The following is a 122,407-nucleotide window of genomic DNA, read 5'->3' as shown; positions in this document are numbered from 1 at the left end:
AAACACCTATATTCTCCATAACGCGGTATCACCCCCCACTTTCTTCCATATTAAAAATAAAAAGTGACGTTTTGATGTTTTTTATTTTTTAATTAAAAAAGTTGAAAATGGCGGTAATGTTTTGTATATTCTCACAATTATGTTAAATATAATTTTTTAGACATTTTGATGCCCAAGGGTAGAGCTAGACTAATTATTTAGGAAGGTGGTGTTTAATAATTTACTAAAAATATTTTATATTACTATTTCTATTGATAAAATTAAAAAAATTGAATATATAATCTCAATCAAAATAAGACAATAATATATAAAAATTACCACTTATAGTTTTGTATCATGAAAAGGCTATTCGACGTTTTTTTCTATTTTCAAAATCATCTATAATTGAATTTGTGTCGAAAATAGCTGCTAATTCTTTTTCTATATAGATGACCAAATTATCTGCAAGAAATTCATCAGCCATTTTACTTCGGAGTCTTGTCTTAACAATTTTTATTACTGAAAAAACTCTTTCTGTTGTTGCTGTAGACACTGGTAGAGTCAAAATAAGACGTATTAATCTATCAACCATGTGATAAGTTCTTGATTTTCTCGTTTCTTGCAACTTCTTGCACAATTCAAAAAATGTACCAATGCCTTTCAAATGATTTGGTATATCATGCTGATAATGTTGCAACTCAGATTTCAAAATATTCAACTCATTAGAAGGAAAGTCAAGAGGATAAAACTTCTTTGCTAACTTGCTAATTTCTTCAATATTAAATGATTTGAAATTGTCCTTAGGATCCAAAGCACAACTCAAAGTCAAAAGCTCTATTGTTTGCTCGTTAAATCTACTATTCAACTCTTGTATTTGAGAGTCAATTGTTGCCAAAAATACATCTATTCGATAATGATGCTCAACTGTCACACTTGGTTTACGAGATCGACTTCTTCCAAAACCATATTGTGCACTCATAAACCTCACATCTTTGTGCATAAGTTATCCTGTATTCAATGATATTATTGAGAACAATGTTGGTAGCAGTAAATATTTTTGCCAAACTGCAAATAGAATTAAAGTGAGAGCTCCATCGAGTATCCCCAACTCTTTGTAAAGTGCTTATTTGATTCACACTTTTGCCTGTTTCTAATTCATTTTGAGAAACCAAGTTTACATTTTTAATTGCTTGAACTTCATCAATGTTCCTTAGTCGTCGAGATTTTAATGAGAGAGATGAGAGAGAGAGAGAGTGTGTGGGTGGGAAACACGGTGAGTGGTAGTTTTAGGAGTCAGATCAGAGATTCTAGAGTTTGGAACCGAGAAGAGTATCAGCGATTGGAGAAGGAATCATTCTCGATCTTCGTAGATAACCTTCCAGAGGACATCTCAAAGAGAGAATTATTCCAGCTTTTCAACTGGACCGGACGCATAAACGACATCTACCTCTCTATGAAGCAGAAAAATGGGAGCTTGTATATTTTTGCGTTCATACGGTACACTACGAGGGGAGGAGCTTTGAAAGCCATAATAGAGATGAATCGTATGAGACTGAGAGGCAAGATCATGTCAGTTGGAGAAGCAAAATACCGGAGACTATCGGTCGTTAACACCGCAGAGAAGACACAGGAAGGAGGCGACATCCGAAATGAAAACGCTCGTCAGCCACAACGGGAATGTGAGAGAGGCCCAGTCATTCCAGTTGGTAGTTCTAAGGATGTGAAAAAAGATAAGAAGAGCCAAGATCCAAATGGGAATGGGTGGACGAAGAAACTAGAAGTGGCAATGGCGAAAGAAAATTTAAGCTGGTTGCAGAAAAGTTTAATAGGTGGAACAACAACGGCAATAGACTTGAGATCTTTACAGGATACGATTGCAAAGAATTTTCCGCAAGTCATTCAGGTACGTGAGATGGGAGCATATAAAGCTCTGTTGACCTTTGACACCCTATTGAATGCTGAAGAGACGTATACGTTTAAAATGAATAGTCTACTACAGATATTTCATAATGTATGGAGGTGGGACGAATCGGAAAGAAGTGAATCTCGAAGAGTCTGGCTAGAGTGTTTCGGGGTCCCATTACATGTTTGGACAGTGGAAACCTTCACAAAGATAGGTAGCCAATGGGGAGAGGTGGTAGGCTGTGATAAGGGGACAGAATCGTGCGCTTCTTTTAGTGTTGGCCGTGTTCTAATTGATACTTGTAGCATGGATAAGATCAATGAATGGATTCACATCACATTAGGTACAAGTGGATTCGACGTCTTGGTAAAAGAGGTGGGGCAGGAGGTCTATAGTTCACAATGTAATTGGGTGGATGACAAAGTGAACTGTGTTCAACAAAATAATCAAACAACTGATACTGCAACGCTGAATAGTCCTCCAAATTGTATCGGTTACAACGATCAAGCAGCGTTATTAGTTATTGGGGAGAAACAGCAGGAGGTTGAAGATGAGGACAGACTAGTAATTTCAGAAACAATTTTGAATGAATGGAGTAATGAAAATTTAAAGCTCAATCAATTGAAAATGGTAACGTATCAGCAAATTAATGGTGAGAATGAAGGAGTGGCAGATTCTGCGGGATTGGAAGAAAGTAACGAAGGGGATTCGGAACTGACTATTCCTTGGTGCTATAGCTGCAGTCATAATGGGTTGATGAGTAAGCACACTTGTGGAAACTGCATGGGAATTAATAATAGGCCCACATATGATTTTCACATCAAAAACAGATTAACGGGCCAAGGCCCAAGTTCACTACCTAATGGGAACAAGATTCCCGTTTGCTGCAATACTGGGCTGGACCGAGAATTAGTGGGCCGGGTGGGAGATCCTCCGAGGAAAGGAATGCTGGGGGCACCTCATTCAGCGCCACTTCGGAGGCCACACGTTGCTGAGACTCACGGAACGAACTCCAGCAAGGAAGAAGGTGGAACTGGCCGAGTTGTACACGAAGGATGTCCTGAAGCAGGACGCCAGTTGTGCATGTTGGAGGTTATGGAATTGGAACGAGCCAAAGATGCTAGCCGTGATGAAGCCGGAGACTACGATGCCTTCGACGGTGGAGACAACCCGAGGAGGAGACTGACCAACAGCGACGTCGCCACAAGGCCTGCTGACAGTGGATCGGAGTTAGGCGCTGCTGCTGTCGCGAGGAATGATGGAAGAGGGCCTGTATCGGTGGCGGCGGGGGTTTATCGCAGGGAAAAAACTGATGGCATGGTGGAGGGGGCAGTGATGCAATTAGAGCAGGACCAAAGGAATACGTATATGCACGCTCATGAGGAGATAGAGGCTGATGAAGTTAACAGTAAACATGCCAATGAGCAAGTTCTCGGTGATGTGAACACTGATTTCGAGAAGGTAGGCCGGGAGATTGATCCGTCCAGCGACAGAAGGTTGAGGGCTCAGAATGTGGAGGAGGGATACACTGATAAAGACAACCATGAAGGGGAACAAGGACATGCTGATGATGGAAAAGACAGTAATAGTGATGGTGGAAATTTAGATGAGCAACTGTTGGAAAACCGAAAGACCTGGGAATTAGCAGAAGAATCAGGAGCAATGCTGGTCAACGAAGAAGAGGACATTATGGCTATTCTGCAAGAACAGAACGAAGAAATTGCGCGAAAGAGAAGGTTGGCAAAACAGAAGGCTAAAGCAAGACGGAGCAGACCCAAAAATCACAACAAGGTGTGTAATAATAATTTCAAATGATCATTAGTTCTTGGAATATTAGGGGGTTAAGAGGTGATGGAAAGATAAGAATGATAAAAGAACTTAAGAGGAGGCAGCGGTTGAATATGTTAGGTTTGGTAGAGACTAAAAGACAGTTAGTGACAAAGTTCGATGTTACGAAAATATGGGGGAATGATTGTGTGGGGTGGGAGTACGTGGGGTCTGACGGTGCATCTGGCGGGTTATTGTTAATGTGGGATGAGGGGTTTTTTAAAATGAGAAATTGCTATAAAGGTGAGCGATGGTTATGTGTTGAAGGAATCCTATTGGAGAAATCAATTAACTGTGCTATCTTCTTGATTTATGGTGCTCATAATAGAGATGAGAAACTCGTAGTGTGGGAGGAGTTGAGTTACATGGCTGGCCTATGCCCAGACACTTGTTGTTTCTTGGGAGACTTTAACGAGATTACACAAGTGGAAGAAAGAAGAGGCTCAGACAGTTTACCTTTGTCGGCGCAAGACTTTAAGACTTGGATAAACGACATGGGTTTGGTGGATCTGCCGATCACTGACCGAAAGTTTACATGGTTCAGAGGACAGTCCTGTAGCCGTATTGATAGAGCTCTAGTTACCTTAGAATGGCTGGAGGCATTTCCAGAGACTCGCTTGAGGGGTGGTCCAAGGGGCTTGTCAGATCACTGCCCTATTATAGTGGAAGAAAAGAGGCTAAGGGACGGACCAAGACCGTTCCGAAGTCTAGATTCGTGGTTTACACATCAAGGGTTTTTAAGAATGGTCAAGGAGGAATGGAGAGGGTTGGGAGAAATACAATTCACTGATAAACTGAAGGCGTTGACGGTTCCTCTGCGAAGATGGCATAGAGACAACTTTGGTGATATGGACAAGAAAATTATGAGATTTGAGGAAGAGATTCGAAAGCTTGATGACATGGTCAGTAACGGAAATTATGATGGGACAGTGGAAGCAAGACGAAAGGCACTAGTTACTTGCTGTGAGAAATGGTATGTGAGGAAAGAGCTACATTGGAAGCAGATGTCGAGGTCGAGGCATATGAAGGACATGGATAAAAACACGAGATATTTCCACAACTTGGCTTCGGCGAGAAGGAGGAATAATAGGATTGACACTCTGCTTATTAATGGAAGATTGATAAGGAATCAAGCGAGGATAAAGATTGCCATCAGGGAGTTTTATAAGGGCTTATATCATCAAGAGAGGTCTCCTATGTTGGGTTTTAGAGATGGGCTGGTCAAAAGGATTAGCGAGGAGGATGCTCTTGCTCTAGAGAGGCCAGTATCACCTGAGGAGGTTAAAGAGGCAGTATGGGATTGTGATTCATCCAAGGCTCCAGGTAGTGACGGGTACAACATGAATTTCATAAAGAAATGCTGGAATGATATTGGCTCGGACTTTACGGCTGCGGTATTGGGCTTCTTCCAATCCTCAAGGTTGCCGCCTGAAACCAATATCACTTGGGTGGCACTGGCCCCCAAGTTTACTGGTGCTAAGGAAATCAAAGATTTACGGCCGATTAGCATGGTGGGGTGTGTATATAAGGTAATCTCGAAGGTACTGGTTAGGAGAATGAGACATGTTATGCCAGGGCTAGTAGGCGAGACGCAGAGTGCGTTTGTAAGGGGTCGGAAGATTCATGACGGGGCATTGATCGCATGTGAAACAGTTCAGTGGATTAAGCAGAGGAAGAAGCAAGCTGCAATAATAAAACTAGACTTCCAAAAAGCATACGACAGAGTCAAATGGAGTTTTGTAGACCATGCACTAGAGAAGATGGGTTTTAGTAGACGATGGAGAGGCTGGGTTATGGAGTGTGTCAGCACGTGCTCTATGTCAGTTTTGATAAATGGTTCGCCGTCCAAGCCATTTAAGATGGAAAGGGGCCTGCGGCAAGGGGATCCTTTGTCCCCATTTCTGTTTGTACTTGTTGTTGATGTCTTACATCGGATGATTGGAGAGGCTGTTCGGAATGGCCGCATATCGCCTTTGTTAGTGGGTAGAGATCATATCGAGTTGTCGCATCTCCAGTTTGCGGATGATACTATTTTATTCTGCCCTCCAGAGGAAGAGACGATCAGGAATTACAGGAGGCTGCTCCGGTGCTTTGAGCTGATGTCAGGTCTAACCATTAATTTTGATAAATCTAGCTTGATCCCTATCAACTGTGATGAAGGATGGGTACAACGTATGTGCAGTGTGTTGGGCTGTAAGAAAGCCACTCTTCCAGTCAAATATCTGGAGATCTCACTAGGAGCAAACCCAAGGTTGGTTAAGACGTGGAAGCCAGTAATAGACAAAGTGGAGGAGAAGCTCAGCATCTGGAAGGCCAAAGTCCTCAATAAGGCTGGTAAGCTGGTGCTTATTAAATCTGTGTTGAATAGCCTCCCGGTTTATTATTTGAGTTTGTACAAGATGCCAAAGGCTGTAGCAGAGAAACTGATTTCCTTGCAGAGGAGATTTCTATGGAGTAAGGAGGATGGGAGGAGTGGTATGGCTCTGGTCAAGTGGGAAGTGGTTCAGACTCCGAAAAAGCTAGGTGGACTGGGAGTTGGGGATGCTATGATACGTAACACTGCTCTTCTTTTTAAATGGTGGTGGCGATTCTCTAAAGAGGAGTGTCCGTTGTGGAAAAAGGTGGTCTGCTCCTGTAACAACCTGAATCCAAATGAGCTCCTGTCCTCACAGGAATTACCTGTTCGAGGGGGTCCATGGAAGGACATTTGTCAGATACAGTTCAAAAATCAGGAAATCAAACAGAAGATGATTACTGGGTTGTCCATGGAGGTGGGTGACGGGAGACGAACGAGGTTTTGGGAGGATGTCTGGATTCTTGGAGGTTCTTTGAAAGATCGTTTCCCAAGACTCTTCTCAGTTTCAAACCAAATAGGATCGGTCATAGGGGATTGTGGGTTCTGGGATGGGTTAGTGTGGATATGGAATTTCCAGTGGCGGAGAGAATTGTTCCAATGGGAGCTGGATTTAGTGAACCAGCTTCACCACACTTTGAGGCTGGTGAAAATTGAATTTGGAAAAGAGGATAGAGTTGTCTGAAAATATGATAAACAAGAAATTTTCTCTACTAACTCATTTGTGCAGGTGTTGCAGGTGGAAATGGTCCCGGAGGATATATCAAGCTACAGCTTCACTAGGACTCTTTGGAAGGGCCTTGTCCCACCTAGAGTGGAGCTGTTTGTCTGGTTTGTTCTAATTGGCAAGGTCAACACGAAGGAGAGATTGAGTCGGTTTGGGGTCATTCACCGAGAAGATAATATATGTGTTTTATGTAATAATGGTATTGAATATGGCCATCACTTGTTTCTTGGCTGTAGCTTTTCTTGGCAGGTGTGGTGTGCTTGGCTATCATATGTGGGTATGCAATGGACTTGTCCGGGTGTGTTAAAAGAGCATTTTCAAAGTTGGACTGAGATATCAAATAAAAAAGAGGAGTGCAAGCGATGGATGGTGTGTTTTTGTGCGATAATTTGGAACATATGGTTGGAACGAAACCGGAGGATTTTCCACAACAAAGGAAGAGGAGTTGAGGAGATTATAAACATGTCTTTCATGAACTACAAGGAGTGGTTGGGAGCAGACCCTTTCTGTTGTTGATGGCAATGCCGGAGATGACAGAAGGGATACCTAAATTGTTTACATCTGTGTTCTACTTTAGTTTCTATGTTATTATCATCTATGCTCCACTTGTTGTGTTGAGCTTCTCTTTCAAAAAAAAAAAATTGCTTGAACTTCTTGTAATTGATCATGTTTTTTTGAAGAAGCACTAACAATAGTGACAATAGAGTTTAATTGAGTAAAAAATTCATGAATTTGAAGTACCTCTCTTGAAGCTGCCACCAATGCTAATTGTAACCTATGAGCAAAACAATGTACATAATATGCTTGTGGAGAATTTTTAAAAAACAAAGCTTGCAAACCATTCCACTCACCCCGCATGTTGCGAGCACCATCATACCCTTGACCCATAATATTTTCAACTTGGAGATTATAATAAAAAAAGGACAGAAATCAATTATTTCTTTAAAGTTGTTGCACAAGTATCAGTGACATGCACAAGATCAAAGAATTTCTCTTTAACAAAACCATCTAGAGTAACAAATCTCAAAACAATGGCCATTTGCTCCTTTTTAGATTCATCTCTAGCTTCATCAATAATAATACAAAATTTGGCATCTCCAATCTCTTCTCTAATTGAATTTCTCACCTTAGTAGTAAGAATATGTAGAATTTCTTTTTGGACATCATTTGAAATATACTTAGCATTTTTTGGAGCATTTTCCAAAACATTCTTTTTCACTCTTTCATTGTAAGATCCCAAAAATTTCAATATTTCCAAAAAGTTATCTCTTTTGCTTGAACTTTGACTTTCATCATGTCTTCTGTATGCGCAACCTTAAAATGTCAACTATCTAATGTAATCTATAGATGCTCTAGTCGAATTTGATTATTTTCAATCTCTTCTGATGTTTGCTTATGAAAAAGTCTGTCGATATATTGTGATTGTTTTATCAAATCATCACATAATTTCAGCGCCTTATGATGAAATGAGTTAGGAGATTAGAAAAGTATGCAAACAAAAAGGGAGGGGCTGACAAATAAAAAAAGGGACGGAAAAATGGGTATTGGACTGGTTTTTTTTATATGAATTAAAAGGAGGGGGCTGGGAAAGTAATACAAACCAAAAGGGAGGAGGCTGGAAAATAAAAAAAAGGAGGAGTTAGACTATTTTTTTTAAATAAAAATTAATATTTTGGGGGCATTGCCCCTTTAATAGTATGTACATTACACCGATACAAATCCAATATTAAAAAAAAGTTCCTCCATCCAAACTAAGGTATATTCTGAGTAAATATAATCTACAAATATCACATTTGTGATTTGTGTAACCTATTTTTAAATATCACATTTTAGAAACTATGAAAGACTTTTTCTTTATGCAAGACAATTTCTGACTAAGTACCATTACTTATTGATAGTCAATAGTGGTAAAGTTCATCAACCATGGCTTGTCTCTACCCAAAGTGGACTAAAAGGCTTCCACATAGAGAATTAAGGATTGATATATATGATAATAAAGGATAATGCAAGAATATAAATGAGGCTAATTTTTTTTTATATTGGTTAAATATAGGTGTAATACATTGTTATGGGAAAATTGGGTGTTTTTTTTTTATATGGTGTTTTATTCAAATCGGACGGTCCGATTTGTTTGATAAAAAAATAAACTACAAATCGAAAGGTCCGATTTGCTTGAAGAATAAAATAAACACAAAATCGGAGGGTCCGATTTGTATTTTTTATTTTTTTTTAATTTGTTGAAATGAAAATCGGACGGTCCGATTTCAACATTAAATTTTTTTTTTTATTTTTGAAATTACAAATCGGACCGTCCGTATTGTAATTTTAAGTTTTTTGATTTTTTTTCAAACTGAAAACGGAGGGTCCGTTTTCTGCTAACACCACATATATGTAAAATATCTCTCTTCTCCACATTGTTGTATTATTACATTCTCTTTTCCATATAAAAAATCAAAAGCGCTATAAATGATTAGAGCTCACAAAAACATGAAGAGAGAGACTTACATGCCTTTTTCTTAAATAATAGAAAATTAAGCCAAGGTAGTAGTAGTAGTGATGCAACCCCCTCACAAGGCCGAGCAACAATATTGAAACAAAATAAAATGTGAATGTAGGAATGAAACATAATCAGTGAAGTTGGAGTGTACTCGACAAATATAAATTTTGAAACATAATCAAGTTTAACATATGGACTCTATTTTTTGTTTAATATTAACATTAACATCAATTAAGTCTTATCACATAGACAGAGTCACCTAATACTTAGATCTAGAGCTCTAATACTATGTCATGATACCATTCATCTCAAAAGTTTCAGCTGATGAAAAAGGTAACACTAATAGTTATATCTCTAATACTCCCTAAACCTCTATTGTATACATTGTACAAATATTCTATTGGCTCCTCATATTTTTCCTTTTAAATAATATCAATGTCTATCTAGCTGTAAATCATGTCTATAAACATGCAATTTAAATCTAACTCCATTTAAACAGTTTTGTCTATAGTTATGGTCTATGTCCAACCCTAATTATCAAACTACTTTTCGTGTGATCTAATCCTTCATTCTGTGACTTCTTCTCTAGTTTTGTTCCATTTACAAGCTAATTAAGTTTGCTATATGACATACGAGCTAATGTTTTTCCTATTATTTGATCAAATGTAAGTTCTTTTAACTCTAGTATGAACCGAGGAACATTACTAACAAGCAACTTCTATGTGTATGAAGTTGAAGCAATGTGTACGTCAGATTCTTTGAATTCAAAATGGCCATTGATTTGCAACCCCCATTCTCCAATATCACAATAGCACATTCGGTATACTGCTTAGAAACTGCTTTGTGCAGGACAGATTCACCTTCATCATCAACTACATTAGGATCAGCTCCAACTAATAATAGTGTTTATTTGGACGTGATTAATTAAGTTTATAAAAAAATATTTTTTTATATAAAAAAGTATTTTTTTATTTTTAATGTATTTAGTAAATTTTTAAAAATAAACTAAAAAATAAAAAAAATTGAAAATCTACAATTTACATTGATTTAAAAAGATTTTTTTTAAAAAAAATTATTTTTCACATAATAAATAAACAAAAAAATATTTTTATATTATTGTACTCAAATATAATTGATAGAAAAAAATAGTAAGAAATATCCAACCATAAAATTATTTTTACTTTTCTAAAAAATCTTTAAAAAAAATAACTCAAAAAAATATATTTTTTTAGAAACTCATCCAAACAATTCTATAATTTCAGTTATTTTTACCATTATATTATTAGTACACTTCAAAATACAAAAATACTAATTAGTCGTTCAAATCAGCCATCAATATATTTATATATAAATACATGTGTAGTTTAATTTATTTTTACTATGTATTTGTATTTCAACATATATTTTATACTGCTAGTCTATCTTAGTGACTAATCTTGATATACAAGTAGTGTAGTAGTTCAAAATATCAAAAGAAATCTGAATATTATTTTGAGTGAAACATACTCGCATACAATCTGGTTGGCGTTGGCCATTACATGCACAAATAATGTGAGCTAGTGTTTAACTGATAGGCCATTCGTGATTCTTATCTTCACATTCGCATTTCTTTTGAGAAGACTGCGAACACACTCTAGGGATATGGTAGCCAATGCAAAAATAATTGCAGGGTTTCCATCTTTGTCTAAGACATCAACATTAGCTTCTTCATACTCCAAGATTACCTCCACTAGTTCTTTACTACCACATCTACAAGCCAGGTGGGGAGAGCAGTTTGCAAGAAGATCTCTGTACAAAAGTACCCAAAATAGATAAAACTGAATGGGTTACAAATTTTAAAACAAAGTAAAATATTATTTTAGTTTCTAACTTAGGATTAAGTCTAATTTAGTTACTAACGTTTGAAATTTCCTATTTATACACACGCGGAAATTATGTGAGACTTTAACCCTCATTTGCATCCTAATTCCTAAACCAATTATTACACCCAAATTCATCAAATATATTAATAATCTCGTTGATTATATATGTAACCACAATTTCCTATCAATTTCCCTCTATAGATTCAACCTTTCTACATTTGGGTCATTCAGTTAGAGCTTACTTTTCAATCAAACACAACATGTTTGCTTCAAAAGTCAAACATGTAGCAAAATAAGTAGTTTCGGAGAACGTTCATGTGGTTTAACTGATTAAGAGAGCATTGTTTCATTAATGTTATTTCAGTACATCTTTTATTATTATTATGGATCAACACGTGTACATCACTTTTTGGATAAACTGCACACTTATTGTAGTTTTCCACTTTTCCTCTTCTCGTTATATACTTTTAAATCCGAAACAGGAATGAGTATATTCTAGGTGAAAAATGGTACACGTAATATTTTTTTAGTATTCATTTGTATTATTTTTGGAGGTATGTTTTAAGGGTGATTTTGATATTCTTTTTAGTTTTTACACAATCAAAGTACTTGTGACATTGTTTACTTTCACTTTATATTTTTAAAAGGTTATAAGTTTCTCTGCAGTTTCTAGCATTAAATTATTTTGTTAGGAAGATGACATTATTGGAGGACTCTAAAGTCAAAAGAAGTTGTTATCTAAGATGCACAAGAGTCATGACTGGAATCTGTCAAATGAGGAATTGCTAATCAGCCTAATCTTACATTAATATTTCAATATATATTTAACTTCCAACATAATACCAAAGACTGAAAAGGTTGACTTCCCCTGCATGATTAGCTTGTGCTTTTTGATTTTGATCTTAGTGGATTAGACTTGTTGACAAAGGAGTTCATTATTCTTTATTGAAGTGTACAATTTTGAGTCACATATTCTATTGTGTTTAAAAGTCAATAAAAATGAATCGCCATATTTTACAATAGATACACCGGTGGAAGACAAAACAATAAGAAAGGCCTATGAAATTAGGAAGATCGTACATACTCCTCACTCCAAGGTTGCATATCCATCCAATATGGCATGGTAGTTCTGTCAAAGATTTTTCATACCAATTAGGCACTTAGCAAACTCACATGGCTTTTTCCAATCTTGGCTTCCTCTTTATCCTTATCATCTTTGTCCATGTTGATGCAGATGACTTTCACTGGTCAGGGTCCTATTGCTCATCACTTAACAAAACCACCCCTAACAGTCCTTTCCAGTTGAACCTAAAGACCCTTTTTAAGTACCTATCTTCCAATGCCACCATGGGCAACAAGGAATTTTACAACACTAAAGTCCTTGGCACAAACCACTTTGATACAATATATGGACTCTACTTGTGCAGGGGTGACCTCCCTTCTCAACTTTGTGGAAAGTGCATCTCAGAAGCAACCCATAGCTACTTGTTCCCAGACCCAGACCAAGGAATATTCGATTGCTCCTCATCCAGAGAGGGAGGAATTTCGTATGACGAGTGCATGGTTCAATATTCCAATAACCTCACTTACTTCTCGGCAGTCGACTTAACGCCTTCTAGTGGTTCTTGCTTGTCAAGCAATATGTCTGCAACCTTCATGAATTTAGTGTTTGACACTCTGAACAAAATTGCAGATAAAGCATCTCAAGGTTCTACAGAGAAGTATGCTACAAAACAAGTAAGAATATCTGGATTTCGGTCCCTATACTCTTTGGCTCAGTGTACACCAAACCTGTCATCTCAAGATTGTAGAACCTGTTTAGGCAACATGATAAAACAAGTTAAACAAGAGTGCGGTGGAAACGAAGCAACAAGTTCCAGCCGCAGCTGCAACTTGAAGTATGCTATGTACCCTTTCTATCGTGAAAGTAAAAGCCTGGCACCAGTAGGACTCATTCCTATAACAAATCTGTCAAATGATTTTGGCTATCTTTCCCACAACTGTTCAACTTCAACCAACGAAACCATCATCAAGAACAGTCAATTTGAATCTAACCTCAGGAACCTTCTCTCTTCCTTGTCTTCTAATGCCACCAACAAAATTGGCTTCTACAAGACCACCATTGGTGGCGGAGAAAGCCCCTCTGACACGGTTACCGGTCTTTTCATGTGCCGTGGCGATGTGTCCCTTAGTCTCTGTCAACTCTGTGTCCAAACCGCTGCTAAACGAATACATTCAGAGTGTAGTTCATCGAAGGAAGCCATCATTTGGTACACTCATTGCCTTCTTCGCTACTCCTATCGATCTCCCCTCCCCACCTGGAACGACACGAGTCCCATGTTTCATGAGTTCAACATTGCCAACACCTCCAACCTTAACCGAGAGCAACAGAACTCCTTCACTCTCACATTAGTGAGCACTTTATCAGACATAACGAATATGAAGGAGGAGAGCACCACCAAGAATTATGTAACTGCAACCGCCAAACTGAATGGTGTCCAAACTCTATATGCTCTCGGCCAATGTACACCAGATCTAAATAGTGGAGATTGCAGCTCTTGCTTACAGAACATTTTCCTATATGAAATTCCATGGTGTTGTTTGTCAAGTCCAGAGGGAAAAGTTTTTTATCCTAGCTGCTATATCATGTTTGGATTGTCCAAATTTCATGGAGACGATGATCGACTCGAGACACCTAGTCAGGCTAGTCTTCCTCCACGAGCTACAGGAGGTAAAATTTAGATCCAAGCAATTACATGATTAATGTTTAAAAAAAGGCAACATAATCGTCCATAATATTATAGTTGATAAAAAGAGAAAAGTGGATATTCATGTCCAAAGCAAAATGTGTGGTATATATATATATATATATATGCTATTTGTACACCAAAATTAGTCCTTAAAATCAGCTACCAATATACTTGTGTATAAATATATGTGTGGTTTAATTTATCTTCAATGTGTATTTGTATTCCAGCATGTATTTTATAGTAATGGCTCACTTTGGTGGCTGATTTTGGTGTACACATAACATAACTTTTATATATATCTATAACATAAGTCAACTAAAATCAATCTTTTATATATTTAGTTTTAAAATTTGAAAAATTAGAATAGTGGAGAGTTATTCTTTCTTTTTTATAACAGACTTACTGTTTTTCAACTAATTGGCTCTAGTTGACTACTTTCTAATTGGTTTTCTAGTGGAACCGAATACAAAAATATTATACCCTCGTTATAAATTAGTTACCAAATTAGTTAAAACAATATCACTTAATTTATCAAAATATTTTGATAAATTAAAAGACTTAAATACCCTATTTATCAAAATATTTTATGGTATATATGGAACAACAAAAATGCTACAACTATATTAGATGTACATTAAAATTAGTCATTAGTATAAAATTCATATTAAAATACAATATATACATTAAAAATAAATTAAACAATACTTGTATTTATATACAAATATATAATGTGGTGACTTATTAGTATACAAATAGCATTTTTGAAATATTATGTGCATACAAAAATCCAACCATCATGTATTTATATATGAATATATGTGTAGTTGAACTTATTTTAATGTGTATTTTGTATTTCAATATGTATTTTATATTGGTAGTTAATTTTCGTATACGCTTAGCACGACGGATGTAACAATTTAGTCCTTTTCAAAACAAATTAGAATAAACATGAAACTAAGTCTTTCCAAGATTTTTGCATGAAATTAATGCAAGGTTGTTGATATCAAGTGGTGCCTAAAAAATCAAATATAAGATCATATTAGTCATTAATAATTGACATCAAATAATTCCCTAAAAGTTATAGTAAGACATCAAATTGTTATCGTTATTTTTATATGAAAATCATTATTTTTAGTCTCTAAATCACATGTTAATTTTTCATGCAGGAAAGAGAAATGGTAGGTATCAGAAAAAAATTCTGTTGATTCTTGTTCCCACTATTGTTGCTGGGATGCTCTTCTTATGTTCTGGCTGGCATTTGTTAAGAAGAAAAGAAAGCAAGAGATACAAAACTATTCTCAGAGAAAATATTTGTAAGTATTGTTTGTAAAACTTTTCTCATAGAAAGGATTCTAAAGTATATGTTTCCCATACAAAAGTTCAAGATCAGAGCAAAACCAATTTAAAAACTCGAATATATTATTCTAGTTGGTGATGAAGGTAGTACTTTGGAGCCATTGCAAATGGATTTGGCTATAATTGAGGCAGCAACAAATAATTTTTCAACTGAGAACTTGATTGGGAAAGGTGGATTTGGAAATGTTTATAAGGTAAAAATATATATGATACATTTTTTCCCTATTTATCATGATTTATAGATGAATACTTAATGATTTCTATATTTGTGATTAGGGTATTCTTTCTGATGGGAGACATGTAGCTGTAAAAAGATTATCAAAAATTTCTAAACAAGGTATTAAGGAGTTCAAGAATGAGGTGTTGTTGATAGCTAAATTTCAACATCGGAATCTTGTAACATTCATAGGTTTCTGCTTGAAAGATGAAGAGAAGATACTGATATATGAATATGTACCAAATGGAAGCCTTGATTACTTTTTATTTGGTATGACTTGCCTCTCTTATACATACAAAGTTCATTATAGGAATGTTTAAAGCTATTTTAAATCATTGATCACACAAAATTATGCTTCTTTTCTAATTTAAATTTCTGCAGATACTCAGCAACAAAAGTTGTTAAATTGGTCTCAGCGTTATAAAATTATAAAAGGAGTTGCACGAGGAATTCATTATTTACATGAGCATTCTCGACCCAAAATTATTCATCGTGATCTTAAACCAAGTAATGTCCTGTTAGATACAAGTATGAATCCAAAAATTTCGGACTTTGGCATAGCTAGAATTGTGGAAATGGACCGAGACCAAGAAATTACAAACAAAATTGTTGGGACATTGTAAGTTTTGAATGTTCCTTTCCTTCCTTAGTTCATTTCATCAATATATAATGTCTAAATTAGTGTAATATTTTCGTTTTTGCAGTGGTTATATGTCTCCGGAATATGCTATGCTTGGATATTTTTCCGAAAAATCAGATATTTTCAGTTTTGGAGTTATGATTCTAGAAATTGTTACTGGGAAAAAGATTTTAACTTCTTATGATTGTTATCATCTTGCTTCAGGCCTACTAAATTATGTGAGTGAAAAAATCTGGCAATTTTATTTTCTAATTGTTTATATTAATTTAGAAGTGGGATACTAGCATGGAGCAATTTGTTCTTCCAATAACGGTTTAACAAATTTCTTACAGGTTTGGGAAAAGTGGACAGAAAACAAAGCATTAAGCATATTGGACCAAAAAATAAAAGAAAATTATCTTGAAATTGAAGTTATTAAGTGTATTCAAGTTGGATTGTTATGTGTTCAAGAAAATCCAGATGTTAGACCTCCAATGATAACAATTATTTCATATCTTGATAACCACTTAATTGAAATGCCATCTCCTCAAGAGCCAGCATTTATGTTACATAGAAGAATAATTGATCAAGTACAAGTAGTTGGTGGTGCGTCAAGCTTTGGTCATATCAACAATTTTACGCCATCCTCTATCAATGAGATGTCTATAAGTGAAGATCTTTCTAGATAGTAAGTTTATTCCTTCTTTAATACCATCATTATTCGTCGGGTTAAGTATGATTTTGGTCCCTAATGTAGGGGCTGAAAATTTCTTTCGTCCCTCGGCTTTTTTTCGCTTTAAAATGGTCCCCAAAGTTTCAGTTTGTTTTAAAATCGTCCTTTTTATCAATTATATTTTTTTTATTACCAAATTACCCTTTATTAAAAAATTATAAAATAAAATAAATATAAAATAAATAAATAAAAAAAGAAAAAAAAAAAGAAAAGAGAGGGGGGGATACAGAAGCGGGGTGGGTGGGAGAAAGGGGGGGGAGAGAAAAGGGAGGGGAGGGGGAGGGTGGAGGGAGGAGAGAAAGGGGATCCATGCCGCCGCATCGCCGCCGCACCGCCGCGCCCGCCCGCCGCTTCTTCTTCTTCCCGTCGCCGCACCGCCGTCCGACACCCACCGCCGTCCGCCACTTCTTCTTCTTCTTCTCCTCCCGCACCCACCGCCGCACCGCACCGCGCCGCCACCACCACCACCACCTTCTTCTTCTTCTTCTTCTTCTTCTTCTTCTTCTTCTTCTTCTTCTTCCACACCCACGCCCCCATCGCACCACCACCATTCTTCGCCTCACCACCATCCGCCTCACCACCGCACCACCAATTCTTCTTCTTCTTCTGTGAACTTGATTTGTTTGTGAAATTTTTGGATTTTTTTTAAAATTTGTTGTGGAATATTGTTGTTGTTGAAATTTGTTGTGGAATATTTTTTTAAAATATGATGATGATGATGATGATGATGATGTGGTGGTTGTGGGTTCTGGTGTTAGTGGTGGTTTTATTCTGGTGGTTTAGGTGCTGTTCTTCTTCTTCTGATGATGATGATGATGATGATGATGATGATGATGATGATGATGATGATGTGGTGGTGGTGGTGGGTTCTGATGGTGGTGGTGGGAGAAAACACAGCGCTGCCGAGACGGGGGAGGGGGTGTTGTTTCGGGAAGAGGGGAAAGGGGAAAGAGGGAAGGTCGCCGTCGCAACAGCTCCACGCCGCCACCGCTCCACGCCGCTGCTCCTCCTCTGCCTGCATTTGGGATTCTGCTTCTGTTTCTGGTTGAGGAAGAAGAGGAGAGAGAGAGAGGGGTATTTTTGTCCGAAGGACCATTTTACAATAAACTGAAACTTTGGGGACCATTTTCGAGCGAAAAAAAGCCGAGGTACGAAATAAATTTTCAGCCCCTACGTTAGGGACCAAAATCATACTTAACCCTTATTCGTCCATGCATGTGTACCGATAAAATTTATGTCATTCGTAACTTTTGCTGATGATCATCAATATATTTGACTCCTAATGTACCATTTCCCAGTTACAAGCGTTTTTGTTGTCAAAGAATTGTAGTTTTTGTTGTCTAAAATCACTAAGTTCAGTGAGGTACTTGGATTCATAGTTATTAGAACCGAATTGATAATCGAACCAATTAGGCTATTGATTTACTGGTTTATTAGTTTAACCGATGAGTTATTAGTTGAATTGATAAAACTGGTCTTACGTAAATAAAAAATCTAAAATAATCAAAAACTTAAAATTTAAGATAATTATATTGTAATTAATAAAAATATTTGATATTTTTTATTTATACATATTTAATTATATTTAAATTAATAATTATAAATAATAAAAAATATAATTAATTTAAATATAAATAAGTATAAAATTAAAATAATATCTAAAAAATTATTGTACGTTTTTGCTATATAATTAATAGGATTAGCATTTAAAATATTAAAGAACAATATAGCTTAATGACAAAGACAGCATGCAGACTCGAGAAGACCCAACACAAAAAAGAGGGAAATAGAAATGGAGGTGAGAGTGTAATACTGTAATTCATGTATGGACGGATCTATTCCTATGGATATGGGGCAAGTGCCCCATTACAATTTGGAGTTTTATTGATTAGTATACAATAATAATATTTATTTGTCCCCACTAAATTATTAAATTTGATTCTATAATAATTTTTTATTTAATTTTTTACACTTGATATTCAATAGTCAATTTGAGAACTTCATATTAAATATCTATTATAATGATAAACCTTTAAATTTTAAATAAGATTAGTGTTTTTTTTTAGAAATCAACTTAAAAAAATATTATGTATCCATTTGTGTTTTTTCTTTTGAAATTAGCTTTAACTTTTTTCATAATAACTACACTAATTGAATGAATTTTTTAACTATAATTAATAATTAACATTTAAAATACTAAAGAACAATATACTTTAGTGACAAAGACAGCATGGAGACCATACAGAAAACCCAAATTTAAACCACATCTTCATCAATTCTAAAATTTTCCCTCAAATGGTTCGGTTAAATCGATTTTCATCTTCGTACAGATTTTGACTGGTTCTTCTCTTTAAACAGTTTAAAAATTGTACCGAACTGATTGGGAGTCAAATTTATTGGATTTCTAGTCAAACCAGCCGATCCATGCTTATATCTCTAACAAGATGAAGGCCGTTAATTGAGGTGCTTTGATTTGTTGGATCCATTGAATCAGAAACTAGCTCAACGAAATGTTGAATGCAATCAATGCAATATAACCTTCTTCTCTAGAACTCGTGATCGGAACTCATCACTCTATGCATGGATGTCAACGTTCTCATCTCAGCTCTATCGTATATGAGTTGAAGAGAAGAGAAGAAAGAAACTAGATGAGGAAAGAGAGAAAAAGAATCGAAGATGAGAAGGAAGGTGTAGCTGCATTGCAATGGCTCACGGCACCTTGTGGAAAATATGGTTTGAGAAAGACAGAGAGAAGCTTACAACACAAGAAAGAGGGAAATGGAAACCGAGGGGGGAGAGTGTGATTCATGCATTGATCTGAACTTTTTCAGTAGAGAATGAGAAGCTCAACTAACTCTCTGAGTTAAGTTGTTAACTTCTAACTAACTCATCTAACTAACTATTATATTCGCCTTCTTCCAACTAACTTCTTACACTTTTGCATACATATATCAGTGACACATTTAAAGTTCACTGAGTCTCTTTAGCTCTGCAACTAATTAACTAGCCATGCGTGCTTAACAAAATCTAACTGTATGGTTCCAATCTGAACTTTAGGAGTCAAAGAGATTCCTTGTAGATATTTGCAGCACGTTCGGGGATGATAGCTGTTCAATTAGAGGAATTGTGCGCAATGCACAAACAAAAACATTTTAAAACTGCAGATTAGATTTTGTAGACCAAATTAAGCTGTTTTAAAACGGTGAAAGTTACTGTTGTTATTGAAATTTATTGCCAAAATACCTCTTTGAAGAATTTAGATAGTTTAAATTAAGGAAGTTGGTTAAATGATAAAACTGAAAGGTTAATTATCATTAGATTTATAACTATCATGAAATGTGTATGTTACTATCTTAATCTAATAGGATGCATTTATTTGTTGAGATTTAGACTTAGGGCCGTTTGGAAAGCGTTAAAAGTAATTTTTTTTTTTATTTTTGACTTATGAAAAGTAGTAATATTAATGTCTGGTGTAATTTTCAAAACCAAATTATAACTTTTTAAGTAAGAAGTTATTTAAGAGTTTAAAAAGAAGTTAAAAAATGATTTTTTTTCATAATACTATTATTTTTTGTCATATTTCTATAAAATAAGTATTTTTAGAACTAAAAATTCAAATACAAAATAACTTATTTATAAGCTACTTTTAATATACTCATTTATTGTTTAAGCTATTTTTTCAAAATGAGCTTTAATTAAACTGTTTACCCAAATTGGACCTTAATATTGTATTTGGTTATCAGAGACTCGGGCCACAAAATTTTAGTTCCTTGAACATCTCTAAAAATAAAAAGTAGAGACACAAGATTAAAATTTGTAGAGACGAGAGCTGAAACTTTTATAACATTTCTTTCCAGTGAAAAAAATTGAATGATGTCAATTGTTTAATCTAACCATTTATTACTCTCTCTGTCATATTTATTTTTGGTTTCACTTATAAAATTAACGGTGAAATATCACACTTTATTCTCTCAAATGTTAAAAAAATTGAAACATAACTTAGGGCCAGTTTGGCTAAACTTCTTAAATAAGTTCTTTTGAAAAATGAGCTAAAATATAAGGACTTTTATTAATAACAACTTTTAAATAAGTTATTTTGTGTTTGAAAAATTATTATAGAAGTCCTTGTTTTAAAGTTGTGCATTAAATAAGAGTGATAAAATAGTTTTTAAAAATAGGAGAAGTCACATTTTTTAACTTTTTCAAAAGCTTTTAAATAATTTTTTAAAAAATTAAAAATTTATCTAAAAAATTATACCAAATATTATTAATATAACTTTTTATAAGTCAAAAATTTAAAAAAAAAATTAATATTTTTCAAACAGACCTTTAATCTAATACATTTTACATCTTTATCTTAATTTCTGTCTCCTTTTTAAATAGTGTTATAGTAATTAAATTATCATTTTATTATTTTACTAACTTTCTCCCTTTATATACAAAGTGTTAACTCAATATTAACATGCCACGGTCATACTGCAATACCACTATTGTGGCACAAAAATGGTATAATGATAATATATTTTAAAGAGTGATATTTTGATATTAATCATTTATGGAGTAATAAAAATCAGTTAATAATTAGCTAACAAAATTGATATTCTCAAAATACTTCATTGAAAAGCTTTTGCTATTATTCTTAAAAATACAATTTTTCAAACAGTGGTGAAAATTTTCTATTCAATTTTACATTCTAATAACATCTCATTTTCCTTATTCAAAATAAAAAAAAAGTAAAAATATAATTTTTATCTTTGAAATTATAAAAATTTTAAAAATATTCCTAAATTTTATTTTGTTTTAATTTTGTTTCGAAAATTTTCAATTTGCATTAAATATACCCTGACGACTAATTTTTCAAAAAGTTTAGGATCAATTTAGCAATAATTTAATAAGAACAACCATCAATACTGTTGTGATAAAGATGATAATATGGATGACCACTTATGATTTGGACAGCTAACTTTCTCAATATTAAAGAAATCACTTTTCAAGACAAATTCAAGTAAATAAAGTTTGAAAATGAAGGCTTGCTACATGTATAAATAGAAAAAGTCACATTTAAAGCAATGCACAGCAACAAAAAACAATTCTCTCTCTTTATTTATATTGTAACTATAATGAATACTCCTCTTTATATATATGTACACTACAACATACAATATGAACATATATATATATATATATATATATATATATATATATATATATATATAATTATCTCTATTATATTGAGATATTAATATTGGTGAATATTAATACTAGAGTTATTTATTTATATTTCTTTATTTTATATTTATTTTCTCTTTTTTATTATTTATTTTATAACACATTATCAACACGAGACTTTGATCAAAATTTAAGAAGACTCAAGGTAATAAATTTTCATTATCTCAAAGTTCTCTCATTTTGAATTTAATGCTCTTGATATATCTGGAAATAACCACTTATCATGAAAACTAGATGGCGAAATCCATCTTGATTCAATGGATCTAGGAGATACCATCAAAGCTAAAAATAAAACATCCTATAAGGATAAAGGCAAAATTATGATCTTCCTTCGTCATCATCTTGACGAAGGATTGAAAAAGAAATATCTCATACTAAAAGATCCTACTTATTTGTGGAAAAATCTTAAAGAAATGTATAATCATCAAAAGATAGTGATACTTTCTCAAGTCCGATATGAGCGGGTGCACTTACGTTTTCAAAATTTTAAATCCATAAATGAATACAATTCAGCAATGTTCCGAATCATCTCACAAATGAAATTATGTGGAGGAAAAGATAACTGATAATGACATGTTAGAAAAAACTTTCTCGACCTTCTATGCCTCGAATGTGCTCCTACAGCAGCAGTATCGAGAAAAAGAATTTAAAAAATATTCTGAACTAATTTCTTACTTTCTTGTTGTCAAACGTAACAATGAATTACTTTTAAAAAATATGAAGCGCATCTAGCCGGTGCCGCCCTATTTCCTGAAACAAATGCGGCAAATCATAACCACATAAAAGGTAAATGACAAGGTTTTGGTAACAAGAAAAATTATGGAAGGAAGAAAAATTATGTTCATAAAAAAGGATCTCACCAAAAGTGAGATAAAGAAAAAAATAATGGGCAAAATAAATCAATAGAGGATAAATATTTCCGTTGTAGTGGAAAGGGTTATTAGTCGCGTACCTGTCGTACCTCGAGGCACCTAATTGATCTTTATCAAACATTTTTGAAAAATGATGACAAAGAAAATGAGACGAATTTTGTTTCAAAGGATATTGCTGAAAATTACACCACTTATTATGAAATATCTAATTTCTTTGAGAATCTTAAAAGAAATATTAGTCATTTGATCAATGATAAAAAAAATTGATATTTGGGTTTAGTACTTATGTAAATAAATAATTAAAAAAATTTAAGTTTTATTCTCTATGTATTTAAATTTTAAGTATGATGTATATAAATAATGTTTAATAAGATATTTATATTTATGAATTTTAAAATTACTAAATGTACCAAGTTCTAAAATAATAATAATAATGCAATTTTTAGTATATGGTACTATGTACAATACTTCTTAAAAAAATATTTTCAATCAAGAAAATAATTTTATGGTGTAAATACTTCTACTCATTTTATTGTTATTTGTTTTTGAAGAAAATGACAAGGATATATAGTGAAAATGTTTGCCTCGCGGATAGTGTAAGTCCGCATACCATTCTCAAAAGTAATATATAGTTTACACATGTTGTACCAAAAGAAGAATATGTTAATATTATTATTGGTTCAGATAATGTGAAAGAAGGCTCCGGAAAAGTTATAATTTTATTTTTCAGAGGAACAAAATTCATAATAAACAATGCACTATTGTCTACCAAGTCTCTAAGGAACTTGTTGAGTTTTAAAGATATTCCCGAAATGGACATCATGTTGAAACAATGAATAAAGAAAATCATGAGTACTTATGTATTACAACTCATGATTCAAATAAAAAGGTTATATTAGAAAAGTTACCCTCACTTTCATCTGGGTTATATTATATTAAAATTATTGCAATTGAATCACATGCTATTGTAAACCCGAAGTTTACCAGCCCAAATGAATTTATAATTTGGTATGATCGATTGGGTCATCCGGAAAAAACTATGATACGGAGAATTATTAAAAATTCTCATGGACATTCACTAAAGAACCAGAAGATTCTTAAATCTAGTGAATTTTGTTGTGCTGCATGTTCTCAAGAAAAGCTAATTTTAAGGCCATCACCAGTAAAGATTGGATTTGAGTCTCCTGAATTCCTAGAAAGAATTCAAGACGATATATGTGAACTTATTCATCCACCATATGGATCTTTTAGATATTTTATGGTTTTAATAGACGCATCTTTGAGATGGTCACATATGTGCTTATTGTCTTCTCGCAACCTGGCGTTTGCGAGATTACTTGATCAAATTATTCGATTAAAAGTAGAAAATCCAATCTAAGCAATTTGTCTTGATAATGTTGGTGAATTTTCTTCCCAAGCCTTTGATGCTTATTATATGGCTAATAGAATAACCGTTAAACATCCAGTAGCTCATATTTACACACAAAATAGGTTAGTAGAATAACTTATTAAATGCCTCCAATTAATTGCTAGACCCTTACTTATGAGAACAGATCTCTCAACCTCAGGTTGTGGCATGCTATTTTACATGTCATAGCACTTATTCGTTTGAGGCCAACAAATTACCATCAGTTCTCTCCTATACAATTAGCTTTTGGCCAGCAGTCAAATATTTTCCATTTAAGAATATTCGGGTGTGTGATATATGTTCCTATTGCACCACCTTCTTGCACAAAAATGGGACTCCAAAGAAAAATGGAGATATATATTGGATATGATTCTCCATCTATAGTAAGGTATTTTGAGATACAAACTGCAGATGTATTTAAAGCCCGATTTGCAGATAGTCATTTTAATGAATCAAAATTTTTAACATTAGTGGGAGAGAATAGGCTTCTTAAAAAGGAACTTAATTGAAATGTATCATCCTTGATGCATTTAAATCCTCGATCAGGGCAATGTGAACTAGAAGTTCAAAAGATTATACATTTGCAAAGAATAGTAAATGAATTGTCTGATGCATTTTCTAATACGAAAAGGATTACTAAATCATATATACTAGCTGAAATTTCTCCAATTCGAATTGATGTTTCAGTTGGACAAATGGCCACCGAAACAAATTTACGTTAGAAGCATGGTAGGCCTGTCGGTTCCAAAGACAAAATTCCTTGAAAAAAAAAGGTAAATAATATTCCTGTTGAAAAATATAAAGACATAGTAAAGACACCTGTAGTTATCCAAAATTCTAATATAGTTTTGACGTTAGAAGACGTTCATGTACTTGAAAATTGTAAAAATAACGAGATTTCGATAAATTACCTCTTTACAGGAGAAAAATGGGACCGAAATAAGACAATTGTCAATGAAATATTTGTATATAATGTGACATTAAATATCATGCATGAAAGTAAGGATATTGAGCCAAGAACAGTCGAAGAACGTCAACAAATGAATGATTAGCTAAAATGGGAAGAAGCTATGAAGGTTGAGTTAGACTCACTTGCAAAATGTCCGTACACCAGAAGATGTAAAACCTATTGGATACAGATGGATATTTGTAAGAAAACAAAATGAGAAAAATAAATTTGTACACTACAAAGTTCGACTTGTGACACAAAGTTTTTCACAAAGGCTCGGTATAGATTATGAAGAAACATATTCCCTTGTAGTGGATGCAATACATTGCATTATTTCATCAGTTTATCCGCATATCATAAACTACATATGCATTTAATGGATGTGGTGATAGCCTACTTATACAGATCATTAGATCGTGCTATCTATATAAAAGTCCCTGAAGAATTAAAGAGATCTAAATCATCCAATGAATATTTACAGGGATTATACTTAGTCAAATTACAAAGATCTTTATATGGTCTAAAGCAATTTGAACGAATCTAGTATCATCGTCTTACTGGGTATCTGGGCAAAAACGAATTTAAGAAAGATGATAGCTGTCTATGTGTTTTCATAAAAAAACTGCATCTGGATTCATTATAATTACTATGTACGTTGATGATTTAAATATCATTGGAACTCCTGAAGAGATTCCAACAATTATAAAAGCTCTAAAAGAAGAGTTTGAGATGAAAGATCTTGGGAAAACTAAATTTTGTCTCGACTTGCAGATCAAGTATACAAAAAATGGGATCTTTATTCATCAAACAGTATACACAAAAAAGATTTTAAAGAGGTTTTATATGGATAAGTCACATCTCTTGAGTACCCCAATGATCGTAAGGTCTTTGGATGTGAAAAATGATCAATTCCGTCCTAAAGAAGAAAATGAAGATATCATTGGTCATGAAGTACCATATCTTAGTGCCATTTGAGCGCTAATGTATCTTACTAATAATACACGACTTGATATATCATTTGCTGTGAACTTACTAGCAAGGTATAGTTCATCTCCAACCAGAAGACATTGGAATGGAATCATACAAATCTTTCGATATCTTCATGGAACAGTTGACATGAGATTGTTTTATCCATATAGATCCAAGTCACAACTAGTTGACTATGCAGATGCAGAATACTTGTCTGATCTACACAAAGAGAGATCTCAAACAGAATACCTAGGTACAACTATATCATGGAGGTCCAGAAACAGATGATCGCAGCAACATCCTCTAATCATGCAGAAATACTAGCGATACATGAAGTTAGTCACGAATATTTTTCGCTCATGAGTTTGATCTAATATATTCTGTCATCATGTGGATTGATTGATCATAAGATAACTCCAACTGTCGTGTTTGAAGATAATACAACATGCATTGCTCAATTTAAAGGTGGATACATCAAAGGTGATAGGACAAAGCATATTTCTCCTAAATTCTTCTTCACTCATGACCTTGAAAATCAATGAATAATTGATATCCAACAAATCCGCTCAAACGATAATCTGATAGATTTATTTACAAAGTCACTTCCAAAATTCTCCTTTGAAAGATTAGTACATCAGATTGGGATGCGCCAATTTCGAGATATAAAATAATGTTGGTAAGAGGGGGAGATTGTACTCTTTTTTCCCGTGGTTAGGTTTTTCTCCCTATTGAATTTTTCTTTACAAGATTTTTAATGAGACAGACTCCATCATAAAAGATATTGTACTCTTTTACTTTCACTAAAGTTTTTTCCCATTGGATTTTTCTTTATTAAGGTTTTAACGATGCATAAGCATAATCCTAAATGGTCATCCAAAGGAGAGTGTTGTGATAAAGATGATAATATGGATGACCACTTATAACTTGGGCGGCTAACTTTCTCAATATTAAAGAAATCACTTTTCAAGACAAATTCAAATAAATGAAATTTGAAAATGAAGGCCTGCTATATGTATAAATAGGAGAAGTCACGTTTGAAGCAATGCATAGCAACAAAAACAATTCTCTCTCTTTCTTTATGTTGCAACTTTACTAAATACTCCTCTCTTTCCCTTTTTATATATATGTACACTACAACATATAATATTAATAAATACATATATATTTTTTTGGTGACTTAATAAATACATATATAAATCATTTCTATTATATTGAAATATTAATATTAGTGAATATTAATACTAAAACAAGTGTAATTACCCGTGCCATGCACGTTATAAGATTGAAATTATAATTTTAAATTATTTTTTAAAATTAATTTAAATTATAATAATTTGATTAATAAAAAAAATTAATATGTTATGGATTGTTTTTTTTTTTAAATTTAGTATTAATTGGATTAACTCTAAAATAGTCATTAATCGATTTTAATAATCTACTTTCTTCAATAAATCAGATATATATACTGAATGTGATCATAAATAATATAGTAATAGTTAAATCTACCCACAAATATATTGGCTATTATCACACTCTAAAACAAATTAAATATAAAAGCTATTAGCACGCACTTATAAATCTATAAAATTGCACTATCTTTAATTCGTGCAAGGGTTTATTTATCAAATAAACTTAAAATATAAACAAAAAATATTTATAAAATGGACCTAGCATCACTTGAAAGAATCATGGAAAATAATCAACTTACCTTATCATCCATAAGAACCATTTTTATGTAAGTCGTGTTGTTCTTGTCAAATTTGGATGAGACTTTTCATAACCTTATAATTCTTGCCTTTATTTTTCAAACTTTTTCATTACATAATCTATCATAGCTAATATTGTTGATAGAATCATAGTTAGTATCCTTTAGGTATGAAAAATAATAAATAGAAGAAGTTCCATGTCTGAGGTACGAATTTTCTAGATGATAAATAATTATAACAATTCACTATTAATCCTTATACATATATACACACACTAATTATATACGGTAATAGTTAACAAATATTTTCAATGGAGACACTTACTCAATATATATGTTATCGACATTAATTATATGCCAATATTTTTAAGAAAGAGCTAAAAGAGGAGATATATAAATATATATAATATTATTGCTATATAGAAAGCATACATAAATTGCTACATTTTTTTATTATGTTATACAACTTAAATTATACTATCATGTTATTATTAATCCTAGATACTTGCTATAATTATATCAAATTTAATTATGAATCTAAATAATAAATAGATAACATTCAATATTATTTTCTTTTTTTCATATTACTGTAAATATAAAAAGTAAAAAAATTAATGAAAAAAATGAGCAGAAAATAAAACATATTAATTAAAATTCAATTTGTTATTTAATTAATCTTGTGTCCATACGATATAACTTTACAAAAATGTTATGAATCATAACCTTTTTATTCTACAAAAAAGAAAAATACTATATGTAGTCTTTAGTAGTACAAAAATAATTATAAAAATTAATTATTGATATTGATATTAATCATAATTGATTATTAATACTATAATTTTTTAAAATATATTTTACCTTTTTAAAATATAAGCATGTACCGTGTAGACTTTATTGTTATCCACTAATTGATATCAAATTAAATGGGTCACTATTATGTGTGTATCAATTATCTCCTAAAAAATTATTGCACTTGGATGAGAATTAGAACTATATCAATTGATATAATTAGATGATTAAAAATATCGATGATTTATAAGTAGTTTAATAAAGCATTAAATATTAATTGATATAATTATAATGAAGATATTTTTAAATTAATATAATCATGCATTATTTATGAGCTAATTGTAAATAATTAAAATAAATTTATTTGAGAAAAAAAATTCATGTATAATTTCAGAAATTATAATAATTTTTTTATTTATATATACGTATATATTAATTTTGTTAAATAATTTATATATAATATTATATATATAAATAATTATACATATACATAAATAAAAAAATATATGAATTATATTTGTTAAACTCCATGTTACCAGCTATTAAAAATATTTAAATCACATGTATTAATTTTTTTGTTATAATTATTTCGTTTTATATATATGATTATTTTTTATTCTACATTGTGCAATAATATTTTTATAATATTATTGCTATATATGAAGCAGCTTTATACTATAATTATATCAAATTTAATTATGATGGTAAATAAATAAAATAGGAAACAATCAAAACTAATTTTTTTATAGTCAAAATTTACTGTAAATATAAAAAATAAAATCACTAATGATTAAAAATTTGAGTAGAAAATAAAAATCTATAAGCTAAATTCAATTTGTTAACTAATTAATTTTATGTTCATATAATATTATTATTGTTATATATTGATTAAAACTACGAATACATACTAATAAAATTATTACATACAAATGAGAATTAGAACTATATCAAATATATTAATTATATAAATTCAAAATTATTATTATTATTATTATTATTATTATTATTATTATTATTATTATTATTATTATTGAGAAATGATGATAATTCATGTGATAATGAATATTACCTATAAAATATCTAAAATTAAATAATATTCAAGTATAATTATGTGACAATTATAATTCAAAAATTACTGTATATGAAGTCACGTAAATTATTATTATAATTGATATAATAATTGCTATAATTGCTACATATTCTCAATCTTATCGGTTGTATCAATTTAACTATATCAATTATATTCAAATTAATAGTCAATTATTTTTATGAAAATTTTTGCTATAATTAGATTATACTTATGAGATTATCTTGTATTAATCGTTATAATTAATTTAATAAAGATATTTATTAAGTATATATGTTATCTATATTAATTATATGCCAATATTTGTAAGAATAAGTTTAAAAAAGTGATATATAAATATATATAATATTATTGTTATATAAAAATAGATTTGAATACTATATTAAATATTAATTTGATATAATTATAATAAAAATATTTTTCTAAAATAATATAATCATACATTATTCATGAGCTAATTATAATGCAATTAATTAAATGTATAATATTACTCTATATTATTTATTTACCGTCATGATTTGATTTGATTGTTTTCTAGTTTATTTACTTACATAAATAATTAAAATATATAACATAACTATCGTAATTATTATAATTTTATGATATAATTATAATTAATATATTTTATTGTAATTAAATATTGATTTGATATAATTATAATGAAAAAAGTTTCTTAAAATAATACAATCATACATTATTTATGAGCTAATTATAATACAATTAAAGATATTATTATATCATAATGTCTACTTACTATATTAATATAATATTAAAAGATACATGTTTCATTATTTTTTATAAATAAAATCAATTTTTATTGGCAACTAAATTGTATTTAGGTCAACGAAAACTATATGTTTAGGTAAAGATTTTTTGTCAAATATAATGAAAATACAAATAAAGAAATAAAGGATAAAAATAAACTTAAATAATATATCTGGTACCACTTCATTTTATTAATTATTAAATTATTTAAAAATAATACATCCACGAAAAATACTCATAATATATAAATTGAGGTAATAATTTAAAATTTTCTAATTATAATTTAATCAAATACTAATATTAAAACTAAATTACTTAAACAATATTGAATTTATTCTAGTTCTTAGTCACGTATAATATAGAGTCATTCTCGTAACGATAACCAACTGAAATAACATCGTAAATATCAATATTTAGAATTCGTGCAAATTCAAACCATCCTCTTGTTAAATAAGCTTCATCATCCGCTATTCATGCAATGCGGCAAGGTATAGAATTGCCACATCGAGAAACCAAACTAACTCTTATTCCTCTAAATGGCATTGCATGCATGCAAAAGAAAGCCGGTAATTTCTGAAAAAAATCACAATATGTTATAAAATTATTCTAATAATGAACAACTTAAAATAAGAAAATTTAAATATATTACCAATCGTTGAAATTGCATATCTGAGTTTGTTACGAATTTAGCAAAATTGAACTTAAACTGAGAGAATTCAATTATGTGCTCCACTTTGAAGATTTTCGGACAGACGTAAAAAGTATGGAGGGGATGGAACTTGAACTTGACTTATAGAATTCCGTGGATGCAATTCCTCAATAAAAAATTGAGCTCCTCCTTTAACCACATTCCATTAGGTTGGTCATCATAGGTGAGTAGATCCAACCATCTTTCGGTAAAGTAGAGATTATTGTGATGCATTGTAAACGATTGTGGTAAAAGACAATCGAACTGGAACATTAGACGATAAGAATAACTTAGAGTAACAACAATTAATAAATTATTAAAAGAATAATATAATAGAATGAGTATATAAAAAATATTAAAAAAATTATAAATTGTACCTTAAAAGGATCAACTTCAATAAAAAAAACGAAGAATACATTCTTATTCTATGAAGTAGTAAAAAAATACTAAATATAAAATTATAAGCTGACTCTCAAATTTAGATTCATGTACCACAGAAAAACACTATTTATAGACCTTAGTAAAATAAAAATAAATATGTAAATTACTTATTATTAAGGTAATTTTTTATTATATACTGTAATTACGCATTATAATTAATAAGTAGTCTAATAGTGCATTAAATATTGATTTGATATAATTATAATGAAGATATGTTCCTAAATTAGTATAATTATATATTATTCATTAAATATTAATTATAATATAATAATATAATTATAATAAAAGTATTTTTTATAAAATAATTTAGAATAGATGAAAAATTTCATTTGTTATGGAGGAAAAACGGATTCATGAGAGATTGACACGTCACCCTTATTAGCTGGGGGAAAATCCAATTTTAGTATATTAAGTAGATTATTTATTTACATCTCTTTATTTTATATTTTATTTATTTATTTATTTATTTATTTTACAACAAATATAAGTAAATTAGAGATAGTTTTTATGCATTATTACTGGATTAGTTCTAATTTTTTTGAAAATTTAGATATCAAAGGTATATTTTAGATAAGTTAAAAATTTTTAGGATAAAATTAAAATAAAATAAAACTTAGAGATATTTTAAAATTTGTCGACGGACTCAATTACAAAAAAAAATATACCTTAAAAAAAAGCAACGAACAAAATAGAAAGTAGAAAAGTCTATATATTACCGAATTTTATCATTAGCCAAGAAAAAGACGTAACGTTGGTCATATACTCATATATAGTCATATTATATATCGATTATCCACGGATAGGATTATCTTATAATTATAACCGATAAAAATATTTCTTAGCGCTGAAGATTTTCCCAAGTCATCCATGGCTGCGCACGTGCTAAAATTATTCATTGAACACAAACAAAAACATAGCAGGTGTTCCAGAACATCTGGTAGCACTTAATTACGGGTCACTCAAGCATCCTTATTCTTAACCGCACAAGTTTAATTTCTCATCATGGATCATATCCTTCATTTCCATAGTCAAATAACTCCCTTTTAACCCCTTCTATTTTTCAAAACATAGCCACTTTCCTCGAAGCTCATCATATTGACCAAAACCAATCCATCTTTACATATAAAAAGACTTGTGCAAGTTGAACCTTTATTAATAATCCACTTTTTCCCTTCTTTGTTAATGCAAAATTGCATATAGTGCCAAGAATAATATTATTATCTAAGAGGGGCCATGATGAAGAGCAGAGAGAGAAAAACAGGGGACAAAAAAGAGATCAAAGTTACATATATTTCAAGCCCAATGAAGGTTAAGACAAATGCTTCAAATTTTAGAGCTCTTGTGCAAGAACTCACTGGACAAGACTCAAATGTTGCGGATACGTTCATCACCATGCCTATGGATATTAAGGCAAATAATGATACTAACAATAATGGTGCTGATTATGATGAACACGTTTCGTCTCAACAATGGAGGATGGATGAATCCACTTTGTTGAAACCTGATTACAATGAATTTCTCTCAAGATCCTTGATGGAGCCACTAAACGAACACTTTCAATTTCATCATGAGTTGTTAAGCTTTGATGATATCATGCCTTAGCCATCGTTCTTTGATTATATTGTTCAAGAACTTTTTTTGTTATATGCTTCATCTTCTTATTATTTTTATTTTATTTCTTATAACTAGTACTAAAATGTGTTTATATATGTGAGTATTTGTATTTATATATATTGGCAATTAATTAGAGGACTGCGATTAAGAACAATGTATATAGCAGCATATATTTCATATCCGAGGAGGGAAAGCACGATCATATAATAAAATGTGATCAACATGGAAATTGTAGAGTTTGAATTTTTATTTCTAATAAATCTTAATTTTCTCTAATAAGATCACTATAGTTTTTTGGAGTGCATCTTAATTTATGTCCTAACAAATTTTGATGTAGAAAATAGAAATATATTGAAATCAGAGGTGAAGTTAAACAATATTTAGGGGGTCAGTAAATTTTTTTTGAGTTTTTTATATTTTAACAAAAAATTAGTTAAATTATATATATATATAATTTTAATTGAAGATAACAATCAATAAAATTTTAAAATTTACTTCTTACAGGATAATTGAATATATTATGTATTATAATAATTAAACACAAATATTAACCTTAGATATTATAAAAATAGATCGTTGAATTTAAAATCTACAAAATTATAAGTAATTGTTAAGAAAATATATCTATGATTTATGTAAATAATTTAAAACACAACTATAACTTATGTACTAAAGAATAATAATATTATTACAATTAAAATGAATTAAAATTTACAACTTATACAGATAATTGTGTTCGATATTTTTCATAATTCAAAATCATTTATTATTGAATCAATACTAAAAAATAGTTGTAAATTTTTTTCTCATTGTAAATTATTAAATCATTTATAAAAATTTTATTTGCCATTTTACTTTGAAGTTTTGTTTTAACAAATTTTATTGCTAAAATTTTTTTCTGTTATTATTATAGATACAGAAAGAGTCAAAATATTACAAATCGATCTATCAATTAAATTATAATTTTTTTTATTTTTTTTATTTCTTTCAATCTTTGACATAACTCAAAAAATATTCCGACATCTTTTAAATGATTTGGTATATCAAATTCATAATGTTATAATTGAGTATTCAAAATAATCCTTTCATGATTAGAAGAAATCAAAAGGATAAAAATTTTCAACTAACTTACATATATTCTAAATATTAAATTTAAAAATATCTTTAGGATCCAAAGTTATATTTACAGTCAAAAGCTCTATAGTTTTTTCATTAAATCTACTATTTAACTCTTGTATTTGAGAGTCAATTGCTGTCAAAAATATCTATTTAATAATGATGCTCAATTTTATCTTTAGTTGACAAGATCATCTCTTCCAACATTGTATATATTGTGTATTCATACCAGAGATGTCAATTTCATACTTCTCACAAAATTCTTTAACAGTCTCATGTAATTGTACCGGCCGTTATCCCAATTTTCAAAGTAATTTTTATGCGAAAACAACATGTATTGCATTCAAAATATTTTAAAATTTTTGTTGTAATATTTGACATAAAATATTAGTAATCTCATAATTCTTTAACAAATTTAAATGAGGATAGCACTTTATTGATATCATAATCCTCACCTCTTTAAACAGGAGTCATACCTTCATCAATAATATTAAAACGAGTAGCTATAAATATTTTTTATCAAGCTATAATTAGAATGAAAATAAGAACTCCATCTTATCTTTTCAATCTTTTGCAAAGTACCCAGTTAGTTTGCATCTTGGCCTGTTAGTTTGACATCATAATCGCTAGAGATTATAAATAGAAATCATAGACAACAATTCTTTTTTCAAAATCACGACACTAGTGTCATTAACATGTACATGATTAAAGAAGCGTTTTCGAACAAAATCATTTATATCAACAAATCTCAAAGAAATAATTATTTATTCTTTTTTAGATTTATTACGAGCCTTATCAATAATGATATAAAATTTGGTATCTCCAATATCATTTCTAGTTGAGTTTTTCATCATTGTAGTAAGAACATGTAGAATTTTCTTCTAAACATCACTTAAAGTATATTTAGCAAATTTAAGAGTATTTTTTTAACCAAATATTTGAATACTACTATTGAAAAACTCCAAAAACTTTAACAATTTAATAAAGTTAAGACTTTGCCAATATATATGATTTAAAAGAACATAATCGTTTTCACTATTTACTTTTTTTTCAATTCTTGAAGTCATTTTCATTGAAGGCATTTGAATATGTATTGATTGAAGATTCCTTAACAAATAGATTATATGATAAATAATATACAACATCATCTTCAATATCATACCATGAAGGGTATAATTTAAACCAAGAAACTTGAAAATGACTTGCATCACTAGAAAATGGATAATAATCAAGTATTGGTTGATTCGCTCCAGCTTTAAGATAAGCCTGATAAATTTCATCTCTTTTATTTGGATGAAACTTTCAAATTATTGATCGAATTCTAGGATCTCTTACTAAATGACATACATCCATTTGTTCAGGACTAAGTCGTGAGCACTTTGACTTTGAGCTATATTGTTGATGAATTAAAGTGTTCATGTTTGATGCCTCGCATATTGAAAATGTTGGTTTGATGTAATAATAGTAGAAACAACTTCACTTTTTTAGCGATAATTCAATTACATTTCTTTTTTTTCAAAGATATGTAATTGCATTGCTTTGTAAAAAAAATACACTGTCCATTATAGGGATAAAGACAAAAGAAAAAGGAGATCTCCTGCTTCAGTAAATATCAAATACTAGCAAAAAAAAACTAGCAGAAGAGATTGAGGATTCACAAAGAACGGTACTTTATAACTTGAGTCATTCCTTGCTAAAGCTTATTTGCTATTTCCACAATCACTGTTACCGCTAGCTTTTCACCTCCAAATACCTCCAAATTTTTCGCCTTCCAAAACGCTCAACACAGAGATGCAAGGAGGGCCATAGAAGATTGTCTTCTTCCAGTACTTTTACTTGCCATTTGCCACCAAACTGCAAACTCCATGGTTCCATTTTGCACTATAGCATTCGCAAAAGGAGAAGAAGACCAAATCTTAGGAGTGGGACCGCATTTCACGAAGGCGTGAAGGAGTGGGACCAAATCTTTGATCTTTTTTGATGATGTTGTTGTTGTTGCTGGTGATTGGATTTGGAAGAGTGAAAGTAGAGAATGGAGTTAAAGAAGAAGAAGAAGAGAGTGAGAAAGAGAATCTATAAATCTGGTGAAGATAATTTGAGATTAGGGTTTTTAGTAAAGAAGAAAATCTGGTGAAGATAATTTGAGATTAGGATTTTTAACTTAATAGGACCAAATTGAGTTAAAAACTTATATGAGCCACGTAATATAGCTGTTGTTGTCCACTGTGGCATACCCCGACACACGTCATCACTCATTTTGCGAATATTCGTCGGAATATGCTTCAGGTACGACCGTTGTTAAATTCAGAGATAAATTTGGGAAAATTTTAAGTTCAAGAAAATTAGAGGTTCAATTACAAGTTTAGAGACTACTTTAAGATTTAACTCCACATATAATATATGGCTCTTTAATCACAGAAGTTGGGGATTGAGCCCGGTGGGATACTTTTAGAGAGAAACAATTTTGTTATTAGAACACAATCTCAGCCACAATAATAAAGTGTTTGTTGTTAGTCTTTGTTAGTTTTGGTCAGGTTTATCCGGCTTTACTAAAAAAGAAAACATAGTGGTGCAAGGCCAAAAGGTTAGGGTGTTCATGAGTCAAGTCCAGACAGGTTTGAGAATGGGTCTATTTTAACCCGAGATGAAAGTGAATCAAAATAAATCGGGTTAAACTAGATCGATTTGATGTAAAATTAGTATATACAAATTTGTAAATTTTATATATTAAAGTAATAAAATTTTACTTTTAAAAATTAAATTCAATAAATATTATATTATATTTATGCCAAAATAATATTATATAATATAAAAATATAATATTACATTATTAATTTTATTTTAAAATATATATTTTTATTACAAAAGAAGTTTTGAACAGGATCAAATGGCTTAGAGTATAATCCGAATCTAATTTAAAAATAACATCAAATAAAAAAACAAATCCAAACAATTCAAATATAGATTGGATTTTGGGTTGGAATGAGTCTTGAACAACCCCTACAAAAGGTCTAATTGTGCTTGTTTGCACGGACAAGACATTGAGACAGAGACGCAGAGACACAAAATCATATTTTACAAATGAAACATGGATAGAGATATTGTATTTAGAGACATTGAATTAATATATATTGTATTCATTATGACAGGAAAGATACAGACACTAACAAAGAACATAATTTATTTTTTATTTTTTCTTTTATTATTCTTGTTAATTTTAGGTAAAATGCTTAAATAAACCAAAGCCAATCCTAAATTACACAATCACCCAAACAAGAAAAATGTTACATGGATCTCCCTAATGGACGTTTCTATGTAAATTGAATGAGCTAGATTCGATTTAACAATTTTCCTACTAAATCGAATCAGTCTAACTCAAATCACAAAGGTAAGATGTAAATCGAATCACTCTGATTCGATTTATGCATGCATGTTGTCGATGTAGTAAATCGAATGACTCCAATTTGATTTTTGCATGCACGTGATTCCCACCATAAATCGAAACAAGCTGTTTTGATTTAGTCTTGGTTTTGTTCCCATAGTAATTCAAATTGGGCTGATTCGAATTACATATAATGTGCGCCCATGGTAATTCGACTTTGGCTGAGTTGATTTATTAAGCTTTCCCTATAAATTGAATTCAAATTAAGCTCATTCGAACTACAATTCAAAAATTCAACCCCACCAAACCCCAGAAAAACCTCAACCCAAATACTCCAACATTCGAATATTCTACTGATGATGGATAACCCGGATCGTCTTTATCGCTTGGACAAAGTTTTCTATATTGTTGGTGTCATCAATGAAGAGGTTAATGCATACATTTTTTTCTTCGAAAATACGATCAGATGTTTTACTTATTTTTTTGTCTCTTTTAACGTTAGTCATAATTTACAAATTTAAAACTAGATAGAATGGTTAGAGTAGTGACTTATTAGTTTCTAGAGGTTTGACGGGGTAATTTCTAATTTGGATAGTAATTACAAATAACTAGAAGAGTATGAGTAGTGAAGATAATGGGTAGTACAACTTAGTTAGAGTAAGAATAGTGATTGGAGTCTATGTTGTGATTTGGGTTATTTTTAAAAAAAGTATGGGTAGTGACATGCTGTTTTACTTGGAATTCATGTGATGTCAAGGTTGCCAGCGATGAACTTGTTAGTGATCCAAGATTGTGCGATCCTGTACATTAAATCAATTTTTGTATTAATATTAAACTTATTTTATTAGTCTTAGTTTGATGAATATATAATTTTATTTTGTGTTTGAACCTGTAAGATTATTTGGTTGCGTTTATGGTATTCTTTAGATTAACAGATACATTAGTTGATATTGTTATAGAAATATGTTTTGATGTGATCCTAAGAGACAATTTGTTATCTTGTTTATACAGCTCAAAATCCGTCAGGCATCCACTTACATAATTTCCATCGATCGGCATCCCTAATTGGTACACCATGTCCTGCAGTGTAATCGTGCACTTCCCGAATGGCATATGAAACGTGTGCGTCTCCGGATGCCATCGCTCCATGAATGCACTCACTAATGACTCATCCGACCTAAACCAAGTCTTGTTCAGCCTCACGAGATGGTATAAACCTGCCATATGTAAGTACGGAACGATCATCTCGTCCAGGCGCATACCCTGCTGCCATCTCATGCTCGTGATACATCAAAGGTGGTCGCCCAACTTGAGTGCGGTTCGAGGAGTTGCAGGGTGTTTTGCCTCTTGCGAACTGCATCGACAAATTCATGGTGAAACGCAGTTGGATGCAGGAGACATCCGGTAAACTTCCTCATGGTGTCAACGATGCCACTGTTAAGAGGTATGCTTTTGGGGACTCAGCTATTCGGCGACAAGTTCGGTACTTGCCTTCACATTCGGTAGCTACTATACGTAGCCAAACTTGAGAACATGGGTGGGTACATTTGGGGATCAGCTGCTCTCTCATGGTTATACTGGTGCATATGTCGTGTGGTGAATAGGAACGTTGTAAAGTTAGCCGGTCCATTGCAGCTGCTTCAGCCATGGATCTTCTGGTGATTCCCTGGTTTAAGGCCCGATGGATATGGCGCCTTTGGTTGGTCTTTGGCTTCGAGGTAGTGTGATATTTATATGCTATGTTTGTCACAATTTTTTTGTGTTATTTTCATTTAGTGATAACGTGTGTTTTGGGTGTAGGTGGTCAGGTCACATCCAACCGCAAGTGAGAAAGGACCTCGAGTTGCACACTGGAGGCTCAGGAGATCTCTTACATGCTGCGAATATGAGTATTTCATAAATCAAAATAGTTAACATCGATGTTAGCTTGGCAACCTGTACATTTAATGATGACGTTTCATAACTGTTTTTATTCACAGTTCACTTGGATGCCGTATAGCTCTCATGATGTAGTTTAGGTGGTGCATCCAGAGATACTGGAGCCTCGACATACAACATTGTGGAGGTTTGTGACAACATTGATCTATTTTGCTGTCATAAAGTGGCATCAGGTAGATCGGATTCTACCACAATTTGGTGGAGTACAGCCTTGACCACGAGCCGCACTCGATATTGATTTCTTGACGGTGAAGGATGGCAGAGGTGGTGATCGGTAGTTCTCACACACCTTGCAGTTTTGGCACTTCCATTGGACTGACAGGGCGAGTCATGTCATTTGGTTTGATGTTGTTCTAAACCCAGGCCCGTCCCACTACCCGGCATTGTCGTATGCACACCTAATATCCATCACGGCAACTCATTGTATGACTCATTCCAATCTCCGTAAATCTGTGCTACGACCTTCTGCTTAATCAAACCCTCCTGTAAGTTGGTCTAAAACCAAAATATGCCTCTGTCGCATTCAGCAGTACCTTGATACACACGGCAGCATCAGCTCTAATCATAGGCAGCATGAATGCAGAGATCACATGATAATCAAGATTCATGTGATTACCCGATATCGATGTGGCCAGACAAGTATGAGGTCCATTGTACCATTTTACCTCCCAAATACCTCTACGTTGGCAGAGACTGATCCGAATCAACCATGTGCACCCGTTGCCAAATTCCTTACACTTCCCATAGTACTTGCGAGAATCGGACTCTACCACTTTGTACTGAACCCCACGTCGGATGCTATAGGTCTTCACGCTTAACACGACCTCTTCTTTATCCTGAAAATACTGACCAAACTTAAAACTTTGCTAATGCTCTAGTATCCTGTGTATTTTTGGCCCCAAATCTAACAGGTACGCTAGGTACCCCCTATTGTCTCATGGCATCCAAGTTCAAAGTTGAAAAGTGCAGGGGATACTGCTGAGTACTTGAACTAGACGCTCCACCACCCCCAACTGGATTACTCCCTGCTATGTCATCACCACTATCATCAACAAATTGTCTTGGGGCTCCACATCATCATCCCGCAGTACGTCGTCCACACCATCCGATGCTCCACTCTGTAATGAAACCAGTGCCATATTAGTAAATTCGGCAATCGTAGTATCACCTATTTTTTCGTCACAACTGCGGTTTAAATCAGCTGCGAAGGACAGGGAGGCAACCAACATTACCTCAGGTGCAATCACAAACACAAAATAAAGAGGCACCAACAGGCCTTGAACTAGAACAGGCTACCGTTGCTGGAGGTTGGGGATTCTAGTTCGAACCTCCTGAGCTGGAGATCACATCTACAAGCTTGGCTAACAACTCAGGGGTCCTGACCTCGGAAAATTGCCGACAACAATGGAATAGTACTTGCAAATTTTCGTCACTTCCTATGACGAACGAATCGTATCTCACATCATCTCGCAAGATTGAAATCAGAATTCTATAGAATAACTTCTCAACCCTTTCATGCCTTGCAACCCTAGTTTTTAGATTATAGAATTCAGGAACTTAGTGAAGCTCGTTGAAGGTTTCGAAAAAACACTAAGGGATCCTTATCATTAAACTTAATTCCAGAATACGTTTTTTTTTTTAATCGACCCTCTATAATGCAGCAATACTAAAAAACTATCCCCAGTAGTCATTGTGTTTCACTATCATAAGGAATTCACATTCAGATCATATTTATAGACGTTGCTTTCACACTAAATTGAATTTGGGAAATTCGATTTATACATATAGCTCAATACATAGTAAATCGAATTGGACTATTTAAATTTACTATACACAACGAACTTGCCTAATTCGAAGCACACTGATTCGAATAACTAGCTGCCAGAAATCATGGATTAATCGAATTATACTCATTCAATTTACTAGAGTTCACAACATGCATACATAAATCGAATCAGCCCACTTCAATTTACGTGAAATTATAATAAATCGATTCAATGTCATTCGATTACTACCGACGTATATAAATCGATTAAAACTCATTTAATTTACATAAAATTTTATATTAAGAAGATTTATATAATATTTTTTGTTTAAATAATTTGTGTAATTTAAAATTGACTTTAACTTATTTAAATATTTTACTTATTAATTTTTTATAATTATATTTTTTATTATTATATTTTTTTTATTTTTTTTAAAAAATATTAAACTAAAATTTTATAATTTATTTTATTTTATTATAAATAAAATATAAAAATACTAAATTTAATATTTTTATATTTTATATTTTATTTTTAATATCTTATTTTCTTCTGTTGTAAACAAAGACGGCCTAATAGACGAAATTTAGCTACTAAAGAAAGGCGTGAGATCCAAGTAGTTAGGGCATTGTAATTTGTAAGTGTTGACCAAAAAGCCATAAAACAGAACACAGAGAATAAAAATATATAAAAAAAGGTGGGAAAACAGTGTTTCTTTTCCTCTCCTTTCCTTTCCTTTCCCAAGTCAATACAGAAGCTCAAGGTTTTCATCTGTTTGACTATTTTGACTGTATCACCGAGTTGTAGTGCCAGATTCATTTCCCCTAAACACAGTGAGATTTGGGAAAACAGCGAGGAAGATACCTAACAAAAAGCAACCGTGAGCGGAGGAGCCATGAAAACTCCGGCGATCGGAGACGGCAACATCGATAGGGCGTAAAAAGCCGTGAATTTTTCCTTCATCATGAACATAAACTGCGATCTGCTTCAAGTTCTGTTGGTGGGTTGCCGCCGTCGTTGTTGCAGTTGTCATTGTCGTCGTTGCCGGTGGCGAGCAGTTGGAGAAGAACGGTGAAGAGAAAGGTTTGTGTTGGTTCTGCTGGTTCACTTGGCTTTGTACCCATGCTTCATATATACCATTTTTATTCAACCTAGTTAAATTCTGAAACTTTGCAATAGCTGCTTTCGTAATCGAACTCGAGAGTTTAGGCTTGTGAAGCATTCTAGGTCAATTTAAGATTTTAAATTGTAAAACTCAACTTCAGCTCCAGAGTTTGGTTTAAAAGAGTAAACTCAATTGGGACCTAAACTTCTTAATTCTTTAGGTTTGTTTGTAATTTGGGGTTTTGGAAGGAAAGAGAGGGGAAGGATGCAAACTTTTCCTTCCCCTTTCCTTGGAAATCCCAACTCGTAGAAACTTCATAGTTAACTCGAGAGCTTGATAACCACGCAGCTGTCCTGTGACCTACAGGTCATGGTAGCAGCCTCATTCGTTGGGGCACTAGTTTATGCAATAGCTGCTGTTTTTGCAGTATGTCGGTTCAAAACTAACTAGTATTTTGCTACTAAGTAAAGGGAATATTTGCACTGACAGAGACACAATACACAATACACAATGCACATGGATATCCAAATCAGTTAGATATATCTATGTTTGAGTTACAAAATCTAAATCTGATTAACTTATTTCTAAATTATTGTTAACAAGTATAAACTTTTCTGACCTGTCCTTCTCTTGTGGTTATTCTGCTGATATATAATTCAGATTCAGCTTTTATTTCAGTTAAAGTAAGTAATCAAACAATTTCTCCTGGTTCTGTTCACATTGATAATTTGGATAAGGTGAGCTTTTTATAGCCCTTTTATTCTGTTTCTTCTGAATTTCTAGCTTTGGTTAATAAGGCTAATTTCTTGTTATTAACTTATATTTTTCTGGCTGTTTAATATAGCTGTCAACTTCTCCTGATAAAAGGCCTATTGACAAACCAACCAGAGCCAAATAGGTTACAACTAAAGAAGGTTCAATCATCAAGTCCTGTTACTATATTAGTTGGTAATACAGATAATCAAGAAGAGCCAGCTATGGCTGACGCCAGTCCTAGGACTGATATCTCTACAGATGTTGACACTGATGACAAAATCAGCGGGTGATCTTTCTTTACCATTCTTGCTATTGTTTCCCTTATCATTCCATTCATGACATGACAAGTTCCAGTTCTGCATTGGGAAGTGAGACTGGGATATGACTATCACTCTATCAGATTATATGATTAATTGAAAATAAACATAGTATCTAAACACAATGCATGGGAATAAGCTTTTCTAGGCAGGCTCATAAAATTCGATTAGTAGCCTTAACCAATCTAATATTTTGATACATGGTATATTTGCAGTCTGATAGAGGTGCCCTTGTTCCTGTGGCTTCTGACTCAAGTGACAGATCAAAGGATAAAACCGATCAGAAGGTTGAACATACTTTTAAAAATTTATTGTTTCAATAATTTCTAATATTCTAATTCTAAAGGGCAATTGTTTCATGGCATTTTCTTTTTTCATAAATGTATTACTGCAGAGTCTTCGCAGGCTTGCTCAAAATCGTGAGGCTGCCAGAAAAAGCCGGCTGAGAAAAAAAGTATGAATCATATTTACTTATTTATTTTTGTGAATACTATTCTTAAAAGTGTGCATTTCTTGTGTGGCTTCATAATATTGATATATGGAGAACATCTAGTCTAGTTAATAATGTCTGTCGTATATTGTCATCTATGTGGTTATATATAACATTTTTGTATTGAAAAATAGAATAAGACAGTTCTAGATACAAGAAGGAACATGAAAATGCTCAAAGTTGCAGCAAGGCTGCCTTTACTATGACTGTTTATAACTTCATGTTATAGGATTTTGATATGAAAAGGAAAATAAAGAGTAAGGACTACAAATATAGCACATTATATTGGTGTGATATGTTATGATTTGATACCAAAGTCAAACACCAATCCCTATAAATTATGATAATAGTATTATAATCATCATTCAATGGAGGAACAAATAATATGAGAAAATATAGGAACCAACCATAGGAGACTATCCAACATTCCAACATATTTTTTTAGCACTATAAGATATGATCTGAGATGCTCTATGATAATCTAGTATATAATATGCATGTTCTCATATATTCGGATGTTCCCCCTTAATTGGAAACTTTCAAAGCTTAGGCAGTTGCATGTAAATCTTTCTTGGTAATAAGAAAATATAAGTTGAACTTGATGAAACACTTATGTGCCTGGGACTGGTGAAAACAAATTGGGCCTGTTACTGTTGAGAACAAACTCAGCTAGAGTGGGATGCTTGGAAACCCACCATGGCCTGGCACAAACCAGAGTTACACTGGGACAACTGAAAACAAAATCAGATTCAGATAGTGACCGGAGCAGTTTGGATGAATATAAATGCTAAATAATACTGGAATCAACAAACAACTACCAGGAGACTGCAAACATTAAAGAAAATCTCCCATACATTAAGGTTGGAATCATGTAATCCATACGTGATCCAAAAGCAAAAGCAATGAAATAAAAGCCAAAATCCAAAATAAATAAGTAAACCAAAAAAAAAAATCAACATTCCTTTCACTCAAAGGAGACCTTAGAGCATTCAGAGTGGAAGGAACCACCCAAACCCAAACATGCAACTAGAAGTTAAACAACCATTGATACTAACTGCATTAATTTGAGATAAACAAGACTGTCAAGAAACTGGAATATGGAAACATTTCAAAATTGAAGATGCAGGTGTGGATGGAGCTTGTGATCACCGAAAGAGGATGAGATGTTAGCAAATATATCGAGAGAAACGACTTGACAAAGAAACAGTGACCTTTTCTTTGGAAAGCTAATCTATAATTCTCCTTCATGTTAAATTGGCCTGCAGATAATCTTTTGGGGAGAAAATCCTTATCCTGTGTTTCATTTTAAAAGGACTGGAAACTGGCGAGTTATTTCTAGTGTGTACTGCTAGAGAACTATTACGTTTGTTTTTTCAATCATAGATAATTGCTATGCAATGGAATCCAATTATTCCCTTGTAATATTTCAACATGGCCTTTTCTAATGATAGTTGTAATAAATGATAAATATGTTAATATTTACCTCTTGGTCATATTAATGCATGGCATGATGCTGTAAGCTCATATTCTTAGTGCACTTGATGCTTTTATACATAGGCCTATGTGCAACAGCTGGAAAGTAGTCGTTTGAAGCTGACCCAGCTAGAGCAAGAGCTTCAGCGAGCTAGGCAGCAGGTGAAATTCAGCTAACGCTTGCAATTTGATTGCCTTAACTGTCTACTCTCTGTCTTTGGTTTTGCTGTTACATTTCCTTGCGGTCATCTTCAATTCTAAAGCTCAATCTCTGCTTCTTCCTGTAGGGAATCTTCATATCAAGCTCGGGTGATCAAGCGCATTCAATGAGTGGCAATGGTATCTTGTTTTTAAAATATACTCATTCTGAAAGTTTGGATATGGAAGTACTTTATATCATAGTCCTGAAATAACAAATGCTTTGGGTATTATTTGAAATATAAAAGTACCACTCAAGCAAAAACCATATTTTACATCTATAATATTTATATTTATGATATTGTATGGAATAGAATGTGAGGCCGTGACAAGCTCACTAAGAAAATAAGCTCATTCTTGTGGACATAAAGATATTGTACTGAATAAGTGGAGACACTAGACAAATAAGATTAGGAATGATTGCATGAGAGAGAAAATTGAAGAACCATTTATTTTGGAAAAATTAGTATAGTTTTACCTTAGGTTGTCTGGTTTCCATAGGCAAAGGCAGATAAAAACCCCTGGTAAAGAGTGTAAATGATATGTGGAGCAGCCCAATAAGAGAGATAAAGAAAAAAACACCTAGAGCTGAAACCATTAAGAAAAGATTTTTTTAACTTTAAAGGGTTGCTACAGACATGGACTATGATAGTAGTTGTATACTGTAATCCAAGGTTGTCAAACTCGCGAGTCTAAGCAAACTCGTGGAGTTGACCTAGACTCGACTCGTAGACTTGTACGAGTTTACCTGTTATGGATTTTCTTTTTAAAAAATATCATATATATATATATATACTTACTCAAATATAGGCATTCAAACTTAACAATTTTAACCTCAAAATACATAATAAATTAAAATAGTACATCAGGACAACAATTACAACAAGTAGTTTAGAACATACATTCAAATCTTTCATGATAATGCATCTAGTTCAACATAAAACATACACAAGGAAAGCTTCATATAACACAACCGCAAAAAAAAAAAGCAACAATTAAATGTTCTAATAAACTAAATCTAAAACTGAAATCCTCCAATATCTTCATCTTCCATGGCATCAACATCATCATCTTCACCATCTTCATCAGAAACATCATTTCTTTCAGGTTCAGGTTCGACGTATCCAACAAGATCATTATCATTCACATGTTCCTGTTCTTCTTCAATTAAATTTTGAGTTGGATCCCCAATGAACTCACACTCACCTCCCTCACCCCTAAACCAACATTTTTAGACATTTTGTCCCTAAAAATGAATTAACAATGGTCACAAATTCAGAATTCAGACATTCTGTAACAACTAACAAATAAAAAATGCAGTAACAACTATCACAGAACAACTCAGTCTATCGCAGAATTAAGTTTAACCATGAATTAACAATGAATTAACAACTATCGCAAAATTCAGACATTTAGTAACAAGTAACAACTATCACAGAAGACAGAACAAGTAAAAAATGGTAGTTTTTACTATGAAATTATGATTTTTCTTTTTTGAAACATACCTAAAAGGAGCAGAGAAACTAGGCGCAGTTGTGCAGAGAGAAAGGCGGCATCTGTGCGCAAACGAACGATGGCGGCGCGGCGGAGGCAAAGGACACGACGAACGGTGGCAACGGGATGAACGACGACAGCACAGAGGACGACAGATGCTCCACTTGAAGAGAACCCGAACAGAACAGAGAGCGAGAGTAAGGAGAAGCAGAGCAGATTCAGCAAAGAGTTGAGAGCGATGTGTGGCAGTTTGGAAGCGCAAGATATCGACAGCGAATGGCGGACGGCAGACGGACAGAGGTCACAAGTCACAACAATGAGAGAGAGAGAGAGTGAGAGTGAGAGAATGGGCCGAGACTGGCGAGGGAAAGGAGTGAGTGACGAGCCAATTAGGGTTTTTTCTTTTATTTGGGCCAAAACGGGCACCCAAATCAAACTCACTAGCTCAAGCTCAAACTCGCGAGTTTGCCCAAGTGTATGTGAGTCTAGCCGAGTTTACCCAAAAACGAGTTTGTGTCTGAGTTAACTCGATTCCACTACCTGTACGAGTTTACGAGTTAACTTGCGAGTTTGACAACAATGCTGTAATGTTTGATGAATGTGGCCAACTCCACCTGGTGGGACAAGGCTTCTTATTGTAATAGTTGTGTAATTTTTCTTATTTTGTCAACTGTATTGAATTATTTCAGTGGACATTTAATTCCTCCAGTGTTACAACAGGTTATCCATAATCATTGTTCAATTTTCTTTACAGGAGCAATGCAGTTCGATGCTGAATATGCTAGGTGGCTGGAAGAGCAGAATCGACAAATTAATGAGCTTAGAGCAGCTGTAAATTCACATGCAGGCGATACTGAACTTCGAATGATTGTTGATGGTGTAATGGCACATTATGATGAAATTTTTAGGCTGAAAGGCGTTGCAGCTAAGGCTGATGTTTTCCACTTACTGTCTGGGATGTGGAAAACACCTGCTGAGAGGTGCTTTTTGTGGCTTGGTGGTTTTCGGTCATCTGAACTCCTCAAGGTGATCTTATGTTTACCCTTTTCTTTTGACATTTATGGTTTAAAGAAAAATATAAAGGATGCACCTGAGCAGTTATGTTGTTGGCACTTGACAGCATAAATGTGGTTCAATTAATTAAAACTAAATTCAGTTTTGTTCAGCACAATTTACCACCCATGCGTTTTCAAACTGAGACACACTTGGAAATCATTTTCCTGTACATCACTCATCTTTCAACTATGGAATAATTTGGCTTAATTATAATATGGGCTGGATACAATTCTTTTTTGGTTTTGTTTTTCCTTATTTACTTGATTTGTTTGATCTCATTTATGTTTGATATTTTTTCAATGTCGTCATTTATCTATGGCAGTTGTCAATTTTTGTCTTTATGTTTCAAATTATTTCCAATTTAGTTATGCTATTAAATAACCGACAAAAGATGGTGTCTTCTGATCTACATATGTGCCACTTACGCATTTTTCGTCAGTTATTCAATGGTGTAACTAAATTAAAATTGGTTTAAAACATAACCGACCAAATTGACAAAAATAAAAGGTAAGGGATCAAATTGAAAAGGATTTGAAGTATAAGGAACTGAATTGGGGCAAATAGAAGAAGATAAGATACTAGATTTGAAAACCAAGTGAAGACATACAGATTAACTATTGTGACTATAATATGAAAGCTAGCGTGTCACTAGTTAACACCGCTCCTACAGTTACTCAGTATTTGGTGATTACTGACAAGAAATGAACAATAATCTTTTGTAACCAATTTTCTACCTTTTACCCAATTTTCTCAAGTTTATAACCAATTCTATGATAATCTTTTTCTGCTGCTCGCCTGTTCCTCAACATGATTGTTTTTCAGATATAGCTACAATTTGAACATTTTTATATTGCTTTTTGATGACACTCATCTTGCTTGATTTTTCAGATATAGCTACAATTTAAATTTTTTATTTTTTGAAAACAAAAATCGGAGGGTCCGATTTTAATGGATTTTTTTTTTTAATTTCAAAAAACGCAAATCGGACGGTGTTGTGTGATTTTTCTAAAAAAAGTTAAACAATTTAAATCGAATGGTACGATTTACGGATACCACTGTACAAAGAAAAAGGAAATCTGTCCGATTTCCTATAGGCCATAGCAGTGGAAATCACATTCTATGGCTCATCTTTTTGTGATACACACTTAGATGGAGCACAGTAAAAGTAATAAGCGCTGTTACTACTCTAGTGGGTCAAAATCAATTGAACCCTTACTCTCTTAATTGGAAAATATTTCTATAAACATTGTAGAGAATATACTCACATCATCTCTAAGTTGTCCTGACGCTCTAAATTATTGTGTTGCAGAGGTCAAACCTTAGTATCCCTATAATCAGAGATGCTTCATTCTACGTTTACACCATATAATTTATGTGTTTGTCTTGAACTATATACATATCTCTCGTAAATGTGACAACTTAACTTTTGTTTCCATTTTCTTACCCTTGACAAGTGCCATGAATTTGGTTGCAGCTCCTGGTAAGTCAATTGGAACCTCTCACAGAGCAGCAGCTATTGGGTATTACAAACTTGCAGGAGTCCTCTCAGCAAGCAGAAGATGCATTATCTCAAGGCATGGAAGCATTGCAACAATCCCTTGCTGAGACATTGTCCACCGGATCACAAAATTCATCTGGTTCCTCAGGGAATGTGGCAAATTACATGGGTCAAATGGCAATGGCCATGGGTAAGCTAGGGACTCTTGAGGGGTTTATTCGACAGGTAAATTTCCCCATCCTTTTATGTAAATAAACCTATAAACATCTTGCTGAATAATTGAGGAATCACTTCTACTCCAACTGTTTCCAGTATTATTTATAATTGATGACTATCTTGCCCAAAATCATATGGAAATGCTTCCCTCCCATGAATGCTTTTTAGGTGGAGGATGATAAGATAGTGAATTAACAGAACTGTAGAGATTCATTTACATTGGAATTCAAATCTCTGTGTTGGTTTGAGATATATTGATGTCTTTTTAGCTTCATAGCATTGTTGCAAAAAATCATTTGCGCTTGCTTCTCTCATTTAGATTCCATGTATTACCCCTCACCCCTAGAAAAAAGAACCATGAAAGTGTTCTCGTAAATGGATTTCATATCATGTTATCTTAATACCAGTCATGTTAATATATCTTCTGTTAAACTATCTTACTATTGGCTACATTTCTGTGGTGGTTTAAGGCTGACAATCTGCGCCAGCAAACTCTACAGCAAATGCACCGTATTCTAACAACTCGCCAATCAGCTCGTGCACTCCTTGCAATACATGACTACTTTTCCCGGCTGCGTGCCCTTAGTTCACTCTGGCTGGCCCGCCCAAGAGATTAAGGGGCGTGGTAAATAGTCTGTCAAATTAGTTTTCCTGGATCCTTCACCTGCTATTGCTTGGCCATCTAGGTTCTTACAAGTTTTCTTATGTTGTATTACAAGCCTTTCTTATCGCTTATACTATTGCTTCAGAGTCAGTCTAGAAACCGAGGTGGGTGACAGGAAGTGTGTATTTTATTAATTACTAATATTGTACATTGTAATTGTTGTTGAAGACTTTTTTTTTTTAATTTTAACAGATAGTTGTACAAGATGATACATTTAAATGGCATAGTTTTCACTTTTCACATGGATCTGAATTCATAAAACTTTGTGGCTCATAGAAAGAGTTTATTCTTTTGTTGAGTTAGGTGTGATAGTATATTGGTTAGGTTGTTAGGTGGAATTTAGTGGTTTGCTTCATTGCTTTATAAAACTAACCCGTGATAAATAAACACGAGTTACTCGTCTAATTCAACATGATATTTAGATCTTCAAGGAGAAAAACTCACTTCGAACAACAGAATCCTTAGTCCTCCAACGAATTTTGTTTTATTGTTTCCTCAAAAATTGTGTCCCCTCTCAGCAGATGGAATGTCGTCTATTGTGTTATCACTTTTGCAGCCCATAAATACTTGTACAGTTGCCATTCATGTTGTTCTGGTCCCGTTGTCGTTGCCTACTGTCTTCGCTTGCAGATCACACTAGTGGATTCACATTGTTCAAGACTTAAAGAACACTCAACACTGTCAACAGCATCGCCGTCTAAGGAGTAAGGTCCTATGTGTCTATACTGTCGTTTCTCTGTCGGTAAATCACCACCATCAATTTCGTCGTGACCTATGTGTCTATACTGTCGTTTCTCTGTCGTTAAATCACCATCAATTTCATCAACACATGACGATGTGCCCATCTCGCCGTTTTGTTTGCTGTGTTCCTTTCACTGGTAGTGGTCATATTTTGCTTATTTGGCCATTTTGCATTTTGCGATTTTGTTCTTACCCAATATCTGTAACCTATTGTTTCTGATCTCTTCCTATTGTCGCTCTTCTATTTTTCTATCTCCATGACTGGTGCTACTATTGGTATTTGCAATTACTAAAAACCCTACTTTCAATAGTTATGTTAGTATACCTTTTACCACTAACAAGCTTGATGGATGTAATTATACCTCTTAGGCATCGCATATTAAATTGTGGCTAATCGGGTAAGATTATGCACTGCATATCACCTAAGCGGGTTAAAATTTATTCTCAACAAGGCAACCTCATTAAATCTAATACATTTTTTCCATTGAGTATATTTGTACACGTCACTGCTGTGTGGACAAAAACTAAGTCATTTTGTTAAGGGTTTGTCAAAACCTCATGAACATTATTGTCCCTCGTCAGATTGGTCATATATGTCTCTCTGTCTATTTCTCATACTATACATTAACCAAACAGAGCCTACGGCTGCGTCTAAGCCTATAATTAATTACCGTGTACACTTGTGGAAACAGAAATTCTTAGCCCATTAATTACAGATCATTAACAAGATAAAGCCTGGTCGCCTGTCATGTCCTGATTCACAGCAAATACCACCTGAAAGTCCCAGAAGCCTTAACTAAAAAAATCTGTAAAATCTACACAAACTTAATCTATACTATATTTTGCACCTAAAATAACACAAAGAAAGTGAAAAACACCAATTAAGTCATTTAATCTTATCCAGCCAACGATGGAAACTCACCAACCATGAATCATGGTTCTTACTGTTAATTGTGCCAATATATATAATGTAATTGCAGATTCCATGTTTACCAAGGGCCTGCTGCTTCAATGCTGCTACCCATTGAAATTACTAGACATTGCAGATCTCAATAGCAATCAAGGAAATGTAATTCCAAGAATGTTCCAAATAATTAACTACAAATTGTAAGAACCTAACACCATGGCATTGGCATACATTATGCTTTCTCTAAAATACTTTGCTAATAGACTCACTTGGAAGAATTTTTACCGTGATAATGCTAAATTGTAATAAATGACAATACTTTCAGCAATATGCAATGGTGCACATCAATCAGCAAAACATTACTTCCTCAAATTAACCAAGGAATAACTAGTACAGTGGTTTGATCCAAAAACAGTTTTTATCGAGCGTTGATATAAAACAGTCAGACAATTCTTTATTTGAGTTTGGGAAAACACAGAACAACTCATGACCAAAATTCAAGAGTAGTTGCTGTTGTAGAAATTCTTTAGGAAAGGTGAGATGCCCTGGTCTTTCGTGGCCTTATCGTGCACAAGCCCTTCCTTACCAACAACATACTGACCAATGATGTGATGCCTCTGCTTTGCATGATCCACAACATTCTTCAGCTCTTCGAACGCCTTGAACAGCAGCATATCAATCACCTGAATGCCCACAAGATATTAGCGATAACAGTACAATCTTTTCTCATAGATAAGATTCTTTGACTGAAGCATAAATTGACACATTTTCTTTTATAGTTGATAAATTGATAAATATCATTCGATGTTCCGAAGAATTATAAGCTTTGATGCCTATGCAAGGACAAGATTCATAATGCAATGTGAGGAGATTTCAAAAGCAATGGCCAATGGAAGTCATTTTTTGTTAATGTAACTAGATCTCAAAAGCCTATACATACTCTCGTATCTTTCTGCCATCACGTGGATACATTTACGAGTATGACACACCCCAAACTTGGGAGTTTGAAAGTTACTTCAGATCGAAGTGGTCCAACCTTGTAGGATTTATGACAATGACATGGAAGCTTCATCCTACTAGGGGGCATTGGCTATATGGATCAAACAACACCAGTATCCCCTATCATGTACCATCTCTGCAATAAGACCATGCATGCTTACAAGTCTCTTGGCCACCTCATTCAAAGTCTTCTTTCTTTATCCTAACCACTAGTATATCTTCCATCTGATCTACCTTCCCCACGAGATGTCTTCTCTCTACATGTCCAAACCACTTAAAGACGTTACTCCACCATCGCATGTTCTCATTCCTTAATCCTTTTGTTTATTTTCGTATGATCACCCATCCATCTAAACATCCTCACTTCGGCCACAGTAAACTTGTGTTCGTGTAAATTACACTCACCACCAGTTTAGTGTAATTACACACGACAACCCTTCACCTTTTTTCTTACGTCTTTTTCCTAAAGCCCACCAACAATGCCATCTGTGCCTCCCTCTCCACGGATTCTTTTCAATACTGTTTAGTTTGAAACTCTGGCTAACAACAAAAGGACTACATCCAAGGGAAATCCACCTTGGTTGGTTGCTAAGCCTTGAACATCATCCTCACCTGCTCCACAAGACACAAGATGGTGAAAACATGTAATGGTTCACTTGGAGAGAAAATGGTGGATTAGGGGAAGCATAAGGGCAGCTGCAGAGGCCCAGACAAGGTGGGTTCAATTGCAACCAGCAATGAAATGATGGTGCGCCACGGTTGGCAAGGGCAACAGTATACCGGTCTCAAACCTAAACTGTCTTTTGACTCACAACGTTATTCTGTGTATAGTCCCAACTATGAAGTGAAAAGGGAGTTGATCTTCCTGGAATGCTATTTTAACTTGCCAAGTTTTTAAGTTGTTATAATCTCATGTTGATGATTGACCTTTTCTTGTAAATTTTCTTCCTAGTTGCAATGTTAGCTGGAAAATCGAACTTGAATCTATTGTCTGGTGTGTTTTGGCCGTTGTTTCTTGTTCCATCTACCTTGTTAATGGGAAAAGAAAGCCATCGTTTGCTGATAGTAAGTGTAAACAAATTAATGTCTCAATCTATCCCATCTAGAAAATGGAGACCATGACAATTCATGGAAGTGGCCATGGTGTAAGTGGTGAGATTAGGGTGTTTAATTTTAAAAGAATTTAGATGATCTAACTCAACCTCAAAAGCTAGCTTATGAGATGAGAGATGTTCAATTTCTTATAAAAACTACCTAGACATTATTTAGGCCACACCCATCATGCCCAAGACGAGATATATGGAGTATCAAGTTTGCAATATTAGACATCTGAAACATGAAGTTTGTAGGATTGGACAATTGCAAGTGGTCTATTAGCAACCATTGGCTTTAATATCATATTAGAATTGAGTAGGTCAAAGTCAACTCCAAAAGCTAACTCGTGAGATAAAGGACGCCCAAGTTCTTATACGTCTATCTAGACCTTATTCCAGGGTGATGTAGGACTCCAACAAAACTTCAGTTATGAATCGGTAGTGGTTGTAGTCTGTAGATCAGTACAACTACTAGCTGGGAGCACAGAATTTTAAGTGATGATTTGGCAGGTGGCAGTGGTGGTGGTGGTTTGATGCTTTGATGGCACAACCAAACATTGGAAATATATGTTAGGATAATTAAGTGTTGTTTTATAACTTAATATTTAAAAGTATCCATCAGTGCACATTAAATAACACCAAAAGTTTCATAAGTTCCGTTATTTATCATATGACTAGGACAAGGTTTATTACTTTATTTTATTTTCTGTCGGGCCTGCTTTACATCACATTAACAGCAACGGTGGTTGGTGACTTGGTGCAGTGCTAAAAACTCAAAGACCATAATGTTTTGTTTTAAAATGAAGGGTCTCTAATGTAATTACACTAAACCTTAAGGGAGTTGAGTGTAATTTACCCAACCAAATTTAATGCAAAATATAATATACTTGGAAAATTACCACCTAAACTCAGCCTAGGAAAACCACCATATTGATGAGTTGGAAAACTGGAATTCGGACATTATTAGAAAGGGAATTTCACTAAGCTTAACTACCAATCAGATATGATTTGCATTTCAACGTGTTCAATCAAGCAATATGCCAGTATTTAAGAAACATGATTTATTGCCACTAAGAAAAAGCTAGAAACCTAAATACCCACTGATATTGTGTCTGAAAATAATCTTAGAACCACTCACTTTCACAAAACAAATTCAACAACTAAGAAACAACTAACCTAAAAAAGAATATTTATGCGGCAGGTTTAAACCTCCAGAAGATCGGGTATAACTTCAACGTGCTACATTAACATACATAGCTTTCTTGTATAGGTAAGCTAAGAATATCTAACAAAATATATCATTCAAACTCGTCCACAGAATCTTTTTCTTTCAGAATAGCTCTTCAAAGTTGAAAGATATATCAAACAAGTTGGCTCCAAATCTAATTTGAAATTATCAAATGAATTATCCATCTTGTTTTCACAAAAACCTTATGTTGAAACTAGTGTCAACTCCCAAATTTGGTGATGGATTTAAGCCTAAATGAAAGAAAACTTGTGCAGAAACTAGAGGCTATTAATCAACAATTGCCGTGTTCATATTTTAGGGCATGTCAGTCATAAAATCTCATAACTATTCAAAACACAAGGGAACATCGAAGTAGTCTAAATTCCAACATTTTCCTGTGCAATGTGACAGTTTGGTTCTCATCCGATGTTCATTGATTATCAAACTCAGGCAGATCAGTCAAGTTCTAACTAGTTATCCTATATGAAAAGAATGGAAAATTATTTTTCCAGAAATGCGGAAATGCATGTAGTGGTCACAATATATTTCTCTATAGCTAGATTAATTGAAAATTTGGTTTTAAACAGAGTTCAATGATGTCACTTAATCTGGTAACATGGGAGAAAACTATCAGTTTCATCCTTATGACTTAGACAAACAATTCTGCATATGGCACTAAATTTCCAATCCTATCACACAGCCATTCTAAATTCCTAAGAATGATCAAATGAAAGCCAATAATCAGCACTATACAAGTGTCAGGACTCACCATATCTTCTACGTATACATACAAATTGCCTTTAGCAAAAGATAAAGTTCAGGTCCAATGCCCAAACAATGAATCTTGGGACACAGATAAAACCTCTCTCCGAAAATTTCCAGAACTTCACTATTACAAAGAGAATGGTGCGGAGCATGGAACAGATTAGCAACATCAGACAAATAAAATTAAATCTATATTCGTTAAGGTGTTCAAATAGCGAGCAGTCGAGCACGAATAACAACCCGAAAATTAAAAAGAAAAATGTGAATTTCACTAAAATCCAAAAATAACAAAATTTTGGCAAATTTCACCAATGAATAAACAGCTCCAGAGAATTTCAATTGAATAATTTAAAATAACAAGAGAAAAAGGGGGGAAATGGGACCTTGGGATTGGTGACGTGGGAGTTCTTGCGGATCTCGGAAGCGACGGTGGAGCGAAGCTCGGAGATGGAAGTGACGTCATCAAGATTGTAGATTTGCATGACAGTGGGGAGGGATCGGCAGGCGGTCTTGAAGAAATCGAAGACGCGGTGTCTGGCCTCCTCCAGAGTCGCAGAGTTGGGAGCCACTTTCACGCTCTTAAGTGCGTTCGACATCTTTCACTTACTCACTCACTACCTACGTTCTTCAATTTTCTTCTGAATTCGCAACTGTGGAAATGTACGATGAAAAATAAATAGAAAGTAATGCTATGACTATCAGCCTATGACTATCTGCCCTGGAGTTCGAGGACCTTTACAACGTTTCGTGAATTTTCACTCCTTTTCTTTTACTTTTACCTTTTTTTTAATTAATTTTTCATTTACAAACGTTTGTTTTTATTCTTGAGCAGATGACCACTTTGGTGTTAATAAAGAAACTAATATTTAATAAAATAAATTTGAGAAGAAAATGAATTTTGGTATCTGAAAAATTATCTCCAACAAAATATATTATAGAGATATACTTATTGGTGAACGGTGAACCTGTTTCAAAAATTTAGATCTTCCATCCTTAAAATTCCATGATTTTACGAATGGGCAAAAAATCAAGAAAGCGGTTTAAATTAGATCAAATATTACCACATTGATTATTCAAATATTACCACATTAAATTAGATCAAATATATCAATTGTTTGCTGTTTATAAAAATAAAAATGGATCATTTAACTTTTAGAAAATTAAAATTTTCTTTTTGATAATGTTTTGTCAAAACAAAGTTTTTTTTATAGAAGACTTTAAGAGTAACAATTTACTCTTTATTTTTAAATTTTTAAATTAACTTCATGTATTGACATTTCTGACTTTTCATACAATAATCAGTTAGTCCTTAAGGTTTAAAATTAAATAGATCATGTTAATCCCACAATTTTAAATTATCGATCAAGTTAATTCCTCCATCAGCTGATCAGTTCGAAAAACTAATGTGAAACTTTAACTATCATATGATACGCTATTAGACAAGTAGATATGGCTCAAAAAAAGTGTTTCAATGAGATGACTAAGAATGGTTTGATTGGTATCTCCATTTAGCAACCGAGGAAAACTACCCAGTTGCATCATTCAACAATCCAGCGATAAATTTTCCAATATTACAATAATATTTAGTTTCAATGTTCACAAAGATAGTTTGCATACAAGGCCTCATTCTGTATAGTGATTGATAGTTGCTACAGAGGATTCAACCAAAGCAGCACCATCGTTTGTTAGAGAAGTTACTTGTTCTGTTCTGAGTCAAAAAGAGAATTTGCATGAAATTTACATTTCACCACATTCAGCAATGACACAAGCTAATTTCGGCCGGTTATTGGGTCCAGTTGCGACATTCTCGATCTTCCGGACAACCAAAAGACCATCTCCAAGCACTCTCTGCATGAAAGGAAGACAGGAAAATGACCAAAAATTGATAGGTTTGGCAAAATAATTCAAACAATGCAACCTATTCAAGGATGCATATGAAATGAAATATTTGAAGAGGCAAGCACAATAAATGAGCAGTGAGGATGGAGTGTCAAGGAAAAGGACACAACAAAGCCAGTTCTCTCGACCGCAGTAGTGCATAGTCTTTGCGAAATAACAATAAACAGGGATAAAGGATAAGAAGATATTGTGTTTATTTTCAGTATCTGTATTATTAACAAACAGTAAAAGTAAGTTGTTCATATGCCTAGGCTTAAATTTAGGTGGCTTTGATTTGTTCAGCATCAACGCCAAAATACCTAACGGCCTAACCTGAAGTCAACAAATTTGATAAAATTATTTGGAAATTTTTATAATAAATGAGCTTCATTAGAACATGATCTATGATGAACAATATGGGAACTTATATTATTATTTGAGCAATAGATATCAATTAGAGTCCAAGTTAAGGGTTTAAGGAAAATAAATAGTGTTGTAGTTTTCTTTTGGTTACAATGAATAAACCTTATAAGAGTACCAGTTACTCAGTTAGCCAAGATTTTCTCATGCTTTGCAAGAACTCTCAAGGCTTGAGGAAAAGGTCAATAATAACAGATCTTAAGGAGGCATGGGGTTAGTGAAAAGTTTTCAAATTCCTAACATTGTAAAATCATTCCGATGTAAGGATTTAAGCTTAAAATTCCCAAGAATGTAAAAACATTCTTCTAACCACACCAAACTCCATATGGGCAGTTTGAAGGAAAATAAAGAGAGGCAACCAAAGAAATTGAAGCATACCCCAAAAACCACATGCTTGTTGTCAAGCCAGTCACATTTTGAACAAGTTATGAAGAACTGTGAGCCAAAAAAAAAAAAAAAAAAAGACAATTTATCAGTAGAAATAGAGCTTCACCAATTTCATGTCACTGAGAAATGGGAAGAGAAAGGTAGTGGAGTTACCAATGAAATTTTACCTGACAACCATTGGTGTTAACTCCACTGTTTGCCTGCAGATTAAGAGTAACCAACTTAGCATTTGACATGGCAATCAGTAAAAGCATAATTAACACAATCAAATTGAATCAATTATCAGCTTTAGTAATAGAACATAACAAAAACTTCAAAGCACTTGGGAAAAAAGGGGTTGCCTTGATTTGTGAATATAGTTACTGATTAGAATGTTGAAAATAAAATAAGTTATTTAATTTTAGAATTTTCATGATTCCATTAATTTTGACTAGCGTATGTTGGCCAACTTTTTTATATTTTTAGATATTAATACAATTTATTAAATTAAGAAAGTATATATATATATACCTAAAAATATCAAGTTCAAGCCTTCACAATAATTATTTTACAAAAACAATGTGAGATACACAAAGTCACTCAATCCTCCTTATATATAGGGTATAGAGGTGTAGATGTACAAAATAATAATAAGCTTACTAAAACTTAAAATTTGTAATGAGTTCCAAACATCAATATCTTGTAGATATGTCATTTTCATATATGCATACAGTCAATTAGTGCTAAAATTAAAGAGTTATTACAAAAATTGATTACAATGATACTATCACATTTATAATTGTAATATTGTACTGATATAATTGTACCCTTTGCAGCATGGTTTAGACACAAAATACCATCAATAGTCACCCTGTTTTCAAATAACCCAAAATTAATGCAAGATGAAGCAATAATAACATACCATTGAAAGAAGACCAGGGCCAGTATGCTTGGCAATAAAATTTTCATCATCAAACTTGTGTCCATAGATAGAGACACATCCACTGCCATCACCCTGCCAAGGAATATTATACTAGTCAATTCACATTACAACATGATCGAGTTCTAGATTTGTAACATTTGTACAGCAGTATAACCAAATCCTCTGAAGTCAAATCGAATGCAGTTTACTATACGTAAGAAATTGAATTTGAACCCGTGCATCTCATTATTTGTGATATTATAATGATAGCATAAAAAGTTAGTGCAAATATAATAATTTAGAATAAAAATGCTGCACTAAGAAGATAGATTGTGTCATTCACTGACAAAAAAAAGAAAAGAAAAAAGCTGTACAGATAGCTTACAATGAAGATAAACTAATTAATAGAATTAATTAATATGACCACTTGATTGGATCATGCATCTTTCATCTATCTACCCGTTGCAAGGTGCATAACCTGTTTAGCGGGATCTATCTTTGATATGCATGGAGATTATAGAGTTTCTCCCTTTCGTTTGTTTGTATATTACTATTCGTATTGAGAATGTCTTATCCTCCACATCTACTTAATATTGTTTCCTTTGTATTTAATAATGCTTCTTCATTTATGAAAGATAAATACATAATGACCACATAATGTTTGACATCGAATTCCCTAACCACGAATGACATGTAAAATGGTTTCAACGACGAGAAATGGAATATGAAACAACCTTAGCCCAAGGGTAAAGGAGGAGGAAGGATGGGAACGGGATGCACTTTAATTGACATAAGAACATAGGCAGGACATCTGAACACGAGATAAAGGAGAAAATTTTATGGCAGCAAAAGTGGAGAGAGAAAGAGTGCAAATCTGTAATAGAAAATGAGACAAAGCCTATAATTGGAGATTGGAGAAGTGATGTAAGAATTGAGTACATCTGGGATAGGTTGGAGAGCATGCTGACGAGGGGACTACTTTGTCTGTCCTTTTTCCAATTCTTTCTTTCTTTAATCTGTTTTAGTTTCCTCTATTTTGATAGGATTCCAATTAGCTACTCCAGTTCCAATCAGGTTACAAAAAACCAAGTAGCATAAATTATAATATAAAAAAAAGGGGATATAAAGGAAAAACCACTTCTAAAAACCAGGATGTTAAGAGGGAAAAACATGGTTTCAATGAGAATTCTATCTCACACCAAATCAATAATTCAGTATAGGATTCATACATCTAAATCTAACCCAAAAACAAAAGGTGAGGAAGTGCAGTTCAACGACATTAGGATTTGACAAACCGAACCTTGATACCAGCATACCACATGATGTAGAAGAAAGGGGGAAAGGCTCTTTCAAAAGCCAAGTGTTGAGGGAGAACTTTCTAAAAGGTCAATGGAAGTACCATGTCCTAAACCCAGCTGATATCACATTCACACTACTAAGTCAATATGTCTTTGGAGATAAATTGAAGGAATAAAGGAAACACTGCTATATCTAGCCCCGACTAAAATTGAGTTAACAAGTGAAAGCTACAATAATAAAAGAAAAAGACTTGAAAGTGATGATAATATAAAGTAGTTGTCATTTAAGAATTCCAGGGTAAAGCAAAATTAATCTACATTTGAATACTATCATGTTGTAGAAGTGGTTGATTCATTCATCCCCCCCCCCCCCCCTTTTTTTTCCCTCTCTTTTTGTTTCTTTTGTTTGTCCTCTATTTAAACTTCCTTAGCAGGTTCCTTATCCTCCTAACCTTTTCTGGATCATCTTCTCTTCATATGAATATCTTCTTAATCTGAAAATATTATGCACTTTGTTCTTAACCATATTGGATAGGAAACACCAACTATATACCTAAGATGCTCCTCATGTTGTATGTTTCAGATAATACCAAGTTATACATACAGATAAATGTGTAATCAGCTTAATAATTTAGGTTATAAAAGGGCCTCCTCTTGCATATGATGTAAAACAGTTATATTATAGTCAAAGTTACAGTAGCTACAACGATACCTTAACGAAATCACCAGCCTGAATCATAAAATCCTTAATAACTCTATGAAATTGACTACCCTTGTAGCCGACAGGTAGTCCTGCTTTCCTGGCAAAAGAATAAATTAAAGTGTTAGTCACCTCATCAACAGAAAACGAAACAATATTTCATTCTGATCCAGTAGCTATTTGAAAATTTAGCTTTCACTTTGAAATTGATTCAGAGCTCAATTAACTCATGTGCAAGAAAAGTGGAAAAGAAAACTCATACAAACAACATATAAGCTAGCTACCTTTAAAATCCCAACTGGCATCTAAATAAGCTTTCAATTGAAAATACGTAAGTGTTGTCTTGTATTAGATTTCTACATTTTCTTTTCCCTTTTTCTAGATATTAAATATTATTGGATATTATAACTTTCCATCATCACTTGCACCCCCAAATGCAGCACAGAATCGATGGAACAGGGACAGTTGCAATTAACCAATTTGAAGCATCTACAACACAGCAATCAGAGAAAAAGGGGGTTGGCAGAAGCAATGAGATTGACTTGCAGCATATGCAATTGCATGGAGCAAGCAGCAATTGTAGTTGCAAGGAGGCAAAGAAATTCAGATTTTAGTTGCACCAATGGGATGGGTTAGTTTCAAATTCCATATTCAAATCACACATTTCAGCCACAAGATTGTAGTGGAGTGATTTTTGGTTGAGTTGTTTCATGCTGGGATCTGCATATTTTCTGATTTTATGCTGCTCATCCTAAACCAGACAGTGACAAGGGATCCGTATGATCATACTATCTAGCTGCTTATATGTCCTAAGATACCATCCAAGAAGATGTTTTGCAAGGTGATCAGGATCACTAACCAGCCTTACAAACTTGCAGAATTGTGCTTCGCAAGTAGAATCACAATTTTGACAACCATATCCCATATCGGAAACAAAAGCCCGAATAAGTTTTATGTTCTAAATGATCCAGTTATCATCCCAGAGTCAACACTAGCATAGAGTGATCATCATCTTCAATTTATCATCGTGCCAATTGCAAAAGAATAACTGCTGATACCATAGAATGCATTAACTAAACATCAAAATACCAATAACTATCAACAGAGTTTGAAAGCAAAATATGGCAAGAACAGATTGAAAACTCAAATTAAAATTATGAAGCTTATATTGCCACTCAGTAGTATAAATGATAATGGTGCCGATGAGAATGGGTCAGATGGAAAAGATCATTTCACTACCTGTACTCCCCAGTGCAGAACTGCCTGCAAAATAGTAAAAGTCAAATCCCTCAATTAGAAGGCGAAATAAAATTAATTATGAACATAGACACTCCAAACATGCATTGAATTTATAAGTATGTCTTGGATGATCCCTGTATCTGAATTAAATATAATACATAAAATTAAGTTTTAACATTGAAAAAATGAAACACTAATAGCACATCAACCAAGAAAAACAATGCCAACTCTTTTGGAGTATGCTTTCCAATTCCTGCTCTTAAGTAGCAATCAAAATAATAGTATGAAAATATTCTGAAACCACATAAAGCTACATTAATTAACATACTGAATCCACTACCAAGAATCATTTACCAATAGCATCAAGTTTAAACATACAAAGAATGATCAAGACTGTAGAAAATTAAAATTAAGGAAATACTTCCGCCAGAAAAGAGTAACTTCAGATAGGTTAATAAGTTCTTTTCGGTTTCAAAAGAATGATCATGAATAATTCTATTTTATTTTGTATATCTGAGTTCTCTAGTTCCGAGAAGGTAATACCAACTCAATTACTATATATTAACTTCCTCATTGATTCTCATCATTACTGATATTACTATTGTCATTTTGCTCTCAACAAAAGGATACAAAGGAATCTTTTTAAAAAACAAAATAAAAAAAATTGAGAGGAAACTTGAAGAATCCCTTAGTACTTTCAGAATTATAAACTTCCCAAGCATCTTACTCCTATTCCTATATTTCAATTTCAAAACCAGATAAATAGATAATCAAATAAATAAATAAGTTAAGCGAAAAGTGGAAAGAACCTGAAATTCTCAGCGGTTTTGGGGGCAATATCAGCGAAGAGCTCCATCTTGATCCTGCCAGCAGGTATGTTACCGATGGTGACATCGAAAAAAACGATGGGGTTCTTAGGGTTGGAAGGGCGCACGTGCCACTCCACGCCTGCGTTGTTGCTGTTGCTTCCTCCAACTGAAGAACCCATTTCGAACCTCGCACGAGTGAAGCACACAGCACACTTAGTTGAGCTGCTGCTGCTTGTGTTCTTGCTTGGGTGTACGTTGTACGTGGAAGTGTAATACCTGCTTCTAGTTAGTTTTCTTTTTATTTTTTTTGGGTATCTGGCGGTATTTTTAGTCCATTAGGTTAAGAGTTCAATTACACGTCCAAGCATTTTTATATCTGGCGGTATTTTTTATTATATCAGTGTGTGTACACGCGCGTTTTAATAACACTTCTTCGTCTTCATTTTTGCGTTCTCTCCTGTGCATTCTTCCTTCTTCTTTATTTTCCTCCTTCTTCATCTTCACATTCATTTTTCCTTTTTTTTGTGTTCTTCTTTTTACTTCTTCGCTTTCTTTTTTCTTTGCGATTTCTCTCAATCATCATTCTTTTATTGTTGCTGTTGGTGCGTTTTTTCTTTTCCTCTTTTTAATAGAGGTTTATTTAGATCCAAAAATAAATTCGATGAGTTTTTGTTGATAATTTACTTGTTCAAAATTGAACTAATTTTGATTTATTTGTAAATTAATTGAAGTTCACTTAATACTATTGATAAGTATTGACCAAATTTTTTATTTCTTAACTAATTTTAATTTATTTCTTAGTTTAATTAAAATTCATTTTTATTCAAAAATAAATTGTATGTGTTTTTGTTGATGATTGAATTTTTTTACTACTTGTTCAAAACTGAACTAATTTCGGTTTATTTGTATATTAATTAGGATTATAAAATGGGAGAAGGACCAAATTGGGTCCAAATTGAAATGAATTCATGCCACCTAACCGTTGGGACTATCTAACGTGGCAAAATATGGCCACAACACTCTGACAACTGACTCAGTGCTGGAAATGACGCAAGGACCATTATGGTGCTCGGAGCTCTATAAGAGAGACTACTATAGAAAAATTTGGATTTCAAGGACCATTTCGAATAATTGCATAAATCTCGAGACCATTGTGAGAATTTATTGCAATAACTCCGAATCTTGTAGTGCTTGAAGAGCTTTCATCACTAGCCATGTTTGGAGCGTACACAAATCTGCAAACATGAGCTTCCTGGTATAGCTTCATCTTATTTTAAGAACCAGGACTGCTAACTTTAAACAATGTCATTTTTGTGAGGGTGGAGGACTAACTTGTATAACTACTTTTTTGCACCTCCAGCTTGGCATCTAACGGACAAATCATCATTCTAACAATCTCGTCAATGGCTTCCGGTTGTTATTTGAGAGACAAAGTAACAAATCTATGGTCTCCTATTTGCAAAGGTCAAGTTCTTATTTATATTTTAAAATGTGAAAAACTTATTTGTACTAACATAAAAGATCAAAGACTTATTTTTTTTTATTTAAATTATCTATCACCCGGTGAATGGAGAATAAAAATGCAATAATCACATGTATGATAGAGATAATTATGATTGTGATGAATGGTGAGATTTATTTGATATGCCTTCCTGCTTTGGATGCTTCTTTCTTCTGTTTCTTGCTTTGTTTGTTATTTTTCATTTGAAGTCTTTGTGATTATGTAACTTCTCATTTCTTAACCATCAAAGAGAAAGAGAAATACAAGGGTAGTATCAAATGATTAGAGATAGTTCAGCTGAAAAGCAACAAGCCTTCATAGAACAAAGATAATAAAAAGCAATAATGTATATTACTTATTATTCTCTGCATTTCTGACATCAAATCTTAGGGTTTGTCAACCAAATTATTTTGCAAAATACTTTTCATAGAGAGCTTGGGAGATGGCAAGAGAATTTCCGTTGGCCTTTACTGGGTAGAGCTCATTACCTTCTTGCCACTTGTTCGACTGCGAAATCCATTGTTTTCGCCACTCAATCAACTTGAACTTCTCATTCCTCCTCAAGCTTTCAGACAAATAGCTGAAATAGGTTGAAGCTCGTGGGAGATAGTAGCTTTCAAAGAGACCACTCCAAAATTTGTTAGCTGATCAAGAAGCATGGTAAAACAGAAAACTTCAACATAATTGCTATTGTATAGCAAATTTTGATATGAAATAGGCATATCAAAGTTAAATAAGACACCAAAAAAGAAAAAAAAAATCAAAGTTTATTAACGTATTTTACCATAATCATGGAGCTTGCTCTGTGTAGTTTCATTCGTATCATACCACATGGTCACTTGTGTCCTAGCATTCCATTCATACTGGCCATATAAAGGTAAAAAATGGCATTAAATCATCTAATTATGGTGTATTTGTAGGTTCCATTGGCGTGTGACTCGCCTGAATGTTTTCACATTAATGGGAATTTTACCTTGGAAAAACATTTGAATATGACATTTCTAATATAAAATCTCTAAGAATGTAAAAACATTTTGCGAACCACATGACGGGTTTCATATTAATTTCATCCCACTGGCCCAAGGATACAATTATCACATAACCGTATAAACGATGAATTATAAAGGCATATGATATATTATAAATTTGTTTCAACGGCCAAAGATACCATTACTGTAAAACAATAAAATACATGCAGAGAAGAAAAGAAAGATGAATTATACATGCATAAAATTTATCAAAAATATGGATTTAGCTTTAAGAGTTTAATAATAAAAATTTTCTAAATTTATGTATCCAACGATTGAAAATGAAAAAAACTATTATAAATAATTAATCGTATTATAAGTAATACTAATTCTGTTGATATGCATATGTTTGTTAGCAGCAGCAATATCTGATCACAGATCATGCTGTGAGCAATATATATATATAGTTACCTGCTTCTTCTCACTTGGATTCCTTGCAAGTTTCTTAGCACTCTCAAGCCATGTTCCAAGAAGAAAGTTGTCATCGGATGCCAGCAATATTTCAATATCCTTAATCAATTGAAGGAACTTATTGCTATGAAAGTGCAAGGCATCAATATCCTTCTTCTGAAAAGAAGTAACTGCCTTGATGTATTCTTCGTTTGCCAACTTTGACAATACCTGACGTGTTAAGTCAACCAGGTCATACCTGTCAAAAAGAAAATGGCACTTTTGATTAACACAATTCTTTTCCCCCCTAATCAATTTAGTACACCATCCATTTGCTATTATCTAACATGTCCGATAAGGAACGACTTGGAAGAGCACCATTAGGCTAACCCAAAACCAAGTAAAAGAACAATTTAAGAATAGTATGCTTTATGGAAATGGAAAGTGAGTGATACAGAAACAATTTTTGGATATACCAAACTCAACAGGTTACCTGTATGTGAGACTTCCAGCAAGATCCTTTCCACCAGCAAGGAATAGTTGTAATGCCTTGATTACATCATTGGGACGATACCACAAATGTGCCTGTGGCATATCGGAGTTTGTTTCCTGGGACAAGTATCTTCTATTTCCAGGTGGCAAGAAGTAAATTTTCTTCTGATCGTTCGCCACGCTGGATCCAAAATTTGTTGATGGGTCCCAATCAGGAAACATTACAATAAAATCATGGTTATGGTCCTGTGATGATTGGTAAATTCACAAAGTTTTCCAAATCAGCACCCAGGTTTCAACAATTATATCAACAATAGATCTTGCAAAGCAACTAGACCAAAATTTACTAATAATCAGCCGAAATCATATATGATCAAGGACAAGATCATAAAAGCCAGTAACGAGAGTTAATGAAACGGAGGGTAGTCCAATATATAGAAATATAGAAAAAGTATAGGTAAAACCATTAACAGAGATTTGAATTCCAATAGTTTAAACATGGACATGATTTTCAAGACCCCATGGCATTGTTTAAGCCTTGTAGTTGTCAGTTGTCACTGTCAATCATTTTAGTGGAATATCTTCTTCCGCAACATTCAATCCAACTCTTAGTCAAAATCAACATCATGCTTGATTTTTATTACCAGCCAAGTTTCAAGGAGTATAGTTAAGTTTAGAAGTTTATTTGTGCCAAATTTAAATCTTAGTAGTAAGTTTTTGAGGTTCTGATATTATCCTATTCCTAATCATGTCTTAGAATACCTTACTGTACACAATCTGTTAAAATAATGTTTCATCTCCTTGTATTTCATGATTTAATTGCTTATTTAGGATTACCAATAATTCTAAATAAGGATAGTGTATTGTCATCATACGTATCAAATGAAAACAATATATACTCCTTGTGTCCAGAGTTTCTATCCTGTTTGTTAAAAGACTAAGTAATACAGAAAGAAGAGTAACTCTCATTCAGTGTGGTTGTTTAGGTATAAAGATCCCTATTTAAATTCTAAAAAGAAAAGCAACATAGAAACTAGCATGGCGTAAAATATATTATCATAAATGTCCAACGAATTCAATTTATGAAAATACATACAGCAATTCCATCGGTACAATTGTAAATTGTGTGATACAGTATCTCCCAGGCCTCCTCAACTTGATGAACTGCTTTACCATATCGCCTATGGGAATAACTCTTGATCCACTTCTGCAAATAAATAAATAAATAAATAAAATAAAGTACAACCCATTGGATGAAGGTTTTGATGATATCAAGATTCTAGATACATAACTTTACTATCATATTGTAGTCTGATTCACATCCACAGGAAAATAAGAGGAGAAAAGAAAGGACTGATCATGAAATGCATGTACGTCATAGATAACACAGATGTTAACAAAAAGTACTCTCTTCAGAGTACTGAATCATCTTGCATTGAAAATGGAGTTGAAATCTTGGTTTCAGGAATTAGAATTATGCATGTACATGTGCCATCAGAAATTAGAATGTGTAGCTATCATGTCATGGAGGTGCTTGCCAAAGGAATGTGTAGCTGCCATGTGATTAATATCTCAAGGTTGTAGTACTTTCAAACCATTGCTTTCTTCGAAGGTAGGTGAAGGTCTCGTTTTAACTTTTGAGAAGACTACTAGATAGGAGATACTTCATTTGTCCTAGCTTTTCCTAGTTTATACCACTTATATTCCTTGAATAATTCTCCTATTCAATCCTTTTGTATTGCTCAGGGTTGTTCTCCATCTTGGAATCTCCACCTTCTTTGTAACCTTAAGGATAGGAAAGCCACTCAGTTCTTGATGCTCTTAACCTCCTGATGATTTCTCTTTGATTACTATGCTCTTAAGCCTTTTCTGATTTCTCGACTCCTTTGGTAGTTTTAGCTGAAAATCCTTCTTTCACTTTCATTTTCAAATTCAATCCCCAAGCACAACCTCTTTCCACCTAGATAAACCCATTTGGAAGTCAAAGGCTCACACTAAAGCCAAATTCTTTATATGGAAGTTATGCTTAATAGAATTAATACCAATGACATGCTAAAGGTTTCAAGGTCACATAAAGCAATTTCTCCTAATGCGTGTGTTATGTGTGGGGTGAATTCAGAATCAAACTCATCTGTTTTAGCACTATCTGATTACTGTCTTTTTATGGAATAATTTATTCAGCATCTTTGATGAATGTTTGGTGTGCCCTGCAACCCTCCATCAGTTTCTTTTGATGAGATTTGTTGGGTTCGGAAACAGAAAAGAAAATATTTGTGGCGATGTGCTTTATAGGCCACTATTTGGTTGGAGCGAAAGCCATGAATTTTCAATGCAGATTCTCTAACAAGCATGTTTTATTAGTCCTAGAATCTAGTTGGTGTAAAGCTCATAATATTTTCCAGGAATTTTCCTTCTCAAACTTATTGAGAGATTGGAAAGCAATGTTTTCTAGATTAATTTTTCTTTTGTTAGCTTTGCTTTGGTGTAGGGAAAACCCAATTTCTTAGAATCCATTTACTATTTTCTATACACAAGGTTGTTTCACTTTCTCTTCTCTTTTCTTCTGAACATGTCACTCAACCATAATGAACTAGGTCATGTAGAACAAATTTAGATTCATTTAATCATTAGAGTTATGACCCCCCGAACAAGTTTTTAGACATACTAGCATTGACAATACTTACCACATTTCATGATATTAGAGTTGAGTAGGCCTAACTCAATCTGAAAAACTAGCTCAAGATGTGAGGATTGCCAAGCACTTATAAAGACTATCGTGGTCATATCCCCAAGAAATGTGAGATTTTTATAATACCCTCTTAGCCCATTACTGGACATATACAGAAGGCCAACTAACAAACATAGGATAGGCTCCAATACCAAAAGCTAGCTCAATTGGTGAGGATAGTCAAACACTTATAAAGGATATTTATATGGTCATATTTATAAGTATCGTGGCACTTCTAATACATAATTTAAAGAAAGCTATACCCTGACATGACAATAGTTGATATTCTAATCGCGTGATATAGAGGGCATAATGTCCCTATAATGCAATATGAATTGAGATATTATTAAACATAAACACACAACAAGAATAGAACTGAATTTTTAATTTGTTGCACATGGTCATCACGTGCATATTAAGATCTACTTACAACTTGTACATTTTACACTATCAATATAAACTACTTTCTAAGCCTCTCTTGAAAAATTAGAGCATTCTTGATATATGTTTTGTGCAACACTTGTTATTCGTAAGATGCTTCAATATATATATGTGAAAATTCTACTTGTAAAATAAAGAGAGTAAAGAGTTGAAAAAGTTTTAAGTGGACTATCAAAAGATCAACTATGGGAGAATCGAGGGAAGATTTAAATGAGAAGTTAGATTTGTGAAAATTGAATTTAAAATTAAGCTTATCACCAGAATTAAAAATTAGATGAGAAGAACGTTAAAACAAAGTTACAAACTAAGTAAACACAAGTGTCAATAATTGTATAAGCAATAAGCTTTTGAACAACATTACCGAAACTTGCACTTTTTCCTCCCGAAATGCCATTTCAGACATTAGTTCGTAAACAACAGGATTCTGCTCTATTCCTTCCATGCACATACCAACACCAACCTACAAAAAATTTAGCTGCATAAGTTTAAAAACTAGAATGCAGAAGCTATAAATTAAAAAATTTACTAAATAATTATATCTTTAATTTAATGTTATCAATACTTATTTTCCAACAAAACGAAGAATAGGTAAAAAATTAGCTGCATATGATCAAAGTTGAAGCAGGTGCCATGTAGGCTTCTAGGAAATAAAAACTTCTAAATTATGCTTATATCATAATTGACAATATGCAATACGAGAAAATTTGCAGTACCATTGTTGAGTTTGCACTGATACGAGCCTCAACAGGCCCTGAAGAAATTGCATCCAAAATACCATACATTTCAATATTACCGCCAAAATTATGTAGCATGCACCTGAAGCAGAGTAAGAGCGAGAAAGAATAATTGCTATTGACAATATCAAAGTCTTTCAAAACTAGTAATATGAGCTACCAAAAAGATAATTACCAGATATAAGGAGTACCATAAAACTGAAAGGAAGATTTCCATATTGGTTTAACATCAGCAAACAGATCAAGAACAATCATCTTCCCAGATGGAACTGATTGTAGAAGTGCCTGCAATTATTGACATGCATAGTCCAGAAAGGAAAAATATATATATTAAAAAAATCAATATAAAGAAGCAGCATTTGCATTAAATTGCACTAGCTTTAGCTCATACACCATTGCAGGACTGAAGTTGCATAACCAAGACCCATAATGCTAAAGAATTTTACTTCAGTGTTTTGTCTGAGATCTTCATACACCTCCAGAAATTAGATATCTAAGATCACTTTTCAAATTGCTTTAGTAAATATGAACATTAATACTGTACAAACAACTGAATGAGGGATCTACAATATCAGACATGGAGCAGCAGTGCAATCTAAACATTAAGAAGGTCAGGCGGTGATCAGGACTTCAGGAAGCACAAGGGAATAGAGGTGCTCTAGTTCTGGAAGGAAGTCAAGAAAGATGAAAGTGGCTAAATATCCGTGAGCACAGAGATGAAGGAAAAAGATATCATATAGATTATATGTTGCTTATTTTCTCAAACATATGAAGCAATACTATTTCAAACTTGTAGGAAGTTAAAGTCATTTAAGAAATCCATAATAATCTCTGACTAAATTCCTGGAAGTAATCCCTGGAGCTCATTACAATACATATAGATCATACTGGGAAAAAATGAATGTTAGCAATTGACTTTCTTAGAAGCCAAAATCCTGACATAAGGACAGGCTCTGGTTTCCATGAAAACAGTGCTATTTAGCACTGATATAATCTATGAAGCCAAGATCCTACACAACGAGAAGACGTATATTGATTCTGCTAATATATTCATTAAGAACTAGACAAGCCATCTGTTTGAGACTACACAAATGAGAACCTTGAAAGATTATTAAGCCAAGGTTGTCAACCGCAAGAAAAAAAGAGGCATTATATTCTATTCCAAAGAATAATTTTGACAAAAAAGGGAGGATCTCTATGTGGTTTCATAGTCTAACCAGTGGATGAAAAATGAAAATAAACAATAATAATAAACTTCAAAAAATAAAAAATGCAAATCCTTAAAAAGACATGATGTTTGGTCTGTTTTGGATTTACATACTTTCATTTGAGGAGGCTTCCAGAATGATGAGTCAGAGTAGAAGAGCCAACCCTGCAGAATCATTGATATTTGTCATCTACAAATCAGTGTGCATTACAAATGGCATCAAAATATTCACTAGAAGAAATAGGTAAATGGAACTCATTAACAATGAAAAGCAACAAGGAAAAAATATTCACAGCAGACCAAAACTCAATGATAGAAGTAAGCTGCTACTGGAAACATATTTTTCTACATTTGAAAACATAGGAAAAAATACACAAAGAAGGGGGTGAAAAATAAATTAAAAAATATAGAGGAAACTATACACCAAGGAGACTATCCATGACTCAGAGTGTATTTGATTAAAGAATATAAAAGATGACAACAAATATTTACAAGAAACTAATGCATAATATACATTTCAAAAAGATTATCTATAGGGATTCAGATGCTTATAAATAGAGAAGATATTGTAGATAATTTTGATATAGAAGGAGTAAAAACTGATGGAAAGATCCAGAGTCATTTGAAACGTACTTGCATAAGCCATACAGCATCCTTGTCACCTTTTGACATTGCTTTAAATATAGAGGCTCCAAGATTTGAGATATATTCTGGATCACCAGTAGGTGGGGAGTTTTCGTTAAATGTGTCACTACAGTCAACGGTATATGTTAGACATAAAATCATTTATGTGCCTTTATCTAACAAGTTAAACTTTTTTGTTGGTTTATGACATAATAGCAAAGTACTTATAACCAAAAGATCAAGAATTTAGACGACGTGTCCATCCTTCTATAGAGAAAAAGTTAACTTAAGCAAAAGCTAAACTAGACTCGAGCAAAATTCTTCAAGCTCAATGGGCAGCCCGACTATAGTGAGTTAGACAAAAAAAAACATTTGTGTACCTCTATCTAACAAATAAGGCCTTTGGAAGATATGATTCATGAGAATAGAAATACAACATGTATGCCAGAACTAATAGTAATCAACCTTAAAAACCCACTCCACTCAGATCACAATAACATATGTACAAGACTCAAACCAATAGATATCAACAAGTGAACATGCTCACTCAAATATGACTGTTTCATAAAATGGAAAATCCTCAAACGAGAAAAATGGTTCGACATACTGCTAGAGTATATCATCAATTTGCAAGGAAAATTCAGCAGGAAAATAAAGAATATAACATATGGAGCACAAATAAACATACCAGTTATAGATGTCTGTTACATCCCCATATTCTGTAAAAAGCAGAAATTAGATAATATGTAAAATTGACAAATATAGTGAGGATTAAAAGAATGAAATATAACTCAGAATTTGGGGAATCACCTTTGATTTGTTTCCTGATAAAAGCTTCCCCAATTTCAACAAATAGAGGATCCGTGGGATCAAGAAGATATGTACAGCACCAACGAGGATCCCCATCAACGGTGTTCCTATACAGAACAATAATTAAACACATCAATGATACATACATGGAAACACAGAGCTCTAAAGCTCAAAAAGTTTGAAACTGGAATATGAGCACAAATCTAAGGTATGCCACTTGATAGGGAATTTTTCACCTTGGTTATAAAAAGTCATGCATTAGGTACACAAAAGTATCACCATAAAAGGGAAGAGAAATACCAGTCACCAAGTCTAGTTATTTTTGCTGAAGGGAATATCTTTGTCAAAGAAGCTGGAACATTCCCCGAGAAGGATGGCAACACTAGAATATAAAAGATCAAATGTTACATGACAGCATTGGATTTACGAAATGTAGCATAGAAATTTGAGACTTAAATACAGGTACTGACATAGGTACCGACATCAAACAATATGACATACAAATAAAATCTATATGATCATGTGAGTTTACCTGGGGTCATGCCTAGCTCCAACATTCGAGTGATAATCTGTTTCTGTAAGGCCAATTGTTGATCTAGCCAATTATGCGATAAAGGGCCACCCCATCTGAGAAATGATAGATCTCATTTTATACTAGAGAACATGCTACAATAAAAGTTACCTTTTATATGAAATAACCAGTGAATGCAACAAAAAGCCTCTATAGTAACAAAGATACACCCTTCTGTATCATGAAAAATGGATAGAGAAGGATGAAAAAAGTTATTACTACTACTAGTACCACCACCATGTGGACTATGTACGGAATATATTTTAACATATTGTAATGTGAATCCACGACTACACATCAATACATCATACACACTAAGAATGTTGCAACTGTACCTTCACCTCCATGCTGTAAATCAAGAAGACAGGTGAAAAGCAAAAGAGATAATACCAAAGTTCCATCACAATAAAGGATTATTCATAAACTAATCAGAAGATATTCTCATTATATCAATTATCCAACATGAGTGCCTCGACTTTCAAAAATGCAAAAGTACACAGACCACATGATTACCCAACTAGCAATGCCATTTCCATGGCCTTATAAGCACATTAAAATCAATGATAGGGTTTAAATATTTACTTTACCTACCCATGTAAATTTCCCATGCGAGCCCATGCAAGAAAAGCAGGTCCACCAAAGAAATTATTCAGATCTTCCGAACTAATGTTAAAATCCTACAAATGAAAATACTAGTCAAATCACTGTTGAAAGAGAAAATACAGTATGTATCAATAAGAATGAATAGTGCATCTAACATTGGTAGCTAAAACATGTTGTCATCTTCAAGCCCGTCACAAACCACATGCATCTCAACATTGGCAAATGCCAAGAATGATGTCATATAATTCCAATGTGGTATAAATATAGTATGTAGATTATAGACTACTTTAAAATGTATAAGGAAAAGTCTTCATTAGGATAGCGTAGACATAAAGTAAGCCTAGGAGAAACCGACGAGAAGATATCTTGTGTTTGTTTAATAGGAATTGCATATGGAGCTCATCCTTAAAAAAAAAACTTCACCATTGCTACCCCTCTAAAATGAAGAGAAAAAGCATAACAATTGAGCAATGCATGCAAATCTCTCTAACATATCAATCAAGAAAGACCGTCTAAAATAGTCACTATGCTAGATGACTACCACTAAAATGCTAACAGGACTTTATCCAAATAAGTGAATACTTGAAACTTCTAGCATTTTGTAAATGATTATAAATCCAATGATTTGAGTGCACTGACATTGTTGTCTATGGAAGCAACAAGACACCAAATATCTCCATTTAAAACTACCAAATTTCATTAATCAAAAGGCATAAAATGAAATACCCAGGCCCAATATCTGTCAAAGTATAAACATATCTAGCATAGCCAATAATATGCAGAACAGTTATTAACATAGTCCAAATAGAAACATTATGCACAATTTACTTTGAGCAGCATAAGTTTGAAAGAATGGCTGATAGAAAGAATCAAATATAATAAAAACATGATGACAAACTTTGCATTTTGAAGAAGTAACACCATCACTGAAGTAATGATCTTCTAGTGAAAAACTTGTTTCTGTGCACTGATTTTCAGAGGTAATTCCCTCAACATGAGAAATCTCTTTACTTAGACTAAGGTTTGTCTTAAACTGCATCTTACCTTAAAAACCTTTTGCCATATTGCTTCTTGCCCAGTAAATGCCAAGGGTAAGTTCACCCCCTGAAGTGCCATCCAGTCTACCTCCTTTTCCCACTTTTCCCACTCCCACCAAACATACGAATCTACAAGGAATCACAAAGAATGTGATATTGTATACCCTTGAACAAGGAACCACTGGTTGTGTATTTGTTCCCCAACTATGCATTGTTCCTAACAGTAAGCTTAAGATCCTTGAATGTGATAAGATAGGAACCCCAAAGTTCAATACTTCCTGACCAAAATGACTTGAGAAAACTCACTCAACTCAATAGTATTACGTTTGGCAATAGGACTTAAGCATTTATTTGTATTGGACTATGTACCGCTAGCCATTAATAAAATATTTCCTTCTCATAGATTTTATAAAGTCCCTAGAAGATCAATTACTGCTTTTTTTTCTTTTAAACACATTAGTACCTTCTAACTGACTTTGTATAGGTTGCATACAAATGTTCATTAATTCAACTTCTTTGGAATAAGTGACTAAAGATTATCTATATTTTGCCAGAGATCAAAGTTTTAAGCATCCACATTAGTCATCGACTGAACTAACGTTCAGTTCACATTCTCAATAAGTGGCTCAGTACAAAAAGTTTCAGGAAAATGTGTAATTCGATGGAAAGCTGATTTTGGTACTCACAGCTTGAAGTCACAACATTTTGGTAATAGTTCCATGGAACTGGGCGTTTAACTATTAGTCCCTCATCTTTCAAAAGGGGAAGTGATCCTGGCTTTGGGACTGAAGCTATCTGAATTCCACCTGTCTTTGTCCATGAGATGTGAGCTCCACACCAATACTTTAGATACCAATGAAGGCCAGATGCAATCTCAACAGCTGTGGTTCCTCTAATACTGAGAAATATACACATTAACAATGTTAGAATGTAGGGAAAAAAACCTTTCTTTGCCCCGTGCCATATCAAAATATTCAATACTTTGTGTCATAATCCAATACAATTGCAGTAACTCAAGGAAAATGTTACAAAAATAATTTTGTCTGAAAATTTAAAATGAAAATGAGATCTAATTAAACTGATGTCATGTATTTTCCAAAATCATATCCTCAACAGCAGATGATTTCCATTCTGCCACTGAGGCATGCACGTACTTAGATACTAAAGCAAGCATGAGATCAAGTAACCAGCAAAGCGGGTAATAGTGAAATTAAACAAGGTTAAATGAAATCTCAGTAATACATCACGGAACTTCGTTCTCTTCTTGGCACCTACCATTCTATATTTCTGTCCTACTATAGACCACCTGATCTCATCCAAGAGCAGACAACTAATGACATTGAAAAACTGAAAACTTCAGAATCTTGTATAATGGTAACTACATTTAACCACACCATTAGTGAGCTACAGATGGTAGAATTTTCATAACTCTTTATATACAGATTTTAGACTGAAATTTGACCAATTTAATATTTTCAAACAACAATGTGAAGAAGTTCAATAGCATTTTCTGAAAGGAATAAAGATCTAAGGCATAACAAATAACAGGATAAGAAATAAGATGAGCTGTAAACTTGTAGGTAAAGAAAAAGAAAGCATTGTCAGCATAAATTTCAGTTGACATACATTATCTCAGGCCCACTCTGTCTCGACTGATTGTAATTATTTATCAGAAAACAACTGTCTCCACCACATGCATCCTGAAAACTATGGAAACCATATTTCACATCAAATCATATAAGAGTAGATGCAGATCCTAACTAATTCTGAAGGAGTATAAGGATATCATATATTAAGTGAAAGCATCCATTGGAAAATTGGAACTAAATAAATATATAAATCTAGTCCTTGTTGCTTCAAACAAAATTCTCACATAAATGACTATGATTGAATTATAATACATCTTTGTACAGAAGGGCAGGAGGCAAAGAGAAGTATACAACTTAGGGTACATGTAAACAAAAATTCAGGTAAACAAGGCCAAAAGGGGCGACAAAAAAATGAAATAATATAAAAACTCACTTTATTAAATGAACCATGGAGTAAAAACCAAGTACCATGTTGTCAATCGAAAAATGAACTGAAATGACCCCTCCCACGAATTCTTTCGAATTGTGAGGCACATTAAAAAATGGAATATATAAGCCCCGAAATTAAAATAAAGAGAACTAAATTATAGGGAAGGAGGGGTCAAACTTTTTTTTCTATTGGAAAAATCTTCTATACTTAATATTTATATTATCTTATATTTACATATAGGGAGAGAATGAAACTTCTAAACAATAAATCTGCCGTGAAAGGCTTGATTTGGTAGTGGTATGGCGTTTTAAGAGCAACTGAGCATTTTAAAAACTCTCAAAGCATCATGGTCAGCATTGTTTGGTAATCTTATATAAACATTGCTTTTAATAAGCAAAAATCACAAGAGTAGTATTTATAACGTTACCGTTATCTAAAATAGAATTTTACTTCCTCTGTTATTAATAAAAAAAATTTGATAAGTTAGTCTTCTATTCAAATTTAAGAATTATAGGTTAATGCTCACTTTGGTTAAGTAGATACATGTGTAAATCATTTTTGGTCCCTGTAAGTTTCAATGAATCAAAATGTCCCTCTAAGTAGTAAACATAAGTCAAGTTAAACGACTCACGCATACACCTACAGGAACTAAAGTCAGCATTAACCTTTTAGATTATATTAGCCTCTAAATTTTAAGAAGAGTCATGCTGTAAGGGTTTAGGGTTTACAGCCAAATATCTAGCCAGATATAAAGAACAACTCTCTCTCTCAAACTAAATTACTACCACTCACAAACTCAACCAACATTCAAATTAAGTGTTTGTCTGGCCATTAAATCGATACAGAATTATTTTTTAGTGTTTAGCAAATTTTTAATCCTTCTAATAGTAAAAGAAAAAACACTAGAAAAAAAAGGGTAAATACCCTTTCCAGCCCCTAAGCATTTAAATTGGGACATGTCGCACCTTTATCATCCAGAAACCTCAACCAGGTCCTCAACCATCAACATTAGTGAACGTATCGACCCCTGTGACCGGTTGCCTGGATGACGTGTCAGGTGTAGGCTGAGTTGTCAAATGCAGGTGCCACATGTCACTAGAAGTTGTTGCGGGGACTAAAAACCCCTCCCTGCCCAATCTGTTCTCAGCCCCACCGACAACACCCTCCACTCACCACCCCTCCCCAGCACTCCTACACCACCGCCACCGCCGCCACCACTACAACCACCTCACAACCTTCGCAACTCATACGAGTCCTCCACCTCTTCTTCTTCCTCCACAACCTCCCAAAGCTTCACCCAATGGAGGTTCTCTCTCCCGACAACACCTTCCACCACCACCACCACTACTCCTCCACCACAACAACCACCACCAACTCCACCACCGCTTCTACTTCCCAACAATCTCGAAGAACTCTTTCACCTCTCCGAGCTTCAACTCACTACCACCGCCTCACAACCTTCGCAACTCATGCGAGTCCTCCACCTCTTCTTCCTCCACAACCTCCCAAAGCTTCACCCAATGGAGGTTCTCTTTCCCGACAACACCTTCCACCACCACCACCACTACTCCTCCGCCACAACAACCACCACCAACTCCACCACCGCTTCTACTTCCCAACAATCTCGAAGAACTCTTTCACCTCTCCGAACTTCAACTCACAACCGGCTCCGAATCCGACCGTGCCGCAACCATCCACCTTCTAGAACGTTCTCTCGTCCCAAACCCTCCTCAACAGCACATATGAACACCTTACCCAGCACATACGATGCCGTTTCAGTTGCAGGGAGGGGGTTTTTAGTCCCTGCAACAACTTCTAGTGACACGTGGCACCTGCATTTGACAACTCAGCCTCCATCTGACACGTCATCCAAGCAACTTGTTGGCAACCGGTCACATGGGTCGATACGTTCACTAATGTTGATGGTTGAGGACCTGGTTGAGGTTTCTGGATGATAAAGATACGACATGTCCCAATTTAAAATGCTCAAGGGCCGGAAAGGGTATTTACCCAAAAAAACATATTTTTTTAGAAGTTACAATTTATATTTTTTTTAAAATCTTTTTTTAAATAAAAAAATGTTTTTTTACATAATAAGTGCTTCTTTTGGCACCATTACATCGATAAAACAGATCTTTTTTCAATGGAAAAAAAATTATTTTTTTATCTTTTAATATATTCGATAAATTTCTAATAGTAAAACTAAAAAACTAGAAAAATAAAAAAAATCTTTTTTAAAAAGTTACAATTTACATCTTCTTTTAAAAGATTTTTTTTCTTAAAAAAAATATTTTTCACATAATATATAAACTTTTATCATATTTTACATGAAATATTCAAACATATAAAAGACCTTTTTAAAAAATATATTTTTTGATAATGTCGTGCAATCAAGTTCTAAATAAAAAAAATTACTTTTATTTTATTTTACTTAAATAAATAAAAAAATTTTATATAAAATATTCAAATATAAAATTACTTTTAATTTGGTAAGAGATGTTTTAGAAAAATATCATTAAAAAAATTTATTTTCCAAGAATGCCCCAAAACAACCCTAAAACATGGAAACTCCGAGGGGAAAAGAGAGATCACCTTAGAGACAATTTTGAACTCGAAACTGGATAAATGAGTAGGAAGCAATCTACTCAAAACACCTTTAGCAGCAGCTTCTTGAACATATGGAGGCGCCCTTTTTGAGTCCAAGCGCTGGAGCAGAGGTCCTATGGAGTCAAACTCGGACAGTGACAGAGGAAGCAGCAGAAACGATGGAACCAAAATCAGAAACAGAAAATTGAACTTGTTGAACATTTTTTTCCTGCGATGGCGGCGCCACAGAGACGGCGAGAGGTGACGCGACAGAGACGGAAAAGGGCGACGCAGGCGGACCCGGCGGCAACGGTCAGGGGAAGCGACGGGAAGAGAGAAAGTCGCAACAAGTCAACACTTAGGAGCTGATTGCTTTGGTATTTTCATTTCTATTTTCAATGAAAGGAAAATAAAGCATGATTGGTTAAGTATTTTAAAATAATGAAAATATTTTCATTTTCGGTGAACAAATGAAAATATTTTAAAAACTGTAACACAAAAGTGAAATGGGCATTTCACTCTTGGTTTGACAGAAGGCCTAAGGCCCAAGGAAAACGAAAGAAACATCAATACACCCTACTATCCTAGCAAGTAGCAACACTGGATAAAGGCGTAAAGCTATTCCTAAACAATCGGCCACTCTATTGCCCCTCCCTGACGGTGTGGATGACATTTCCTCAACTGAAAACACGCGCACCATGTGTTTGATTAATTTCCTGAACCTATGTCTGTTCAAATTATGCGTGTCATTCAATGATTTTGTTCCATGGATGTTGGATTAGGAGAGTGTGGTAAAGCCAATAGAAGGACATAGTAGTGTTAACAAGCTGAGCTCCAATCTGCTCCTTGGCTTCCCTTGGAGATTTTTCTACTGCTAAACACCATTCATGGCTATTGAAACTCTAGTCCTCGGTAATTCCTTATTCCTTTCCTCTTGTTTCTTCTCTTCTCCGTGCATTACATTTCATTATTTTTTTTTCCAGGTGCTGGGCAAGAGGTAGGGAAGAGCTGCGTGGTGGTTAACATAAACGGCAAGCGGATCATGTTCGATTGCGGAATGCACATGGGTGTCTCGGACCACCGCCGTTACCCCAACTTCAGTCTCATCTCTCCCACCGGCGATTTTGACACCGCCCTCTCTTGCATCATCATCACTCATTTGTATTGTATCAACACACTCTTCCTTCGTTTTCATTATTTTTTAATCATTAAAATTTCTCACTCGCTGATTTTATACTCTTAATATTTTTTTTTGGCATAATTTGTGACAGTCACCTGGACCACCTTGGTGCATTGGTTTATTTCACTGAAGTTTGTGGGTTTCACGGACCAATTTACATGACGGTGAGTTGTTTCCTACTAGGTGTTCAATGTAATGCTTTTGTTTTGGGTCGGGAGAGGATGATAACTATTTTCTCACATAAGTACATAATTTCAATTATTTGGCATTTTTGGTGTGCAAAGTAAAATAAGAATAAAAGAGGACTGAAGCAGAAAAAAATAAGAAAAGAAACTAGGTTCCTAAAAACTACAATCACTCCTCATAACCGAAACTATAGTAATATTGAATCTGATTGTGCACCCCCTTCGCCATCAAATCTCCAACTTTATTAGCTTCCTTTTGAATGAGACCAAAACGGACAACCCAAGTTCGTCGCTGCTTTAATTCAAAATTTCCTATATAATAACCTTCTCTTCATGATTATCTAGCAGTTTCCAATTGTTAACTATAAGGAATAACGAATACCTGTGTGAGCCAGTCTTGCATATGACATCATTGAACTGAGCTTTTTTTTCCAATTATTTGGCATTTGACATTGATTGGTTGCTTTTTCTTAAAAAAAAAGATAGGAAATGAAGAATTTCGCTAAGAGAGAAAGAATGTATTCATGATGATGAGACATCCACGCTTAGATACATAATGTAGAAGTTGTTTTATCTTTGGACATAAAATCAATTTATCTTAAAGCATCCTTTTTTATTAAAAAAATTGAAAATTGTAGTTTTGTTTTCCTATTTTTTCTGGTGATTCTACTTCTATTAAAGTAAATTATCCAAACATAAGAGTTAAGATCAATTGATTATAGGGTCATTTAAGTAAATCTTATACTGTTGAATACTCTTTTATTAGAGTAACTTTTTACAGAACCCACTCTAGATTAGAATCTTATACATTATAGATCATAGTTATATGTCAATCTAAAATCATTTTGATATACTTTTATATGTATCTAAATTAGCGATATAGAAAAGTTTAAATGAACATGAAAATTAGGATGTTAGATTATATCCTTATTGATATTCAATTTTTACAAAATTTTGTACAAATAATCTTTCATAATAGGTACTTATATATTCAACGGTTAGATGGGTAGAACCAAATAAGCACTGTCATCTGAATAGTATATGCACCATAAACATACCCAAGCAGGGCAATCACCATGTTCATTCCATTCATAGCCACCAGCTAAGCAAAACTATCAGGTCAATTTCAATACATTCTTAAGTGTACATGATTATGTTCTTGCATCAATAGCAATATGAATATAGGGGATGAAAAAAAGTGAAGTTTTCCGTGCCTTTAATGCAATATTCCCTGAATATGTTTTCAGAATAATTGCTTGTATTTTCTTGGTAGGTAGATGTTATTTTAAGAGATTTTCTATGTATTAGTTTGAGCATAATTGGGAAAAAAGTGGGGAAAAAAAGAAAGAGAAATTAATAGTTTTAACAAAATCAGAATATTTATCGAAAAAAGGATGAGCTTGATTGATGTTTCAAAAATTTTCTTGGAAGGGTAATCCACCAAAAATGCACATGAATTATTTTGTTGCAATGCCCCCAAATTTTATCGACAAAAATGTCTTCAAATTATTTAAAAACGTGACAAAATGTACATCCGTGAACTCAAACATTCTACATTAATGGAAAAAAGTGATGTCGCAAACAGAGCTTCCTATGTGGCAAGTGAAACTCTGACATTGGCAAATGAGCCATGTCACGATTTTCTGTTAATGGGGCAAGTCTTTGATCATGGCTGAGCATTTTTGGCACGTTTTTAAATTATTTGATGGCATTTTTTGTCTATAACAAAATTCGGGAGCATTTTTGTTAACATCAAGATAATTCAGGTGTATTTTTGGTGGTTTACCCTTCTTGGGAAGAAATTGCTGAGTAGAATATTATGGTGTATTAGAAATACTGGTTATCGAAGTGGTTGTTGTATTTTGACATTCTTTGGAAATATTAGCAATATTGCATATACACTATTTTGACATACATTTTCTTTCTTTTGTGCTTCAAATACTGTACTAGCTGGTTTCAAGGTTCCATTCTATAATTGAACTTTAACTTGACAATTGATTTTAAACAGTACCCAACAAAAGCTTTGGCTCCTTTGATGTTGGAAGATTATCGGAAAGTACTGGTTGAACGCCGTGGCGAGGAAGAGCAGTTTAATTCTGATCATATTGCTGAGTGCATGAAGAAAGGTATCCAATCCAGTCAAGCATGTTCATGATTTGTATTTCTGTACATTTTCATAGCTGGCACCACTTCTTCTAACTATGCTCATGACTGAAAATCATTCTTTTTCTTGTATATCTAGTATGTCATGATTTATTTATTTATTTATTATTTTTATTGACCAAACTGCTTTTACAAGATTTATTGTTATAATTTTGTGAGAACTTTAAAATTTATTCACTTAAAAGGTCTACTTTGCTTAGCAATAGTTTGGTTTGAACTTTGGAATTTTGGTGAATGCAGCAGCTTCGACCTTTTATCTTAATAAAAGCATTTTAATCTGGTTTATTCCTGTGTACTATACAGTTATTGCTGTGGATCTGAGGCAAACTATACAAGTAGACAAAGATCTTCAAATTCGTGCCTATTATGCTGGCCATGTAAGTCTCTGAATCTCTGAGGCCATGTTTTATTTGCAAAACTAGACTTCTAAAATAACGTTGGGTAATCCAACTTACATACACTTTGTTGATTTCTTAAATTTGTTTTTGGTCTTTTATTGTTGCATTTTTCTTTCCTCCCTGCATGATGGTACCTTTTCATGCTTGTTAGCCTGATCGTTGTCATGAACAATTGGCCGTTTTGTGTGTGTGTTAGTTTTTGAGTGGGACTGGGTTATTTTGTCATCCATATCACCCAACAACCACTTTTAACTCGAAAATATATGAAAGATAAGTTGAGAGTTATTAAGTCAGGATTAGATTTTTCCCACTATGTTACTCATCTGCTAGGATAAGAGTTATTTTTCAGTGTACTGAGATGCTCAGATATTCTAGGAGAAACCTCCTTCTCTCTTCCCTATCTGCTGTATGTGTAGGTATTGCTTATAATCTGCATTCTGCCGAGAATAAGAAAAATACACTCTTCTCCTTAAGTTATATGGAATGCACTTCTTGTAAATGCATGTTACAATGATTTTATGCAACTTACAATCAATTTACCGTCATATATGATCCTACGAAAAGGTGCTCATACATAGGAATGGGTTAAGAGAGGCCATAGGAGCTCTTAGGCTAGCAGCATGGTTGAATTTATTATTATCATTGCAAGACTTATTTGTGTTCAGCATATCCTAATTGATAACTTTGCGTTTGCATTATTCATAATGTCATGTGAAGCAGTCAAGCAGCATTCATGGATCATAATTTATTGGATGTGTATAATATTGTTTTGCATTGTTGCGGTCACTTGCCTTATCCAGTTTACCTTCTTTGAGTACCTTACATTAATTCTTAAGGTTCTTGGAGCTGCAATGTTCCATGCGAAGGTGGGAGACTCGGAAATGGTATATACAGGAGACTACAATATGACACCAGATAGACACCTTGGAGCAGCCCAAATTGATCGATTGCGACTTGACCTTCTCATTACTGAGTAAGACCAGCACTAATTGAGTCAACGAGTCTTGCCTATAACAACATTTGAGTATTTAGAGAAAGAAATACACTATTTTTTCTTCTTATTTGTTGTGTCAAGTTATATTCATAGATTAGATCATACTCTAAATTGATTTTAGCTTTTGGCACATTATTTTCACTATATTTTGATATTACATTAGAAATATAAGACTTTCTTGTCTTGCATATAACAAGCTAAGCTCTTGGAAAGCTGGTATTGTATGTGACCAAGAGCTCATGATTTTAGTTTGTCAGTTGCCCACTTTTTCAGTTTAAATCAATTGATTTCAGTATCAAATGTGTTGTGCCACAGTAATTGATGGATCCTATTACACTTTCTGCTGTAATCTATGTAACTGAGAAAATTGCATTTGATTCTCTTTTCAGATCCACATATGGAACTACAATTCGTGATTCAAAATATGCTCGTGAGAGGGAATTCCTGGATGCTGTATGTATTGTAACACCCACTCTGTAGAATTATGTGCTATAATTGTTTAGTAATTTGGTTTTTACATTATCTTGGTGTATCTGTTTGGAAAGGAACTCTAGGGTTTGATTTCTTTTCAACTATTGATTTTATTTGAGGATATTATTACCTTTTTGGTTCCCAATGGTGCAAAGTAGAGGATCTTTTAAGGATTCCATCTCTCATGTTCATCCTCCTCTCCTTTCTTTTCTTCATTCATTTTATTATTTTAAGAGGAATGAATAGTGAATCCTCTGTTTTTACTTCTTGTCGCCTCCATTATTTATCTTATTTTTAATGGAGACTTTGCTCATGATTTTTGGTGGTCATGTTTTGACTTTTCTTGATTTGGTGCCATATATATTATCTCTGTGCGTCTTTTACTTTCTGTTTTTCCTCTTTAATTCAAGTGCTTCAAATCTATGGCTACTGTTAAGTTTTCAAAATAATTGGTTTAGGTTCATAAATGTGTTTCTGCGGGAGGAAAAGTGCTTATTCCAACATTTGGTCTTGGAAGGGCTCAGGTATTCTCATCAAGATAACCATTAGACCATCACTTCTTCTCATGATATTGATGGAGATATAATAGTTGTCTCATTTTTACTATGTTATTATGATGTCTAGGAACTATGCATTTTGATGGATGACTACTGGGAGCGCATGAATTTGAAGGTTCCTATATACTTCTCAGCAGGTTTGAATTAGTTACTGTTCCCTTTAAAAACATTATATATACTCGTTTTGCTGAACATTCATTACATGTATATTCATTTGATTATGTTTCCAATAGAAATCTTTCGATGTTCGCATAGGAGTTCAAGAATTAAAATAAGATTTACAGCAAAAATACTGGATGTGTCAAGAATCCAGATCCTAGTGTGTGTGTTTGTGGATAAATGGTTAGGTGAAGATGATTAAGCAAATTAAGAACTCTAGCTCATTAACTTCTCCACCATTCAAACTCGAATAAAGTGGAAATTCCACAAAATGTCATCCAAGGAGAACAATTGCACACAATTAAAGTAGTGTCGTTATTTATGGATACCCTAAAGTTTTATTTGAACGAATAGGTCAAAATTGAATAATTACTAGCATTCCAAATGAGCACTCATGGATATTTGAAACAACTTATTGGAAATGAAAATAACAAGATTATTTCTCTATGCCTTATTTGATTGCAAGAATTTGAATCAAACGAACAAAATGTTCAATAGAATTTAAAAGAAAGGTAATGTTACTTGCATAGATTTTGTCACATATGCACAGTAATTACTTGGTAAATAAAATAGATTAATAGAAATAATAAATGAGATAACAAATAGAAAGAAAACAATCAAAACATGCAAAATAAGTAAAATTAAAATTATCAGAGGAAATAGCAACTTTTCCATACACCACAAAAGGAAAGGAAGAAAAAAGAATAACAATTGGACAAACTAATAAAATTGATATTAATAATATCCAAGAAGGCACAAAATGTGAAGCATTGGGGAAACTGGGAAAGAACAGAAGATCGTCGTCCATGACCAAACACGGCTCCTTGTAGAAATTAACTAAATAAGTCATGTTATCTAACATAGATGCCACTGCATTTTCAGAAAATTGTTTCAATTATTGCAACTAAAAATCTGAAAATATGACAATGTTCTGTTTTCTACTGCTTAGCTGTGTTGCTTGTGTTGTTGATCTTCCTAAAGCTGTTTCTTGTACTATTTTCTTCATTTATCTGTGTCAAAGTAGACCTAACTACTAGAATCTGTATTTTTCAGGTTTAACAAAGCAAGCTAACGTGTACTATAAGATGCTTATCAATTGGACAAGCCAGAAGATTAAAGATTCATACCCTACAAATAATGCTTTTGATTTTAAGAATGGTAATTTCCATATATTCCATACATTTTTGAAATTTTACCTAGAACAAATTATGCATTTATATGCGCTTTCACATATTTGCATGCTGTTTTCTGCATTCAATAACAAGCAGGCAATGATGCCTTATAGATATTTGCTGTTGAAACCTGTGTTTAGTGATTAGACTACTTGTATATTCTATAATGGTAACAGCTAGTTAATCTGAAAGGAAATTTCTGCCACTTGTTCAAGGCATTTCAAATTAAAAAATATGAAATATCTAGACAGCAGAAACTGAGATAAAATATTGATATATGACTGGCAGCAGTCAGCCGTGCATAGTATTCTAGAAGGACATGCATAAAGGGTTTACCTCACAAAGCATGTTCACCACCAGGTAATTAGACAATACATACTTATGACAACTTTAATTTTGTTAGAGCTTTTGAATGTGTGGGATTCCCTTTTTTTTTTCACATCTTGTGCTACCAAATCTAAATTTGTTGAAAAGGAGAGAAAATCCCTGAAACTTTAGGAAATTGGTCTCTGTTAGAGATTCTTTTATGGATTGGTGTATAGCAGAAGGGATAGGAAGGGCAAGGAAATGGATTGAGAATCAGGTTCAAGCATGTAAAAAGAATAATGAAATGGGGAATGAGCAGGAAAAATAGTCAGAAGTTTGTTACGAAGTTAGTAGTGAATGAAGGGGAATATGGTGAGGGAGGATTTTTAACTAGTCATTTGTGAATTTTCAATAAAGGATTTTTATCTTTTATTCATATTGAATTTTGTTTAAAGAAAAACATAATCAAATTACATGGTGAATAGCCGTAAACATTTTCTTCTCTTTTCTGTTCATGTAAATTTTATAATAATTGAGATTGGCGATATAATTCACTGCTTCATATCGCTTGATATGTTCCTCATTTCAATGCTCTGGTTTTGATGCTGCAGTTTGCAAGTATGAAAGGTCTGTACTAGATACTCCTGGTCCTTGTGTTCTTTTTGCATCTCCTGGGATGATAAGTGGTGGGCTTTCGCTCGAAGTTTTCAAACGTTGGGCACCATTTGAAAATACCCTTGTTGCTTTACCTGGGTACATCCCTTTTTTTTACTCTCTCTCTCTCTCTCTCCCCCTCCTTTTGTATTAATTGCAGGATTACCAAACGGCAGATAATTGCCCCCTAAACTTTGAGTTATATTGGTATTTTACTTCATGATCATTGAGATAAACTAAAACATGAAAGTGAGACCAAATCTATAAAATGCCCAGAGAGTTTCGACAAGCAGTTGATACTCTGCACATTTTCTAAATAGCCTGCTATGATTGAAGCCCCTGCATTTTGAAGTTCTCCTCTAGTGAAAGTGACTCTCCTTTCTATCTAATATTTAATTCTCTTTCCAGTCTGTGTCATCAGTTAGGAAAACTGAAAAGTTGCAAGATTTCTGGTATAAGAGATTTATGTGTGTTTGGATGTAAAGGATGTTCCTCATATCTCATTCACCATAGATTTTTATTTGTTTCTTGGAAAGCCATGTATATCAATCTTATATTTTAAGTATTTATATTTCTGATGTGTTGTATAAATATTTTATTTCGTTATTATTGTAGGTATTGTTTGCCTGGAACAGTAGGACATGTATTAATGTCTAAGCCCCCAAAAATTGAATTGGACCCCAACACAAAAATTGATGTGCGTTGCCAGGTAAATATATTTCTTCTAGTGATTTGTTTACCTACATGGAAACATGCCTTCTATGTGAGGCTCTCTTTCTTCTTTGAAAAATGATTATTTAGTTTTCAACTGGGTAGACAAAAGTGCAAGCAGATACACATGTAAATAAATTATGAGACCAAAAATCTCGATGTTGTATGGAGTAGGGAAACTGGAAAAATATAGGTCTCACTAGTGCATAAGTAAGCTGGCAGTAAATTTGGAGAGTGATAGGTTCTAGTGGGTTGGGAAATATGTATATCAAGAGACAATTAATGCTGAGGAAAATAGTTCAGAGGCTAGTGCAAGAGTGCTCAATCTTCATCATATGTATCTTTTCTTATTTATATTTCATCACCTGCTCTATTTTGATATCTCACTGATATCAGCCTTTGGTCCATTAATACAGTAGAGTTTCTTCATCTATTCGCTCTCGAATACATATATCTTGCAAAAGAAAAAGAACACTTGAGCTTTTATTAGTCTTTCTGAGTTTTATAGTGTGATGAGATTAACATTTAACATGACTGGGGACTTGAGGGCAAGTACAACTGAAACCATGTATTACTTTTCCTATCTTTTGAGAGAAACAAAAATCTAACTTGCAATTGATTTAAATGTTGTGAACTGAGTTTCAAAAGTTTCATGCTCCTTGACAGAAAGCTTTTGTGGTTATTTGAAATTCCTTGATTCATCATGGAATTAATTCATAACGTTTATGTGCTTTAAGAAACAAAAGAATAATGCATTTTGCTATTCAAATGATTTTCTAGTGCAAATGGACATGGATTCAATTCATTTCAGTTTATTAATATCTGGAATAACTTTGACTACTGTTGTATATTTTGACAGGTTCATCAACTGGCTTTCAGTCCTCACACGGATTCTAAAGGGATAATGGATCTAATAAAGTTTCTCTCCCCTAAGCATGTTATACTAGTGCATGGTGAGAAGCCTAAGATGGTTTCTCTTAAAGAAAAAATTCATTCTGAAATGGGGATTCCATGTTATCATCCTGCAAATAATGAAACTGTATCCGTTCCTTCAACTGTCTATATAAAAGCTCAAGCAAGTGATGCTTTCATGGAAAGATGCTTAAAGCAAAACTTCAAGTTACATAAATGCAGTTCACAGGAGCTATCTATCAAAACCTTGACAGACAAAAACATAGTGCCTGAGCTTCAAGTGATAAATGAAAAAGCTGTATTTATAGTTGAGGATAAAAGCAAAAAGCTGAAAGTTGTGCATAATGATGAGGTTTTGGTTATGTTGGGGGAAAAGAAGACGGAGGATTAGCATGCAAATTATCTTGTGGTGTGTGTTTATTAGAATATCTATGGTGGGTGGTTGGTGACACTAGCTAGTTTTACATCTTAGGTTGTGTTTATTAGTTTAGATGGATTTTGGAGGGGAGGAAAAAGCTTTGCAGGAATAAATCGCTTACGAGTTTTATCCTTCTCTCTTGTTCTCGCATAATCACAAGCTAATTAATTACGCTTAATTTTTGTTTATTTTTATGTGGGTTACGTGGAAGGGAATCAAAACTCTGTAGGATTTCGAAAGATCTATCAGATCAAAACCAAAGCAGTATATTTGTGCTGCACTTGGTTTGCAATGATAGGAAGATTGCAATAAAACTAATTTTAACGAACGTGGAAGCTAGGCGTGTATATGAATGAACCAACAAAGTCGGCTTCGCATTAGATGGTTCCAAAATATTTCAAAAGACTTTTGCTGGTCTTGCTGAAAAAAAAAAAGATTTAGATAGTAGAAAAAACTTACTAAGTTAATCATTGAAATAATTCATACAAAAGGGTATTCGAATTTTAAATTTTTGAATTTCATATTAAGAAGATTAAAATAATATTTTAGAATTAAGGTTATTTAATTTTATTAATAATTTATAATTTTAAATTTGAATTTAATTTTACAATATTAGAATATCTTTTATTTAATCTTAAAAAAAGACTAGAGTATTTTCTTTAGAATTAAGGTTATTTGATGGTGTTAAAATACAAAATATTAATTTGATTTAAAAAGACGAAAATATTAGTCAAATTTTTTAAAAACTAAGATAATCTTTTTAGGACTAATTTCAAAATACTAAGATACCCTTATATGATCAAAGTTCTTTTAGATTTTTTTTTATAAATGTCAATTTGATTTAAAAGGATTAAAATATCCTTTTAGTCAATTTTAAAAATACTAAAATACTCTTTTAAAAATAATTTTAAAAAGACTATAATATGCTTATAAGGCTAAAAGCTCTTTTCTCACACTCAACTCATCACTCTCACATATCTCTTCTCAACTAAAACTCTTCTCTTCACATACCAGAAGAAGTGAAGAACAAAAGAAGGAAGAAGCCTTGCTCCATCATTTTCATCATATGATAATTCCAAGAAAACTTAAAATTAAAGATGTTGATCGTCCTAATTTTTACATTGTTAATTATCTTAGCCATTTTAATTATGTGAGTAATTAGTTTTTAATTATATTTTACTTTTTAGTTAAAAAAATATTAGTTAGTTAGATCTTGTTGGTCATAATGATTTATTGTATGTAGATTATATATATTTAGTGAGTTACTTAATTTTATATGACAGAGATAATGTGTATATATATTAGTGTGTTAATTTGATTAAACATAGATAGTTAGTTATAGGTACGCTAAAGTGTTACTTAATTTTAACTTTTTTTTATTCACTATCACTTACTTCCATTCGTTCGACTGAGAAGACACGATGAGAAGAGGTGGTGAAGACGAAAAAGAGTGATGAGCAATGGGTAAAGACATGCTGAGATATGTATATTCACACAAATTGAACCTTTTGATTTATATCCTTTTCTAATTTTTTTTTTTGTTTTACACTTGTAGAATCCAACAATTTGGGTTTTTTTATTCAAAATTATTACAAGTCCAAAATTTGGACCCAGAGACTTGGGCTTCGTAGTTTAAAAAGACAAATCTACTACTTGGACCAACCCATTTATAGCCAACAAAATTTCAAATTCTCTAGAAAAAAAAAACTAGACAATTTGATTTCTTTTTAACCAGCATCAATCGGTTGGTCCGATTTGATTACCTATATTTAAAAAAAAAATAAGAGTAAATGACAAATAAGTTCCTGACCTTTTTTTTCGCGGACATTTTCGTTCCCAAGGATTAGAAAATACATTCATGTCCCTGACCCTTCTAAAATGCGGACAAATTTACTCCTCCGTTGAAGTCACCCAGTTGGACCTGACGGAAAATGCTGATGTGACTCGCGTGGCGCTGACCTGGCTGTTACGGGATGACACATGGACTGTATCTTCTGAAAAGAGGGCGTATTAGTCCTCACTACCAAAACGGCGCCGTTTCTCCCCCACCACTCCAAACACACTTTAATCCCCTTTTGCATTTTTAACCAATCAACAATACTTCACCAAATCCAGAAGCAGCAAATTCAGCACTTCTACTTTTGCAATTTCAGAATCATCAGCAATGCATCCAAAACACACAAACAAAGAATCAACAGAGTAACAAATCACAGCAACATCAGCGAAATTTTAAGAAAAACGAGAGGCAGGAGTCTAAGCAAATTCAAATTCAACAAGTAATTCAGCGACATATTCACCAACAACAGAGCACAAATTCAATTTCACAAGTTCAGTTCACAATTCAACCAGTCCAGATTGTGCAATTTATGAAGAACATGTAAGAACTCCTCATAATTCTAGAAAAATTGCTACACACTCAAATAGAATCAGCAACTTACCAGAAATTGCATATGGAGGAAACGGCTCTGGCCGAGGAGGAAGTTGCCATCCAGAGCGGCGGAGCAGTAGCGGAGGGGTTGAATCTCCCACCGACGGCAAGCGGCACTGGCGAAGTTGCAGTTCTACATTGAGGCAGTGGTGCCGAGGTCGGCGCCGTCGCAAAGGAGGAAGGAGAGAACACCGTGCATGATGGAGGCGACTGGATCCTGAGCGGTGAGGATGCCGTCCCGAGTGATTCCACGGGTGTGCTTCGCGGTGGCGTTGTTGCGACGCGAGGAGCACTGAACGGTCATGTGGAGGCAGCGCTGAGTTCCGATGGCGATCCTTGCAGAGGTTGGTTCTGTCGTGCTTCTTCGATTGTGGCCAAGCCACCACTACTGACGGCAGCAGTCTTCCCCTGGGAGCGCAAAGATGAGACTAGAACAGAACAGTGGGACACGGTGGTTGTGGAGGGTGCGCATGGAGAGAGGAGTAGAGTGTGTTAGGGTAAGCGAGGGAGTGGAGAAGGAGGGGGATGGGGCAAGGAGAGGAGGGGCAACGTAGGTGGTGGTAAAAGAGGGAGTCAGGGGCAGGAGGTGGTTGGAGTTGGAGATGGCTGAGGACAGTGACCCACTTCACCGTTTCTGTGGAAAGATTAGGGATCATAAATGTGAAAGATTGGGAGTTTGAGTGAAACGATGTCGTTTTGGGATAGGAGGACTAATATGTCCTGTTTTAAAAAGCTACACATTTTGGTGTGAGGGGACTAATATGTCCTGTTTTAAAAAGTTACATGTCACGTGTGCTCCCGTAACGGCCAGGTCAGTGCCACGGGAGCCACGTCAGCGTTTTCCATTGAGTCCAACGGAGTCACTTCAACAGAGGGGTAAATTTATCCGCGTTTTAGAAGGATAAATGACATGAATGTATTTTCCAATTCTTGAGAACAAAAGTGTCCGCGAAAAAAAAAACGTCAGAAACCTATTTGTCCTTTACTCAAAAAATAAACACCACATAAGAAAAAACACACAACTTTTCCAATATCAATGCATAAACACTCAATTATGTTCCATATCAAAAAATGAACCATGATTTAATTCTTTTAGAAACATAAATCTAAGCTTGAAATAGAAATATGAGGATTTAATTTTTAAAATATTTTAATTTTCTAAAAATAAGAATTAGAAGGTCCAATTTTAATATTATAAATCTTTTGAATTTTTTAATTTTCTGAAAAGTAAAATTAGAGTATCGGATTTTAGTTTAAAATAAACTTTTTATTTTTTTTTCAAAATAAAATCGAAAAATCTGATTTCTCAAATGATCATATAGGTATATATCACACTTCTTTGAACCATATGTGTGCATTTCACTCCTTGGCCAATAAAAAAAATACTTTAGAACATACCGTATCCTATCCTATACTATTATTATAAAAGAGAATTTGCAGATAGCGAAATTATTCACATGTCATGCCTCAACCCAGGCATACATACTCAATTTGGTTTTATTAAGATCATCTATGTATCTGTATAGTCATAACTACATTCTATATGCCACCATTTAGAATATTAATTCAACCCTTCTACCTATTAGAGGATTTATGATGTTATTTATGCCTTTCTTATTCGTTGTTCACTTAAAAAATATGCTCAATTCAAAATAATTCATGTGTTATGCAACTAAAAATTTTTGTATTTTCAAACTAAAATTTATGTGTTTTTTAACAAACATTTATGATTTCCTTTTATATAGTTCAACTAAAATATCTAAAGAATTCAAAACAATTTCTCTGTTATACAACTAAAATTTTTGTATTTTTCAAGTAATATTTTTGTATTTTTCTTCTTTGCTATTCAACTAAAAAAACTGTACAGTTCAAAATAATTTTTAGATTATATAAAATAAAATTTCTATGTTTCCAACAAAATTTCTATATTTTTCAATTAAATTTTTTGTATTTTTCAACAAAAAAATTGTGTTTTTTTTCTGTTTATTTTTCAAACTTCTCTTTCTCCTCCTCTCTCATTTTTTTCTTTTTATTTCACCTTCAAAAGAGAAAAATAAATAATGCACAAGCAACAATAAGATATATATATATATATATATCAGAAAAAGAAGAAAATTGTTTAACTGTGGAATAAGAAGTGTACGACTTACATGCACGTTGTATAAGTGATTTTTTCTATATCAAAAAGATTAATTAGACTTAATTATCAAGATTTCCTTACCCACTAACACTACCCTTAATTATATATTTATCGGGCTAAAGTTTCGTTCTCTGTAATGAAACATATAAAACAATTATCGGGCTAAACATCTATTTATCGGGCTAAAGTTCCAATCAAGTATTCTTTATAGATGACCCAGAGAGAGAGAGAGAGAGAGAGAACGTTGCACCAAGCCAACTGTACACGATACTGTAATTGATCATGAAGCTGACTTTTCTAACAAATAATCTGCCCTCCTAAATGAATCGAAACTTCAATAATTGAATTCTTACCGTCTTGACATGGACGAATTTTACAAATGGAAGATTAATACCATTGTAATTAGTTACAAAACCAGATCTGGTAGTCTGATTATACAGCAAATCATCTATATCTCAAAGTGAAAATTGTGCCTTTCCATTTTTTGTACACAATACACTAAGCAGAAGACTTGGGTATCTTGTATTGTTTCTTGAGAAACAGGGATGCCTCTGAATCGCTCCTATGGCACAATATTCTCAATAGTGTTTTGGAATCAGCTCCTAGTTTGCTTTTGCCACCTTGCATTTCCATGCCACTAGCAGATTTCAAGTCTTCAATCAACTCTCGCGTCTGCAAATTTGTACAGATTATCGTATGCTACATAGATTCCAAGAAATTATTGTTCCGAGAACATATATTCTAAAAAAGGCAGGCCCATAAAGAAAATACATTCTAGCAGCATTAAATTACGAGATAGTATTGTACAAGAAACGACTCCTTTGAAAATCATCTACACATTGTGACTTCAAAAGTTCCAAAATAAGTGAATAACTTATGGAATTCGATCATTAACCATACGGCAGACCACATAAAATTGCTAAGCCTATTGGACACCTATCTAACTGATCATCGGATTATTGAAGCAAACAAACAACCAGGTGAACTAACCTCGTATCCATGCAACTTGATCACATGCCGAACACGTGCAATCTGATTTTCGACAACACCTCGAGGAAGCCCATCTCCTCCGGATATGAAGAATTCCTATGATGCATCCACAAAGAAGCTAATACTCAGAAACTTAAGCTTCTAAGAGCTAAATTGAGATTCTAGTTACTATCAAAAAGCCTCGTTCTGAGGGTCAGTCTAGATTCTAGAACGAGGTTTTAAATGGGAGAGAAAATTTCATGTTTTAGATTTGAGTAAAATTACATGTGAATCTAAACCCAGGGATATGTTTTCTAGATTTATTACGAAACTGGAATATAGTCACTCAAGCATCCTTCGGCAACGGATACTTATCAACTGCAGCCAATAAAAGTGAAACTTTACTTTGACAAACCGTGTCAACTTGAGTGTTTAACCCATTTTTCCTCTTTAATGGAGCTTCGATTTTATCTGTTCAATGGGAAAAACGATCTTCTTCGTGACCAATCAGGCAGAAACATTCACTGGCTTTGAAAGAAGCAGCTAAACCCCTAAAATTTCAATTCTACCTTTGGGATTAATTATTTGACAATAACATTTGGTCAATTTTTTTTCTTTTTTACCAATTTTACTCCTCCCCTATAGTGTCATCATCATCACACTCCTCTCTCTGCACCCCTCACGCCACTGTACCCTAGACCCCACCTCACCACCTCCTGTGTTTCACTCTCACTCTTCTTCGCTCTCTCTGAGACAATCTGCTAAGTAACCCTTTTTTCTTTGAGTCAGTTCCAATGGAAGCACATCCACAAGAGTCACAAGCTCACAAGCCTTGGCTTCTTCCAATGCCAACATTTCTCTTTTAAGTGCCTCACCCCACCGCACTACCCAACCCCCCCCCCCCCCCCCCCCGGCGCTACCCAACCACGCCACCCCCACCCCTATCGCACCACCCCACCTCACCGGGCTACCCCCACCACGCCACCTCTCCTCTTCCACTGTTCCATCTCTTTCCTCCCTTCTCCCCACGGGGGTGCATTGTACACCAGAGAAGCTCCCAAACCAAGCCCCTCCAAGGAGGGAGAGAGGGAGGAACTATATACGGGAGGGGTAAAATTGGCAAAAAAAATTGACGGACAAAGAATTAATCTCAAGAGTAGAATTGAAACTTATTGAAAATGTAAGGAACAACAATGCCACGAATTAAACATTAGGGAATTTTTGAAGCTTTTCAAAAATATTAGAGACAAAAGATATACTTTACTCTTATTTTAATTATGACCATGGAATACATTTAGGACATCCAGAACTGATTTGCCTGCTGTAAATTATACATAAAGTTTTTTGGTATTAAGATTACAAGTGTAAGATACCTTTAGGACATCCAGATCTTCCTCTAGTAATTTTGCATCACCGGGAAAGAAAACTCTTGATGGACCGCCATCTAATATAACCCGGAGTAATCCATCCTAACAAGTAGGAACATGTTAGAATCAGAGTACCAGAAATGAATTAAATTAATAAAAAGCAAGGATCAGTACCAACCAATGATGCCTGAAGAAGACTTGTCACTATGCGATCCCTGAGAGGCTCCACAACAATGTCACAAAGTTGACTAAGCTCCTACATTAAGTGAAAACAGAAGTCAACAACACATGATTAGTAAATTCTAGACTTTCAAGTAAATCCAAATATAAAATCGTGAGTGGTGCTCAAGTTAAATAAATGTAACTAATGGAGTTTCCAGTATGGATAGCTAGGTGCAATGGGATGTCTTTGAATGTGTTAGGAAGTTGGAGAAAATATAGTCAAGTACAGAACCAATGGCCTTCTTCAGCATAGTTTTTGATAGCGGATGAGACAAAATTTGCCATTGGATTATGGTGTACGGTGTTGTGGGAAATGGATAAAACGGTGGATGGACTGAAATATATATATATATATATATATATATATATATATATATATATATGTACCAAAAAATATGCATAAAATACTGCACGTGTAATATTTTATAAAATCTAATCAATATAAGCAACTTTCTAGCCATAAAGTATGCAATTAATTCAGAAATTTTAACAAAAAAACACAATGTTAAGTCACAAAACACCAGAAAACATAAGTCACAGTTTATTGGCGGCAGCGGCGGTGCTGTCAGCAGTTCATCTTTGAGCAGCAAACAGCGAGAAAGACAGAGAGGGAAGACATTCTTTGGGTTGGTGAAGGCTGAAATCTGGTCGGGAAGGTTTTTGAGACCCTAACATTAGCTTCTAGGATTTTCAGAATGACAATAACCCCCCTCAAATCCAACAAAAAAATTCCACAAAGACATGCCATTTCCGCCATTGTCATCACAGAACGCCATGACACCACGGACATTGCGGCCCCCGATTTTCCACGAAGCAACACAACAGAAATGGCAGCAGACCGAAAATCCACCATGCCATTTCGCCATAGCTGATATTTTAAAACACTGTTCTTCAGAGGATATACTCCAATTATGAGAATCAAGGGCAGAGATAAGTTGGAAGTTAGAGCTGAATGAGAATCTTTGGAAGCAGATTTTTATATGAGAATTGAGAAGCAACACAGAGGATATGGAATATTTTAGAAACAGCCACAAAATCCTAGCTTGGAGGTGAAAATTAGGGATGACATCATACCACAAATCACACATTTTAAGTATCTTGGATCTGTACTTCAAAGTGATGGATAAATAGAGAGGTGTGTACCATAAAATTCAGGTGAGGTATTAATGACATTGCATGGTAATGGTACTAAACGTTGGGTGCTAAACAACCAACCAGAAAATAAGATCGGCATCAAGATTGAAAGGAGTGAACACACTAAACAAGGTGGAATTAAGAATAAATGCATTGAAGAAATAGGTATAGCACCTATCATGGTAAGAGATAGTAAGATCACGCATTAGGCAGAGTGTGAACTGAAGATATGTGTAGTTGTAACAAGAAAAGTGGATCAAATGGAAAGCAGCTCAAAATCTAGAGGAAAAGAGACTAAGTAACTGTAGGTAAAACCAATTTAAGTGGTTTGACAGAAACATAGAAGACATTACAATATTAACTGATCCACATAACTGAGCACACTTAATAGGATAAAGCTTAGTTATTATTGTTTATATATACTAATCAAAATCAACCTAACAAGACAATATAAATAATGGTTTCTTCATGACAAGACAAACTTTACCATATCAAGTGGTTCTATTAGTGCATCCATCCTGGAGGCTGAGACACTTGGTTTGTATAAGTTGTCTATAAATGGAACTCTAAGATCCCGGAAGATGATTTTGGTTCCTGCAAGTTGATAATTAACAATGGAGTAAAACTGAAAAGTTAGATCAGTTTGATTTGCAAGAAAAGGGATAAGCTTCTGAATTCTCACCAGCATACTCACAAATGCGATCCATTGCAGCATTTATAGCCTTTCTACTTCCGTCAAATGTATCCTTTTGAGGAAAACTTTTGGACTTATCTAAGGATTTCTCTGTAGACAAAAGGATTGCAGAAGTGCAACACATGAGAAAAGACTTCAGAGTATTTCATCGCAAAGAGAATGCATGAAAATTGGAATTATAGGTAAGACAAATAGAGATTCTGATCTTAGATCGATATGATTATGTGTAAAATATTATAATAAAAAAAATATTATCCTAATTAAATAAGAGCAATAATGAAATGTATGAAAATATATAGACTATAAGAAATTAAGTTGGCATAACTTAAGTTGGCATAACTTACCCTGAAAACTAGCTCAAGAGGTAAGGGTTGCCTCACAATTATAAGGGCTATCAGGTTTACATTTTTAGACACTGTGGGACTTAATACACTCCCCTCACGCTCAGAACTAGACAAAGACTCGGAGGCTTTGATACCGTATAAGAAATTAAGTGGGACTAACTTACTCCAAAAGCTAGCTCAAGAAATAAGGGTTGCATCACACTTATAAGGGTTATCAGGTTATCAATTTTAGATAATGTGGGACTTCATATTAACTACTCCTAAAAAGATTATCTAAATACTTCATGATATTCTCACAATAAGATATTATGAGATTTTCAAATATTCTAATTTCTAACAAACATGACCCTATCCCATTATGAAATAACAGCAAAGACAACCTAAAAAATATAGGCACTATCTTGAAGGTTGAACCAGATACAACTAATTAATTAATTAATTGTAAAAATACGATTGATTAACTGGAAAAATAGTAAGCTAGTAAGCTACAAACAGTTTTATCCCCTATTGAAAAATGAAGACTTGGACATGCATCATATACAACAACAACATAGCCTTATCCCACTAGATAGTTGCTTGACTACATGGATCAGCCATAGTGCCCATATAATGATCATATCTATGTTTGGCCCACTTATACTTGATTCTCTTTCAAAGGACACATATCATATTAACTACGAAAAGTAATACAGAAATAAAAGTTCAGTCACATACTTATGAGTTTCTCCTGGGACCTTTTACTTGTCCATCGCTCCCAAATGCTATCTTCCAGTTTATTCAGATGACTAATTGCATACTGTCAAGTGCAGAAAAACTTCTATTAACTTAATAGAGGGAAAACACCAAGATAATATATGGTATAGAAGGAAAGTTTCACCATAGATTGACAACTGCTTTGGTTATTAAATAGTCCAGGCTAAAAACTAATCCCAATCATGTAAGCACAAAAAGAGAAGGGAACAGTCCCACCAAACAATTATTTCCCAATGACAGAGATTGTCAAATGCAGAGAATTGTTTTGAATTAAAAAACAACCTTTAAAACTAGTACATTTTTTGATATACTGATCAGTAAATTGTTAAGTTTTTCCTTAAGATTTAAAATCTAAAATAGTATACTATATTGACAGTATCCAATGAAGAATAATTAAAATGAACCAAGGAGAGATCTAAGCAACCACAGGTTTTTAATTGAAAGCTTGGGGGGGAAATGACAATCCAAATAAATTAATTCTAAGAAATAGAGATTCATCAAGGTAGATTGAGATGATGAGAAGAAACACATATTATCACAAACGCATAAACAAGTGTGCAAACTATCCAACCACAATTCAAGTTGCTTGAACTCACATATAAAGTGTTTAATTGAACACAGAGTGTTGAAGTTGCAAGGACACTGATTTCATTTGTCCTTGTTGGCTCTTCAGGCATTCGAGCATCAAATAGTTCCTTCTTTACAAAAGCCTTTATGCCAACTTCCTTTTTGTATCGTGTGAGAATAGGAACAGGTGGTGTTAAATCCTCTTTGCTTGCTGTGGGATTAAATGGGAACTTTAGAATTCATACTAATATATCATCTATGGAACTACACATACTTATACCAGATAATTAAAAAAGGATATATGAGGAAGTCATCCTTTCAAAAACATGTTCACTAAATGAATATAAGGATTAGACCATCCACTCAGGATGATGTAATTAACCAATAGACAGCAGCAAAGGATGTTAGTACTTAGTAGTACACTGATACAGGGGAGGGAAAAACTATTGCCATCCTTAATACTATCACTAATCATTCTCTCAAAAGTTTAAACTGTCAGATATGACTATCTTTATATCTTAACATGCCCCCTGAAGAAATTTAGGATTGAAGCACAGAGATGCAAATGCAAACCTGAAATCTAAGTCTTATTTAGAAGATAGGGTTGGACAACGATCGAACTCTATAACATAGACCAATGGTTCATAGAAGCTCTAATACCATACCATAAATGATAAATCATCCCTTTCAAAAACTCAGCTATTGAGAATAAAGGCACATAAATGGTTTTATATCTTGACAACTACAAAGGAAACCACATAAATATTTGCTGAGGGATTTTGGATAAATTCATGCTTTTATGATGGTAACATCTAGAATTCTGGTTTCAATATCTTTTTCAATGGAAATCCAAATTTCCTGACAGTAATTCAGATGTTTGCTTTGTAATCTTCTGAATTATTTTTTATTTCAACTTTATTTGAATTATGCTATCTTGTCAAGATTTTCAAATATATTTTAATTGTGGTTATCACATAATCTAAAAGTAGCTTCTTCTTAGTCTTATTATGATGCTATACGAGCCACTTGTGCAAGTCTGGAAATTATTGTTTTTGTGTAGAAATTCTGAACTGGAAAATGAGGGAATAGACATGAAGCATCCACTCACCCAAATCATTAACAGCATTGTTTGCATACACCTGAAGAGCATTGTCAATGCCACGGAACAAGCAATTTAATTCTGTAAACCTCATCGGTACTTTAAGAGCAAAAAATTGATCAACAGTCTGCATACAGTAAAATGGTAAATTAACTGACAGTCCAATGGATATAGACAAAACAGACAATGGAAACAAATAGTTATCGTCCATGGCTGCATGTTTAAGTATTCAAAAACAAAGATGTCAAGTCAACTAGGCAGGAGCCCTGAAAGGAAATGGCCACTACCCCAATCACTAGGAGGACGAAGTCCTCCACTTTCACAGTTTCACACAAGCATTAAAAAATCAAAAATGGGTCCAAAATAGGTCAACGAAATAGAAATGTAAAATGAAATATGTAACATATAGCTAGATGTCATTCAAGAAGGAAGCATCGAGTTTGAAAGATGCAAAGAAAATTAAATATCCCTGGGCAATTCACACAATTTATGCCAAATTGGTATATAATGCAAAACTAAATTCTTACCTCCTCTACAATCCTGTAAACTTCCACAATTGAACTGGCATGCCGCTGTTGAGGTGATATTGGGTCCCAATTCTGCTAAAGTACACAATATTAACATTTGATACGTGAAGAAGATTTACTAAAACAGGATGAGAGATGAATATGCATAGGGAAGCTACAAATACAAACTTTCAGTCTCTCTTTAAGGTTATTTAGCTTTCTCATAAACCTAAATCCCTCCCAACCAAGAATATCAACATTATCCCAGACTTCTATCACAAAAGGAAGGAAAGAGCTATTCGACGTCCACGTGTTCTCAAATCTAAACGGAGAAGGGACCCATCTAATCTTGTGATTCCAGAATAATCAGGAATTGTTCAGAAACTGGTCTAAAGAAACTCTCTTTGGATAAATCAGGAAAAACATCCTCCCAAGCAGGGGAAATATGGATTACATGGTTGGTTCCAATAGGGATTTCATGAATCAGGTATATATAATTTTCCTGTCTAATATAACTTATAAAAAGGACTGGTGAATTACTAAATACAGAAAGTAGACCTGATAAAATTATTGAAAATTTTACTATAGAGTAGATTTAACCACAAAACCTCATCCAGCTACCGAAAGCCCAAAGGAAAAATAGAAAGTTTGAAGAACTAGCTACATAAATAACCAATTAAAAAAAAGGTACTTAAGCGAAATTTATGTCCAATTTAGTGTGACAGATAAAGATAACCCAAAAAATGCCTGCCATTTGACATGAGGGGAACACTGTGAACAACAAGGTTTACCTCCTGTTGAATAGCCCGCTCCACCCAACCTAGAATTCTTCCAAGCTGTGAATTGACCCAGCGTAACACCAGTGTCCCAGATTTTTCCTCAATCTATAACATCCAAAAATGCCAAGGATGATTTCATGAGGAAAAATCAATATTAGATTCAAACATGGAAGTTGTTGCTTGTGTTAGTAAGAATTGTGCTCAGTAAAAACCCAACATATATGTTGACAAAATATATCTTTTTAGAGTGTGTTTGGATAAGATATTTTCAAATTTCAAAGAATTTCAAATGATTAGAAACCAAAATAATTCAATTAAATTCCATTCAATAACAAAATTTCTTATTTGGATGATGTAAATAGATTAATTATATGCATCTATAAAATTCTTGGTATGGATAAGGTAATTACATTACCTCCATTCACAAAATATTGTATTCTAATAAAATAGAATATCAAATTTGTTTCATTAAAAATAAACTAAAATGTTTTTCCCCATTTAATGTGGTTGAATTTCCTTTTTGTTAGTTTTAAATGAAATTGAGAGAAGAAGGAAATGAAATTCCCTCCCTATAAAATTCCCTATTTTGAGTAGTTAAAATCCATCATTAAAATTGTTTCCAAATTGAAATTCTTTCCTACTACTTACCCAAACACACAATTTTACCACAAAGTAATTTAAATACTCCCATAAATTACGTTTCCTTCCTCAAAGTGACTTATCCAAACACACACTTAGTTTAATATAATATTATTCTTTAATTCAACATAGGAGTTAAAGGCATCTCTTTTAAATAAATAGTAACTTCTATCAATAGTATCCAAACAATATCTACGGTATCAAAAATCACTTTTCTTAAGATTAAAATTCTCAAACATAAATTATGTTTGTGTTACCTCACTTTCAATCAAAATTAAGTTTACAAATCAACATGAAGTTTGCAACATCTATATTAACAAATAAGTTCAGTTCTAATTGCAAAGTAACATAACCACCTAACCTCGTAGAGATTCAATTTCTTGCACAAGATTTCAGCATTTTCTTCTTGGCATGAAGATGTAATAAGTGCCATTATGAACTGCTCTAGACTTTCAGCTTCTGGGAATACAGAAATGACATCCTCAGTTAGATGTTCAGCACCATCCACAAAAGGTTTCTGAAAAAGACCAAGAAAGTAATATGTGTCATTTCAAAGACATTTCACAAGGTAATCAAGAAAGTAAAAATATATCCAAATTGTGTACAGCATGCTGACCAGTCTATGGCCATAAAGTTTGTGAACTAATGACGCAGATACAACAGTTGCCTGAGGATGCCGCTGAGATAAAATGGGCATAAAAGTTCCCGAATCTTTTTTTAAGAGCTTCTTGAGTTCTTCTGCAAGCAATGTCAAATGATGCTCATGCGACACATCTGCTCTTTCAACAACTTGTAATGTCTGCAGAAAGTAAAGAGATCCTTATAGGAAGGTATAAAAATGAAGAACAAACCAAGGTCTTCTTCTATCCCGTAGTTTGAACAGGATTAAAAAGCTAAATCAAATGTTATCACCAAGTCAAAATGTCAAATGGCAGAATCAAGAAAAAGTTTAAAACAAGATTTAAACTACATCTTTGCTTCCATGTTGCCAATGGTTCTCTGGTATTCATTTAACTCTGAAGCCAAATGACAACAACAATATATTGGTCATGTTACAAAAATTTCACTTAAAAGAAGCTATATACCATCAACGAGAAAGAACAGTAAAATTTGTCATTCATTAGTCAAGTGCACAATAATACCATTTAAGGATTCCAGTACAAAAGCAGAACTCATAAACACTCATTAGGACAGTAAAATTCTTCATAACATAATTATCAGAATTAACCACTGCAACCAGAATACTCACCCTTGCAAATGCATTCTTAATTGATGATGATATATATATCTCTATCTGATCACGATCACTAATTGGCAAGGAGTGCATGGTCTGCTGAAAAAAGATAAAAGGAAGTTTCTCACTCCCATAATCTAACATTTTTCACAAAATGATACATTCAAATCTGAAAGATGCCATCTAACTGATACACACGGTTTCTGGTTCTTCCAGCAGAAGCCTCCTGGTAATCATTGCAACTGCCACAATCTTTTCCATTATTGTTGGGCCCTAAAAGGAATATGAGATGTTATAAAACCACATTAAATGTGCAACTCAGTGAGTGTGTGTGTGTCGCGTGTCGGAGGGATAGAGAGAAAGGAGGAGAGGGAGATAGATAAACAAGCACAGACAAACAAAACAAAGCAAAAATTAGCAACCAAACACAAGTTACAACAGTTAGCTATTCAAAATATCAAGATAGAATTATAGATGATGAAATATTATAAGATTGGCAGCAAAAATATATCTCTCCTTACCAATAGATTCAACAAGCCAAAACTCGACCAGTCTAATTGGAAAAACCAACTACAAATTTCGCAATCTTATTATTTTCACAACTGTGGACATAGATTCTCCAATTCAAAGACGATATCAGTTGTGATTTGTACAGTTCAACCAATGCCTATATAACAACTTCGCGTTTTCCAACTAGGAGAGTTCAACTACATAAATTAACTGATGCCATGATGTCCTGACATAAACCATGTCTAAACCATTTAAAGTAATTTTTCTTAATGGTTTCTCCTAGGGCTCTCTTGATCTTCTTATATCTCAACATATAAAGCTACCCACAAGAATATTCTTAAGATAAAGAGAAGTTACAAGAAGAATGCTCGACAAGAGAATGTTAGTAAAAAGAAAAAGTTGTCAATGAAGTCTAGCTTGCTAATCTCTCAATATGTCGTAAACCAACTCCCCAACCCCCACAAAAAAAGCCCAAAAAAAAAAGAGGAAGATATTAACAAAGATTGCTGAACCTGAACAGAAGCTCATCAACAATCAGAGAAATGATACATACAAACATATCCAAGTATCTACCATTATGTAGAACCAAACAACTTAAATCATTCAACAAACCTCATTGAACTGAAGATGGTAATCTCCAAGCTGTTTGTCAGCCCATCTCTGAATTGGTGTTAAGAAAGATTGTAAGAAAGACATATCATGTTCACCTTCAACTTTGGAATGCAAGCTTTTCAAGTTCAACCTCTCATGTTGGCCCCGTTGCTCCATTAGTGGTATTTTCTTTAATTGCTCAATCGCATGCAGCAAAAGTCCCAGCTCACTTGTGATAACATACTGTATCCTCATAATGAAATAACTAATTAATTATGACCAAAAACAGGAAAAGGTGTGCTCCATTAAGAGCAAGTACTAGCTAAGCAAATAATGCCGTAATGGCAAAAAAGAAATGAAAGAGCAAAGGCCAATCAGCAAAGAAAATTAGGGATTTCAAGATAATTATTGTTATTATTTTTACTATGTGGTGATCTTAATTCTTGATTATCTACATATAAACATTTTGGTTTTGCTCGAGTCTTGATTAAAAGGCAACGTAACAGATAAGGTTGTATTTGGTTGTTGTCCATGTCCATCAGAGGCATGGACACCGTGACAACGTTCACTGTTTAGTGAAACACAAATTTTAGAAGGACACGCTAACACACACCGACATACAAAATAATATGTATTTAATTGCCTTGCCTGAAAGCTAAGACAGATATTAGACACGAGACAAGATTTTACTACAATTTTGTCCCTTCCAATTTTTTTTTAAAATTCCACTTTCTACTCTCATCACCTTTATCACCAACAACTTCCTTCTTACTAAGGGTAAAATTGTTTTTAACAACAAATGTGATTTCTCCTTATTGTCTTAATAACTTAACAGACTACATGTATTCATGTGCATTAGTGTGTGTGTCCTTACATGTATGTCTTCATTGTCCTGAGACAGTAAACAAACACAACCTAAAGAAATATCATAAATTAAAGTGGCAAGCATCCCAGGAGAATAGAATAGGTTAATTTCAAATACACTTGATATCTAAAATCAAGTGTATCTTTCATTTTTATGGCAAAACCAAATTCAATGAGGCAATCAACAATAATACAGTAAATTAGTCCAACTATAAGAATTGAAACGGGTCAATCAAGAATATAAGAATAGAAAAATGTGATGCTTATACCTGACGAAATAAAATCCATGCATAACAGGTGTGATGAATTGTCTCTGTGATCCCCAAAACCCGCCAGGTTGACTTCAAAAGTTCAAGAATTTCCTCCACTTCCTAGAAATAAATTGAGCCCAGCAGAAAAAACAGAAATTACAGAAGTGGTAGAATGTAATTGCATCTTTTTAATAGAATAAAAGATGTATGAGAAGAGAAGAATAAAAATAGATGGGAGAACAAGATATTCTCTTTACAAGAATAAAAGCGAAAAACAATGTGTTTTCTATGTTAGTTCTCAAATCACATCAAAGATTCATTAGAATCGGTATTTATCTTTGATAGAATAAAATTCAATTTCAACCACTACATTGCAAATAAACACATTTTCCACAGTAACCCTCTATTTACTTCACATTAACAAAAATTAGAAGAAGCATCAATTGCACAGACCATGTTCCCAAGAACTACACCCTAAACTTTTTCAATCTTAAAAAAAAAACACACAAACACACACACATTAAGGTGGTAATGACACAAACCATCATGTTATAATTGCCTCAGAAAAAAAGACACCAACCTCTGTCAGCTTTCCCTCATCTAGCATGTCAAATACACTTAAAAGTAATTTCTCATATAGTCTAACATTAAAGTGGTAACCATCTGCCCAATGGCATATTTCCCCAGTTAAGTCACCCCGAGCTGGCCTCTCAGCAAGTGGAATTGCAATCTCCCTCAGAGATCTCAAGCACTCTGTCCTTTGAAGTTCACCATTTGAAGAAGGGAGAAACTGAAAGGATTAAAGGAAAACAAGAAAGAATGAAATGAAACATAGTTTGTAGAATCATGTTAGCCACATTCAATCAGACATAATAACAAAAGTAAGCAAATTCTTATGATCTAACTAGCACTAATAGATGCAATAATATACAAAACATCTGAATGGATAATCACACACCTCAGATTCCTCAATTTTTGCCAGTAGAATCCTCAGCTCATTTGTCTTGCGCCCAGATTCACCAAATCCAACAGCAGGGTGATTAACAAGCCCCTCCTCCAAAACTTTTAACTGTACTGACATCAATTTAGAAATGTTCAAAATCAGACAACAATATTGACACCCTCACATTTCCATCAATAGAATCAAAAACAAATAAAGAATAGATGAAAAGAGAGTATAAGATTACTGAATTGATTATACTACCTGCCTCTTTTGCCACCGTATGAAAGCCTTTTTATCAGAAAATTCTGAGCGTGATATACAGCAAAGCAGCTCCAAAGGAATCAATAGAGTGTCCATTCTTTTCCCTACTTTTCCAACAAGAGCATTTAGCAATCCTTGTCTTGTTCTAATATCCATCACCTCAGATATCTGCAATCCCTCATACATCAATATGGGGTCATAAAACATGAACGTAAATTTAAGGGTTTTTTGCTTTTCACAGTTCAGAAGTATATCGTGCCTCATTCCAGATAAATAATAACACTGTTGAACGTGTTATCTATAGGGAATAAGTATGGTAAAAAGTTTTAGTTAACAGAGTAAAGAACTAAAGATAATCCATAAGTATTGTGGATACTCATAGAGGACAGTTGAGAGCCAAATCTCTCCCAATAAATACTCTAGCATTTACTCTCTAATGACAATAATGCAGATTCACTTTCAGATCACACTTCTTCTCCCTGTCTCACTCAATAGTTTCTGTTATTCTAACATAGAAGAAAAATATGTAAAGAAAGTAAGCTCATACTCATGAGCTTAAGATAAGGATGTTAAGTGGAAAATTGAATCCATATTGTGTGTTGAACAAATTCAAGAATCAAAACCTATCAGGTCCCTTTGAGGACTGCAGTCCACTGAGATTACTTTTCCTTCAGTTTAACCTTTTTAAGTTATAACACTAAATATTTCTCACCCTATAACTCTGTCATCTGATTAACAGAGCATAAAAGAACCAGGCTAAGTTAAAGTGTACTTTTTCTTAGAAGCAAATCAAAGCATGGGCCAAGGGACTAACTTTAACTGAGTTTTCCATAAGAGTTATAAACAAGCCTCCAAAATCCATTTATAAATGCAAACCCAGCTTCTGAACCACCGCTCTCAAGAAAAGGGAAGCCATGGTATTACAAAGAGTTAAAATAATGGAAGGAAAAAACAAAGTATGAGTAAATGGAATCCTGGAGCACTAACAAACCAACTAATCCTGGAGAAAAACAACATACCTCCATCTGAACACGCATGGTTTCTAACAAGCCAACTAATCCTGGAGCACTCTGGGACTGAGACACAACACTTCCAGTTTTGCTCCGCCCAAGTTTCCTAATCAAACTGGATCTTTTCTCTTTCTTTTTTTCTTTGGATGGGACAATCAAACCCCTGTTATCCAAGGAACAGATAAAATATTTAACATATGTTAAAGAATCCAATTATAAATTTTTGTCAAGGAAAAGTGATCTTCCCAAACTAAGGGCACTATGAACACGTACCCTGTGGCTCCAGCACAAGCCAAAAGGATCTCATATGCAGTTTCCCGTAGATCATCATCTGTGAGGCCTAGAAACAGTAACAACAGAAACTAAGAAAATTCACAGCATCCTTTGAACCTTTGGGTCAAGTTCAACGTCAAAATTATCTAAATGTATGTTTGCGTTTTTATATTAAAACCAATATATCATTAAGCGTAAAATTGCAAACAGAGAGAAATATAAAGAATGAGGAAGAAATCATACACCATAAGTTTTTTAGTACACCATATGGAAACAGTTACGCAGAATGCTGCTTGTGAAATATATAGTACTGCACACGTCGCGCACGGGAGGTGTTTGTACCCATTCAATCGCAATTTTAGTACGCTTTGATATAATCCTCGAAAGAAGACTGTGAAAATACCCCAAAGCTCAGCATTATTGCCTCACAAATTACTAATCCTACCTTCTTTAATTTCTTGTAGACATTTTTTTGTTTTATCTTTTTCTAAATCAAAAGTTCCAAAGTCCGAAAATCTTGTGCTTGTCAGTTCACTTTCTTCGTGCATCAATTATCCTAGTTTTACTCGGAAACCAGTACCATTATTATCTCTATTGGTGATCCATACGTGAACTATACAATGCATGGTCTAGCACACGGATGAATCATGAAGTGTATGCACGAACTAATACATGGTACATCACGTAATTGGTGAATTCATGGAACTTAACATGCACAATATTCCATACAAGGGACCAAGGCCAATCATAGAACTTCTCTCTTTCTCATACAGGTTTCTATCTGAGCAATAATTTCTCCATCACTCAGCAATCAACTAGTAGTGACTTCATGAAAGAGGTTATCTCACACGAATTTCTTAATATGTTTTCCTATTCCCATGATGTTCTGATATTTAATGTCAAAATACTATTCATCTGATAATAATTAACTTCATAGGATTTCTGGGAATGCATAGAACTTAGCCAACAAATAAACGTTGTAAAACATTCACCTGTGGAGAAAGAAGGCAATTTCACTGCAAGATCAGATGCATCATTGAGAGTCCTTTTGGACCTGAAACCTTCTAATGCTGCAGAATCATCATCATCCTCAAAGTCATCAATGTCATCCACAGTTAGCTCTTTTTCTTGTGTAGAGTCAAAAGACTCTGATCTTGACAGATTTGAAACAACCGGGGATGGGGCAAAAACAGGAGTTGGAGTGGATACAGCAACAGGAGGAACTGTTGAAACAGGAACAGGTGGTGGCGTCCTTCTAGGAGGTGAACCTGAAGTTTCAGGATCAGTTGTCAAATAAAACTCGCCAACTGAACCTGTATCACTCTGATAAAAAAAAAAAAAAGAATTTAAAATCTCAACATAATCCTCATAAACAAATTAACCAAAAAGCTTCAAACACCTGAAGTGTAAAAAAGAACCTAGGGTGGCCGGAAATAATCTAGCACGAGTTTTGAAGATGCATCTTATTCAGCAGCATCTATTATATAAGTAAGGGGGGAAACCCTCAAAAAATGTATGAAAAGACAAGATCCAGGAATGACTTCTATAAATAGTAAGCACTATATTATATCAATATAAAATTGTCATCACAAAGTGCACGAGGCCTAGGCAAATCAGGGCATTATGTATAATACCTATATCTGCATAAAATAAAGATGCATACGAAAATACAAAATAAATTTCCTCAACTATCTCTCATATAAGCTTAAGCAAAGGGTACAGGAAAATAAATGGTGTCTACATCCAAAATGCCCCCTCCAAGCAAGAGCCATTGGGATTCAAGTGTGAACACATAGCCCATCTTAGCTTGTGCTAACATTAACAGTTATTTAGAAGACTAAATGGGAAAGTATCAAGCTCTAGACTATATGGTTACACAAGTTCTAACACAATTATGTCCCAAACCATCTCTCCTAAATTCTAAAGCTATTCAGTAGATGAGCATAAGTAGTTTTCATATCCAATAAAAAGAACAGAGAAAGATCAAACCATCAAAGAAGGCCAAATTATTAATTATAACATACCATTTGGGGCAAACCAGTATGATCATGATAATCTCTAATAGCTTCCGAAAGCTCCAGCAGCGAACCTACACCAAAAGATTCATACAACAAGTAAATCCCTACAAAAACAATAAATAAAAAAAAGCATCATAATTCAGAAACAACAATGTGAATGACCAAACTGAAACTTACTTCTTTTTGCACAGTTGAGAACGTAATCAACACTCACTTGATCCAGATCCACATCATCAAGTGTAACAGCACCAGGCGGCATTACAACTTTCTTGATCAAACTCCCCGACAAAATGAAATCGAGAAGTACTCTCCTGTCCCTTCTGTATCTCTGCAGAAGCTCTAACGCATTCTCTCTGAAAATTTCAAATTTCATATCAAATAACAGAAAGAAGCTAACTTTACTAAGTGGATTTTGAAGTATCATGAATCTTAACGAGTAGTGAAATAACAAAGAAACACTTACTCATCCATGGCCAATCAAGGTAAAATGATGCAGAACTGAAACTGCAACAAAAATTGAGCAGAAATTAGAACTCAAACTCAAAAGGAACAAGAAAAGCCACCGTTTTGGTTTAGTTGACGTTTCATTTTTGGTAGTCAACAAAAAAAGCAAGATCAGGTTTATACATTGACACTTGATTCAGGATTTTGAATCATTCTACCAAAAGCAAGTGAGAAAAATAAAATAGCATTTTGTTTCTTTTTGCAACACGAACACATTTTGACTTTGAAGTAAAGGGACGTTACCCTCGCAGCCAACCAAAGAGGGCCTTATTTATCACTCGACTTTTTGTTAAAGAATGGATCTTGAAAACGCGGAGAGGGGAAGATAGACAGAAGAAGAAAACGAGTGAAGGAAGAAAACTAAAAAAGAAGAGGAGGGACCTTTAGGCTGAATGCAATTGAGAAAAGGGTGGTGACTGAATGAGTTAGTAAGTGAGAGAGAGAAATGAGGAGATAGCAAATTAGCAGCTTCGGTCCACTGACTTGGAAGAGACAGCGAGAATGAGAGAGAAATGAGTGCTAGCCTGCTAGGCTGTTACCATAAGCTTAGTTTAAACTTTAAAGTCTCAAATTTAGATCCAATCCAAACCATACCGAACTGGTGATTAAATACTAGAGTTAGCCACTAAAATCAATAAAATTAATTAGTAATGTATTTGTGTATAAATATATAGATAATTTAATTTATTTTTAATTAAAATTAATTAATAATATATTTATATATAAATACATATATAATTTAATTTATTTTTAACGTATATTTATATTTTAGTATATATTTTATACTAATAACTAATTTTGATGACAAATTTTAATATACACTAACATAACTCTAGTTCATTAGTTTATTAGTTGAATCAATAAATCACTAGTTGAATCGATAAAACTGGTCCCAGGTAAATAAAAATTATAAAATAATAAAAAATTTAAGATAAACATAAAATTAGTTAATACTACTACAATATATCTTAATTTGACAGGATAAAAATAATAATTTATAATAAAAATAAATTTTAATATTAGTATCAAATCAAATAACTTTAATCACAACATTAATATTAAAATAGATAAAGTAAATTAATAAATTTTTAATAAAATTTATATTTCTATTAATAATTATACATAATTAAAACTATAATTAATTCGTAGAAAATACAAAATTAAAATTAAGTTAAATATTTATAAAATTATTTAATTCAAAAATTTACTATATAATTAAGTTAGATATTTATAAGAAATACAGTGACAGAGTGGCTGCCACCGTAACCAAAGCCCCGCACTGCATCGCAGAGGAGATGTGGTGCTATGGAGTACATAGTTACCGTTAGTTCTCATCAAATTTGATCGATTTTTGTCAATTTTCATCGGTTTATGTCGATTTTTATCCTTAAACAATCTAAAAAGTGAACTGAACCAATTTATAATTTAATTTATTGATTTTTTTTTTATTAAACCAATCAGTCAGATTCGATTTTTATAACTACGATCTAAACTCAACTAAAGAAAAAATAATAAATAAATTAACGACCTAAATGGCCCTCAATTTTTGAAAGTGCTCATATTTTTGACATACAAACATAATTAAAAATAAAATAAAATATTTTTATTTTTAAATTTAATAATTTTCTACTCAGTAGATATTCTTGTATTTTTTGTCCGTAACAAAAATATTATTAACAAATTTTAAAAAATTAGAGATTAATTTTTTATATGTATTTTTTAAATAATTATCTAAATATTTTTATAAAATTTTAGAGATAATATATAAATAGTTTGCTGGATACAAAGTTATTTGTGACTTATAAAAAATAATCTTTTTTATTATTTTATCATATTTTATAATATTTAAAAATATTTTTGTTATTATTAAAAAGTAAAAATTATTTTTATTAACATTTTCAAGAGCTAAGGACAGTTCGGGTAATTACTAAAAAAAGAAAGAAAAAATATTATTTTTATCGACAAATGTTTAAAACACAACAAAAATATTTATAAAAAATCATTAATAGTGTACTCATGAAAATAAGGGCAATTTACGTTTTTAAATTATTTCAACCTCAAATTTACGCAAATACATTGTTTCAAAAATGGTTACGCAATTACGTTGTGTCACTATATTATATAAACCGCTACTGGCAGTAGCGGTTTATAGATGCACAGAAACCGCTAAAGCCAGCAGCGGATTCTGTTGATTTTTGGTTCTTCATAAACCGCTGCTGCCAGCAGCGGTTTATGTTTGTTGAAATGCGTGCGTAAACCGCTGGTGGCCATAGCGGTTTACGTGTATTCTGTGTCATTGGGTTCCCTATATAAACCATGGATGGGCCAAATGTGGAGAGGTAGAGTGTTATTCACAAATGGATGGGGAGGATAGTTTTGTGGCTCTGGTCCATTGCTCTGGAAAAATTCAAAAGAGCAAACGCCACGGTGTGAAATTCACAAATAGAGAACCGGTTAGTATTTTTATTCGATCTTCAAGTACATTGGCAGAGATTAAGCTCAGCATACTACAGAAGCTCGGTACCTGTGGTACGAAGCAGGTTAAAAAGTTGTTTTACAAGATTCTCATTACTGTTGTGTCAACCGGCGTGCGGTTTGAGACCTTTGTGATTGGGTCGGATGAAGACCTGCAGGTCTTGTTTCACTGCAGGCGTAGTTTTCCAGAGGTGAGGATACCTGAGATGTTTGCGAAGTTGGAAGATCGTGTGGATAGCTCTGGGGCATCAGCACCGGGTCCTCAGTCGACCACACGGGGCGGTGCATCGACATCACTACCTGTGGTAGCAGCGGTAGTTCTACCTCCCGAGCCAGAACGTGCTGAGGTTGAGTTTGAGGTTGGACCGGATCGAGTTGAGAATGCGTTTTGTGATGATGATTCCGATGAGGAGCCGCTCGATATTGGTGGGGACAGTGAAGATGATATACCAATAGGTGCAGCCCATGGAGGTTCCGGTTCTGCAACACAAGAGTACCCTCCGCACCTGTCGTCTTTGAACTTGGAGGCCATCGGTCAACACCAGAATGTTGAGGCAACATTCGATGGACAGGGTATGCATGATGGGAGAGGTTTGACTGAATTTCAGATTGGCCAATCGTTCCAGAGTAAGGAGGAAGCTGTGTTGAGCGTGAAAGATTACAGCATTCGGCGTGGAGTTGAGTACAGGGTTATGGAGTCAGACAGTCTAAAATACCAAGGGAGATGCAAGGAGTTCGGTAACGGATGCACGTGGTTGATCCGGATAGTCATGCGAAAAAGGAAGAGCACATGGGAAGTTAGGAGGTACAACGGACCACACACGTGTATGGCCACATCGATTTCGAGCGACCACAGGCAGCTTGATTATCATGTGATTTGTGCAAGAATTTTTTATTGGTTAGAGCTGATGCGTCGGTATCGATTAAGGTGTTGCAAGAGGCAACAGAGGCAACATATGGTTTCAAGCCAAGTTATCGGAAGGTATGGTTGGCAAAGCAGAAGGCAGTAGCACAGATCTACGGCGATTGGGAGGAGTCATATGCGGATCTGCCCCGCTGGATCCTTGGAGTCACGTTAACCATGGACGGTTCCGTTGCTCTGCTGAAGACCTCCCCGGTTAGAGTGGGTGACCAGGTTGATGAAGAAAGAGTCTACTTTCATCGCATGTTTTGGACATTCCCTCCATGTGTTGAGGCATTCCGCCACTGTAAGCCACTCGTCAGCATCGATGGGACACACTTGTATGGTAAGTATGGAGGGACGTTGTTGTTGGCGATTGCTTAGGATGAGAATTCGAATATTTTGCCTGTTGCGTTTGCACTAGTGGAGGGGGAAAATGCTGAGTCTTGGTCATATTTTCTGTCCAATCTTAGAAGACATGTTACTCCACAGGAAGGTATTCTCGTCATCTCCGACAGACACAACGGCATCAAGGCTGCGCTGGAGTCACCAGATAGTGGTTGGCGACCTCCGCATGCTTATAGGGCATTTTGCATTCGGCATGTTGCTGCAAATTTTGCCCTTACCTTCAAGGTGGCAGGATGTACCCGGTTCGCACTCTTGTCCCCAAATAACTGAGTAGATAAAAGCATCATGATGTAGGCACGTGCGTAGATGCGAACTGTCTCCTCGTTCGCATTTGGTGGTAGCACACTAAACCTCTCGTGGAACCATGTAAAGTGGACCGTCATCTGCTTGACCTTCTTCGGTGGTGGCAGCTCACCGAATAGGTCCTGAAACCACTCCCAGGCTGGTCGACCACCCTCAATGTATGTTTCAAACTCACCTAGGCAACCACTCACAGCCTCCCCATCGACAGGCAACCCAAGCTGAAAAGCCACGTCCTGCAATGTCACTGTGCACTCTCCAAAAGGCATGTGGAACGTGTGCGTCTCAGGATGCCACCTCTCAACGAACGCACTAACCAATGGCTCATCCAACCAGAACCAATGGCTGTTTAGCCTGGCCAAATGGTACAATCCAGCCCTCTCTAAATACGGGATGATCCTATCATGCAGGGGCATATTCTGTTGCCGTCTCACACTGTATATACACCTAGTGGGCTGCAAAAAACAGCACAATAAATGCATGATACAATTAAATTCTCCAATCCATAACGAAATTCCTTATCTAATAATAACACATATCTTAAAAATGTCAACAAATTTTTGACCGGTGAACAAATTAATCCCTAAAACCTATAAATAAGTAGTCAATAAACTAGCAAAATTAATTTGTAAAATATTTACTACAATAGCACAAATGACAACAAACTTAACTTATTAGATAACACCCACAATTATAAAAGTATTACAAATCTTAAACAATAAAATTCCAAAAAAAAAAATCTTTATATTCTAACCTTCATACTATTTTTAATACTAAAAGGGACTAATCTATAAAATCCGTTTTCTAGCTAAAAAATTGCTAAGCCTAAAAAAAGACCAAAATAATTAACTAATCTCGTCACCAATGGAACCGGCAACATGAGCAACACCGTTCAGTCGGTACATGCTCCTTCTGTCTTCTGCCATGATATCCTGCCGGAAGTCGCAGCTCAAATACCTCGGACCCCCTCTCAACTTGCTCTGACCTCTCTCTAGAATTTTCTCTCTCTAGAATTTTCTCTCCCAACCTCCAATTGCATAATCCGCGGCTGGCTCAGCGGTTTATATAGTGATGCATACTTAACGTAAACCGCTATAACCTCTAGCGGTTTACGCACACATCCCCACGCACATAAACTGCTGCTGGCAGCAGCGGTTTATGACCAACTTCTCTCAACCATAAACCGCGATGGGCTGCCGCGGTTTCTATGCTGCATTTTTTGAGCAGAATCCGCTGCTGGCTCTAGCGGTTTCTTTGCATCTATAATCCGCTACTGCCAGTAGCGGTTTATATAATATAGTGAAACAACGTAATTGCGTAACCATTTTTAAAACAATGCATTTGCATAAATTTGGGGTTGAAACAATTTAAAAACGTAAATTGCCCTGAAAATAATGAGCCAAAAGGAATGTGAGAGCAGAAGCACCTTCACGAATAAAGGAGTTGGCAGTGACACACAAACTGAGTATAGGAAGGGGACGAAGAGGTATAAGTGTGTGACAGAAGAGTTTATATTTGTGTGTTTTTTTAAAGTGTTTTTATTTATGTGCGTTAACATGGTGTTGAAATGTTGATAGTATTAGATTATTAGTGTTAAAGGTGGTTAAAAAAGTGATGACAGAAGGTAATGGAGGTTTAAAATTTTAAAAAGAATGAATAATAGCAGTTTTAAAAGTTGAAGATAATGAAAAGGGTAGGATATATAGAAAATAGTTTTTAGAATTTTTGTACACTGATTTTGGAGAAAACAAAGAGCATAAATAATGATGTTTTTGTCATGGAAATACAAAAAAGAAAAAAGAATAATTTGAATCACCATTAATTTTTCTAAGAAATAAATTGAAAATAATTTTTTAGAATTGTTTTTATTCACAATTTTTTGAGGTTTAATTTCAGTTATGCAAGAAGTCATACTCTATATAACATCTATAAAAAAAAATTTTAAAACAATAAGCAAATCAGAATTGAAGAATTTGTTATAAGAATGTGCTAAACTAAAAACTCGTAATGAATTTGAGAGAAATATAAAGAGAGTTAAAGTGATCAATAAAAAAGTCTAAAAAGATATTTTTAACTGGTAAAGTATGAACTAATACATGCTTTAATAAAATGCCTAAAGTAGATACTATTTGTATTTGAACTAGTGCATATAAATCATTCAATGCAAAGATTAAGAATGATAGATTAAACCTATCCCAACATTGATAGAAGAAATGAGGAAAATTATCACGAAAAGCATGATTAATAATAAGAAAAAGTTGATAAATTACTAAGCATTCTTCCGCCAATACAATAAAGTAGATTTAACTCATTTGAAGTCTTGACAAGATTATCTAAAAAATGGATTTTTTATTCGTTTAAAGATGAAAAAAAATGTCACACTCTAATTTGGCCATGACTGAAGTTTAGAAAAATCATTCTCAACAAGTCTTAGAAATAAATTTTATTAAAAAAAATTAAATAGAGTTTTTTACAATACTATTAGCACATATTTAGCTATCAGATTTAACCCAAATTTAGTATAATTATAAAAAAAGTCTATTTTTAGATCTACAACAAAATATAATCTAATAATTTTATATAACTTTTAAGTTAATAAGACTATATATTTAAATATTTACCGAACAAACTATCTCAAATCATTGTGGTCGGATCTTTCTATGATGTATAGAGCACTTTAACAAATCTAAAAATTTATCAAGATATTTAGAGTAAATTATCAATTTGCGCTCTGTCCATTTTTTCAGAAAGACAACATGATTTCTCAAAATAAAAATGTTTCACTTCGGTTTCAATTCTTTATTTTCGTGATATAGTAGCTATTTTTTTTGTGAAGTCCTGACAAAAAATGATGACATGTTAGATTATATGGCTAAACTGTCACATCATGTTTGTTGAGGTGGTCTTTATGTGTCAACGTGGACAATTAGAAATGAATAGAGACTTAATTGTCTCTAAATTCAAATTAGTTAAAGATTTATTTATTCTTATTCTTTAAACAATATCTTTTTCAAATTATTTTTTATTTATTATATTAATATTATTTTTTTAATAAATTATTGAATATATAGTATATTAAGTACATACTAATTGATAAATTATTCAAATTTAAAAATATCTTTTATTATGAAACTAAATAAATAATTTTTAAATATAATTTTTAATATATAAATAATAAACATTAAAATATAGTTAATATATTAATAATAATAATTTTATGATATATTATTAGTATTATGATCTAGATAATTTTTATAATAAAATAAAAACTAATAAATACATTATTCGATATATAATAAAATCTTTTTGAGTAATAACAAACTTGATTTTTTATTATCTCTTTAAATTGTATTAATAATTTCATTTGATATCTTTGCACTAAAATACACTATCAGCATGCTACTAATACTAAATGAAATAAAACACATTATATATATATATGAGCAATGCTAGGGGGCCAGCAATTTTTGTGATTGTTAGCCATCAACTAGCCATCAATGATGATTTGATGGTGTGAGATTGGTGTGAAATTTCATCCAATGGCTCACCTTCCTCTGCTGGTTACATGCTGGCCAAAATTCAATAAAACTGCTGGCCCCTAGACTTTTCCTATATTATATATATATATATATATATTATAGAAACCATTTATAAACACAATAAACTCAAAATATCAATAATATTATTAATCTATTAATAATACATATTGTCATAAGATTATAAATCGATGAAGATTTATAAATATAAGAATAATGTATATTTATTAAAAGTTACATATATTAAAATTCAATACTTTCATAGTATAATTAAGGGTAAATCACAATAATAAACCAAGGGGATCAAAATTTTACACAAATCCGCCAAACCAAAATCTGTTTCGTGAATCCACCAATGCACATTTATATGTAGTTCGAACCAACTTGATTCGAACTTCATTTCTACCTAGTTCGAACCAAATAGGTTCGAATTATACACAAACACATGCACACACTAATTCGAATCAGCTTGATTCGAATTATACACATAGTAATTTCTATACTGTTAAAAAATTAATAATTTATTAAAAAAATTTTATTAAAAAATTAATAACTTAAAAATTAAAAAAATATATATTTTATTTCATACATTAAAAAAAGCTAACAAAATATTTAATTACGAGACTTCTTTAAAATATTTGTGATCTATCCATTCGAATTCCATACAATACTCTTTTGTCCATTTTTAATAGCTCATGAATATTTTTTAATAAATTTATTTAAATTATACTAAAAAAATATTTTATCCTATGCAAAATAATTTTAAAAAATGGCTTAAAAAATGTTAGGACTACTATACAAATTTGTAATGTTCTAATAACTTAAATACATCCATGTACTCAAATTTTAAATAAAATACTCTACATAGTCAATAATAATTTAGAAATAAAAGAAAATATTTTATTCCATACAAAATAATTAAAAAATATATTTTATTCTAATACAAAAAAATTTTTAAAAAATGGCTTAAAAAATGTTATGAGTACTATAAAAGTTTGTAATATTCTAGTGATTTAGGTAAATACATGATAAAAATATTTTTTTTAAGATCTAAATTATTATTGACTATGTAGAGTATTTCTTTAATGTCCTAAGTCATTAGAATATTACAAATTTTTACGAATTTGTAATATATGGTGATTCGAATCACCATATAATTTAGGAGTACTATAAAAATTTGTAATATATGGTTGACTTAGATCATTATAAAAATATTCTACATAGTCAATAATAATTTAGATCTTAAAGAAAAAAATATTTTTATCATATATTTACCTAAATCACTAGAATATTACAAACTTTTATAGTACTCATAATATTTTTTAAGCCATTTTTAAAAAAAATTTTGTATTAGAATAAAATATATTTTTTATTGTTTTGTATGGAATAAAATATTTTCTTTCATTTCTAAATTATTATTGATTATGTAGAGTATTTTATTTAAAATTTGAGTACATGGATCATG

General features: G+C 33.4%; 9 protein-coding genes and 1 pseudogene across 22 annotated transcripts; 6 read left to right on the top strand and 4 right to left on the bottom strand.

Moving 5' to 3' along the window:
* The first annotated feature begins 12,145 nt into the window (after positions 1 to 12,145).
* On the top strand, positions 12,146 to 20,073 carry LOC130945127 (cysteine-rich receptor-like protein kinase 10). Of its 6 annotated transcripts, none has more exons than XM_057873817.1 (9): positions 12,146 to 12,271; positions 12,383 to 13,879; positions 15,065 to 15,211; positions 15,327 to 15,448; positions 15,531 to 15,741; positions 15,853 to 16,090; positions 16,176 to 16,329; positions 16,444 to 16,778; positions 19,318 to 20,073. In XM_057873817.1, coding segments are annotated over exons 1-9 (2,769 nt in total). In that variant the 5' UTR covers positions 12,146 to 12,207; the 3' UTR covers positions 19,319 to 20,073. The 6 variants fall into 6 exon arrangements, with proteins under 6 accessions (XP_057729800.1, XP_057729797.1, XP_057729799.1 ...); XM_057873814.1 differs by having other exon boundaries at positions 19,232 to 20,073; XM_057873816.1 differs by having other exon boundaries at positions 19,182 to 20,073.
* A 12,885-nt stretch (positions 20,074 to 32,958) lies between these two features.
* On the top strand, positions 32,959 to 33,327 carry LOC130946067 (uncharacterized). The gene has a single exon (XM_057874748.1). It carries the CDS (start codon positions 32,959 to 32,961, stop codon positions 33,325 to 33,327), a length of 369 nt encoding a protein of 122 aa, XP_057730731.1.
* Positions 33,328 to 42,512: 9,185 nt separating this feature from the next.
* Positions 42,513 to 43,864, top strand: LOC130946066 (uncharacterized; annotated as a pseudogene).
* Positions 43,865 to 43,901: 37 nt separating this feature from the next.
* Positions 43,902 to 51,047, top strand: LOC130944249 (transcription factor TGA2.2). The gene is made up of 7 exons (XM_057872478.1): positions 43,902 to 44,003; positions 44,111 to 44,170; positions 45,764 to 45,841; positions 45,967 to 46,018; positions 48,126 to 48,397; positions 49,902 to 50,150; positions 50,612 to 51,047. Exons 1-7 carry the CDS (start codon positions 43,917 to 43,919, stop codon positions 50,756 to 50,758), a joined length of 945 nt encoding a protein of 314 aa, XP_057728461.1. The 5' UTR covers positions 43,902 to 43,916; the 3' UTR covers positions 50,759 to 51,047.
* Positions 51,048 to 52,797: 1,750 nt separating this feature from the next.
* On the bottom strand, positions 52,798 to 57,241 carry LOC130946821 (NADH dehydrogenase [ubiquinone] 1 alpha subcomplex subunit 6). The gene is made up of 2 exons (XM_057875679.1): positions 56,923 to 57,241; positions 52,798 to 53,136 (listed from the first exon to the last, which is right to left on the bottom strand). Exons 1-2 carry the CDS (start codon positions 57,133 to 57,135, stop codon positions 52,951 to 52,953), a joined length of 399 nt encoding a protein of 132 aa, XP_057731662.1. The 5' UTR covers positions 57,136 to 57,241; the 3' UTR covers positions 52,798 to 52,950.
* A 775-nt stretch (positions 57,242 to 58,016) lies between these two features.
* On the bottom strand, positions 58,017 to 64,497 carry LOC130946576 (peptidyl-prolyl cis-trans isomerase CYP22). Its single transcript, XM_057875366.1, has 7 exons — positions 64,172 to 64,497; positions 63,363 to 63,386; positions 62,136 to 62,223; positions 60,126 to 60,218; positions 59,392 to 59,424; positions 59,216 to 59,272; positions 58,017 to 58,387 (listed from the first exon to the last, which is right to left on the bottom strand). The coding sequence occupies exons 1-7, from the start codon at positions 64,348 to 64,350 to the stop codon at positions 58,277 to 58,279; spliced, it is 585 nt and encodes a 194-aa protein (XP_057731349.1). The 5' UTR covers positions 64,351 to 64,497; the 3' UTR covers positions 58,017 to 58,276.
* Positions 64,498 to 65,729: 1,232 nt separating this feature from the next.
* LOC130945180 (alpha-N-acetylglucosaminidase) lies at positions 65,730 to 81,176 on the bottom strand. The gene is made up of 19 exons (XM_057873883.1): positions 80,949 to 81,176; positions 77,964 to 78,037; positions 77,024 to 77,235; positions 76,345 to 76,466; positions 75,289 to 75,374; positions 74,659 to 74,753; positions 74,427 to 74,508; positions 74,127 to 74,233; positions 74,005 to 74,035; positions 73,326 to 73,443; positions 72,807 to 72,857; positions 71,661 to 71,770; positions 71,465 to 71,567; positions 71,113 to 71,211; positions 68,679 to 68,789; positions 67,584 to 67,828; positions 67,112 to 67,349; positions 66,457 to 66,535; positions 65,730 to 66,316 (listed from the first exon to the last, which is right to left on the bottom strand). The coding sequence occupies exons 1-19, from the start codon at positions 81,162 to 81,164 to the stop codon at positions 66,078 to 66,080; spliced, it is 2,418 nt and encodes an 805-aa protein (XP_057729866.1). The 5' UTR covers positions 81,165 to 81,176; the 3' UTR covers positions 65,730 to 66,077.
* Positions 81,100 to 91,565, top strand: LOC130945181 (cleavage and polyadenylation specificity factor subunit 3-II). 6 transcript variants are annotated; one of them, XM_057873885.1, is made up of 15 exons: positions 81,113 to 81,319; positions 81,476 to 81,602; positions 81,725 to 81,854; positions 81,926 to 82,103; positions 82,214 to 82,286; positions 84,316 to 84,433; positions 84,774 to 84,847; positions 85,705 to 85,841; positions 86,252 to 86,315; positions 86,792 to 86,857; positions 86,958 to 87,027; positions 88,103 to 88,207; positions 89,139 to 89,280; positions 89,797 to 89,890; positions 90,752 to 91,565. In XM_057873885.1, the coding sequence occupies exons 3-15, from the start codon at positions 81,830 to 81,832 to the stop codon at positions 91,193 to 91,195; spliced, it is 1,590 nt and encodes a 529-aa protein (XP_057729868.1). In that variant the 5' UTR covers positions 81,113 to 81,319; positions 81,476 to 81,602; positions 81,725 to 81,829; the 3' UTR covers positions 91,196 to 91,565. The 6 variants fall into 6 exon arrangements, with proteins under 6 accessions (XP_057729869.1, XP_057729868.1, XP_057729867.1 ...); XM_057873886.1 differs by lacking the exon at positions 81,476 to 81,602 and having other exon boundaries at positions 81,100 to 81,319; XM_057873884.1 differs by having other exon boundaries at positions 81,276 to 81,365; positions 81,476 to 81,854.
* A 4,543-nt stretch (positions 91,566 to 96,108) lies between these two features.
* LOC130944339 (protein unc-13 homolog) lies at positions 96,109 to 113,885 on the bottom strand. 4 transcript variants are annotated; one of them, XM_057872624.1, is made up of 27 exons: positions 113,704 to 113,885; positions 113,282 to 113,322; positions 112,996 to 113,171; positions 112,825 to 112,889; positions 111,793 to 112,123; positions 110,801 to 110,867; positions 110,537 to 110,690; positions 109,518 to 109,685; positions 109,272 to 109,382; positions 108,894 to 109,103; positions 108,332 to 108,433; positions 107,220 to 107,441; positions 106,296 to 106,370; positions 106,113 to 106,196; positions 105,480 to 105,662; positions 105,225 to 105,380; positions 104,237 to 104,329; positions 103,467 to 103,538; positions 102,949 to 103,066; positions 101,870 to 102,051; positions 101,235 to 101,316; positions 100,165 to 100,266; positions 99,970 to 100,076; positions 98,305 to 98,382; positions 98,133 to 98,228; positions 96,781 to 96,876; positions 96,109 to 96,462 (listed from the first exon to the last, which is right to left on the bottom strand). In XM_057872624.1, exons 2-27 carry the CDS (start codon positions 113,287 to 113,289, stop codon positions 96,289 to 96,291), a joined length of 3,312 nt encoding a protein of 1,103 aa, XP_057728607.1. In that variant the 5' UTR covers positions 113,290 to 113,322; positions 113,704 to 113,885; the 3' UTR covers positions 96,109 to 96,288. The 4 variants fall into 4 exon arrangements, 3 of the variants coding, with proteins under 3 accessions (XP_057728607.1, XP_057728606.1, XP_057728609.1); XM_057872623.1 differs by having other exon boundaries at positions 113,566 to 113,854; XM_057872626.1 differs by having other exon boundaries at positions 106,113 to 106,193; positions 113,566 to 113,854.
* Positions 113,886 to 115,679: 1,794 nt separating this feature from the next.
* LOC130946065 (uncharacterized) lies at positions 115,680 to 117,082 on the top strand. The gene is made up of 2 exons (XM_057874747.1): positions 115,680 to 116,602; positions 116,701 to 117,082. Exons 1-2 carry the CDS (start codon positions 115,680 to 115,682, stop codon positions 117,080 to 117,082), a joined length of 1,305 nt encoding a protein of 434 aa, XP_057730730.1.
* Positions 117,083 to 122,407: the final 5,325 nt, after the last annotated feature.

Source organism: Arachis stenosperma, chromosome 8 (assembly GCF_014773155.1).
Source record: "Arachis stenosperma cultivar V10309 chromosome 8, arast.V10309.gnm1.PFL2, whole genome shotgun sequence".
Lineage (NCBI taxonomy): Eukaryota > Viridiplantae > Streptophyta > Magnoliopsida > Fabales > Fabaceae > Arachis > Arachis stenosperma.
The sequence above is the reverse complement of the archived record's forward strand: the minus strand, read 5'-3'. Positions and strand labels throughout refer to the sequence as shown.

Coding starts and splice junctions, on each gene's coding strand:
- LOC130946067 (XM_057874748.1), top strand. CDS start 32,959: ATGATGAAGAGCAGAGAGAGAAAAACAGGGGACAAAAAAGAGATCAAA.
- LOC130945180 (XM_057873883.1), bottom strand. CDS start 81,164: ATGTTCAACAAGTTCAATTTTCTGTTTCTGATTTTGGTTCCATCGTTT. Junction 75,375..76,344: donor TATGGCAAAAGGTTTTTAAG/GTAAGATGCAGT, acceptor TTTCATTTGTAG/GATTTTAACATTAGTTCGGA. Junction 72,858..73,325: donor ATGCTGTATGGCTTATGCAA/GTACGTTTCAAA, acceptor ATGATTCTGCAG/GGTTGGCTCTTCTACTCTGA.
- LOC130945181 (XM_057873886.1), top strand. CDS start 81,830: ATGGCTATTGAAACTCTAGTCCTCG. Junction 84,848..85,704: donor GTGCCTATTATGCTGGCCAT/GTAAGTCTCTGA, acceptor TTAATTCTTAAG/GTTCTTGGAGCTGCAATGTT. Junction 89,891..90,751: donor AAATTGATGTGCGTTGCCAG/GTAAATATATTT, acceptor ATATTTTGACAG/GTTCATCAACTGGCTTTCAG.
- LOC130946576 (XM_057875366.1), bottom strand. CDS start 64,350: ATGGGTTCTTCAGTTGGAGGAAGCAACAGCAACAACGCAGGCGTGGAG. Junction 63,387..64,171: donor AAAACCGCTGAGAATTTCAG/GTTCTTTCCACT, acceptor ACTATTTTGCAG/GCAGTTCTGCACTGGGGAGT. Junction 59,273..59,391: donor TTAACACCAATGGTTGTCAG/GTAAAATTTCAT, acceptor TTTGGCTCACAG/TTCTTCATAACTTGTTCAAA.
- LOC130946065 (XM_057874747.1), top strand. CDS start 115,680: ATGGATGGGGAGGATAGTTTTGTGGCTCTGGTCCATTGCTCTGGAAAA. Junction 116,603..116,700: donor AGCACATGGGAAGTTAGGAG/GTACAACGGACC, acceptor TTTATTGGTTAG/AGCTGATGCGTCGGTATCGA.
- LOC130945127 (XM_057873812.1), top strand. CDS start 12,208: ATGAAATTAGGAAGATCGTACATACTCCTCACTCCAAGGTTGCATATC. Junction 12,272..12,382: donor TATCCATCCAATATGGCATG/GTAGTTCTGTCA, acceptor ATGTTGATGCAG/ATGACTTTCACTGGTCAGGG. Junction 16,330..16,443: donor CTTCAGGCCTACTAAATTAT/GTGAGTGAAAAA, acceptor AATTTCTTACAG/GTTTGGGAAAAGTGGACAGA.
- LOC130944249 (XM_057872478.1), top strand. CDS start 43,917: ATGGTATATTTGCAGTCTGATAGAGGTGCCCTTGTTCCTGTGGCTTCT. Junction 48,398..49,901: donor GGTCATCTGAACTCCTCAAG/GTGATCTTATGT, acceptor ATTTGGTTGCAG/CTCCTGGTAAGTCAATTGGA. Junction 50,151..50,611: donor TTGAGGGGTTTATTCGACAG/GTAAATTTCCCC, acceptor TGGTGGTTTAAG/GCTGACAATCTGCGCCAGCA.
- LOC130944339 (XM_057872624.1), bottom strand. Junction 100,077..100,164: donor TCGCATTTGTGAGTATGCTG/GTGAGAATTCAG, acceptor ATCAACTTGCAG/GAACCAAAATCATCTTCCGG. Junction 96,463..96,780: donor TCAAGTTGCATGGATACGAG/GTTAGTTCACCT, acceptor ACAAATTTGCAG/ACGCGAGAGTTGATTGAAGA.
- LOC130946821 (XM_057875679.1), bottom strand. CDS start 57,135: ATGTCGAACGCACTTAAGAGCGTGAAAGTGGCTCCCAACTCTGCGACT. Junction 53,137..56,922: donor CCCACGTCACCAATCCCAAG/GTCCCATTTCCC, acceptor GTGGGCATTCAG/GTGATTGATATGCTGCTGTT.